General features: G+C 44.0%; 1 protein-coding gene across 3 annotated transcripts; it reads right to left on the bottom strand.

Moving 5' to 3' along the window:
* Nucleotides 1–8,193: 8,193 nt before the first annotated feature.
* Nucleotides 8,194–91,284, bottom strand: Lrrc3b (leucine rich repeat containing 3B). 3 transcript variants are annotated; one of them, XM_075988623.1, is made up of 3 exons: nt 90,381–90,435; nt 89,725–89,907; nt 8,194–9,433 (listed from the first exon to the last, which is right to left on the bottom strand). In XM_075988623.1, exon 3 carries the CDS (start codon nt 9,283–9,285, stop codon nt 8,506–8,508), a length of 780 nt encoding a protein of 259 aa, XP_075844738.1. In that variant the 5' UTR covers nt 9,286–9,433; nt 89,725–89,907; nt 90,381–90,435; the 3' UTR covers nt 8,194–8,505. The 3 variants fall into 3 exon arrangements, with proteins under 3 accessions (XP_075844738.1, XP_075844737.1, XP_075844739.1); XM_075988622.1 differs by lacking the exons at nt 89,725–89,907; nt 90,381–90,435 and adding an exon at nt 90,844–91,284; XM_075988624.1 differs by lacking the exons at nt 89,725–89,907; nt 90,381–90,435 and adding an exon at nt 88,984–89,108.
* Between the last annotated feature and the right edge of the window lie 52,895 nt (nt 91,285–144,179).

A 144,179-nucleotide genomic window follows, 5' to 3' on the forward strand; every position in this document is an offset into this window, starting at 1 on the left:
TGTTGAATAAAGAGAAATCTGTGCTCCCATCAACCCCAAGGCCAGGTTACTGCTCTTCCTTCCTGGAGCCTCTTTAGTCTTCCGCTTGTATGCATGGGGGCACAACTTGTGCATTGGTGTCCGAGAATCTTTCTCCATCCTTCCTGGGGCACTTTGTGCAGCTCTGGATCTCTGGGTCCTACCAAAGTAGACAGAGCAAGAAGCATGCGAGGCAGAGGAGGAAAGGTGCCCAGACGGTTGGGAGATCCGAACTTTCATCTGACCACAAATTCAGATGATTCTTCAGTGGTCTCATGATTGGCTCTCCGTCACATTTGGGCCATGCAAACAAGAAATCAGAACTCACTGGGCCGTGGTGGCACACACCTTTAATCCCAGCACTCTGGAGGCAGAGGCAGGTGGATCTCTATGAGTTTGAGGCCAGCATGGTCTACAGAGCGAGTTCTGGGACAGCCAGGACTATTACACAGAGAAACCCAAACAGCTAATAAGAAATCAGAACTCGTGCAGAGTAAAATGTGAAGGGAGGCCGGGACAGTGCATACCTCTGAGGAAATTTTAAAAGGTGAAGAATAAATATATACTTTCCCTTTTTAAATTATGCAGCAAGTTTGAGGGGTTTTTCTACTTAGATAAGTAATATACACATAGTGGATTAAACAAAACCAGAATGACTGATGACTTGTATATAGTAGGTAATAAGAGGATAGACTGTAGTGTTTGGCTTGGGAGTCACTCTATAGTCACTAGAGTACAGGTTTTTTTTTTCTCCTCTGTTTTTTTCAGCATGTGAGGCAAAGGGATAGCCTCGTTATTATAGATTCACAAGCTACTCCTTGAGAGAACAGAGTCCATGCTTTTATATCAATGAAGTTCTGCCAAGCACAATGTTGCCCAACAAAAACAAAAACAAAACAAAAAAAGCCTACATCACCATGTGCCTGTGGGTCAGCGTTCCTACCCTGACTGATCACAGTCTACCTGCACTGGGCCAGCAGAGGACGAGAAGCTAGCCCAGCCTCTGGAGATAGCATTTCAGAAGATGTGGGTGCAGCGTAGATACCTGGATACTCCCGAAGTAATCTCAGGATAACTGCTTGTCATGTAAGGTTTAAAGCAACGCTGTCTGGTAAGGTGTTCAGACAACATAGTTTGGACTCTTCGAAATAGCTAGACACCCAGTTAAGGATCTGTAAACAGAATTTATCTAGACTTGGAGAAAATATCAAGGAAGGCGTGGGGGAAGGGAGGAAGCAAGGGATTAGAGATGTGTGTGCCTCCCCATGCCACTCCCCATTATGGCTCCCAGAGATCTTTGCTGCCAGGGAAACTGAACTCAGGCTAGAATCTGTGATGCAGAGACTGAGGGAGCTGGTGTAAATACAACAAGTTCTCAGTTATTATCAGCGGAACTATTATTAGAGATGAAGCATACCCTGGCATCCCTAACCAGTTCTGCAAGAGGCACTGTGTGCTGTTATTGCCAGAGAAAACACTCAGGCAACTGCAAGCAGGAGGTGCCACTGGCATTTGCCAACCAAGCTGAAAATGTCCTCAGCTGGGCTTGGCCCGGCTGCTACCAAGCAAAGAATTGAGTCAACCTTTGCTGACATCCTAGGAGCAACCTGAAATTCCAGGTCATCATTTTCTTGGCTGAAACTAAAAATATCTTTTCTTAACTTCCACTATTTTTTTATTATTGACTAAAATGTGAAAATTAGCAAAACTAAAGATGTCCCTAAGTAGGTGACATAATGCTGACAGAGCAAAGCTGCTTGCATACAGCTAGCCAGACTCCAACATTTCAGGCTCCCTGCTGATCTTGGAGGGATGTTTTCTGGATCTTATTTTATGCATCTGTAAAGTGGGCCAAGGAATACTTGCACACTGTGGGAGGCATAGTCATCATTGGGTGGTGCGGGACCATTCTATATTCTGTCAATTACGTTTTAAATAAAGGCTGATTGGTCAGTAGTCAGACAGGACATAGAGGTGGGTCAATGAGAACAGAAGTATTCTGGGAAGATGGAAGCTCTTCCTCCCCAGTCCTGCCCAGACATCGAAGAAGGAAGATGTGACCTACCCTGCTGAAAAAGGTACCGAGCCATGTGGCTAACATATACTAGAATAATGAGCTAATGTAAGTTATAAGAGCTAATAAGAAGCCTGTGCTAATGGGCTAATAGTTTATAACTTATATAGACCTCTGTGTGATTTTCTTTTGGGACATAGCAACTGCGGGGAAACGGGAAGGACAAAAAACCTCAGTCAACACTTGTGCTCACAGAAAAGCACTAGGGAAATCAGGAATGTTAAACAGACTGGGAACAGGGATGGTTGATAGCCTGATGACGTTTGCACTATCTGTATGACCAAGACCAACCACACCAGCTCCTCCCCAAGACCCTTAAAATGTCATATGTAGTCAATCTAGAGAGCCCATTTTAATGGAAGTGGTCACATGTTCTTGACAAAGATTTTCATGTAGTCGTGCCTAAAGCTTATTGTGCACGCAGGGTTGAGTTAATTATCACCAGAAAGCTTTTCACAAATTGTACTGTATTTGAATTTGCCTAAAATAAACTGCCCAGTGTAAGACTACTGAAGTTTGAACCAACATTGGCTATCGAGTTGAGCTGAGCCAGAAGTTCCTTCTTGCCTCACAAGGCTCATTACTCTGCTGGCCTTGATGTTTGCAGAGAACCCTACAATATACTTGGTAGTAAATGCTGCAGGGACTAAAGACAAGAGAATACAAACTTTACTGGGCAAAGTAAAAGTCTTTTAGAGAATCCTCGAATCAGTTGTTTTTATTTATGACTTACCCATAGATTCCTCTGTCCGTATTTGAGCTTGAAGATACTGGTCTTGTCAATGATAAAGTGATGGATATGGCAGTCTGGTTTATCCTCCTGGGACCTTCCTGCAAGCAGCACTCTCTTGAGAGTTCTTTTCTATTTTACATTCTCTCTAGTGGTAGTGGCTGACTTCTCACAGAGTCTGGCAAGGTTGTCTGTAGGATGAAAGGCAATAAGAGATGACCAGCATCTTTCCTATGCTTTCCCGCAGAGAAAATGCAGGTCATCCTAATGAAGCTGTGCAAGTTAACCCATTCAACTCCCACGAGCCACTCTATTTCCAACAATCAATGGCATTAGCTCAATCCACACTTTAGTAATATCTACCTGCAACCAGATTTCAGACTGCCCTCTTATTTTATAAACTCTTCAAGAAAAAGCAAAATAAACACTTATATAAGAAAGCATAAGGTTTTAGTCTGAACCCCAAAATGAGCTGCAGTGTGTTGTTCATGGCAGCTTCTTAGGTAAGATCCAGAGACTGCCTGCCATTCAGCCATCTGCATATGTATAAGAGTAAAACAAGCACACTGACTTTCTTCTTTTAATAGTAAGTTGCAGAACACTTGGCAGGCTTGGAAGGAACATAAGCCACAAAGTTCATTAATTTATTGTTTGCACTAAACTTGGGGACTGCTTTAAAAATACTTTCACAAATCTTCCCAGATATTCAATCTCAAGTAGTCCTTGGCAGAGTTGCTATTAGGTGATTCTCCTCCAGTGTCTCATCAATTCTTTCCCTGGCCTTTGGAACTCAGTTGTACAACTATGAACATAGAAAGGAAGAGATGAAAGGAGGGAGGAAGAGAGGGAAAAAGAGAGAGGAGATAGTTGGATAGATAATTAATAGACAGATAATTAATAGATAGATAGATCAAGAGTTCCACTAATGCATGTCAATGACTTTTTTCTTTATTGTCATCAATCAGGAAACCCTAGAACTCTCTCTTTATGCCGTAGACTCAAAATAATCATTTTCATGAGCTGAAAAGAAAATGTCTTGGGCCCTGGCTGGACCACCGCATGAGTGGGCAAATGTAGAACGCAGAATGCAGGCAGATTTTCCTTCACTGAGTTCTATTTCATAAGATGGATTTCTAGATGTGTGGGAATTGAAGTTGCCGCCTGTCTTAGTTTTCTATTACCCAAACAACATGAGCAGAAGGAATCTGGGGAAGAAAGGGTTTAATGGCTGCTACATCTCAGATTACATTCCATTACCAATGTGTGTCAGGACAGGAATTCAAGCAAGAACCTGGAGGCAGAAACTGAAGAAGATGCCCTGAAGGAGCACCACTTACTATCTTGGTCATCAGAATTCTCATGCAACCTAGGACCACCTGCCCAGGGATGTCACTGCCCACAGCAGTGGGCCTCACTCATTCATCAAGAGATTGCTCCAAAGAATGCCCACAGATCAATCTCATGGAGGCATATTCCCAGTTGAAGTTCCCTCCCCTCAGATGATCGTAGAGTATGTCAAACCCACATAACTAAAAGCAAAACTAATCACATATATCTTGCTTCCATTTTCTGGTCAGAACTAGTCAATTGAATGAACTAGTGACACCCCTTTGGGAAGCCAGGCAGACAAGAGCCCTGAGTAAAGGGCATGGAGGAAGGGCCTTGTCTTGCCAGCTTGGCTGCATGTGATCTCTTGTGGTTTTGCTCAAGGAAATAAATGTGACTCCTTTCTCTTTTTTCTGTGACATTGTCCCAGCATCATTTCCCCCCAGTTGAGAGGTCAGGTCATAAACGCTTTTAAATATGTTATCCCGGAGCTACTTGTACAAGCAAGCAGTTGCTGCCACTTGATCTTGAAGGAGCAACGAAAATTTCAGAATCATGGGTAGCCTCCAAGACATTTGCAAGCATCCAGTGACGTTCCCCTGTGCGTGCTGGTAGGATGTTCACGGTCTGCCTTCGGTGACTGGGATAGAACTCACTGGCAGGGCAGTTAGTGACTTACAGGAAACTTAAAGACAAACGTGGCGTACCTCTAAAGCTCCAAGCATCTCAGTGTTTGTACCTGTGAAGTGTGATTGGGAACCTCCTTCAGCCAAGGGCCTTTGGGAGGCTGGACCAGGTTGGAGCGTGACTTTTGGGTTCCCAAAAGGCCGTGGTCCAGCCCAGCTCTCCCCTCTCTTCTTCCCGTGCTCCACTCCTTGAGGTTGGACCCCATTCCTGTTTTGTGGGTTTTCCCCTTTAATAAAAAAACTCTTTGCCTAGTCAGTTTGGAATTATTTGACTCGCGTTTCTCCCCCTTACGCGTTCAGTTTGAGATTATTTGACTTGCATCCTCCTCCCCCCTTATACGCGGTTAGCTTCAAAAGTGGGTAGATGGGACTAGTCCAAGGACTCTCGATCCCGATGCTGTAGGAGTGCATTGGCCTTCAGGAACTGAGCAGTGATAAGTCAATTTTCCATCCCGTCTCTCTGTCAACAGACTGAGAGAACGAGCTGTGTGGAAGATTCAATAAGAAGTAAGAAAGCCTCACGCATGGCCTAGACTGCCATATGCTTGGTGACATCAGATCAAGGATTACTGAGGAGGATCAGGGACAGACAAGAAAAAGCACAGCGGCACAGCGCTCACACTGCTCTGGGGAGCACAGCGCTCACACTGCTCAGGGGAGCACAGCGCTCACACTGTTCAGGCTACGGCAGTGGCTGCAGTTTGTCCAAGTGTTTGTGGAAGTTCAATCTTCCCTTATGTAAGCTTTTTTTATCACCTTTAAACGTGTTCTAGTTGAGTTGGCTTGTTTTACTCTTTGCTCTGCTTCAGAGATAAGCACATTGTCAAAGATTAGATGAAAATTACCAGGGGCATCTTTTTATTTTTTTTCTTTTTTTAATCCAAAAGGTGGAGGTTGAGAGAAAAAACACAGACTGAGAAAAGGTACTGCCACTTCAAGTATTGAAGTATTGAACTGCGGTGTGCCTAGGACAATAGGAAGGTAGGCAATTTCTAAATTCTTCCTGTGGTTCATCGTGAACAGAAACTCCCACAGAGGGGTGGGAAATGAGGCATCAATCTAGACTGAGACTGTAGGCTCTCGCTTAACAGATTCTTCCACTGAGCGGCTCAGTACATCATTGGCCTCGTGGGTAGATATTCCTACACTCTGGCAATTAGATCATTTCCCTTCTGTTGTGGTCACAAATAGACATGCTAATCCGCTACTTTAATTACTTTTATTTGATTTTTATTATCTAATAAACTTCCATTCAATTCGTGGCAACCTAAATTAATGTTTGCCTTCTTGAATCACCGAAGACCCTGTAACAGGATAATCTACAGACAGAATTAGGGAGGGAGTCCTGGAAACTGTGGCGTGTCTTTCAGCTCCACATGGAGAGTTATAAACCAAGTGTGTGGGTACTTAACAAGGATATGATTATTCTCATCAAATCCTCAGAGACCTTCCATTTTTGAGAACATTCATTGGATTAATGGATTGACCATGAGGAAAATAAGCTGTCATTAGTAAGGACATAAAGATGATTTTGGACGGAGTGACCTGGGATGGATTATCTAATCTATCTGTGGAAGATTTTCCACAATGAATGTGACTCATAATTCAAGTAAACACACTTTAATTGTTAAAGCTAAACTTTAGTCGAAGGGCGTCTTTTTCGCAGGTAGTGTTTGCCGTGTATTACAGAACTATCCTCCAGGGGGCGCTGTACCTTCAGGACGGCTCTGACTCCTCGGACTGGCTCTTCCATCCGGATCCAAGGCAGGTCATCAGACTTCAAACTCCTGGGTGCAGAAGTTCTAGGCCCTAACACAAATTTCACATCGGAGAGTTATTTATTTCGATATTTGGGGGTAGACTAATGCATCTTGGAATGGTTAAAGTGGCTGTGGGCACAAAAGGACCAGTGTGCTTCGAGGGGACTGCTGATTTCTTCAGCGGTCCTTCCAACAGACTATGGTCACAGTCAGACCTTCAGGGCTTTCTGGAGGTAGAACTGTGAGTGTTGACACCCTTCAGACAATCTTGCGTGGGCTGGATAAGGCCACGTGGCTCACAAGAGCACGCTAACCCTCTTTCATACACGGGCCATACACAGAGCAATTCCCATCTGTTTTTAAATGGATTGTCATGTAGGTATCTGTAATCTCATGTGGCAGAGGAGCCAGGGAAGCTGAGTCTATGACAGAATGGCAGACAGGAGTGGTCCGGAGGCTACAGGTGTCCGTGTATGTGTCGTGAGCAGGGGTATACAGTTTCTTACAAGTGCTGGGCTCCTGAATCTGTTGCGTAACTCCAACCCTATCTCACAGGGTCTTGCAAGCATCAGTTAATATTGCTATCTGGTGCAAAGTAAGTGTTCCTCTCATAACTGGTGTGTGATGACAGATGATGGCTAAGTTTAAAGTTACCGAAGGGTCTGGACTTGTGTCTCACTCTCCACAGAGAATCCGTCACTGGGAACAGCTCCTTACCTTCGCTCCTACGTGTCCCTATTTTTGGTCCTTCATGCTTACCTGAACGCATCCACCCTAAAACAAACAAATAAACAAGCCTATCAGTACCCACTCCTGGAGCCAAATGTGCTTCTGGTGTGTCTGCCCACAGCTGGGACATATTATCTCCTCTGTGTGGCAGACTGCATACAATGACATCCGATGACAAAACTCATGCAACTTCCTGTTAGCGTGTTTCTATCACGCCCATTCTGTGTTTGTAACTCAACACAGAAGGACTGTCGATGAGAAGACCTCTGTTCAGAGAAGACCTGGTTCAAACCCAAGCTGCAATGGTCTCTAGCTGGCAGGGGACTGGATCTATGTTTTCTATGCCCAGGCCGATGGTCACTTTCTCTGTTGGTGAGAGATTACAGACATGAGTGGCATTACTGTGCCCACACAGTGGCTCCCACAGAGCTGGTGCGCTCTTCCTCTTCTAACAAAGCTATTTCTGTGCCCACCACACATGCCTACCCACCAGAAGGCAGTATTGACGATAAGATACAGGCCAGTGTTTTTACTTTCTCATGGCGTCCAGCAGAGAGTAGAAGCAAGGATTTGTTTCTTTCTTGCGAAACCTACTCATTTTGAAAATCAGATGCTAGTCAGCAGGCATCCTAACATACCCAGTCTGGGGAAAACACATTTGTATAATCATCTTGGCTAGCTAAAGTCTGGCAGACACTTAACTGGTCAATAATTCAGCTCTGGCGCCCCAGGGTGACGCAGAGCTTGTAAGGATACACCTTTCGCTAGAACAGTCCCTTGGAGTAGCAGGGGCTGGAGAGAAAGGGTTGGCTTTCTCTCGTTAAAGCAAGTGGCCGGACGACATTGTTTCTTAACCAATAGGTCACACTGTTTTCCACGGTTCAAAGTTAAGCTTTTATTCAGTTTTAAATTAAAAAAATAAATTTCATTATTAAATAGTGAGATGGGTCTGACTAACGTTCAGAGAGCTTGTTGCTCAGGACCAGGGGCACAATTGATGAGGGGAAGATCACCTAAACTAAAATTATCGGTGGTGCAGAGTTCGCGAAAAGTTCAACAGTGGCGCGATTCCAAAGAAACTAAAATACAAAGTTTTTTAAATCGTGTACAATGAAGAGAGAAGTGAACCACTTATTCTACTACAACCAGAAGCTACTTTCCCAGTGCCAGTCAGCGTGGCTGTTATACCACAGTGCTAATGTCATCGGGCTCGTCTGCCTTCTTTTGCCTGCTTGGCAGGGATTTCAAGTATTCAAGGTGTCTCCGGGCGTCCTCCTGATTCTGCCTCACGTAATACACCACGTACGAGATCACCATGGTGAACCAGCCAAACATGGTGACGAGCATGGCATAGTCAGTCGTCTTTTTCGGGAGGTTACAAAGGTCAGCGTCGTTGGCAGCGTTGAGGAACGGTCTCCCGGCATGCTCATCCAACACCGAGGTCTTGCAAATTACATTGTGTGCTGTCTCATGATTGGATGCCATGCTCCTCAGAACTTGCTGGAGGGTGCAGTCACAGTGCCAAGGGTTGTTGGCGATTCTGGCCCTAGCCTTCAGATTATTGAAGGCATTTTTGTGCACGCTTTGAATCCTGTTGTCCGAGAGGTCCAGGGTCTGCAAGGTTTCTGCTACTCCCTTGAACGCATGCTCATCGATAAACTCGATGCCGTTTTTGGACAGGTTGAGAACCCTCAGTTGGTGGAGGTCCTTAAAAATCTCATTGGGGATCGATGTGATCTGATTGGAGTCCAGATACAGCAAAACTGTTTCAGGAGGGAGATCTCTGGGTATTTCCTTGAGGTTTGCATTGCTACAGGTGACATTTAAACCACCAGAGGAAGAGCAAAGGCAGCCTTTGGGACACATACTGGCAGAATGAAAGCACAGTATCATCAGAACAAAGCTCTGGAGGAGGAGACACATGGAGAGGGAACGGGATAGCCACAGGTCGACCAGATTCATGCTGGAATCTCAGCATAATCACTAGTCCATTCCTCATTGACTCCACTGGTTGCAACTGTTCTGGCCACACTCCGGATTTCCTTCCTGAGAGGCTCAAAAGTCTGCAGTTAGCGCACAGCCTTCATCATTCCTGCCCTTGCTTGGAAACCTAAAAGAAAGGGAAGCAGATGCAATTAGCTTCTCTGGAAGGAGAGGTGTGTGGCAATTAAAAGGTGCCCTCAGGTGTTTGGCTTTCTATGGAGGCAGGAAGGTGAGTTAGGCAGGTAATTTCCGTCAAAGTCACTGGGGGTTTCCTGTGTAATGGGAATCTCCTGCTGAAATCCCCAGATATTGAAAAAGACTCTGAATAGAGATCAACATTTCCACATCCTATGACCTTGTTTTCAGCCAGGGCAGAATTAGAACAAACTTCTCCCATCTCTTCTTCTCCACTCCCAGACCTTTCTATGGCCATAAAATTTAATCACATCTTTTACTCTTCCTCCAGTAACAGAGGTATTATGCAATTCAGTCCTTTTCTTGGGCAGCAACAAGGACGGATACCTGTATTTGAAGGCTAATGATCATAGACAAAAATGCCTGCCATGGGCTTTGAGAAGATACTCAATTTAGAATATTGTCTCTAAAGAAACATCTGACTTGCGTTAAGAAGTGGATGGATGTCTCTGACCTTCACTGCATGACGTTGGGGGGCAAACCAAGAGCCTCCCCAAGAACTGCTTTCTTTCTGAGCTCCAGAGACTTCACAGTACCTGGGAGGATGCTCACAACTGAATCCCAAAGGGTTCTCTGTCTGTTTCCTAAGCAACATATCCTCTACCCAACTCAAACAAGGCACATTGCTGTAATGCTTTTTTTATAAAAGAGAGAGAGAGAGAGAGATAATTAAGATATACTGACTTCTAGGACATGCCCAATAGGTTACTTGTTCTTTCACTGATGCTTGCCCATAATACACACATACATACACACTATATAAATTATTCATATACACATCATTTATATATACTGTTATATATGTGTATATACTGTGTGTGCATAAACAAATATGTTATTGTTAGAAGCAGCTGTGGAAACTCCCCAATAGATTTTTTTCTCATTCTTGTAAGTAATATATATGTTACATGTACACACACACATACACACAGACCACCTTGTTAGTTTTGGAAAGAAGTGTGGGAATTGCAAAATTGAACATCACTAACAATATTGTAGTGTTTCCTCAACAGCAGAGAGCAGAGGAAAGAATACTTGCCGACATTCAGAACCTACCTCGCAGAAGGAGTGAATGGATCTTAGTGAGATTATGTGTCTTGTCTAAGGTCAAATAGTGTGTAGGTGTAAAGTCAGGAATCCTGCCAAGGATTGCTCTGACTCATCCATCTCCCCCCTCTTCCCACTGCCCCCCACAGCTCCCTCCACTCCCATCTGTCCAGAAGTATAGGCAGGTTCCACAGAGTGCTGCTATTAGAGATGGTCATTACTATTAAATTGTAGCCAAAACCTCTTTGGGTCTTGATCCATGTTGGGAACCTCATGGAGTTCAACTGATGGGCCCTGAATGGTGAAGGAACCACAGCTGACTTCAGAAGCATCCTTTCAGGATGCTGGGAACAATAAGCACCTTCAGTCTCAGCAGTGAGCATCAGACAGTCTTCTGCAAACATCTCTTTTATAGAGATCCCAGATGGATAGATTCCTAGGGAAATGACTCCAAATGTTACCAAACTCACAGAAAAAGATGATTAATGTGAGCTGGAAGCATGACGAACTGAGTTGTTAATCACGGAAGAATTAGATGAACAACAACAGAGTGGCAAGGATGTACTTTTGGAGCGCTGCAGGCCTGGAGTGCCAGAAAGCAAGAAGGAAGGAGCCCAGCACACTGGGCAACCAGGGGGCTCCTGCTTTCCTCCAGCCCATTAGATACCAGGAAGCAGAAAGGAAGGAGCCCCCCCTGTACCAAGCTCTCTGTCAACACCTCATGTCTCCTTCCCTCCCATGGTCTCCACTGAAGCTACACTCTGGCATTTGGTAATCTCTAATAATTGCCTAGGTGGGAGAGAGCCCACAGGAACAAGAAAGGGAAGGGTGCACAGAAAAAAACAGAAAGGGGCAAAAGTATGGACTGAGGATGGCACAGGGAACAAAAGACAAAAGGCTTTGCTGGTGGAAATAGAGGAAGTTCACACCAACCAAGTCATCCATCAACCCGGCGTGGGTATCAGTCACAGATTAACAGAAAGGTAGCAAACTCTTTGTGGCCTTCACACTCCTGAGATGTTTAAGTTGACTGCTTTCTGGATAGACAAGTTCCTTAGTTCAGAGTATGAATTCCTTGAGGTTATATCCTTGTGTCTGTCTCATTTTGAAACAACAGTAAATGGTCCATAAGTGCCATGTGGTCCAACCTGAGTCCTTGTTGAGATTATTCCATCTGTCTAAATAGCATTACTTTGTCTTTGACTCAACATTGCAAAGACACTTAATTATGAAGTTGATCTTAGAACTGTACGAGGCAAGTTATAGACAGTAAGAGCTCAGTACCTATCAAGTACAGCTAGCTACTATCGCCCTTTTGGATGTGTGCCCACCATCTACCTGGTGCCTGACACATTGTAAGATACAGATACTGTTAGTAAATGATGCAATGTGATATTGAAAATCCTGTCTATGCTTTTTAGTACTCACAGTTACAACTGTTACTATTTTTAACTTAATAACCAACTCATTAAATGTCTACTGGTTCCACATGCTAACGTGGTGAACCTTGGGAAAACTGTGAGAACAGGTACCAGAGAAGATGGAAAGACAGATCTTTTTGTTATTAAACTCCTATAGACTTGGTGATGGTTTCTCTAGAATTTTCATTTTTATTAGTGCTATTTTTAAATTGTTTTTATTGAGCTATACATTTTTCCCACTCCCATTTCTTCCTCCCCTCTCCCCTTCTACCCTACCTCTGCCCCGCATGCTACCAATTTACTCAGGAGATCTTGTCTTTTCTCCTTCCTAAGTGGATCAATGTATGCTTCTCCTAGGGTCCTCTTTGTTGTCTAGGATTACCGTTTCAATAGCCAGGGTCACACGAAAGAAATGGGTCTGAATGACACTGAGACCTCAACATAAGAGCGCAGTCCATTTTGAGATGATATCCCTTATTTCCAGTGAGCTATCCATGCCTGGAATGCTTACTAAGAAAACTAATACAGAACACCTCTTTCTTCTAGGCATGTTCGTTCCAAACAAGTGTCGCATTTTCTAACTGTGACATTTGAAAAATGATGAAAAAAAAATAAAGCCTCTCGAGATTAACTAGATGGTTCAGCTACTGTGGCTTGGTTTATACCCCAATCTGGGATATAACGGCAAGATATACAGAATATAGAGAGCTGCTATGGCCTGAATATTTAAGCACTCAGATGACTCATGTGTTGAAATCTAATACCAAGACACGGATAACACAAACATGTCTACGGTAGATCCCTTGTAGGCGGCATTAGTGTCTGTGTAAGCATTTTCAGAGAAATTCTCGTCTCTGTACTATGTGAGGACACACAGAGAGAAACATCTTTGAACTAGGAAATAAGCCTCCACTATCTACAACATCTTTTGAGACCTTGATTGATCTCGGGTACCCTATTTTCCAAAACCGGGAGAAGTGAACCTGTGCTACATCACAGGAGAAAGTAGGTTGACGTAGTGTCCAGGAGAAACACAGCCCAGTCAAAATAGTCAATAAAGTCAGGTCATTTTCACAAGGGAGGACGGGAGGGCTTGTGATGCTGACTCACTAGTTCAAAATGCTTGGCAGCATGGCGTGGTCTGAATTTCTTGCACAATGGACAACAGCTGGCGGGCAGATGAAGTTCTCAGAAAGAGATAACTGTTCTCTCACTGGACATCACCTACAAAGTACGACGCTAACAGAAGCATCGAAACATGAACACCCCAGTTGGTTTGGATTCAACTTTGCGCACAGAGGAAGCAAGCTATGGTGCTGGGAGAAGAGGGTGGCAGATTGCTGTCGAAATGAGAAAGACTGGGGTCATAGAGGGAAGATAGAGACAGCTGTGGCTGTCACTGGATGTCCTGGTAAGAGCGGGACTCCCTAGTCAGTGGCTGTCCTGATACGGAACTGGACTCCCTGGCCACTGGCTGTCATGATACGGAACTGGACTCACTGATTACCAACTGTCTCGCTGATACAGAACTGGTCTCATTGATGGGACAGACCAAGTTCCAAAGCACCTTTCCTAGCTCAGAACTTCTTTGCACGTGCCAATTCACAGGACGCCATTATCTCTATTCATTGATCCTCTTGCCTGTGGCAAGCAGAAAAGCTATATTTCCAAATGTGGTGTCTAGCTGTGACTTGTTCCCATAAGAGGACCTTTTCATCCCAAGACTCATGCCTTGCTCCTATTTTCTAACTACATAAGCTTGTGAGCTACAAAAATAATGCTGGGGTTGGTGACAGCCATCAAACACCCTTTCCAGAATGAAGAAAACTAAGTCTACTTAGCAGACAGAAGATAGTTCACTCAGCAGCTGACTGATTGCCCCTGTCCTGTTTTCTATTTTTTCTTGTGATAAAGGGATAGTCAGGACTATCTGGGTAACAGAGTGTACCATTGCAGAAGAAACAGATGTACTAACTGCATTCTGACCAATGCTGCTTCCAGCCAGGAGGATTTAGTTTAAAGGTAAAAGCCATAAAACAGGAAAACCTCTAAACACACAATCTAGTAGTCAAATAAATGGGGGGAAATATCACATAATTATGTACATTAATAATTTCTCTGTGTCAGAGAGTAAGACCATACACAAGTCAAGAGGAAGATTATAATACAAAGGGCTTATGTTGGTCTGCTTTTAAACTTACAGAAAAGACTTCAAAGGAGTAAGAAAATGATCCAAGAAGAGAATGGACAGAAAAATTATATATGCGTATATTTAGTATACATATAATGTATATTTAGTATACATTATATGTATACTAAATATACATTATATATACACACAAATCACACACAACACACACACACATTACATGCCATATAAACCAAAGTATATCACTACCACTGAAACAAATTTAGTCAAGACATCTATGATCCTTTTCAAAATCAGAAAGAACATCTACTGTCAACAAACATGAAATTAGGAAACAACCTTTCTCAAGACCCAGTAATACCACTTTTGGGTGTATATCCAAAGGATGCTCAATCATGCCACAAGGACATGTGCTCAACTATGTTCATAGCAGCATTGTGTCTCGTAGCCAGAACCTGGAAACAACCTAAATGCTCCTTGACTGAAGAATAGATAAGGAAAATGTGGTACATTTACCCAATGGAGTACTACACAGCAGAAAAAAATGACATCTTGAATTTTGCAGAAAAATGGATGGACCTAGAAAACATTATTTTGAGTGAGGTAACCCAAACACAAAAAGACAATTATCACATGTACTCACTTATAACTGGTTTTAAACATAAAGCAAAGAAAACCAACCCACAAATCACAATCCCAGAGAACCTAGACAATAATGAGGACCCTAAGAGAGACTTACATAGATCTAATCTACATGGGAAGTAGAAAGTAGAAAAAGAAAGGATCTCCTGAGTAAATTGGGAGCATGGGGATCTTGGAGAAGACTTGAAGGGGAGAGGGGAGAGATGGGGAGGGGAACAGAGAAAAATGTAGAGCTCAATAAAAATCTATTTAAAAAAAGACAAAAAAAAGTGAAAGGAAGAAAATGTTCTCTGCCCCTTCAGAGCGCAGAGAGCAGTGAACTCGTTTTTTTTTCACCAGTATTATCATCCTAAATTTAGAGACAAGCTTCGCTGATGTAAGGATAGCAAAGGATGACCCCAAAATAGCTTGGTAAAGGAGGTTCTTAAAGTCAAATCACAAGTATGTATTATGTTTTTAAAAGAGGTAACCATGCAAAGGAATACACACAATTGCGCTGACTCTAAGCAGACAGTGAGACTGAGCCTGCCAGAAGGAAAAAAACAACTGTATCTTACTCACTTCTCTGTGGTTTGGAATTCTTAGGGCATGAAACTATTGCAGACACTGAAACGGTAAGAGTACAAAGGAACCCTGGAGTAGCGAGAAAACTAACCTAATGTGGTTATTTAGCATTGTGCTCTCCCTGCAAGGGCTGCACAGTGGCAGCCCGGGGAACAAAAGCAGATCACATTTCAGGATGAGAAACTGAAAACATCAACGAGTAATCCACAAAAACTGGAAGTGTGAGCCACACCCTGCAGCCACCAGCCTGGAGCCCCTTGATGATGTCAGCTGGGACTGAGCATTCCATGAAGGGCACCAAAGCTCCCAACCTCTGTTTCTGTGGTATCCCAACCAAGGCTCATCATCACTCTCTAGTCTAATAACTACTTACCTAGTACAGTTTCTAGACTACATGACCACAGAGGGTATTCAGTGTCTTACCCATTTTCACGTAAGTCATGTTAGTAAACGCATACTGACATGAATTTGGATCTGTTCTCATTTTATCATAGACAGCTACCATTTGACATTACATGCCGAGCATTTGCTCAGAGATACACCCATCTAACAGAGTAGTAACTGAAATTCTGACCAGAGCCCTGGTAAAATGGATGTAGAGTTCCCAAGTGAGGGGTTAAGCTACCATATGACATTTGCACAGCACATACCATGGTAGTCTAACATCTTCAAACTTACTTGAAGGATGGCAAGGGTCCAAAGGTACCTCTTTCATCATCTTCTCCAAGAGTAGTTTATTACATGACCCTGAGAGTTGGTGGAAGAGGGTGATCTAGAATCAGAGCCAGGTCTTTTGTTTGGAGGTAGTCTTGGTGATATTTGGAGGTTGAGCAGGTCCAATCTTTAATGTATAAATAAAGATGTTAAACTAATTCCTGTGGGTCATATATAGTCACCAAAGACAAAGATGTCCTCCAAACAATCTAATTTCCAGGGTAAAAGTGCCTCAGCAACGAGATAATATGGCATAATCCTGAATCTTAGGTTTAGATATGTGGACATCTGCAATTCATATGGTCTCAGAGTCATGGAATCATAGAGTGGGTCTGTGTCACAGAGAAGTCTCAGGAAAGAATCAAGTCAAGCCACCATGAATCTTGCCATCCATTTGTACTTCCAAGGGCAGCTGCTATCTCACCTGATCTGGGAGTGGAGTGGGTAGAACAGAGAGAAGAAAACAATTCCCTATTCCTCTTTAGTTTGAAACAAAACCGTTTGGTCAAAAGTCACACCCCTATATCCAAAGAGTCTGGAATGTAATATTAAGCTGGGGGTGTCACCCCAACCCTCTAACACCCCATATCTGTTAGGAAATATTTCTAACAAAAAGTCTTGCATGATTGGAAGCTCCTGGCCTAGCAATTGCCCTGACTTGGACTCCAACTCCCAGCCTGCCAACCGCTGACCCCTCTTCAGGGAGGGTCAGGACCACTCCCCCAGGCTATTTAGGCTTGTGCCAAAAAGAACATTTGGCGTTGTGTGGATCTTCCCTCTGTCTCTCTGTCCCTTGCTATGCTCTCCTGGCCACCCGAAAGTGCAACATTTATTAAACATGGGCATTTTAATTGGGTTTATCTGGCCTGATTGGATTTCTTTGTGCTGGCAGAGCAGCTCGTCTTAGGAAATATTCCTAACAGAAAGAATGTGGAAAAAAGTTGAATATAAGATTCAATGTTATGATTAATCTTCTAGAATAAATTTGTACTTTAGTTTAAATTAAGTTTGTTACATAAAATGATGGTAAGGTTATCTACTACCTTACTCTAATCATGAAACTATCAGGTTGAGCAGTGTTTTCATTCAGAGGCTGAGAACAATCAAATGGATGGAGATTAAGGGAATGCTGGAGGAGAAAGTGGAATCACATTTTCCCAGGGATGTACAAAGATCCTGACAACTCTCCAGGAGGAACTGTGGCCCTGACATTACAGCCTGTCTGTGGTGAACCTGCTCGGGATCATACACAGAACCTGAGTCCAGCGTTTCAGCCTTGGTGGAGTCGTATATCATAGCATTCTGTAAAAATGGTCAATCATGTCCCTCTGTTTCCTGTTCCTCTAACTCCATAGAAAGAGGAAACGCCAGCCTAGATGTATTTTGTCTCTATGCAACTGCTATGTGTTGTAAAAATAATGGTGGCAGAAGAGGAGGGAAGAAGACAACTCTCAGAACAGAGAACAGGCTACAGACATGCTACAGGACCGAGCTTGGGTTACAGGTATCTCTCAACACAGGACTCAGATCCCTGATCCACTCAGATCAGAACCTGGATTCCAAAAGTCATGAAGGGAAGAACTAGAAAACTCGATCTCCCCAAGACAGAATCTGGATCTTAGATGTCCCTCAGGACAGCAGATAGACCCTGATGTCCCCCCAGATAAAACCTGGAATTCCAGGTGTTCCCAGATAAGAATTGGGTCTCCACATATTGTCAGGACAGAATGGGGATCTCAGATGTCCCCCAGGACAGAACTCTTACCTCAGAAGTCTTCGGGACAGATGCCCTCCCCCCAGGCTAGTTCCCATCTACTATGCACTTGGTTTGTGTCTCTCCTGTTATTCCCCTTTCCATTACTGAGAGTATGTAAATAAAAGTACTGTTTTAATATCAAAGCAGCTCACTGAATCTCCTGACAAAGTCTGTTAAAGCCGAGACTACATAACCTCACCTTCTCTGGCAAAGCCCTCATAGTCCTCTCTGACATCAGAATGGCATGAGACCCACCTGCTCTTGTCCCAGTTAGGTGTACTACAGCTTTTTTCCTGCCTAAAGCCCACAGCACAGAACTATCTTGTGCTTGATGGAGGAAGGTCATTGGTTAAATAAAAAGAAACTGCTTGGTCCTCATTGGTTAGAAGATAGGTGGGAGGAGTAAACAGAACAGAACGCTGGGAGGAAGAGGAAGTGAGCTCAGACTCGACAGCTCTCCTCTTGGGAGCAGATGCCTCAGAGAGACGCCATGCCCTGCTCCCGGGCAGACACACGCAATGAAGCTCCGACCTAGAATCTTCCTGGTAAGACCGGTGCTCACAGATTATTAGAGATGGGTTGATCAGTATATCAGAATTAGCCAGTAAGGGCTAAAGCTAAAGGGCCAAGCAGTGTTTAAATGAATACAGTTTGTGTGTTGTTATTTCGGGGCAAAAGCTAGCCGAACAGGCAGCTGGGGTGTTGGGGACGCAGCCCCGCCGCCCTTATTACTACATGTGCTGGCTGGTTTTATGTCAACTTGATACAAGCTAGAATTTCCAGAGAGGAAGGAGCCTCCGTTGAGGAAGTGCTTCCATAAGATCTAGCTGTAGGGCATTTTCTTAACTAGAGGTTGATGGAGGAGGGTTGATTGATTGAGGTCCTGGGTTCTATAAAAAAGTAGATTGAGCAAACCAGTAAGCAGCACCCCTCCAAAGCCTCTGCATCAGCTCCACCCCCAGATTCTTGTCCTGTTCGAGTTCCTGTCCTGACTTCCTTCAATGATGGACTCAGATGTGGAAGTGTAGGCAAAATAAACCCTTTCCTCACCTATTGGCTTTGGGTCATGGTTTCATCACAGCAATAGAAATTCTAACTGGCCCACATCTTTAATTGAAACATTGAGAAAGAAGGCAACCATTGGCTCTTCGGAACATTGTACCTCCTCCCTACATGAGCTAAGAGTCACACTGCTCAGAAGGGTTTCAGATCTCTTCTTGTCCATGAATCCACTGGAAAGACTTGGACTCTTTGTTTTTACAGCCAGAAATTTTTCCTGCTGTGGGTTCAGAGCACAGGGCAAAGATATTCCCACGTCTTGACTAATATCCATAATTATTATACAGCATGCTGTAAGTTGATGAGATTAAGAGGAAGCCCATCCACCTTGGCTTCTCTCTGCTTCTCTATTATTACTTCTCAGCATGCTCTTATATAGCTTCAGTAGTGAGAGCTTTGGAAACTTTTAAAATGTAATCTCCAGAAATTAAGCTCTCAATGTCTCATCAGAGTGCAGGTTGCTTGAAGGTCACTTTTACAAAGACCTAACTGACGTTGGATTCAGATGGAGCTCTGTGGTGAAAAGTGACTATTGCCTTTTTCAAACATCTTATCCTTCTTAAGCCTGTCCCCTTTCAACTCTGTATTAAATTGACGATAGTCACTGACTCGAGAGAGAAAGCATGGGATTGAGATCCCAAAATAGGGCCTCCACTTGCTTTCAAATCTCAGCTCCACAAGAAGCAGTGTCCATGCATCTAACAAGTCACACACTCCCATACTGCAGATGCTTTAGTACCGACCCAATACACCAAGGATAAACCAAAAAATCAACAGCGTCCGCTACAGTGCTGCCACAGTTTCCAAGCTACTGGGCAAAGTTCAAGGGCAGGATGTTCCCAGAAGTCCTTAGTCGGTAAAGAAGCCTCTCTGTCTTAGATTTCAGTAGCGGTGACAAAAAAATAACACATAATTTTGTTGGAGAATTTCAGCTCTTATACCTAAAAGAAATGGTTTGTACCTCATTCATGTCAGGACAAACTCACCACCTGGCTCCAGTTGAGATGAAAGAATCACACTAACACAAAACTGGAGGCACTCTCGAGTGAACTGTGAGAGCGGTGAGACAAACACAGAGCGACAGAGGAGGTCACAGCAGCGACAACAGGAAGACAGGACACACAGCTTCCAGAAGGGAGCGCTACTTTGCAAAGACAGTTGGGGGGAGGGAGATAGGACTTGAAGAGCTGGGGAAGCCTGAGCGCGCAGTCTGTGTTTGAGATGCTATTGCAGTAACTTATAATTTCCTGGGCTTCATGATGGTGTGAGTCCACATGCATGCACATGTACACCACACCTGTGTACACATTCAAGCACACATATGTGCGCACGCGCACACACACACACACACACACACACACACACACACACACACACTTGTTCACTATAACTCCTGGGGCATTTTTTTTTGACAAGGAAGTCACTCGGGAGATGATGATTTTATGCAATTTCCATGGATTTTTTTTTTGTATTTTGATTTGAAAAAAGGTTAAAAAAAAACTAGAAACAGGACTGACAAGGTGGCTCAGCTGCCGAAGGTCTAGTCACCAAGTGCAAAGACCTGAGTTCAGTCTCTAGAACCCCAACATTGGGAAAGAGAGAAAGCCAACCTCTGACAGTCTCTCTTTGGCCTCCACATGTTCACCTTGACATGCTCACATACATGCTAAACAACTATAAAACCCTTGAAAACTATAATTCATTTCAATATCCACTATAACAAATTGATTAAATAAATATGGCATATCAAAAAAAAACCCTGAAACAATCTGTATCTTAAAATTTCAGATATCACTGAGGGAAAAGTTTGTATGAATGACCACCTGGGAAAGAAACAGGAAGAAATCACATGCAAACGCACACATGGATATACACACACAACACACATGTCTATACATGAACTCATAGAATGCACTCACGAACTTTCACAAAGCAGTATATATGCACAAATGATCGAATGCACACACATACATATAAACATGTATACAGGCACACTTGTATAACACATACATGCCTAGGCACATATGTATATTAACATGCAGATGCACATGAATGCATGGGCACAAACATACCCATGCACGGACAAATCTGCAGACAGTCAGACAGACAGACAGACAGACAGACAGACAGACAGACACACACACACACACACACACACACACACACTGGAAAGAGCTTTTAAAGGATGATTAAACACTAACAATTGTTAATGCTTACATGTTCAGGAGAAGGCTCTGGTAGCTAACTTAGGTTGCAAACATTTGCTATGAACATGATTAGAATCCAAACAATAAAGAAAAGGATTGGTCTATCAGGCCTGATTGCTAGCCTCATCTCCTTAAGAACCTACAGAGGATAAACATGCCCAGGAGGCATAGTTACCGTTATCAACTAGCCACCCTGGACAGTTTAAACTTTCTGAATCTTAAAAAAGTATATAGGAGATGGTATAGGCCTGAATCTATGCAAATCCAGGTTCCTCTCTCAGTCCCTATTCCAGGTAAGGCCTTAGGACAAGCCAATCTTCTCTCAGATCCTACTCCACAAGGGAATATATTCCCTACTTCATTCTCACAGGCACTGGTGGAGCTGAATGCTACTGGCTGATATATCTGGGTGGAGACCAGACCAACTTTGCGTTTTCAAAGTGTTCCATAGGATCCCAAGTGTCTATGAGTTGTATCAGATGAATATCCTAAAGTCATCCTTTTGGTTTTGAGAATAACGGTGGACACCAGTCCTTTAGAGTTTCTGAGACTCAACATCATATTAACACATAACCCAGATTTACTCAAACACAAGAGTCCCTGCCGCAGAGTGCCCATGCAGCATTGTGTTCACACAGCACTACACTCTGAATTCAAAACGAACAGAATGGCACCAATACTCCCAATGCTACAGCTCCTGCTGGTGACAACCTTACTTCACCAACAAGCTCTTGGGGAGTGTGAAGAGCTTGCATGGGGGAGTCCAGCCACACACTTGGTCAGTACCAATCTGTAGTACTACTGCGAGAAACACCCACCCCACTAAGGCCCACCCAGGCAGAGATGAGAAAGTGACAACCTGTGGCTATAACTCAGGGTTGGTGGTTAACGAAAGCAATGTCCCTTGATTGACACAATCCATGCCTCTAATAATGACAATGAAAGGGCTCTTGCTCTGTGAATTTTATACTTCGCTACCTCCTCATCTTTCATTGAGTATTTCTAATCCTAACACGTAGGCAGGAGAGGAGTTCAAGGTCACCCTTGCCAACATTCTGAGTTTGAAGTCACCTGAGCTACAGAAGACCTTCCCCAAACAAACAAACAAACAAAAATAAAACAACCACAAAGCTTTGTCTGGACCTGATGCACATATGAGTTCAGACCTGTAATCTCAATTACTCAGAGATGCTGAGGACGGAAGATCACAAACGTAAGGTCACCCCAGGCTACAGAATGAGTACAAATCCAGCCAGGCTAACTTAGAGAGACTGTCTCAAATTAAAAAGTGAAAATCGAGCTGTGGCTGTAACTCAGAGTGATGCACTTGGCATCACTCCTTAATCAACCAACTCATCACCGACAAAAATTTCTAAAGTAAAAAGAGCCTTAGATTTAGCCATGTCTTAGTGTCTAACTTTGTTATCCAATTACCGGCTAATTATCGATGAGTTAGAGTACTTTGCTAGTAGTTTTGTGATTTTTAGGATGACATTTCATCTCCACATTTCCATCTGTAAAATGAGTTTAGAAATATGTATTTCTAAAGTGTATCCCTCATTCTATAGTAGCCATGCCCCTTTGCAATGTGCCATTAGGTCTCTTCCTGTCCAGGGAGAGAGTCTTGAATCTACCTGGCTAAAGACTTGCTTTGGCTACATCAGCAAGCAGAACGGACAGAGTTACAGGGATGATTTTGAGTCCCTCTGAAAGACCTTCTGTAGCTTGCTTTGCTCCTGAGGGCCCTGCCAAGACACACATTAACACACTCCATGGAGCCTGCTGGATGATGGAAGGCCATGTGACATGGATGTCAACTGTTCCGCCTGAGGTTTTGAAGTTTGAGTTATTTATGCTTCCTACAGATGAGAAAGAAAGCCTGGGTCATCAGATGCAGCTATTTAATCTTTAGGTGACCTGTCAGGGTGAGTCATAGAGAACCAAGCTACTCACACCTGTGAATGATACGTGCCTTTTAGATATTATATTATGTAGATAATAGATACACATCACCATCTCCCAATTAAAATATATTAATATATTTGCCATCATCACATGCATGACTGGTACTTGTTTACCATCAACAGCTAATAAGTGTACGCTCTTTAACAAAGTGTGACAGAGTCCCCATTCACAAGTGTTGTCATTGCTCAGCGGTGAAGGACACCAGCAATTCCACTGTCATTAGAAAACAAATTACTTAATTCTATTTGCTGACCATCACAGTCAATAATATTCTGGGTTGTTATGGTAACCTCTGAGCAGTCCAGAAAAACCTGACACGTAGATGAAGGATATTCATGCTATCTGAAGGTCAAGCTTGAATAACAAATTGAAATGCTGTTTCCTCGTGCATCCCTGATGTCTAGAACAACGGGTGATGGGGAAACATGCACCTTATTCAGACTCAGGCTAAGAGATTTGGGGTCAGACTGTCCAAACTCCAGTTCTTTCATGGTACTTGCCTTGATCCCCCTGTGTGTGGGCAGAGAGCCATAGAAGCCCTTACTACTTCTGCGTTTTATAAGGATAAAATGAGATTATTGAGATAAGACACCTGAGCAGAACCTGGATCTAGTCTGTGGAAAATAAATCTGACTTCTGTGCCTTTGTTGAGCTGTTTGTATTTCCAATGTGATCTTGGAAACTGAACCTCTATTTCTCTCCAGCTCTCAGGTCATCCCACAGACAATGTCAAAGGAAGCAAAGGTTACAGAAATTCAGTGGGGATTTAAAGTCATGTCTTGGTGGTCCTATGATACACAAGTGCCATAAATAATAACCGTGTATCAATTCAGGACTCATTGTGACCAGGCGTCTGGTCTGAAGTCTCATCTCCCACTAAACAGAGTCCTTTCCTTGCTACCGTGGAAATGCATGGAGTTCTCTCCCATTTGTACCTTGGTCATTTCCTATCCATGAGCTTTATCCAGGGCTGTGAGCTCGTGTGATTCTCTCTAAAGCACCCAAATGAAGCAGAGACCGAAGTCTGTTCCTGACCCCAATCAGGCAGGAGTAGGGAAGTCACATTTCCCAGCTGACCCATCCACCACCTGTTCTTCCCAATCAGGGCAGAGGCAGGGAAGCGAGTGAGGGCCTGGCATGGAGGCGGAGCACATGAATGGCACATAAGAAGGAGCAGAGGAAGAGCCCAGGAGCATCTCATCCTCAAAGCAGCCCTTCTGGTTGGACGGTTGTCCCTTTCCGAACCACCGCTCACCATATTGAACTGAAAGCCTCCAATCTGCCTGCAGAAGCAACTGGCATAAAACCGTCACCGACAGCTACACAACATCCCTGTGATTTCAGATTCACGTTTTCATTTTGCTGAGCACCTGCACGCGTATTTAAAAACCCCACCTTCTCCGTGATTGCCTGGAGAATCATGGGAGGTCAAAGTTGATCTCATAGGTTCCATTTTGTGATGTATTCTTTCAAAGAAGCAGAAGTCCTTAAAGATAATACAGAGTGTAAACTCTAGGATTGATAATGCTGGCCAGGGCATTCACAGTGCTGCCAGCAAGCCTTGGGTGCTGACAGGAGAGTCACAGAAGGCCACTTCTGCTTACTTACAGTTGCAGTGGGCTCACGAAGGAGTCGTTCTTAGGTCAGTGGTATAGCTCCTCTTCAGCCTGTACCTTTATTTTCTCAGGTCAATATAGATGTAATTTTCCAAGCAAAAGCCATTATTCGCTAGAAAGAATTCCCCCAAATCCAAAATCTGAGATTATTATCACCTACGTCCTGTGCACCGCATCAAAGCCGTACTGGGAAGCGCATGGCCCTGAGTTGGCATGAGTCTCCTCTGGGAAGTACCCGGAAAAATTAACAGCCACCCTGGGAGTTGGCTTTGTCAACAACACACCAAATAAAAACTTTCCAAGTCCCAATAATTGTCTTCCTGAAGCAGTGAGAGGTTCCCTGTCTCCTTGCTCAGACGTAATGGAACAATTCTTGCATTTTCCAGGCTCCTCTACTGAAAACCAATCAGCAGGTGGGTGGGGGGGAGCATGAAAAGGTGGCAGAAATCTGTTCAGGGGAAGCTCAGAGACCAGGAGAGGGAGCAAGACATGGCAGTGAATCCCCATCCTGTCTCCTCGGAATGCTTGCGTGAGCTCTAAAAGCAGACCGTCAGTACTAACACCCTGTTCTAAATTTCACTGTGTGTGGTATAGTTGCAGAAAAATGTAGAGGAAGGGAAGGATGGAGAGCTACTAATTGAGAGCCATTCTTCATGCAATTATGTTCAAAATAAAAACAGAGAGCCTAGCCCACCAGGAAACGGAGGCGGCAGGGTCCTCAGGAAGGCTGGTATCTGGCCAGATGGAATTTGCATGTTCTGGAATGGCCATCTTCCTTTTGCTGGCCTCTCCACTTCTCCAGCACAGATCCCTTTGTTTTCCCTCTGCTTTGCCTGCTGGTTGGCTCACAGAAGTAGAGTCTACATAAGGATACAGAGTGCCAAGGCTACCTTACAGAGCCAATCTTTACATGCCGTAAGCTCTCACAGGGGTTTGGCCAGGTGCAGCTGTCTTATTTTTACCCTGAGTCACAGCTTGTGAGGATGAGAAAGATGCATCTGGCATAATCTCCCAGACTCCCCCAGTTACGAGCATCGGGCTGAGGAGCACGGCACACGGAACTCCTCTTTCCCTTTCTTTCCCTGTTTTGAGTTCAACAATTCCTAAAGTCACAGATGGGAAGTTTGGACAGAGCAGAGCAAGACATCCAGGCACGGTGCAGACAACAGAGCATCTGAATATCACAGCTGTGGGCTTCCCCAGGACTACGGGGGGGAGGGGGGGAACGGTGGTGATGGCTTATCACATGCTCAGGACAAGCTGCTCAAAGAAGGACCAAGCAGATGAAAACGGGGCGGCACATCTCCTGACCCTAAGTGCTCATGGGAAGAGATTGTCGTTGGTGCCACCCAGGGCTGACTTTGCCTCCTCTGAGCTGCCTGCCATCCATAGGGAAACGAGCGGGGGAGGGGAGAACAGAACGCCACTTAGAGCTATTCTTCACAAACTTAGCTTCAAAATAGAAACAGAGAACCTAATTCTGCAACCAATCAGGACTGATACTGTTGTCCAATTCTGTGACAGCGGCCTTGCCCACAAATTTCAGAAACACATTCTTTTTTTTTCTTTCAGAAATACATTCTTGAAATGTGAAGGGAAAATGCTCCCAAGGAGTGAGGAGCCAGCAAAGGGAGTTCTTGTAGGGAAAGATGTCATCGTGGCTCCAGGGCCAATGGAGCGACTACATACACAGGATCCCATGCTTGGCTTTTGAACCCCCCCCCACCCAGGGTCAGCATTTCCTTGCAAACAGAAATACCTGGCACTTGTGTGTGACAGGAAAATCAAGACTCTGGTCACACGTGAGCGGACACTTGCCAAATAGAGGACTCCGTTCACAACAGAGTAAGTGGGAGCAGAAGCCACCCTTGCAGCTCAGCTGCCAGAGCCACAGAGGGCCTGGAAAGTGTCCTCCAGGCGGTGGTTATGGGGGCGAGCTAGGGACAGCCATTGCCCTCTGCCGCTGCTGGCAAGTCATTCCTTCCCAGGATGAGTTTTTCCCTGGCACAAAGGAACATCGTCACTCTTTCTGTGTGGTCTTCTATTTAAAATGTGTGCCCGACGCATTCTTCAGGGAAACATTCTTGGCAGGCCCGGAAAGGGTAAATGTTGTGGTAGTTGGAAGAGGTGGGCATATTCTTGAACATTCGTTGTCCTACTTTCGTTCTATTGTGGTGACAGTCACTACGACCGAAACACTTGAGAGGAAGACAGGGCTTACACTGCCAACTCATGATCCTTCTTCACGAAAAGTCAGGGCAGGAACGCGAGGCAGGAATCAGGAAGCAAGAGCCACAGAGGAATGCTGCTTTCTGGCTCACGCTCTGGCTCGCTCTCAAGCACATGCTCAGCTGGCTTCCTTGTATCAGGTCTAGAAACAGCTGCTAGGAATGGCTCTTCCCACGGTGGGCAGGGCCCTCCTTCCTATAGCAACCATCAAGACAAATACTAAAAGCTATGGACAGAAGCCAATCTGAGCTAGGCGACTTGCCACTGCGACTCCCTGAGATGACTCCAGGTGATGCTGAGGATGCAGCTGAAGCTAACTAGAACATTCATCCCCTTACTATCAATTTGCAGTATTTCAAATGCTTCACTGGCACACATTAGTTATGCACAATAGTGAATTTCATGCAAATATACAATATATATTGATCATACTCACACCTGTTACCCTATCTGGTCTCCGAGTCTTAGAAGATTCATGTCATCCTTACAGGGGTGTCAGCAACACCCGAGTCTCTTTTGAGATGGCCCCAGTGGAAGCTTCTAGGAGCTATCTTTACAGAAACAAAGCAAGAAAGAATTTTCAAAGGATCTTCCCAGAGGCTGCAGGAAAGCCGGCCACTTGTGTGGCTATTCTGCTCAGTAACTGGTCTGGAAGAGATAAGGTGGCCTGACGTGATAGAGTGAAGGCCACTTTTTGACTATTTCTACTGTGGATTACCTCACCCTTTCCAATCTGTCACCTTGGTGATCCCTGGCCATTTTGCCACTCATTATCACAAGTACCAGAGGGAAGGCAGAGGAAGCAACGAGTGATGAAATTCAAATGAATCAACCCAGCCACTCGTAAGCTGCTCAGCTCCCAGTCCACGCGGTGAGGAGGCTGCAGGCAGTGCCGCTATGGCTTCACTTCTCTGTGTTATTCCCGTCCGTTCCCTGTGCTGCCAGGCAGTCTTGAGTGGGCTGTATGGAAATGATCTGTGGGATGAAAGAAGACAGGGGGAGTTCTCTCCCTGTGAAGCATCTTCAAAGAGGGAGGAGGGTGTTGGGCTCTGAGCGGCATGTCACAGAAAACAGCCAGACTCTTATTCGCTAAACCCATGTTTGGATGCACATGCTCTCATTAGCACCCGAGGAAACAGAAATGCAGAGATAGCCCTGTTTGTCACGGCTGAAGAAGATGGTGAAGGGTCCCTAATGACTAGAGCAAGGACCACAAAGGCAGAGCAAGCAAGGACATGTTAAATCACTGCAGAGTTGGGAGATGGGAGAAAATGCAGCAAGAGTTTAAACCATTGCATTGTTCTGACATGTGGGGTACTAAGGAGCACGACCTTGAGGAGATCAACTACTTTCTTCTCTAGGCTTGTTGAGTAGAGCAGAGGCAGACTGGCCAGCAATCTCCTACTTTCTCTGTCATGGTGGTCAATGGGGTACCATTCGGGTATGCGGGTACCCCTGTAAGGAGTGCTTGACAACCCTGGAAGGACTGTCCCATTGACTTCTTTGAGGCTTGTCTCTGTGCAGACACCCATAGAGTCCCCAGGTACAGTCATGGCCAGTGAGTGCCAATCAAAAGGAACAGGGCCTGGCCATCTCAGCCCAGCTAGGGTACCCTTGCAGAGGGCCTGGGGTCAGTTCACAGCACCTGTATGGGTGTTAGTCTAAATCTTGACCTGTTGTGAGGTGGGCTGTTTCTGTCATGGGGCTGCATCAAAGCCACTGTTTCCCTTTCTTCAGTCCCATCCACCCCAAGAGTTAATTTTCAAGGTATACCCCAATAAACGTCCTGGGTGGTAAGCCCTGCCCTCAGCCTTTCTAGAATTCAAACAGGCAGCTGCTCATTTGTTTACTATACGACAATGGGTCTGGCTCTCCCCTTCCTTCTTAGTTTAAGATTTACTTTATTATGTTATATAAAATTGGTATTTGCCACAAAAGAGAGACTCTGTTACTCATTAAATAAAAAAAAAAGGACATGCAAGGTATAATGGGAAAGGACTCAGGAGGGAAGGCTGTGATTGATGCAGAAGGGGATCGGATAAGCATTCTGAGCTTCTAATACTAAAAGAAACAAAACTGAAGGTAGCATAAGAAATGAGATCATTAAGAACCAACAGCTACGTCATCCATTTAAAATGGAATTCATACGGGGTCAGAGTTCTGGCGAAAGGAGAAATAAGAGGATGGGTTTGTTGTGAGGAGTCCCCATTCTGTGAAGAAGCTGGCAGCTGCCCATTTTGGCTAAGCCTGAGAACATAATATTTTCTATCCAGGGCAGCTATTTGCAATAACTATTTAGCAAATGCTTGCCAGAGGAAGACTGGAACTGAGAAGCGAAGTGGCCCCTTTGACATGGAGCATTTGAGCATGCTACACCACTGTACCACCGAATGGCATCAGGTTCAGACCCCAGATCTGAAAGGCATAAAGATTTGTAAACACAACACCTCTCTGATTTCCTTTATAGAAAATTTCCATTAACTGTTGTGCCAAAGTGGAGTAAAGGAATGGATGCAAAATAGTATTGACAGCGCAAGTTGCTTTTAGATACATCGAACATGGGTATTTTTGATGCTAGGTACCCTGTTTTTGTTCCAGCTCTTAAAAAGAAGGATCCTGACCCCATCTTCCATGTGGATGGTGCCCCAGCATCACTACACTCCTTTAAGAAGGTCAAAGTGCCATCCTAGGGCATTGGAGAATCACCCTTCTCTGCTCTTCCTGGTATGGTCACGGAAACATAGCCCTTGGGCTAATGAACATAACTTGTGTGAGCTATTGCCCTCCCTCACATTAACATATGTGCAGGTCTCCAGACTGCGCAATTATATGAATGAGAAAGAAACTCCCTCCTTTTGAGGAACTGTGATTTGGAGCACATTATTGACACTGTACTGTGAAGTCTACTTTCTGCAAATCAAAAGGTGGAAGACCCCCAGCCATATCACCTTTGTCCCTGCTGCAGGCCAGTGAGATGCCCAGCACTTTGGAAAGCAATGTGGGTGGAGCAATCACTGCAGGAAACAGGACCCTCAAGTCCAAGAAAGGTGAGTTTGAATTCTTAAAGCATCCCTGCATGCATGAGGACAGAGTAACACACAGCCACTGCCAGGGGATCTCAGGTCTAGAACGCAGCGTGAGAAAGGAGCTCACTCTGGCATGAGCGTTTGTCATCTGGAAGTTCATCTAATTTATCATTAGAGCCCAGTTGTCACTGTAGCAGCATGAAGATTAGGGACCTTTGAGAAAAGAAGTTGCATGCCATTGTAAGGGGGAAAGTGAGGCCCCTTCTGCTCTTAGTCCTGTTTCTTGTCAGCTAATGCTGCAGCAAGAAAGGCCCACCATGGACACTAGGCTCTTGGACTTCTCAGCCTTCAGGAGTTTGAGCAGGAAGTTTCTGTTCACAATAAGCCATTTGGGTATTCTGTACATTAACATAAAACAGACTGCCAAGGAAGGGGCTTTCCATTATGCCTGCCAGAGACGAAAGCAGTAGAGTAGATACTGCCAACAAGAGACAGAAGAGAGATGGTGACACCCATCACACAAACAGTCAAGGCCACGATACTGTCCACCAGCCTGCCAGATTCCCATTGCTGCCTGGTCCTTTGAGGCCACATAGATTGAAATTGGACTTCATTTCACGAGAACCCTCTGGGCTCAGCCACTCAGTATAATTTGCTTGGCCACCCTTAGTAACGAAAAAGTCTTTGCAGACAGACCTGAAATGTTCTCAGCTTTGTTTTCAAGACAGGGGATGCTTCCAAGAAATTGTTCAGCCAGCCATGGTCCTGAGTGAATAACTTGAGCAAATCATCTGAGCTGGCTGATTCACCAACAGCAATGGGATGGAGCTGTGGCAGTGCCAGCCGGCTGGCAGGAGCCAAGAAAATGCTGACAGGAACGATCCATGGAATAAGGGTCAGACTCTGCTTCAGACCAACTTTCCCCAGACAGAAGGCGCTGACATGGGAACAGAGGTTTATCCCTGAGAGAGTCTGCCGCTGTGCCGGAGTTTAACTCTGCCTGGGCAGGCAAGAGAGCAGCAGAGAGTGTCTGATTAGATTGTAACATGGGTCCTGATCAAACAGATGATCAGTGGGCTGGACAGGGTGGTGGGTGGCCTGGTTTTTACTAGGAAGGATTTTAAGCTTGTAGTCCTAAATTAGCTTCACTTTTTGGTAGGGATGTAGCCTGTAAGTACTGTAGCTTTACTCATCCATGATCCTTATACCCTATCTTGGATTAGAGAGCCAAAACTCCCCTTATATTTATTCAAGACTCTTGGTGACACTCTATTATGAGTCTGGCAGGTGCATTTCCTAAGACCATAAAAGGACTCAGGTCTGACTGATGGGTCTGTAATCACCATAGTGCAGTTTCAGGACACAGGCTTTATCAGCAGGTGGAGAGCCACCACTACACTGTGCTCGAGACCAGAAGCGGCGCTGTTGAGACACCATCTTGAAGTAAGCTGGTGTACCAAGAGCTCCCTTTCTTGCAGTTGACTGTTGAAGTTAGGTGCAGACTACTCCCTAAAGAGAGACAGGTAGCTCAAAACAAAGACAAAGGAGACCCCATATAGTTTCCTAGCTTCACCTTTCTGTTATGACCTCTTCTGGCTTCCTTTCCAAAATTCTCCCCTGAAAGTCCTAACATGTCCTATGAATGACTAGAAAACCAAAGTTCTCAAAGTCTGGCTAAGCGGTACCATCAGATTCATGAGTTGTGGGATAATCTGAGCTACATAATGAGACCCTGCCTGGAAAAAAAAAAGAAGAAAAAATAGAAAAGAAAACAGAAATCTTCAAATTTATGCTGGCAGAACTAAAGATCTAAATAAACAAACTTGGAATTGTGTGGACATTTAAATGGTAACGGCCCCCATAGACTCATGTGTTTGAATGCTGGGCCCATAGGTAATGGCACTATTAGGAGGTGTGGCCTAGTTGGAGGAAGAGTGTCATTGTGGAGGTGGGCCTTGAGGTCTTATATGCTCAAGCTATGTTCAGTATGGCACATAGTCTCTTTCTGCTAACCAAGATGCAGCACTCTCCATGTCTGCCTACATAAAACTGTAAGCCTGACCCAATTAAATGTTTTATATATATCAGTTGCTATGGTCTTTGTGTATCTTCACAGCAACAGAAACCCCAATAAGACATATTGCTTCTGCCTGCCAGTCTCATATGCCATAGGTGCTTGTACAGAGAGACCTGAGCACCAATCAGGACATCTCAGTTCCTGCACTGTCTTCAGTAAGCATACTTGAATAGTTAAACAAAAAACACAAAGCTAACCAAGGTGAAAAGAGGCCAGTGAATATGATACCACAGTGCTGCAGCTTATGAGGTTCAATGGCAAGAAAGGGGACTATCCTCTATACTACTCACCCACAAGTGAGGCTGTGAGGAGGACATTTAGTGCTGTGTCATGGTGAAGGACAATCATGTTCAAATATTTGCTCTTCTTTGTCCAGGCAGGGGACTGTCTTTCCAACAACACTTGGCCTGCCCCACCCCATAACAGGACTTCTTGGAGGGGAATAAATAGCTCTTCCCACCAAGAACAAAGCAAAGGGAAATGTGGTTTCTCAAGTAACTAGGAGACTTGATGGGAAGAGCTGGAGACCTTTTCACAGTGGACACTGTGGTGTGCATGGGGTGGGACAGAGAGGAAGCCAGGCAGGACTTGGGTGAGCTTGAGTGTTGGGAGAAAATGTTAGCTTATTTTTGGCTCCCCAGACCATGAAATAATCACTCAGAAATTATATTATTTGCATCATGGTTTGGCCAATAGCTTAAGTGTATTTCTAGCTAGCTCTTATATCCTAAAGTAACCCATCTCCATTAATCTGTGCATCACTACAAGGTTGTGGCCTGCCGGCAAAATTTCAGTGGGCTCCAGCAGTCTGTCTCTAGTGGTGGCTACATGGCTTCTCACTGACTCCACCTACCCTCTCCTCCTCTATGGGCTTGGAACTCCCACCTTGTCCTATTCTACTAAGTCACTGGCCTAAACAGCTTTATTTATTAACCAATACAAGCAAAGCATAGATAGAAGGACTTCACACACCACTTGAGCATTCTCTAGGACAGTATAATGGTAATGAGGTGCAGGCTAGATGCAGAAGGGCTTGTATTCTAGGCTAGGAGTCAGAAAAGAAAAGGAACATGAAATAAACAATATGGTCATGACAAAGGGCTGGCAGAAAGCCCTTGCCTGAGTCTGCATGATTTTACTCGGCTACAGTATAGAACAGATCTAGTTAACCACTAAATGTGACAAACACATCGTACATACTGATTTATTAAATGAATGACTTTGCTTAAACATTCAAGAACCTTCATTCATTTCAGAAACACTTTTATTTATTCCAAGTTCATCAACCATCCAGTGGCTCTAAAGCTAACACAGCATAGTAAGAATAACTATTGTAACTGTTGTGGCTGATGTTGATGGGATCTCATTCAGGGCTTTGTGCTCTGTGCTGACACATCCACCTGCTATGCCCTCAGAGCCACCCTAGAAAGTCCAAACTATCAGCTTTTCTCCTTTCCACAGCTGAGGAAATCAAGGCTCAGAGAAGCCTGCCGACATTGGTTGCAAAGCCTGGTCTTGATCTTCCAACTCATGGGCTTGGATTCCTACACATTATGCATGGTTGCCTCTTGCCAAGGAGGGCAATAGGTTCATGTCTTTTGGTCCCAGGAGGCTGGAAGGAAGAGTGCTATTGCCATGATGCCTTTAAAAGACATGTAATTTAGCCAGGCCGTGGCGGCGCACACCTTTCCAGCACTCTGTGAGTTTGAGGCCAAAATGGTCTACAAATTGAGTTCCAGGAAAGCCAGGGCTGTTTCACAGAGAAACCATGTCTCAAAAACAAACAAACAAACAAAAAGGTTAAAAAAAAGACAGGTAATTTAGTTTTAGCTTTCAAATCAATTGTCCTGTTACAACTACATAGTCAATACAACATTTTCCTCACAAAATCTATAGCTATGTTTGTTTGTTAATGGAATTCAGTGTGTTCACACAGAAGTGGCATCACGATAAACTGAAAAACTTTCATAACACAAAGATTAATACAAAGATTCAAGCACACATTAGTGGGAAAAGAATGGGCTTGCTTTCCTCCTTGCTCTCTTTTCTTTCTCTCCCCCAGGGACACAGCCATTGAACCCTTGCTCTGGTCAGGGTTTCTCTTGCTGTGATGAAACATCATGACCAAAGCAAATGTGGAAGAAAAGGTTTATTTGGCTGACACTTCCACATCTTAGTCCATCATTGAAGCAAGTCAGAACTGGAGCTCAAGGAGGGAAGGAACCTGAAGGCAGGAGCTGATGCAGAGACCATGTGGAGGGGGTGCTCCTTACTGGCTTGCTTGCCATGACTTGCTCAGCCTGCTTTCTTATAGAACCCAAGATCACCAGCCCAGGGATGGCACCACCCACAATGAACTGAGTCCTCCTCTATCAAGCACTAATGAAGAAAATGCTCTACAGCCTGATCTTATAGAGACATTTTCTCAATTGAGGTTGCCTCCTTTCAGATGACCTCGAGTGTGTTAGTTTCACATAAAACTACCCAGAACAATGTCATTCTTAGCATATAAATGGCAAATAAATATTTGAGAAAACAGAAGATTATGTTTCTTCCTCTCTGCCCAACAACATCCCCTTTAGTCTTTAGTTTCATAAACAAACAGTGTCTAACAACAAAACAGGAAAGCAAGTCACACCTAGGTAAAGATTTTTTTTTTAAATACAAGGGAATCTGTGTGTGAGGACATGTCAAACAGATTCCCCACTTTGTTGTAGACCATGCCATGCTTTAATCTTGATTTAAAAAGTTGACGATCCAGAGGAAAGAGCCATGTAGTTTTTCCTATGAATGCAACAAGCCAACTGGTTTTCCCACATTACACATGGCTTCAGCATTGCGTGGGAAGGTGCAGAGGCCATCTGTGCACTGTTTGCAGGGCAAACCACATGCCTGGCATGCACGACAGAGAGGCTTACTGCATTACTGAGGAATCTTCCATGTAGCTTTTTGTGGTGAGCAAATGGATGAGCTGCAAAGTCACATTTCCAGTGTCCATAGAGGATTTCCCAATTTTTGACATGGCACAGAGTGCGTGCAAGAGAATCCCCCAGAAGAATTCTAGTTCCCTGGACATGAAAAGCTAAGGTACAGGCTTCTAGATAGACAGAGGCATGTAGCTCAAAAGTGTAACTTAGTAGGACTCCCAAGCACTCAGAGCAACTTGAATTATGTATTTAATATTTTCTTTCTTAATGAACAGTTTTAGTGGAGAAATAAATATCAAGGGCTTTGAAGAAATAAGCAAAAGGTATTAATATCTTTGGGTTCATAAAAATAGTAAAATGTTGGCTGTGGCAAGAACCAGGAGATTCACATCCCTGTGAAATTTTCTGAGCACTAATTTCAGTTAATAGTAAAGGCTTGTGCTACTCTGCTTCATTTTAAAAAAGACCAATAAAACAGGTTTAATTATCAATCATATTTGACATTTCTTCTATAAAGACAAAATTGACCTTGTGGGACTGCATTCACTGGTTAGCACCTGTGTAATTTCCAGCAAGTCATTTGGCTCTGTTGCTAAGCCTGTTCACCTGTAAGATGGAGGCAATAGCTGTCCCTTCTTTGAGGGTCACAAAAACAGGGGATCCAAGTCTGCTGGTGGACCAGAAAAGAGCCCCACTGTTCCCTGGAAATTCTGATATTCTTGTAAAGGATGCCATTCCTCTCAGACGACAGAAAACAGCCAAAATCCATGGATCCTCAAGGCAGCTCTCCTTTCCTCAAGACTGCCAGACACAATGACATGAAGCTCCCCATTGTAAGTTATCACTATGGCAGAGGGGAGAAGATAAGTACTGTCTTGCATGCTGAGCTGCAGCAGGAGGATGCTAACCTGCTCTCTGGATTCTGAATCCTAAGACCACTGGGCTGGGTCTTGCTTCTCTTTCAAGTGCCTGGCAGAGGAGATATACTGGTAGACAGTCCATGATTTTTTGTTTGTTTGGTTTTTTCTTTTAAATAAGGGTTTTTAGATGATGACCCTAAGGATGACGCTGTCCATTTGAGTAGGGTGTGGGGTAGAGACAAGAACATATTAGAGGACACCTAGAAAACAGGAAGATATAAATGACTAAGGTAAGACTGAGACCTGATACAGTGGCAAGGTACAGCACTGTGACTCAGCCATACATTGCTGCAGTGGAGAGAAACTCACTATGACTGATGGGGGATTTCCCTCTGTATTCTGTGATTACCGCTTTGGACCTATAGACGAGCTATAGGGGAACAGAGCTAGGCAGGGAAAACTAAACTAAATGCTGCAAAAAAGAAGGGTGGTATCAGAGAAAAGCCATTTAGCTCTGCCAGGGATTGATGCCAAAACTTTAGCTGGTAAGCCACAGCCATGTGGCAATACACAGATGAATAGAGATGGGTTAGTTTAGGATATGAGTTAGCCAGAAATATGCTTAAGCTATTGGCCAAACCATATTACAAATAATATAGTTTCTATGTGATTATTTTGGGGCTGAGCAGTAGGAATACAAACAAGTGGCCTTATTGCAACAAACTGACACCCAGCATGGGGCTAAATCCATATAAAACCTGAGAGGGCTTGAAAAGGAATTCTAGACACTAAAAAACAAACAAAGGTTAGCCACATTAATTTTCCCAAATGGGCTTTGCTTGCTGGTAGCACACTGCAACTTCTTTAAGAGAGGTTTTCCTGACTTAGTAGTAGCAGAAAAAAAAAAGCCACAGTTTTGAAATGCCAGCTTTCTAGGCCATGCTGCTGGTGCAAACTCTGACTCTTTTTGGAGGTGCGGGTATGGAGCACTTGAATGGGGTTTGTAGGCCTGGGTGCTTGTATGCCCACTTGGGAAAGTAGCTGAGATCATGCTCACAGCTCAGTCCCCCGCAACCTGGGCAGATGGTGAGATCAGGACTGCTAGGCGTGCACAGGCAGGAGAGCATAGTGGATTTCTCCTGCTATACACAGAGATATTTCCAGGCTGCACGTGTTCTGAATGGCAGATTTAGCTATTACTTAGATAAAAAAGGGTTTATGTGCTCCATGCTCATTCTCAGAGCTAAAGTGCTCAGCATGGCTCCTACCTGGTGGTCCCAGAGTTGGCAGTAATGGTACCTCCACCATTCTGAAAGTGGACAGAGGCAGAGCCAGTATCTACAGCCACTGCAACCAAGCTGATCACTATTTTAAAAGCTCTCCAAGACAGAAAAAAATTTCAGATACACAATAGAACAGATTCAGACATAAAAAAAAAAACCCTCTAAATAAGGCAGTGTTAGATAAATGTACATAGGCTTGGGAGAGAGAGAAAATACACAGTTATAAAAAGAAGTCAATGAATTTTTAAAAATAAAGGTAAAGTCTTTAAAGACACAGAGTACAGACAGTGATAGATTAAAATAAGTAAACAAAGAATAAGCCACGTAAAGATGGAAAATTCACAGAGTCTGGATTATGTATATTGTTGTGTTTTCTTTGAGTTTTTTTGACTACAAAGGAGTTAAGTACAGAGAGACATTTCATGTTATGGGCTGCTAAGCTAAAGCAGCATGTATATTACAAAGATATCTTGATTCCAAAATTTGGGCCTAAGGATATGTTACTTTGGAAAGAGGTTCTTCTTTTGTTTCCACAGAGAATGAGAACCTGTGGATTGCTTCTAGACTAATATGGTTTGTTGCACCAAGATGCCTTAAAAAGTCGCTATGAATACACTCCCAAAAATACCTTGCCCAATAAACAGCAAGAAAAAGTTTGGAGGAGAACTACACCCATATTCCCAAATACTGTCTACAAATGTTTGTTTACATTTAAAAAGGGATATGCTATAGGGATTTGCATTGGTATGGATCTTGGTATATTGATACAAATTTAAGGTCAATTTTGTTATACTGTGAATATGTATTTCTGATCTTGATTAACGTTATATGTTTGTGCAGCTCATTTAAAATGTAATATATAATTTAAAATATAGGTTAATCTATAATAGTCAAGCTTGTAGTCATGTTAGTTAGATTTTCTAGATGTACAGAGATATATTTCAGGTGGATAGGTACCTTAAAACGTTTAAAAGACTACACAATATGGCATTTAAAATGTTTGGGAACTTAGGACTTTTCATGACAATGAGACATATCTGCTCCTGGCAGCACCAAGCTACTTCAAGAGGAAAATGGGCACTGAAGAGGCTCCTCATGGAATCTGTTAGTCACTTGGGCAAGAAACTGCTCTTGCCTAGACTGCTTCATGAACTAGACGTGCAGGACCCACAGAGAAATGACTACTGAACTTGCCTAAAGGCGAGATGGTCCTTCAGAGTTCCTGCTTCATGAAAGAGTCGGCTAAACATTCTGCAGGATACAGGAACAAGTGACTGACAAACTGTCAATATAGGTGAAACTGTCTTTAAAATTTCCTGCTTCATGGAAAAGTAGGCCAAATACTATGGGTTTGTAGGCTAAAGATGGATGCCCCAATGGCACAAAAGAATTTTGGGTGACTACCCAGGCATGGGATCTCTCTGTCAATTCTAGAGTTTTGGAAGTAGCTTACAATGCACTTCCTATTTACTTAGGTAATATTATATCTTTCTGGAGTCTTTGATGAAGTTAAAGAATGTAGAGTTTTCCTTAGTTATGATAACAGATAAAGTAGATATAACTATTGTAACTGTAATTCTTGCTTGATATATGTTTTGTCATACGTAATTTTACTATATTAAAGTTAAAACCTTCCTTTTTATTTAAACAGAAAAGGGGAAGTGATGTGGACTTCCCTCTGTATGCTGTGATTACCATTGGTTAATAAAGAAACTGCTTTGGGCCTATAGCAGAGCTATAGGAAAACAGAGTTAGGCAGGAAAATCTAAACTAAATTCTTCAAAAAAGAAAGGTGGAGTAAAAAAAAAGTCATGTAGCCCCAACCAGAAATGGACACCAAAACTTTAGCTGGTAAGCCACAACCACGTGGCTATACACAGATTAATAAAAATGGGTTAGTTTAGGATATGAGTTATTCAGAAATACACTTAGGCTATTGGCCAAAAAATATCACAAATAATATGGTTTTTATGTGATTATTTAGGGGTTGAGTAGTGGCTTTATTGTCTCTGACAGCAGCTGGCTAGAGCCACTGGAGACCCGAATTCCACCTTCTGAACACCAACTGTGGAAGTTAGCTCAATTTGGAAAATAACCAGGCTAGCTAAAAAATAAAACAATTATATTTTTATTTATTATAAGGGGAAAACTCATGAAACAGGAACGAGAAGGCCAGCTGTGCCGTGAGGGAAACACACACAGAGAGCGCACCTGGGTCCCAGAAAACCACCTCTTGGTCCCATCTCTTAAAGATAATTAGTTAACAAGACTTCCCCATCACATGACAGTAGCTTCATTCATTCAACCCTCTATTTGGAGCTAACTGTATGCCAGATTCTAAGAAGCAATGGGTACAGAATAAACACAACAGAGAATCCAATCTTCATAACAATGACTTGACACTATACAAGGGAGCCATTGCCTATCATTTGACAGCTCCCTTATCTAACTACAGGAGACAGCAAGGGGTCACAGGGAGCAAGAGGGAGCCCCAAGCTCACTGCTTCACAGTCTTGGCCCAGTGCTGTGGTTCTAATAATACGTGCGTTTTCTATAAAATGAAAGCAAGCCTACATGGTCTTTCATGTCTTCTTTAGTCTGCTGCTATTTATAAATGAAATTCAGAAGAGACACCTTCTTGTTCTGACAAAGACATTGGTGAGGGTTATAGAACCACTTACTGCTGCCGAACACAGGAGTGACCATTTCCCTGGAGCTTTGAAACTTTGAAGAACTTCCCTGGTCATGTGAACTAACAAGATGCCGATTCTCAAACAGATCATCAGAGAAGCTGGCCGTCTTCACTGAGAAGAAAAGTTCATAAGTGCCTCTTTGTGGGTTGATATTAACCTTCATTAGGAAGTTATATGAATAAAAGCCCTCATGTTCCTTTGGCTATTTAAGTTTTTTTTTTTTTTTTTTTTGCTATTAACTTTGTGTGTGTGTGTGTGTGTGTGTGTGTGTGTGTGTGTGTGTGTGTGTGTGTAAATATGGGTGTGCACACTTGTGGAGATCAGAGCATAATGTTTGAGAGCTGTTTTCTTTCCTTTATGTGGGTCCCTAAGATCAGACTCAAGCCATTAAGCTTATATACAAGCACCTGTAGCCACTGACTTACCCCACCAGCCAATTCTTTTTTTTTTTTTCTTTCTCTTTTTGGCAGTGTGGTTAAAGACAGCCACATGGAAGCTGTAATGGGATGGCTAAATGAGGGAAGAGAGAGTCTAGGACGTTCCTTTTTCCTCTTTAAAGTGTAAAACAAAGCCTGGGACAAGATTTAGCTTTTAAAACAAGTTTAGTCAAAATCTGCAAATCCCAGATTTCCTGGCTACCTGAGATACTTTACAGTTTCCTTTAACAACCTCCTTTCAAATTAAGTTTAGCACCGAATGAGAAGCATTCCAGGGTGAGTTTGCCCCAGGGTAGGTTGACTCATCCTCCAGCTAATCAGACACTTTCCTTATTGTCCTTTCACTGATGAGGCCCCAGGATGTGGGAAACAGCTAGGGGGAGGAGAGCCAGAGGCTGGGACTTATTCCTCCTGGCAGGGATGACTTCCCTCCTCCCTAGCCCACTGCTCAGCAGCACAGGCACCTGGCTCCTCAGAGGATCTTAGAAGTGCAGACTCCCAGGCTCCTGGAGTCCTGCACCTTAGGCCTCTGCAGGTAGCAGAGAGGGGAAAGGGAACAGGTGAGCCACACTGCTGCAGTGCTGGAGAAAAATGAGGCTTGGAGAGTCCAGCTCATTCCTTGCATCCTCCCCCCTCATTCACACACTTGTTCCTTCATTCAGTATTTTCTTATGATGTCTTCATGTGCCAGGCACTGTTCCCAATAGAGCTGGTAGTCTGGCAGACCATGTATCTGCCCTCAGGAAGCAAGGCACACACATTCCTTGATGTGCGAGAGTAACTAACACATGGTGGAGTGGTGGCCCCCTACAGATAGGAGCTTTTAACTGCAGTAGTCTGGGGTCTTAGAACAGGTGCAGAATTGGGTGATGTGACAGTCTCTGAAGGATGGAGGAACCAAAGCTCTGGGCAAAAGCACAGAGGGCAGTAACGCTCAGTCACCTCTGCTTCTTGGAGGAGAGAATGAGAAGGCTGTGGTCAGGCATGGTGCAAGGGTCAGCAGGGGAAGCATCCACCTTAAAGGCCCCGCCAGAGCTGTGCTTTGTGATTAGATGTGCTATCTTTGTTCTTTACCAGAGCGGGAAGCAGCTCACTTTCTTTATCTCACAGAGGAGGCGGTTCTGGGGCTCAGGCAGCAGCATTGGTCCCCATCACGATCTTCCCTGCAGAGACACAGTGGCTTGGACAGGGTCTGCAGCCCGGAGGACTCTACTCCACTCTGCTCCGCCGTCTGGAAGACTGAGTAACCAAGAGAGATGCAGCAGTCTTGACTACAGCTACCCAAGACAAACAGCCTTTGCTGTGGGTGATGAGCCATCTATCTCATCACCAATGTGCTTGAGCTTGGTGAAGGATAGCGGCCTTGGTATGCAGGGTCCACTCAAATATTTCTAATCTGACCTTAAGGATACCAATTTTCACATTTCCCCCTAACGTTTCATTTTTCTCCAGGGAAGAATCCCTCACTCTTCCTTCCACAAAGCCTTCATTTCCTCTTTGATCTCACAGGCTTTGGTTCCGACCTTCAACAGAATATAAATTGGGAACTGCACAACCTTCAAAGGCTATTTGATGTCTGGATCTTCTGCAACTATGATTTCATGGCTCATGGTGGTGAGCTCCAACGCTTCTCCGGAAGTGGCTGCTCCCGCAGCTCTGGGCAGACCCTGCTTTCCAGTATAAATCGTGAACAGAGATGCGCCCCAGGAAACAGATTCTGATTACTCCGGCACAAGTAAAGACCAAACAAAAATGCCCTCTATGCCAGATGTTTGTAAATTTTACCTGGAAGGAGATTTGGGCTTTCCTATAAATCTACGATGACTTGCTTGGCAACTGATTCTATCAGCAGTTCAGTTTCTGCAATGGAGTTTGGGCATTATCTCTCACCTCATTGCTGTAGCACTGGAATGGAGGTACCCCTTGGCATCCCCCAATAACCCCTTGTGACTCTTCTAGCTGTTCTCACAGTCACCCTCCAGGCTGGGTGAGGACAGAGGTGGAAGAGCTTGTTCCCTGACAACCATACCTCTTCCATGAGAGGCAAAGGCTTGCCCAGAACCACGGCCACTGGCTGGGATTCCCTCGAGGTCAGTAGTGCTGCCTGGGTAACTCACAGTCCTAGGGGCTAGATATTTTCTACATCACCTGTTTCCCATGCCCCAGAGGCAAGTATGACCTCCATATGCTCTTGTGTATTGTTGTCTAGTAGTGCACTTTTCATGTATTTGATACACATTATTTTTCCTGATAGTTCAGCATTCCCATAAGGAAAACAGTGTGGTTTTTATCTCCACGTGACACTGAAGGGCACTGATGACTCATCTCGGTGACTCTCCCGAAGGAACTAGCTTGCTCTCTGACCCTGGGGCGAATGTATGATCCTTGCTCTAGTACCATTCCCCCTCAGCATCCCTCTCCATTATAGTGTGGCTCTGAAGCCCAACCACTTCTGCGGTCCACTACCATTCAGGGAGTACTTGCAGCAAACCTTGGACTCTCACCTTCCAAAGCATGCTGTTAGACTCTTTTCCCAGACACAAAACATTTAAAACAAAATAAACCAAGAACAGAGGGCCAGCCACATTATATATTGTGAAAGGTCGTTGTTATTTCATTGAAATCAGGGACACATTTCACCCAACAGAATATGAAGGAAGTCACTTAGAATAACAGCTAGTTTCCCACAAAGAGCAAGCACCGAAAAGCATGTTCTACCATCTTACTTTCGAAAAGCAAAAAGCTAAAGCAATATTCTGTTATTATGATTCTGTAGGCAATTACTTAATTTATAAAACCCTAACATCCAAGTATGCATATATATATTCAATTGTATGTGTGCTCAACAATGTTAAAAAAAAGCAGTTATTCCAGTTAATCTTTTTTTATCAATACCATTGTCAAATCTCCAGTTTCACACCACTTGGCAAAAATGGAAATAACATTTGCTAGGGCTTCTTCGCACAGCTTGGAATATTCTGGGCAAACTGAAGAACTGGAGAATTAATTGTTTCCATGCCACCAGCGGATTTCCCACCCTCTCTCTGGAGCTCCAGGGAGACCGTGGGTAGCTGGCAGACTGTGTGTCTAGCTGAAGAGAGCAGGGGCTCTAGGCAGTTTAATGTGGCACTGGAAGTCACTGCCGGGATCAGGGCTGCTGTCACAGGCCTGGCTCACCCCACTGGTTGGAGGTATCGAATAAAGGCATTCCAGACGTGGACATGTAGGCACTAGCTAGGGGTTGGTTCAGGGTAGAACACTTGCCTAAGGATACACAAGAGCCACATTTAATCCCCAGTATGTGTGTGTGTATGTATATATGTATTTATAAAATTATTCAGTGGATAAGAATGCTTGTAGCCTGAGCCTGACAAGCACAGTTTGAACCCTAGAACTCATCGAAAGGTAGAAAGAGAGAAGCAACCCTGGCTTGTTATCCTCTGATCTCTACATTTTGGCTGTAGCACATGCATACACACACTCACACACACAAACACAAATGCAATTTTAAAAATTCTTATACATTATGAACCACAGACTATGTGCATGCCGTCTCTTATTGTCTCTCAATGTTTTGATCTTATGGCTTTAGGAGAAAGACTGACAATCCCCAGCTCTGAATTATCAGTACAGACATCTAATCTTATGCCATACAAATCAGGCGAGAATGACCAAGTGGGAAAACTCTGCTACGGTGCACAGATACAGGTCCAAAGCTAGTCAACATCCGGAGAGTCACGGTCCTTTCTGGCTATGTTGCCTTTGATGGTTCAGTCACAGGACCCGACATAGGAAGAGCACAGTGAAAAACATCTTGCAAATTTTCATCATATTTAAGCCCCTTCCACTCGAAGAACATGCAAGAAGAAGGAACTATGGCAGGATGGTGTCAGGGAGGCTGCTGACCGAGAAGGGAGACCCTGGAGGAGTAGTTTATGAGTTGGGGACAAGAAAAGACCCATCCTTGAGAAAGATTCTTGAGAAACTCCAGGAGGACTGAGGAACTTGTGGGAAATTTTAAGCTATGATGCCTTGTAGGTGTTTCTAAAGCCACACAAATCATCTGCTTTGTCACTGACATTTGCTGTGCTAGGTGAGACTAGTAACGAAGAACGTGGGCCCTGCTTCCATGGAGAATTCGTATTTTAATAGTAACGGAGCCTGTGACAACTGATATAATGCTGTTATTCGTTCAGAAAAACTGTCCTGAAATAAGGAATGCAGAAACTTTAAAGAGCATTCTTTATTCGTTTTTATGAGACAGAGGAGCAGAGCCAGCATCCAGCCATTTGCTTCGCGTTCATAGTTTGCTTTATTTAGGTGGAGTTACTTCTTTCAAAACCTTATTTTTACTTCAGTGCATTCAATTTCATTTTCATATTCATAAGTAAATGTTTTGCTTTTGTCCCCTGTCAATAAGACAAAAACATTTATCAAATCCCATAATTCATCTGTTAGATTGGAGATGCTGTGGTCAGTCCTCTCACAGACTGCAGGGGGATGTTCTCTACTGATTAACTCTAGGTGCCAAGGAAGTCATTTCTGAGGGTGGTATCTCTAGGCCCCTGACTAACCTGCATGCCTCTCCTGGAAAGCAGAGAATGGCTGTGGCTCAGCTCGCATCTTCCATCATTATCATACTTCCTGCTTATTAATGTGTCCTTTACTGTTTATCATTCCATTACTTGTAATTTACACTAGGATTTTATAGGCAGCCTGCCTATATTCCCAACATGGTCCACAACGTAGGGTTCAATTTCATGACCAAGAAACTCAGAAAAGTGAAGTAGGGAAGATATGTGTTACTTTTCAGGTCCAGCGATTGCACCTTGATACTTCTCAGAAAGCTGCTGATCTGCTCAGACGTTGGCAGAGCCCGGGGTGCCTCTCTTCCCTGGCTGCCATGCCAGTGGGGTTTGCCAGAAAAGTGACAGACCTTACTCATTTGGTGACAAGGTAGGAAGAACAGTCAGGGAGACCTAACCCAGAAGCAAAATCAAGGTGAATGGTGCCTCTCCAATAGGCCCTTCGGGTCAAGCTACTAGTACTGTGAGACAATGGTCTTCTATCCTGTAAAGATTTGTTGCGAGCATTGCTTTAATAAAATGCTGATTGGCCAGTAGCCAGGCAGGAAGTATAGGTGGGGCAATGAAAACTGGAGAATTCTGGGAAGCGGAAAGGTTGAGTCTGCAGTCATCATCCAGACAGCAAGATAAGACTTTGTCACTGATAAAAGGTACCAAGCCATGTGGTTAGCACAGACAAGAATTATGAGCTAATGTAAGTTATAAGAGCTAATAAGAAGTCTGAGCTATTAGGCCAACCAGTTTATAATTAATGTGGACCTCTATGGGTTTCTTTGGGACTGAATGGCTGTGGGACTGGGCGGGACAGAAACCTCTAGTCAACACACTATTCAACTGTGCTTTACAGGTGGGAAGGGCCTGGGGCAGGGAATCTCACTACTAGGTGCTATGTCTACACCACCTTACTGGGCTGCCTCAGATTCTAGCATTGCTCTCCAAATCTTCCCCAAAGCAGAGATAAACCTAACAACAGACTATTTGCCTTGTTCTGTGGCTTAGTCCTGAGCTAGCAATTCTTTATGTCTGTGGATCTCTGGGACCTGTCTTCTTCAGTGTCAATGGCTTTACATCAGACACACACAGCACCGCTGAGGACATGGTCATCCATCAGTGCAGCTGGATGTGAAAACTGTAGGACAAGAAAAAGAAAAATTCTTAAGCTCAGTTTTAGTTGTTCTATAAAGAATATGATTTATACTTTCCTATTCCAATGAGGAAAAGAAAGAGGAGGTAGGGGAAGTAATGTCCTAGATCAAACTAGGAGCCATTTGAGGGTGTGGTATGGGGTACCTAACACAGTAGCAACTTCGTAATATAGCTCATATGGGGAAGTAATCTAAATTGGAATCACCACATATCAGGAGAGACAAAGCCCTAACTAGACAAAACTCTTCGCCAAATGAAACCTTCAGTGCCAATGCTGTACATATAATTGAGTTGCTGGCCAAAGGGGCTCCTTGACAACCCAGGCTATAGCCTAGGATATTGGTAGGTCTGTACAAACTGATGGTAAGATTCCATTGCTAAAGACAATACGTACATGACTCACTGAACAAGGAGATGATGATGAGTCAGAATCATGGCTCTGGAATCACGGTACTGGAAGGCTCTCTGTACACTACCAGAAGAGAGAGGTAAACACCAGCCCAGCTACAAAACCTCTAATCTGCCATGATGACCTGCCTGCGAGGCATGCTATGCTGGTGTAATATTGGCACAAAAGTTGTAGGAGTAACCAACTACTATTTGCTGGGAAGTAAGGACTAGTCTATAAGATGGAAAACATGCCTGACACTGCCCAGGTGACCAAGAGCCTGAGACCAGATAAGTGGGTGACCTATGGGGAAAACAAAATATTATTGTTCTGCTAAAGAAGCATAGCAATAAAGTGACTCCTAATGACCCTCTGCTAGACAATGTGCAAAGAGTGAAAGATGTTTATTGAAACACCCAGTCCTAAAGAGAATGTCTCCATCAAATCCCTCCCTTCAAGGCTCAGAGAATTCTGCAAAAAAGGGGGAAGAAAGAGTATAAGGCCCAGTGGGGATGGGAGACACCAAGTAAACAGTGTCTTACAGACACAAAAGGGCTGACGCCCTTATGAACTCACAGAGACTGTGGCCCTGCACAAATCTCAGCCAGATGGGGTCCCAGTGCTTGGAGGGGAAGTAGACATGAGGCCCCATCTTTGACCTCCTCCAATGGATAACTGCCTGCAAGGAAAAAATAAAATTTCCAATCTAGTTTCTCTGGGAATACAGGCAACATCTAAAGGCCAGTAGTAGATGGCCAAAAATTGAATTTTTGGAGTTTTTCTTTGTCTCACAATGCTTTGTCTGAGCATTTCATTTTCCTCGCAGATCTTTTGGTTATATATTATGGTTTCTGATTTTGTTTTCATGGATTTTCTGTGTGGGAATGTGTGTGTCCGGTGCCTGTTTGTATTTCTTTTGTCTTTTCTTTGACTCTTCTTATCCTATTTATTTTGTCCTATTTGAGTTTGCTTTTATTACTATTATTATTATTAATTATTAATGCCCACTTGTATCCCAATGAAAGAGAAAAAGAAAGAGTGTCGGGGGTTTGGGTGACTGGGGAAGTAGGAAAGATCTGGGAGGAATTTGGGAAGGAGCAACCATAATCAGAATTTATTATAAGAGAAACAGTTTATCTTCAATTAAGAAAGAGAATACAATGTAAGAGGCAACTGAACACTGAATATTTTTTATTTGACATTTGTGCAAAGCTTGATCACGTGCCTCCATAGCAGAGCTCTCTTTGAGAGAGTAATTTGGTGAGAGTAATCCCTGAGAGTCTCCTCGCTGAGCACAGCTGGCATTGCCAAGGCTGAGCTGCAGATGCTGAGAGCATGGTCTGACAGGAGATGAGGGAAACTCTCTAGTAGTGAGTAAGCCTAACTCGCTGCCTGGCATGCCCAGCCCATCATGTATGGCTGCTCTATTGCACCCCAAAAGTGTTTCCTCTGCCCCAAAGGGCATGTTACAGAGTTGTGTCTGAATTAGGTACATTCTATTAGAAAGTCTTTCAAGGACAGGGGAAACAAACAAATATATTAAATCCCCAAATCTTAAGCAGTTACTGAAACAGTTACTCTGATTTTAGCAATAGTTTTGGAGACATGATTACAATTGTTGATAAAAATTTGATATTTTAGTGTTTCATAACAAAATTGCTACCACCACTGGAGGCAGGCAGGGAACAGGGTGTGAACACAATCTGCCAGGAGTCGCTGATAGAGAAATACTCTCTTCAGATCTCGTTGTTCATACAGTGCTGTTGCCCACCAGTGGGATATGCTTTTGATCACTTACAATTAATCATCTCGAAATTACTAGAAGAAATGCTCACCCCTCAGCTTCACAATAAACTCATTTCAAACGGTCACAAATTGCTGCAACCACTGAGATGAAGTTAAGTAGAATTTCGGCTGCTCAATTGGTCACAAACTGTGTGTCACCCCCACACCAGGAGATCCTGCCTGTGGTTTCTAGGGAGCTACATCTTGATTCCCTCCGCTCCCTGTTCCGCTTTGACAAATCATGCTTTATGTCTTGAAAGCAGTTCTTGATGTCGGAAGATCACACAGTGGGCCAAGCAACTTGTGTGGAAATATGAGGGATCTGAGCTCAGGTGCCCAGTATCCATGTAAAAAGAGGTGGTTGTGGAGACCTGTGTGTGCCTCGGCAGTGGATAGCCAGCCACCTTAACTGAATGGTAGGTTCCAGGTTCTTTCTAAAGCTCTGAGGTGGAGAATATTTGAGGAGAACATCGATGCCAACCTTTGGCATCCACAGGCAAATAGCGCACATGCCATACAAACCAATGTTCTCTTCCGAATGGTTTTGGCTGCCAAAAATGTACTCAATTTTAGTTTCAATAAAAAACAATTCTTTGATTGTTTATTTTGACACTGGGTAGACTAGCTTGACCCTCTAGGCTCAGCAAAGACTCCAGGTGTTTCCCACCACCCCTGGCTTCCAATGTTAATCTTAAAGGACTGCATTAAAGACTCCAGGTGTTTCCCGCCGTCCCTGGCTACCAATGTTAATCTTAAAGAACTGCATTTTAAGAGATTAACATTGCCTTGGGATATATGTGCAAATGTCCATCTATATGTGTAAATAAATACACAATTATTATTTAATCACAGCATAATATGTAAGTTATGCCCATATTTATTTACATATATGTACATTTGATATTTATAGATTGTTTTTCCTGTGAGTTTAAACCCAGATAAACAATGACGGACTTGCTTCACAAGATCAAACAGGCCTTTGGTTAGATCAATAGTGGACAACAGTGTATTTCATCAAGTTCCAGCTAGAATCTGGAGGGCAATAGGATGCACACAGATCACTGTTTATGAAGGTATTTAAAATGCATTTCAATGTTAACCTCCCTGGGTTTTTAATTTCAACAGACTAAATAGATCTTACGGTTAAAAGAGGCAGCATTTTTATTCTCCGCCTGTCTACCAGTTTGCTGCTGAGGAAGGAGGTCAATGTCGAGTTTCGGAGGTCCAAGATGGACTTCAGTGCTGGTCTGAAAATACCAAGTGAGGTTCTGTCTAAGATCACCCACCGCACACTCTGAGTAGGCTTCCCCTGTGAACTTCAACATCCCAATCTGTGAAATGAGTCTAGACTTGCCCACTCCTTCTATAAAAAATTAATTTGTACAACATATAAGGTGAGCTATATTCAACTCTCCTAGTGCTAAGCCCTGCATTACACAAGCAGCAAATACTGGGTGTTTCAAATACCTGGGTGCTACGATGCTCATTGGATGGCCTTTGCATGTGACAATAAAAACCATGGCTAGTTCCTGATCTCTCACTGTGTGCCTGTCACACAGAACTCGACATGGATATTCCATTCTCCCAGCCTACAGATGCAGCGCTAAGATGACCTCTATACCCTGTTGGGAGAGAGACACAAGAGGCCATGCAACAAAACCTAGATGCATCTCTGACTTCCCGCCTCTCTAAGCAGTAAGGGAACAAATGGCTTTGACCTTTAGATGGTCAGTTAAACCCTTAATGAGGTGATGACTCTTGACGTTTCACCGACTTTGCTGCAGGTGTTTACCAAACAACCCAGGGGTATCATCTGCTCCCTTCGAATAAAACCCCAAACACAGGGGCAAAAGTATTTTCCTAAGGATATAAGCATCAGGAAGAAAAGGCATTGAAGACACTGGAGCCACAACACTCTGTATTTTCTTCTGCAAGGCCCATCCTCCTTGCACCCGGTGGGTACACTTCAGCCACAGGCATGAAAGGCCGAGGGTACTGTTAGGGCCCTGCTGCCTGTTCCTGGTGCTTGAAAGGCAAAGGGATTGAAGTGTTTTTCTTTTTGATCTAGACACCCACTGGGAAATGTACACCTCTTCCTAAGTCATCCTAGCGTCTTCTGTGATAAAAGCCCAAGTTCATTAGCAGAGCACACAGGATAAAATAAATGGCTGGGAGGACAGAAATGACAAGTGTGGAACACTAAACTCAGTCTCATCCAGCAAACACAAGGGAAAATAATCCAAGGAGAAGTAGGCATGCTTTCAGAGGACCTAAGTGGACCCCTTGGTTTCCCAGCTCTCTGCAATTCCCCCTGCAGAGGATTTGATGGTCTCTTCTGATTTCTGCTCACTGCATGCACACGTACACAGGCAAGACATCCGAATGCACAGCATGCAAATAAAGCTTAAAAATTCATAAAGCAGGACAGGGAGGGGAAGAATATTGTATCAAGCCCATGGAAAGGTGAGCAACGTGATGTCTAAGGACAGTTCTATCCCATGGATTAAAATTGGACTTAACTTGGCTAAACTAGATCAATTCAAAATAACCCCAAATTCTCAGTGTGCCACAGCCTTCCGTCTTTACACACCCGATTATGGGAAACCCAAGGAGTCATCTTTTACTGTACAGCCATAGAACAAGATTCGACTCTGGGGAAGACGGAAGTGTGAAATAGTTCTATCTTTAGTGGCGAATAGGAAACTCTTATTTTCCAAGCTGCTGGTTGTTCTCTTAACACAACAGATTTTTCACCAAGAGAGTAAATCCCAAAGAACAAGAATACAGCAATTAGTGAGCACTGGGATTTAGCTACATGGTTCTCAGTGCCATTCTGGACTGTAAAAGGAATACTCGTTGCCTTATCTCAAAAGTGTTCGTGCATTTGGGGAATCCTTTCATTTCCTAAAGTTGTGATGCTAGTTCCGGTTTGTTAACCCAACCCTGGAAGAAGACCACTCCACCATATGAGCAATTACCCCCATTTTACAGAGGAGAATGAAGCCTAAGGACACCAGGTCTTCTGCAAGGAGCTGGCATATATCAAATGGGGCTTGGGGTGGTGGTTTAAATCAGCATGGCTCCCATAGGCTCATACGTTTAAATGTTTGATCCTCACTCTTTGGGAAAGAGTAGGAGGTGTGGCCTTGTTGGAGGTGATGCATTATTAGGGGCAGACTTTAAGGTTTCAAAAGCCCAAGCAAGGCCCAGTTTCGTTTTTTTTTCCCCCTGTCTTCTGCCTGTGGATCAGTATGTAAGTTCTCAGCTATTACCCCAGCACCATGACCACATATCTGCTGCCCTGCTTTCCACCATGATGGGCAAGGACTCATGCTCTAAACTTTAAGTAACTCCCAATTAAATGCTTTCTTGTATAAGCTGCTTTAGTCATGATGTCTCTTCACAGCCACAGAACAGTAATAAGGACACATGGAAATAGCAAATACTCCACCAGCTACTCATTCTCCTGTCACATTTTGGTTTTCATCTTTACCAACAAAAAGGAATCTTTGGTACCTCAGTGGATCGTCATGTCTGCAACAGCATAAATGATCTGAACTCATTTAATGTTCATTGATTGATAAAAACACCATTGGTTCAAGTCACACTACATTCAGAAGGGCTTTTTTGTTTTAAAGAATTTATGTCTACTAATTATCAATGAAAGTACAAAAGTATGTGTACCTAATGGTTGAGTATTTGTGGGATACACTGGTACAATAAAATCCATCATGTATGTAGATTTGGGGACCTCTGTTGTGATAGATAATATTTTAGGATAATTGTGCTCCTGGAAAGAAACCATCCAACCCTTTCTCTCCTAGTAGACTGCCTGCTACCAACTAGCATTTGAGAAGGAACTTCAGTATATCATTCTACAAATGTTTGCCGTCCTTATGTGTTGGAAGAGAGTAAAAGAACCACACATGAAGACAGTAACTGTTTGCCACTGGCTGGAACATTTTAGGGTGCTATATTTGCTTTCTGTGTGGCCCAAATTCTCTACGATAACAATTCACCCATTTTAAAAGAAAAACAAATCACGAAAGACTCAACAGATAGTCCCAACACGCCTGGATCAGGAGATCTTAGTTTTTGGAAAACCTAACATTGTAAGTCCTTGTCAAGCGTCCCCAGCTGCTATTTCCACTTTTCCTGGAGACCTGCTCCTAAAGAATGGCAGTGGGGCAATGGAGGCCGACATGTGCACTCATATATATAACACCACGTGGAAGATAAGCTTTTGATGTTGATACAGAACACAGATCTCACTCCAGGAGAGTAAGAGATATTTTATTCAAGAGCTAAATATAAGTGAGCAGCTCTTGGGAAATTAGATTTAAGTTAGCCCAAACCCCATGTTCCAATATGGTAACTACTCAATTGAAGTTTTCACAGTAAAACACACACACACACACACACACACACACACACACTCACACACACACACAAAGTCATAAATTAAAACATTTTTCAAATACGAGGGTGAAAACATCACGTATGTAGGTTAGAGCAAAGCAGGGAAATCTTTGTTAGAGGCCTCAGGTGCTTTCTAATTATATTCTTAGATGTCGGTTAGTTGGAAGCTAGGTCAGACATGGAGGTGAACAAGAAAATTTTAGTGGGCTAAACATGCGACAATTCAAGATGAGTTGTCATCAGGCTCCAGACCTGCAACATTTCAAATCACTGAAGTTTTGGTCAGCCTTGAAGAAGGCCCAATGAGAGATGCTGCTTCTTTCCAGAAACGTTCCTTCACACCGACCAGGACAACGGTATTTCCAGAGAAATTCCTGACATCCCGATGACTTTCCTGACTAGGACAGTGGTATTTCCAATGCAGAAGTCCCTAACATGTCCCCTGATAGCTTCCCTGACAAAGACAGTCACATTTCCAAGGAAGAAGACCCTGATTCATCCTCTGATGCCTTCTCTGCCTCTTCTGTTGAGCCACCTGTTGACTTCATGACCTCAGAGATTTCTACTCCTGTCCACCAACCTCTCTGATATTTTGATGGCATCCACTCCTTTAGTAACTAGCTCTGCTGGGGCCTTTATAGCCACTGTGACCTCTTGGATCCTGTGTAGAAAAGGCTCTCTAGTTCTCCTCATAGAATTCATTTATTTCAAGAAGAAAAAACAACCTAAAACTATATGCACTCCTAACATAGCTTATACAGGGGGGCAGAATTATTATTTACAATATTTAATTGTATTGTAGACATGCTCTTATTGCTACTTTTTTTTCTCGAGACAGGGTTTCTCTGTAGCTTTGGAGCCTAACCTGGAACTAGTTTTTGTAGACCAGGCTGGCCTTGAACTCACAGAGATACGTTTGCCTCTGCTTCCTGGGGTTAAAGGTGTGTGCCACCACTACCCAGTCTTTTTATTACTATTTATAGAACATAGCTTACACGAAAATCAAGGAGAGTTCCCAACCAGAAAAAAAAATTAAAATGGATGAGATCCTGAAATGTTCCTATAATCCAGTTATCTCTGTGTATTTATGAGTTGTTGGTCAACATGGCCAACAGTGGCAGCGACCACTCTTTGTCCTGCAGTGTCCACCTTCTCTATCTGTCTCCTAAGAGGATCCACTGCTGCCAGCAACCTCACCATCAACAGGACCCACATGTTCCTCAGCTCCCTGTGATTTTAGACATGCCCTACAGCTGAGAAAATGTTAGGCATTACATGTAGAAATTTTCTTCAGAAAGAAAAAGACGTATTCTTCTCTTGCTTCATCTGCTTCATGGAATGCAGATACAATGGATGGAGCTTCAGCAGCTTTTCTAGGTCCTAAGGGTGGTGAGGGTCATATTTTAGGCATGGTAGAAGAGTGAGGTGGACGAGCCCCAGGTCTGTCAATCATTTCTATAGCTCTCAAGCTCACTCTGTGAAGTCTCAATACTTCCTTCCATATCTGCATATACAGATATATAGGCAAAATTTTTTTTACAACTTTTTACTTGCAGCCAAAGAATCTTAAGAAATTTGTAGAAATTTGAAAATTGCCAGTTATTTTAGCATGATACTTCATCAAACCCTTAATTAACCCCACATATTAGTCTAGAACATGCCTACCAAATAATAGTAATCCGTAGGAATCTACTTAGAAGGATCCACCTGCATCAGATCTTCCAAGGGTTGAAATACCATAGGCTTGGGTAGACCATCTAAGCAGGGGAGTGATTTTATCAGCAGTGAACCTTTATTTAAGTGAGAGACAATGAGACAGTTTTCCCAAAATTCAGAGAGACCAGGCTTTGCTGCATAGCAATGAATTCTTATATTTAATTTGTTAGCAGAATGGCTAATATATAATATCTATCTTTTCAACCCCAACTCTGATCTTTGAGGAAAATGCTATAGTTGGTATATTACTTCTAAAGCAGCAATTTCTATTCTATTGCATACCTGACCAGTATTGCTAAAACAAACAAACAAACAAACAAAAAACTGTCAACATCATGGTAGCAACGTAAAAAAATGAAAGTTTGAAAAACTGTCACAGACCGGAAGATACAGAGACAAAACTGGGGAAGGGTAGGCACTAAATGTGTGACATAATCCTGGAGAAGAAAACAACATGGAGGGGGGCATGGCCCAGATGAAGAGTGTTTGGAGTTTGGATGCTGGTAATCTGCTGGCACTGAAGTCTGAACTGTGACAAGCTACCAGGCTATAGCATGTGATGAGCCATGGGGGCTGGAGAGGGAGACAAAGGAGCTCTAGGCTCCATCTTCCCAATGTCACTGCACAACTACAAGAACTGTAAATAAAAGAGACGGGCATACTCTCTCCTGCCAGGCCATTGGGAGGATTGTCAGACCTTAACTACAGAGAAAGCTCTGGTCTGATATTGGGAATCATGTAAATGTAAACATTCTTCTTTCAAACTGAATTCCCCACATCCCACCAACTTTTTAAAAATCCTATTAAAGGAGTCCCTTTCCATATGGGTACTATGCATCAGCAAGGAGGAATCCATTCTTCTATAAAAATGTTCATAAACTGGAATTACTATTCCTATTCCCCCCCTTTCCCTCCACAATCAGCTATCTCTTTGCTAAAGTTCAGTTATTCTTCACTTGATCTGCTTTCTTTCTAGAAGTAGTTTAACTGTTTATTCCTAAATTTTACAATGCCAGACCCAATGGTGCTTCTGTGTCCCCAGAAACAGGTATGGCTAAGGACAGAGGCCATGGTTTCTCCATGGTTCTCCTTCCTAGGCTCAACATGGAGTCACTTCTCAGGGGGCCTTCTGTGTATTGATTTGGAATTAAGAAACAAGGATCAAAGCACTAAGTCACACAGATTTTCTAGGACATAAGGTGCTTTGGTGACCACTGGCTGCCCCTTGGGGCCCCATGGCCACTTTCATACAACCAGCAGCATAGGAAGAAACTCCTTTAGAAAAACAAAAGCGTGCGTCAGGACTGGTTATGTCTCCATGACCGTGAAGGGGCTTCTCCTTTCTTTGCAAAGAATGCTTTGTAAAATTAACAAACTAATTTTTAATTTCAGATCCTTTTCCGTTCATTTTAGTGTCTGGTTGTTTGCTTTTCACTGTATATTTTTATGCTTCAACCCTTCTCTCTGTACTTGTCAATACCAAATCCAACTCCTTCTGAGATAATAACATTTTGAAGTTTGTTTTAGTAGATGACAACAAGAAAACACAGGAGGTGTCAGCTGGGTAAGAAAAACATACCCACAAGACAAAGCAACAGAGCCACCAGGAAGTATTTTTAGCAGAACTGAATGAGGAAGGTTGGAAAAGAACAAGAATGATAAGAAGAAATGCTAAGAACGATAAGAAGAATGATGCGTGATTTCAATCTCAACAAACTGACATTTGATTTAGAAGTTGTATCTGGAGATAAGCTCATCCTTCAAACTGAGATCTAGCCCTGTCATAGAAAACAGAACTGATATATACTGCTATATTCTCTCACTACCTTGATTATATGTAAATGTGGGGAAATCTGGTGTAATTTCACTCCCAGCTCCCCATGCCCATGTGCTTATCAGAGTGGCCTTCGGTAGCTATGGCTTTTCTTTTTAAAGTAGAGCTTCAAAGGGAATAAGACACAGCAAGATTAACATTACTAATGTAAACACGCAGACTCTATTCTGGATCTTGCGGAATCTGGGGAAGGGGACTGTCTTAGTTAGTTTTAACTGTCATCTGGACATAACCTAGCGCTATCTGAGAAAGAAATCTCAACTGAAAGATAGTCCAGATTAGAATAGCCTGGGATCATGTCTATATGGGTTTTCCCTGATTGCTATTTGAGGTAAGAGGGCCCACCCCACTGAGTGGGACACCATTCTTCTAGTAGGTGGTTCTGGGCTGCAGAAGAAAGATAGCTAGCTATACATGAGCCTACCAGAAAGCCAACAAGGAGTGTTCCACCATGGTCTATGCATTCTTGTCTGTATTCCCATCAGAGATGGACTTGCAGCTTCTAAACAAAAATAAATGCATTCTTCTCCAAAGTTCCTTTTCATCATGGTGCTTGTCACAGAATGAAACTAGAAGAGTGACCAATAATCTGATGTTGTTTATGTCACTCTAACACATGCTGGACTTTGAGACCCTCAGACCGCACCCATGACAGCCAAGTTCTTGGTTGTGTACATTGTGAGGTGAGGCAGCCTCCAGCCAGTGCTGATGGAGCCGAGGATATAAACACCGCAGCTGCCTTCCAAGGCAGGCAGCCAAAGGTGGCCTCTCCAGTATTTCCCAAATTCTCTGAAGAGATGAGCCAAAATGATCTGCCGTGAGGCGCTCTAAGCGGCACTCCAGTTCGGGGCTTCCTCCCCTTTGCCTCACTCCTCCACACCCATCCTAGCTCACAAGACCATTTCTCAGTAGAAGACTATGCCAAAAAATACCTCCTTTGGTGGAAACTTGCTGGTGAGCTGTTACTGTGTTAGCCATGGCTGCTAGAGTTAATCATTTCAGGAGAAGCTGGCGACGAGAGGCTCCCCTCTGCCCTCAGAGAAAGCATAGCCGGTAACAGTCACAGGGATGTAAAACTATGTGAACGGGTTTGGATTTCTCGGCAGTGGTAAGAAAGCGTTTGACCCAGTTTCTCCGAAGAGACAGGTAAAGCTAAGTGACACATATGGATGGAGGTTAGTCGGCGTATGAAAAGCAAACAAAATATGCCAGCCAAAACCATGAACTAAATAAAATATGGTAACAAGAAGTAGGGGAAACCCAGGAGGAAGGTGATGTCAACACAAGGTAGTATTTAGGCGTTGTCAGCTTGACACAAATCTAGACACAAACCTAGATTTCCAAGAACAGGAGATCACAGCTGAGGAGTTGCTCCCATCAGACTGGCCCGTGGGCATGTCTGTGGAGCATTTTCTTGAGAACTAGTTGATATAGGAGGGCCAAGCCCACTGTGGGTATTGCCACCAAATGGGCCTGGGGCTGTGTAGGAAAACAAGCTGAGTCAGCCAGGGGGAAGCATCTGGTAAGTGTTACTCCTACATGGTCTCTGCTTCCCGGCTTCCTTCCTTGGGTTTCCTTCCTTGAGTTCCTGCATTGGTTTCCTTTGATGATGATTTCTGACCTCCTGCCACATAAACTAATTTCCTTACCCAAATTGCGTTTGGGACATTGTTTGATCATAGCAACAGGAATTCAGACTAGAATATATGGTTTGCCAATATATGGGAGTAAGGAGCAGGGGAGATTCAGGATAGGGTTGTTTTTCATATGGTATTAGGTTCTGGTGGAAGAAGGCAGGTGAAGAAACTGAAAAAGTGAGGATGTTCCAAAGTTTATGAAGAGGTCTGTACTTGTAGCAATGGTCCAAAGTTTATGAAGAGGTCTCCCTTGGGCAGTGGGCATGCGCTGACAAGTTTTAAACTTACGGATCTTATCTGGATGTGCTCTTAGGAAAATCTCTGTGCTGGATGTGATAGTGCATACTTCTAATCTTTGCACCTGAGACATGATATAGGCAGAAGGGTCCAGGGGTTGAGGCCAGCCTGAATTGCAGAGACAGATCCGGTCTTCAAACTAAACCAAACAATGCACGTGCTAGGGATCCGGCTGAGTGGGTAGGCACTGATGTGTGAAGACCCCAGTTCATCCTGACACCACACAGAGAGGGGAAGAGTGAGAAGAAGAGAAAGAAGGAAGTAGGCCTCTTAGTTTAAATAAAAGACAGAGGGGAGGCAAGCTTATCAGCAGAGAGATCAGGCAGAGGGTATGGCAAGGGCTCAGACAAGAGTGCACAGTATTCATCTGGGAGGAGCAGGAAGCCCGGGAAATAGTGACGTTGGTGAAAATCAAGAGAATCTTCAGCACAAGTATCCATTTTCCTCCCAAGGAACTTAACTATTCACTTAAATCATAGACTAAAGAAGGCAAGCGCGGTGTTAAGATGTTGGCTAAACATTGTGTTGAATGACAGGGAAGAATGGGACAATGATGAATCTGGCTGTAGACAGAACAATGTAATTAGCTCAGAGTTTCCATTTTGCCATTTTAGGGCAAGGACTAAAACAGTCGTATTGAGAGGCGCTGGCCCACCTTGGAAAGCTAGATATTGCTATGCTAAATTTCAGAAGTCCGTGGGAAACTTTGTCCCTGTAGCAACTGCTAGGCGCACACAGCTCCAATTACCACAAATGTAGTTTGTCCCATCAACAAAACTGCCTGGCACAATTAATACTCAAATCCTCTCAGTTAATCACAATTTATGTGTGATTATTTTAACTGAAACATTTATGAGTTTGTTCAGTACTGTTTAAGCAATTAATAAAATTCCACGTTTTCAGAGGGCTAGATCTAGAGACGTGCAAATGCTTCCTAGAGGAGCAAACACTAAAATTGAGCTGTGTTTTTGTTGTGGTGAGGTGGCGAAAGCATAACCGGCCAGGAAAACTGGAGGATCACACTGTACAGTCACCGCAAACACGATACTAAGTCCAGCTCAGAAATGCTACTCTGATGTGTGCGTATCAATCAAAGCCAAAGCTGGGGACATGAGCCCAAGGGAATAGCTTGCAGAAGGTTTATGTGCCCCCGTTGTTCACAGGATGGCTGAAAGCACAAACCCCTAAACTCTTTCTGAACTGGATACCTTGGGAGAGGTGGAAGCAAGGTCCAATCGGGGCAGGCACCCAGCAGCCCATCTGCCAAGTACTCAGCCGCTAAAGCCCAGAAGTGACCCCGCAGAAGAGATGTACACCCTCCAGGGCTATCTTCCTCCGGCTCCGTTTAACTTTGCAGTTTGGGAACCTGAGATGAGAGATGTGAAGGGACTAGGCAGGAAGCGCTAGGCTTTCATAAAAGTAATGGAGGTGAAGACTGGACTTCCCTTTTCCTCATCACCCTGAGACTCCTGGATCAGTGAGAAAAAGAAACTGTGACTGGAATCAAGAGACTCCCAGGACCAAAATATCCACTTACCTCCTAGGAAAATTGGCTCTTAGCTCAAATAGTAGGAAAAAAAAGAGGCACATAGAGGGATACAAACATACTTAACATGTCCTCAGTCTGTCTATCATGGATCTCTATCTTTTAGTTATATTTACCTAGTACCTACCTGTTATCTTTCATCTATCTATTCATCCTTCTATTTGATCTATCTATCTATCTATCTATCATCTATATACATACATAAATCATCGATCTACTATATATCCATCTAGCATCTCTTATCTGTCTATCATCATTATCAGCCACAAAGCAGCATGGACAAATTGTGTGAAGTGGGCAGGGTTAAGATCCGACTGGAAGAAATTTCAGAGGATGGCCTGGAAACTTTCCATTCTATCAGGAATGAGAAGCAGTTAATGACGAGTGGGGCTACACTAATTAGACAAAGCAGTAGGAACCACGCGTCACTATTAATCCTGACAACTGTTTATTTCCATGCATAATGGACCAAAGCGAGGTTAGCAAACAAGCATGTTACTTTGTACTAAAGTATTCAAATTTCTGAATTTGGAGCACAGTGGGGCATGGCCAAGTCTAAGGACAGCAAATGAGTGTAATTGTCTATAATGGTCTAGAGGAAAAAAAATGACAGAGCAGGCTAACATTAATAGCTAGAAAAAAAATGACCTAATTATGTAACTCGAGAGAAGGGTGAAGACAACATTCACTAAAAGGCCTAAAATTCATATTTCTTTAATGTTGAGGTTAATAGGACTGAATTTGGGAACAGATAAGTGAATGCTAAGGACTTATGCTAAGGACAACTGCATTCTTGGAGAAAATTTAGGATCCCCTATGCTCAGGATTACTAGAAGTTTCTAAGGGATTCTGAGAATACGGCCATCTCTCAGGTTTTCTGAGTAACTGCTGTCCATTTGAGTCATTATGGATTTCCTGAAATTCCAGACTTTAAAAGCCTGAAAGAGAAACCATCTTGGCCATTGAACTTGAGCTGAAACAATCGAACGAGATGGAGAAAGATGCATCATAAATCAAGGTCAGCTGCAACAAGGCCCTGCAGCTCAAGTTACCTTAAAGATTTGCCATGTCGGGCTGTGGTGGCGCACGCCTCTAATCCCAGCACTCGGGAGGCAGAGACAGGCGGATCTCTGTGAGTTCGAGGCCAGCCTGGTCTTCAAGAGCTAGTTCCAGGACAGGAACCAAAAAGCTATGGAGAAACCCTGTCTCAAAAAATCCAAAAAAAAAAAACAAAAAAACAAAAAAACAAAAAATTTGCCGTGTCTCCTGGTAAGTGCGCCCATCTCCACCAGGGCCTGAGAAGGTGTGCACGAAGACATTCATGGCTACATCACTCACGATAATGAACACCTGGGAGATGCCTAGCAGGCAGGCGGGTTAGACTGTCCGCCATGATCCACTGGATCTGGGCTCGTGTGGCTATTACAAGGATGTGTCAAAGGGGAAGGGGAAGACACTAAATTACCTTTGCATGGTGATCAAGAAGGATGACGGAAGAACCAAAGGCATAAAATTCACAGGTGTGAAGAATGAGAGGTTGGCATGGTACGCTTGCAGCCTACTTATTAGCATTTTTCCAATTTACTATAAATAAGCATGTTGTAGCCATGGGATGGAGCTAAAAACGGCAGTAAGTTTGGGGGAAAGCATGGGTACTGATGCTACCTGCAGATTTCCATAGATAATAAAATAGTACTATTTATTTATTATTTTGAGACAGAATCTCATTACAGAGCCCAGGCCCCTCCTTCAGTCTCCTGAGTGTTATGATTACAGGGATGAGGTACCAAGCTTGCTGTAAACAAGGTCTTAAGAGAGAAACCACTTGGGTCCACGGTGAGAGATACATTTCCTGTGCACAGGGCCTTTGGGGGTGTGTATATAATGTGCACACTGAGGAGACTTTTGTCAATGGCACACACCTCTTGGGTCATTTCTATTCACTGGTTTGAAAGGCACTATTAATCTATTTGGAATAAATTGTTTGATTTTTTCTAAAGAAAATTACTGGAGTGCTTACAATGGCATGCAGATTAATAATAGATCAAAGATTTTTTTTTCTGAAAGTTAATTCTTGCATTGACAATTTTTATTGTTGCAAAGGATATTTTCTGTGTGTTACTCTATGATTGTCATCTCTACCAAAGGCTCCCGGAATAGGTACTGTGTGTATCTATATTGTAAAGACAAACGATAGAGGACTGGGAAAGAAAGGGGGCCGCCCATTTCCTCACGGCTGAGCTCAGGCACAGGCAGCTTTGACCAGGGCACTCTTCCCTTAGGGCCCACACCTCTGATTGCTGTCCACAGGTTCTCACAAAAGCATCTAATGACCCACACCTCACAGAGCACTCTACGTTATTTGAATCTTCTTTATAAGAATTCAGAGAAAAAGCACAGCGCTTTGGAAGACATGACGTACACTTTCACAGCTGCAGTAGAAGCCAAGGAAAGGAAATGGTGGCGCTATCGACTGGCTCTCTCCTCTCACCGAATCATTTGTAAAATGTTACCAAGTCACATACACAAAACTCATTCCGTCCTTGTTCTGTTTTGAATTTGATAATTTACTTAAGAGATATCATCACGTCTTACAGCAACGTTTCCTTAAGAGTGATGATAGCCTCTGGTCCTAAGGAAACAAACTGTGATCTACTTACATGAAAGAAAACAGAATGAAGGCCTAGTTTAAAAGTCTCTTGCTTATCTCTGGTCAGGATACTTGACCACCTCAAGGAGCATCACATCCCTTCTCATACTGATTCCACACACTCAGATTCCCCAGTTCTTTGGCTTAGTTGGTATTTTTACTATATTATGTCTCCCTTTATTCTTGAGACCTTCCTACAGGCATAAGTAAAGCAATGATATTATCCTCTTTTCCCCACTCCACTCCAATCAACTTCCTCACAATACCTCCCCTCCCAACTTCATGACATTATTTGTTTATTTTTATAACTCAGGCCCGGATAGAAATGCCCATCTGTATATGGTGTGGGGCCATCCACTGGAGCATGAAGACTCTACCCGCATAGACAGAGGAGGCATTCCTAGGTCCTATCTCATCCCTTACTGAAGAATCTTGGTGGCTGACAGCTGCTGGGAGACAGGGAATCTTGGTGCGTTTAGGGATTGAGGTGTGTGTGTGTGTGTGTGTGTGTGTGTGTGTGTGTGTGTGTGTGTGTTGGGGTAAAACAGTGCCCTGTGTAGCTCAAACTCACTTGAAATTCTCAAACTCGTTATTTAGCCGAGGATGACCTTGAATCTTCCATTGTTCCTACCTTCCCAGTGCTGGGATCACAGGGGTGAGCCACCCCCCTCCCCAGGTACAGGTCCCTCAATTCTTTCATGAACAGTGGTAAGGGGGTCTGTATCTCAGCTCCTGCTAAATTTCAGAGAGATTGGATGGAGTGTGAGAAGCCAGGAGCCTGACACTCTTCCAAATGCGAGAGCTTTTGCAGAATGAATACGTGTGCGGATGAGGTAAACAGCGAGAATCGCGGTCTAAATCTGAGTGTGAAAATGCTGGGAAGGAATCGCTTTCATCACGAGACAGCTAAGATCTAAATACAGGCGGTGTGGAGAATCATTTCAACCCAGATGAGATGCCGCTTCCCAGAACAAACTATAGCAGCTACTCCTTCACAATACATGAATGAATAAAACCAGTGGATGGATCTCTTCAGGCCTAAACAAAGCGAATTCAGACAGGTTTTGTTTGGTTTGGCTTTCATTTAAGAGTCCAGGCTGAATTAATTCTTCCTGAAGAACTCACAAAAGTGTGGAAATAGAGACTAATACAGTAAACACGAGATATTTAGAAACTGCTATTCAAATGATCTTAATACAAATCAAGTATTCTATCCATGGACTTCTCTCTGGGTCCTGGATTTTCCCCGCACTTCTGCCTGCTCTTTATAGAATTCCTCTTGGATTATTTTATTTCCATTTCCCAGCTATCCTAAGAGGTTTTCAGAGCACTGTAAAGCCAGTTTCTCAGGAAGTAGATGAAGACCAAAGGATCTGTTAAAAGGCCAAAGCTAGTGGAAGGATGCTGTTAAGACATAGGCAGGAGAGTAGGAGCGTTCCCTATGGCACCCAGGGAAACTTACAGTGTCACAGAAGGAGCCAGCCTGCTCTAACTTGATCTCTGAGCTCGGTTGATCTGGGGAGCCTACTTAGCCTTTGCGTAACTCTGTGTTTCACCTGCAGGAGACCACAGTCGTATCTGTTTTATAAGACTGCTGTGAGCATTTGAAGGAATTAACACCGGCATAAAGCTTGGCAGCCAGCAAACACAGCCCATGTACTATTAGCAGCAGGGTTGGTCCAGGGTGCCCGAGGCCTGTAATCCCAACTGCCTGAGAAGCTAGAACAGGGAGACTAGAGGTTTAAAATCCGCCCGGGCTACAGCGTGAGTTCACGGACAGATTGAGCTACTTTTGGAGACTGTGCCTCAAAGTAAATATAATCAATAAATAAGGCACCAGGGATGTAGCATTGTGGGCATGCACCTAGCACTAGAGGGCCCTAGGTTTGCTTCCTAACACTGCAAAAGAAAAAAGAGAGAAAGGAAGAAAGAAACAAAGAAAGAGAAAAAGAAAACAAAGACGTCTATTTGAAATTATGGTCCTAATATTTCTATCAAATACCACAAAATTCTGCCCCTGCACCTGCCCCTGGCTCTGATCGCCAGTCGTCTGTGGATTCCTATGGACACTCACCCTCACAGGGGACCATCAAGCCCCCATCACCACCAGTACCATGTGAGAGGGAAATCTTGTGGTCCTTTCCTCCTCCTGGTCAGGGCAGATGCAGTTTTGGATGTGGGAGAACTTAAATGATGCATATTCAGAACGACGCAGAGGAAGCCCTTTGTGGAAACGCTGTAGATTGGAAAACAAAAGGCCTGCTCTCCTCGGATTGCAATTTCTCCTTCTTATTGCAAGCACAGCCCTGTTATTTCTCACAGACATATAGCATCTGAAAGTGTTTTGCATAGAGATGAAGGACTGGTAAGATTGGGACCTGCCTCACCAGCTCCCTTAAACCCTGGGTATAGGGTGTGAGCTACCAGCAGCCCCAGTAACCTGGGTGGAGACACCCAGTCCCTGCATTTTAAGATTTCAGTTGAGCCCTGTGCACATGAAAGCCACACAACTACCTCTATGCAGGTACTGTGGTTGTGCGTTGTCTTTTGTTGAGTTGGTCTTGCAAAGGTTGGTATTCTGTTAGGTGACTGATGGGGTGGTAGTCACGATGATCTTGATTTGACAGGGTGCAGGCACAGCATAGATTTTTATAATCAAAGTAGCAAGTCTCCTCCTCTTTCTCTCCCCTCTCTTATTATTTACTTATTACAGCTTAACAAGGCAGATGCAGCCTTACCTGCACCAGCCAGGATGTGAGTGATTCATCCCACTCCACCATTAGAACAGGCTATGCCTGTCAATTCATGCTGTACCCGCTCAGAACGTACAGAAGCAAGGCTGGGCTATCATCCTCTGTCAAGCAGCTCGTGAAGCAACTTCAGAGGCAATGTGTACCCTGGCCAGACTTGAGACACTCCAAATGACTCCAGCAAGGGGGAAAAAGCGAACGAAAAGGAAACAGTATAATGAATCTCTCTAATTCTGGAGCTCCTCAAGGCGTGAAGCAGGAGCAAGTCAGTTTCAGTGACGAATGCCACCAACACTGAGGGGTGACTTAGCAAATACCGAGGTACAATGGGACAGCTGAGGATAAACCGTACCTGAAGGAGAGACACACAGGAGGGGCCAGAGATGGCACTCCACACCAGGGAGGGAGTCCTTACCAATATACAGCCACCAGATGCTGCCACTAACCATAGAGCAGGTTTGGAAGATGAACTTAATAGAGCGAGATGGAGCATGGACTTTGATCCCCGTTTGACATCTCCTGGTTTGCGCACATCTTCTCGCGGGCCTCTGTTTCTATACATCGAGAAGGCACAAGCAGAACGCTTGTTCCTAAATTAAAAACTGTTCAGCTCACAGGGCTTGGATGAGTGAGCTGGTTTACACAGCTGCATAATTCCAGAAGGACAAACGTAAGCCTAGTTTCTCTAAGCCGGTCTGGGACTGTGTCTTGAACACTAAGCCCTCGGTGATTTTACTAAACACTGAACATCTCACGTCCATTTTGATCTTATGCTACTCTGTGGTGTAGAAAGCAACAGGACCACTTGATTGTGACTTCAGATGGACAAACTTGCCAAGTGGCTCTCCCAACTGGAATCCTTCCTTCCATCTTCAGATTTCTATACATGGTACACTTCTTTTGCTTCTCTGGTAGGAACTGCCTTCTAAAATCCATTTTTCTTTCTCTTGGTTTCTTTTCTCTGCTTTTATCAGGCTGCCCTACAAATACTTGTAGTCTGTGACTGAATTCTGGCCAATGAAATAAGAGTTCAAGGAGCAGATGCCTCTTCTGAGACTTGGTCCCTGAGAGTCCTTATCAGTGAATGGCTAGGATGAGGGCAATAGCAATCTGAGAGGCTGTGTACTGATGGTCGCTATCCAGAGTCAGCTGAGCTTCTGAAAGATGGCGTGATGGGTAATTCTTATTGTTACTTTGAGGGGAATTTGAATTAATAGAGAAATAAGCCTATGGGCATGCCTAAGAAGGCCTATCTAGATTAGGCTGAGTATGGCTGCATTATTCCACATCTGGGGGCCCGACTGGATAAAAAGAGGGAATTAAACTTAGCAAAGATATTCATTCAATCTGTTTCTTGACTGTGGAAGCAGCGTGATCACCTCCTGTTCCTACCTCGTCCCTTCCCTGCCATGACCATATCTCCTAGAACAGCAAGCCAACAAGCCAAACCAATCCTTCATTCCTGAGCAAAGTCATCACCAACCCCCACACCATCACCAGCCACAAACATCCTCAGATAATTATGTCCCCAAGACTTACATTGTGTTGAGTCATTCTGTGTTTGAACTAATTTGTCTTTCAACTCTTAACTACAATGTGTGCCCAGCCCTCCTCCAGCCCTGCATGCCAGCTCTTTGGGACAGCAGCAGCAACAGCATGCTTCTTCCTCTGCTTTACAAAGACTACCAATTCCATCCCTGCAGTAAATCACTGAGCCAAAATCATCTGGGGAAAACGAACAGCCAGGCACAGTCCTGGGGAGGCAGGCACAGCCGTGGGGGAGGTCAGGCTTTGCAGTCACACAGAGCTCAATGGAAGATTCAGCTTTATTGTGAATGAGCTATGCAAACCTTTGCTCGCCCCGCCCCACCCAGCCTCTTTAAGTCATGGTCTCATCACCTGGTGCACCCTTAGGTTCCTTTACACTCAGAGCAAATGCATCGTTGCAGGAACAATCAAGCCAACAGGGACTGCCCTTTTCCATAGGCAGAATAAGAAGAGACAACTCGATGGGAAAGCACTTTGGAGATGGGCTGTTGTGATTTTTGTCAGGTGCTTCAGCCACACCTCCAGCATTTATGTTAGCATTCCAGTTAACAGGAGGCCAACTCTGTTCACATTCTCAGGGCAACTTCAACAAAATGCCTTTCACCCTTGTGCAGGAATCTGACAGGTCCCAGGCCCAGTCTGTCTATGAGTTGTCATTGCTAATCCCCTATTCTTCACCCTCAGTGCCTACCCTGATTGGTGCTGTTTTGTTTCAACACCATTTCCTGACTTCCTCTTTCCATACAAGGACAACACCTCAGACACAGAATGAGTAACAAGTATCTAGGGAATCATCTGGATTTATTTTTGTATTGGTTTCAAAACTTGAGCTTCTACTTATGAAACAGGTTATAGCTTTCCACCTAGGGAGATGCTGAGTGGATAGAGAGTTGGACATACAGACAGATAGCTTTTACAGATACGGTTAAGCAAAAATTGGCAAGTCCATTTAAAGAAATATACCAGGAAACACTATTCAACCCTCTGGAGATGGCAATGGAATGGCTCAAGTTAGGAAATGCTCATTTAAAGAAGCATAGCTGCCAATGCTACACAAACCTCTGGAGATGCCAATGGAATTCACTGGTTAGGAAATGCCATCCTAAAGCCTCGCCAGCCTCCTCAGGTGGCACAGCGTATGCTTTCTACCTTCTTCCTGGCATTGTTTACTATGAACATCAAGCAAACAATTGCTCCTTCCTTGCGCAGATTCTCTATGAAAATGTCGTGACAGTTGAGTGTGTGCGTACACCAGGACCCTTAGGAAGCTTCCAGCTGCTCTCACTCAGCCCTCTCTCCCTTCATACCTCCGGACCAGTTAGATGGGAGTATGACCCTCTCCTCTCCTCGTTTCTCTCATCTCTTTGCATCTACCATTTTCCCTGCCTTTACAGTCTGCTTGTCTTTGCTGTTCTGCTCTCAATGAACTCTCTCTGTGATGTATTAATATTTCTCAGCAGGGTTTGCTACACCACACCTTAGTTAGAGCCAAGCATCTGAACCACCTGGGAAAATTTAAGTTGCCAATCCCTCAGTCCCAGCTTGGAAATTCTGACTTAACGTGTACGGATTGGAGCCTGGCACTTAGGTGTTAAATCTTTCAAGAAGAGTCTATGGGTAGAGAGAAGGGCGAGTGCCATTGCTATACACAGTCGCTCTTCCTAAATCCTTGCTCTTGCAGCTGGCTTCTGTGTGCTCAACTTGCTATAGACGACATGGCCGCAGGGAAATACATGAGGATCCACTTCAGGATTTTTATAAATCCATCCCGGCCTTGTTCAAGGACACCCGATCTTTGAGTGATTTTAAATCAAGATTCCATTCCATTATTGAAGGTTATTAGAAACAGACTGGGCACGGGAGAATATCACAGCCATTCTGCCAGGCTCTGGACCGCTCCCCCATCTAGGAAATGCATCATGCAGGCTATTTTAGGTTGTTGATTAGTCATGGAAAAAGGAGAGCCATCTGCTGCCACCAGGTATGGACACTATAGGCATTCTCTCTGCTACCCATACAGCACAACTCATTGCTTTAGAGAACAAATGTGGAATCTCTATGTAGCTTCACTCGGGTCAGCACACAATGGGCACAGTCAGGCCTTAGCAATAGACAGCTCTCAGAGGGTAGAAGAACCTAGAACCTGGCTTTGAGCTGGTGTCGGCAAAATCACATCAGACCCTGAAACATACATCACAGCCAAGGGTTCACAGGACCTCAGGTCATCTTACTGCAGTGTTGAGGATTGTGTTGGCTTTCTCTCCTGTGCGTTCTTCCTTTGGCTGTGTGTGTGTGTGTGTGTGTGTGTGTGTGTGTGTGTGTGTGTGTTCTAGTCCTCTAGCTGCCTCCTCAAGACTCAGGTCAGTGAGAATTGACATGTCAGCTGCTTCTAAACCATTATTAATGACAGGCCAATTTCTGTTCATTCTGAATGCACGTGTGTATATCCAGTTTTCCTTTGCTTTCACACGTCAACCTGGGGAAACACAAGAACTCTAGATGGTGGGAACATCTACTCAGAGTGTGGCCCCGGCAACCACAGACAGCTAGGGTAATGCACAGGGAGAGAGGCAAGCCAGGTCTTTGCAGTAATTATTACTCTTACCTTTCCCTTTTCCCATTTTCCTGGATCCACAGCTTTGCCTACTTGGTGTTTAGGCATTGTTATCCTTGCACTCCGAGCATCTTCCTGGCTGATCATTCATTTTCTTTTCATTCCACCCACTCCATTGGGTTTTGGGGCCACCTCTCCCAACGTGCAGGTTTCACAGGTAGGCTGTCATCCCTACCCCTCATCCTTGTCCCCAGGTAGTGCTGTGTACTGGCAGATTTTCTCCAGAGTGCACAGCACACCAGAGCCCTGGGCTTCTGCCCTGGTAAAAAAAATGGGCATGAATGCAGTCAACGACAGCACAGAGAAGAGTCCCAAAGACAAAAAGTGAGCACGTTTTTAGCAGGGTGATACTCAGGGAGACACGTGGCTTATTCTGCTTCATAGTGTCATGATTTTGTTAGTAGAACTTTAAATTAAATCATGTGCATTTAAAAAAATAGATTTTATCCCCAAAATGCCTGTGTTTCTGTTTGTTTGTTTTTAAAGCTAAAGTAGCTTTCAGGGGTGTGTGTGTGATTCTAACACTGGGCACGTTTGCCAGGGCTGACTTACACCGGCACATAGAAGGATGGCCACTTGTCCTCTAGAGCTGGCTGTGTGAACTGAGGGGTTCCAGGGTGGTCTTGCCACAAGGACAACCTCCCAGACACTCCTGAAGCTGTTGCCCTCTCCCCTCTCTTCAGCCTGCTTTCTCTCTCAGCTCCAGGGAGCCACTCCTTGGCTTCTGTCTTCCACCGACTTCACAGCTATGAGGTGACAGCTAACGTCCCCCGGCAGCATATGCTGCCAGGAACAGGTGCCAAAGCAGAGACTTGGAGAGAAGAGGATCCCACCGAGGCGAGGGCAGGGTTTTGCTGCCAGTCAGCCTCTGGGCAGAGTCTCAGCTGGTCATACTGCTAAAGTTCTACAGGGACACGCAGCCTTCTCTGAACTTGGCAGAAACCAAAGCCCCTCGGCTGGCTGCTTTCTTTTCACAGTTCAAGAGGTGCTGTGGGGTCACATACTGTCCCAGAAGCCCTGGCTCCCACTACCCATGACAGCACGGCAGGAGGCCAGACACTAAAAGCCCGTGACAGCGAAAGTGGGCCCTGCAGCCAACCCCGGGTTCAAGCCCAGCCTCTCGTACTTGTGGGTAATAGAACCTGAGTACCTTCTAGTGTGGTCACTTGGCAGGAATATAATACAAATCAAACGTTGAAGCTCTAGCTAGTTCTTCGTGCTGTTTACAGGCTTAGCTGGCAAGCAGAGAAATAGAAGCAATTCTCAAACTACTTCAAGGGGACCCCACCTTTTAGAAATCCCTTTCAGTTAGAATACAAACGAAGGTCTCATCAAGGAATGCATTCATGTTCGTCTTCCCTCTCCCACTGCCTTCCTGCTTCCTTGCAGCTCCTTTCTGGCTGGACCCCTCTCTCTCCAGAAGGTACCCCTTTTCCGTTCTCGGTTCCCACATGCTCCGTTAGCCATGATTCCTCCTCCACATAGCTAAGGCTTTCGCATCCCCTCTTAAGAGGCCTAAAGTTATGGTGAGTTTTTGTCAACCTGTCACAAAGTGGAGTTGCTGGAGAAGAGAAAACCTTCATTAAGGACTGGCCTCCATCAGACTGGCCTGGCGACAAGCGTGTTGGGTCATTTTCTTGATTAATGATTGTGGTGGGAGGGAGGATTAAGCCTACTGTGGGTTGTGCCTCTCCTGGCACACACAGACAGAGAGAGAGAGAGAGACAGAGAGAGAGAGAGAGAGACAGAGAGAGAGAGAGAGAGAGAGAGAGAGAGAGAGAGAGAGAGAGAGACAGAGAGAGAGAGAGAGAGAGAGAGAGAGAGAGAGAAGGCTGGAGAAGCCAATGAATGTTAGCCAGCAAGCAGTTTTCCTTTACAGCTTCTGCTTCAGTTCCTACTTCCAGGTCCCCGCTGTGGACGTCTTTCTGGCTTCCCTTTGATGTTGGGCTGCAACCTGGAAACTAAAACAAACTCCCTCCTCCTCCAGTTGCTTTCAGTCACAGTTTTATTCCAGTAGCGAAATCCTAACTAAGACAGTCCCCTTTCTGTGTTCATGGGCCTTCATACACACAGCACACATGGATGCATTCCCTACGTGAGAGAATATATGGTATTCGTCTCACTATGGCCTACTTTACTTAACATAATGATCACAGTTTCAATCTTCTTTGTAGTTGAATAAAATTTCTGATCTATCAACAGACAAATGGATACCATTCTTTCGGAACAAGGTCATCCTGTGGCCCACGCGAAGCTCATTTCACGCTTGCTACTTCAGGCTAACCACCCAAGATAAGAATCCAAACATAGGTCTCTTCAAGACCTTGTGGCCCTTCTCTCAATCCTCAGCTGCTTCAACTCATGTCGTACCTACGAAGCACTGACTTCGTGCCAGGCCCTTTTATGGATGCTGACGAGGAGTACGGACATAGCACATCACATGACCCCACAGAGCTCGGAGTTCAGTGATCATCCTGATGACGAGGGAGATAAATGGAGCGTGGGGCATCATCTTAGATCGACGGTTATTTTTAAATCAAGGTTGAAATGTAAAACACAAATATATGGCCTACTTAACGAGGCAGAAAATATAGATGAAGTAAATGTAAAAGGTTTAGCTTATTAAACACGGGTTACTATCCCCAACTTCTGTTCTAGTTTCTGTCCTGGGTCTCAAGGATAGAATGGTATTGGATACCCAAGGACAAGGAAGAGAATGTTCCAAGTGGAGGCCACACCGGAGGTGGTGGCAAGCAGGAGGAATGTTTCGAGAGGTCAAGCAACAATCTCGTTGATGTTCATCACGAACACAGAAGTACACGGTGGCCTTGTGCGAAGGTTCAGGCTTGTGACATCAGAGATAGCTGAGTTACCAGACGATTTAAGCCAGAAGGTAATCGATTAAAGAGGCATCTTTAGAAAATGGATCTGGTGGTAATGGGTAGGGTGAGGCAAGAGGAAGGGTGAAGAAGGAGCAATTTTGAACCCTGCTATGAATGATGAAACCTAACTGAGGAACCTCGTTCCCCCACGTGATGGAGAAGTGTCTACCAAGAGGTGCGCTGTCATGAAACTGAAACCCGGAGCATGTGTCTATTTTTATTTTGAGGAATATAACGAAAAGGGTCTGGTAAAAATAGACACGCACTTGGCATCTAGGAATGTGCTCTTCAGTTCATTCCTGTAGCTTTGCTCGTTAAGGATTCTGAGTAAAAAACCTCTCCAGGAAACAGCAGAGAAGAACCGAGACGGGGCAAGGCACTCCGGTACGCATCAGAACACAAGTGTCTGTTTCTCCGTGAGAGCAACAGCTTCCCAAAGGCACACACAAGGGAAAGAACGGATGGCTCGCGCGGTTATTAGCAGATGCGGTGACAGGAGTCTTCTCAGACTGCCCAGCTTTGAGTTGGGTAGTTCAAAGTGAAAGAGCAGCCTATGACAACTGGAACCCCAGCCTCCGCTTCTAATTGGTTTTCTTGGTTATATAAGTGCTCTCCATTGTAAATACTTCTCAAAACTGGGTGTGAGCCCTGCCTCTGGGAGAAGGCCATTTTCTAGCTGTATTCTATCTGTGACTCCAATATTGCTCCTCCCAAGAAACCTGCTGCGCCCCCCACAAAGCATACCCGTTATTATTCATAAGATGCTCTAAGGGAGCCATGTGTGCTCTTGGAATCCGAGACAGCCAGGTTGTTGACTATCTCAGTCCTGAGGTTTCTCTATCCAAAGGCATAGTTCCCAGGGTTTATTTGGTGCTTGCAATGGCTGTTTATTGAAGACAGGCAAATTAAAGGTGAGCCATGTGCCAGTGAGAACTTTCTGATGAAGAGTGTCTGTGTTATGCACATGTTTACAGAGGATGAGTGCACTCCAGGAGGGCTCCTCTCTCGGGAGAATAACAAAGAGACCCTTCATCCTAGGCCATGTGGGCAAGATGCTGATTCTCTCCTAAGCAAGATAGACGCGGTCTTTGAGCTTCAGGAAATGGAGAGAAAACAGGTTCAGAGCTCAAGGTAAAGTAATTTCCCCAGATTCAAGACTTGGTTTCATTTTCTTACACTGGGCATGTTCATTTCCTCTGAAATGAAAGAACCATTTTCAGTTCTTATAAAAATGAGGGCAGAGGGGGTGGGGCAGGGTAGCGACACCAGCCCCTTATCTACAGTATCTACAGAGTGCCAGGGAGCGAAGGAAGGAGGGCGTCCTACCATTTGACACCAGCGCTCTGGCCTAATTCAGTTCCCACCAGGGTAGTTTCCATGTGTCTAAAAATCCCACGTCTTTCTAAACATCATGAATAATGGATTGAGCTTTCTGAAACCCCCTTCCTCTTCCTCCACAATTTAAATCAAGCCTCTTTCAGAGCCAACACACTCCACATGCTGATTGAAGTCGGAAAAGGTTAGAGATAGCAAAGGTTGAAATCTTTCCACAAAGGTAAGCAGATGAAAATCGCAGTGCCGTCCACAGGCAGGGTGTGTTCACCGTCAAGTGCGTTCATTATGGCACTATTGTCTTGCAGTGGGTACAATAAGCCAAAGCCGCCAAGATGCCACTGTGCTGGTCTCTGGGCTCCACCCTCTGCTCAATTCTGGGACATGATGTCATTTTCTGAACATGGCTGAAATTGAACCAAGTCACTACATGGCAATGGACACTGTTTAAAGGTCATGTACTCTGTGGGACCGACCAGAGAGAGCCATCGTCTGTGAGCTATTGGCTGCGTAGCAAGTTTTAAGATTCTCCTGTTTCAAAGTTCCCTCCCAAATTTCTACTGATGAACTGCATCGGGACTGTCAGAAATATCCCCTCTCTGCAGTGATGCACACTATAAGAATATATACGGGAGACTTGAGTGGAGGAAGGAGGTTCTTCACCAGCAATGTGGCAGAGGTTATAATAAAGTCCAGTTTGCATGGTGTTTATAATTTACAAAGTTGTCCCAGCGACCCTGTGCTGGATAAGGATGTGCATGTGGGGTTGTTCTATTTCTTACAGAGTCCTAGTAAATTCTCTCTAACAAATATTTAAGGAGTGTTTGGTGCATGCAGGTTCTGATATACTGGGGTTGTGGATGGCACAGGGCCTTTGCTCTCATCAAACTTGGGGCTGAGGAGAAATGGACAATAAACACAAATCATGGAGGTGGCAAGAGGAGCTAAGAAGAAAACCCGTCAAGGTAAAGTGCTAAAGAATAAAGAACTGTGGGGCGGCACTGTTCTTGTAGTGACTTTTGAGCCAAAACTCCAGAAAATGGAACAGCAAGGGTTGGGTGATTCTTCAGAGACAAGGGGCAAGCCTAGCGGTAGTAAGCAGGAATGTAGGGGCTCTCTAGCAGAAATGTAGTGGGGCTCCCTGCACCCAGCCTGCTGAAGTGGGAAGGTACCACCATTAAGGACAAGGAAGCATGATGAAGCAGGAGGGATGTCAACTCATGTGTTGACAAGGGCCTAGAGCTGGGTTCATGACCTCATGACCAAGTCCTCCTCAGGTTATGGTACCTCATGCTGCTTCTCCCAAGCCCCGCCATCTGGACTCAGCATGGTCTACTCTGCAAATCCTGTCTCCTCAAATTCCACACAAGAGGCAAGCTTTCTTTGCCTGGGTTTCAAATCTGGAATTCCCCTGAACACAGAGAGCTAGCGCTTTTGTTCTTTGTCCTTGGTGGCCTCCTGGCTGAAGTCCGATCACAGGCTCCACACTCTGGGGGAAACTCGAGCACGGCAGAGAGAATATAATTACCGGTGCAAACAGGAAAGGTGACTGAAGAAAAGATAAAACATATTTAATGCCTCCAGGAAATGAGTCCAAATGGATTTGATGAGCATCACACGGCGAATGGAGTGTCTGTTCTCCCCCACCCTGCTTGGACACAAGCTGAAATTGCTTTGGAAACCTGTCACATCGAATTAGCAAAAGCAGACAGTAATTCAGAGGCCTGCCATGGTGACAGTGCTGAGGATGCTGTGGGGAGGATTCCTGGAGCATCTTCCAGGGGCTCTCTTTCTTCTCCCTTTCAGTATGAGCAGGGATGGGACTTCCGGTGGATTGAGGATCAGCATCTTTGGAGACAGGCAGGTCTAGACTGTGGTGCTGAGGAGCGAGGACTACAAGTGCATCTATCAGAGGGAGAGGAGAACAAGCATGCCATCTTCAGCTGGTCTCAATCTATGGCCACGTGACAAGGTCTCAAACACAGACAGATGTTGATCCGGAAGAACAAGGAACTACAGAGAGGACTCTTGACTTTTGATGTTAGGGTGAACTCAGTCATGAAAAAGGTGTGGAAACCAGAGCCAGGAGTTCTTCCCTTGACCGTGGTGGCTGGTGGTCTTCGCAGAGGACAGCTTGCCCTAATCCTTACTCGTCAGTGCTTCGGTAGCAGTGTTAGAGGTCTCTCAACTACTTACTTTCTCTCCCTCAAACTCCAAAATGCAAGTGGAATATGAGCTGCCTTATCCCCAGCTTCAGAACAAGACCTGTACACAGTGGCCATGCTAAATACTGACTGAAGGAACAGTAACTTCACAAAACCCTTCAGATGGCAGCAGAGTCTGAGCTGTGGCTGTTGGCATCCTTCAATTCATGATAATAAGAACTGCCTGAACCCATTGGAACACAGGCAATCAAAACTGTCCTCAGCCGCAGGGACAAGAGCTTATTTTGGGGCCTGATCTCTCCGTTGTAGTGAGATCTGGTCTGTGGGGGAATTAGCTCAAAAGTCGTAGCTAGTCTCTGAAGGGGAGAGACATGTTCCTCTGGTGGCTCAAGGAACATTTTATGCAATTCTTCAACACCCTGGTCTACGTAATAGCGTTTTTAGATTTTTGGATCTACATCTACAACAGTCCAAACTCAAAATGGTCTAATAGTTTTTACTTCCTTTTGAAATGCCTTAAGTCTAAGTCTGCAGAAAGATTGCAATAATGGAAAAATAACATTTAGGATGAACTATTCATATTCTATCATATTTGCTCTGTCTTTTAAGTGTATAATTATGGATGTATTGCCTGGATGGATATGCACTTAAAATATGCATGTTTGTGTATACATTTTTGCATGGATCTATATGTGCACATATGGTAGGTATCATGTGTATGTATATATGTCTATGACTATATCTATGCTTACATACACATGTGCCTGTGGATCTACATTTGTATATATGTACATTCATATGCACATGTGTGCATTATTTACACCTGTACCTACACACAAATACCTGCACATGAGAGCAATCTGTGTGAGAATTAGTATGGGTATATATGCTTTGACTGAGCCGTTGGGCTATCTTTTGTGGACATGGATTAACTCCATAGTCAGTGCTTCAGGATGAAGTTCTAGGCTGAGAATATGATTTATAGTTATATTATCACATTAAGAAAGACGAACATTTATAACTATCCGGTTCTCTTGGAAGCCATTCGTCTCCTATACCGCCTTAAGAGTTCCACAATGGGCACATAGCCCTTTGTTTTAGTCTGGGTCCCATGAAGCATCACACGCTGACTCAGTGTCTTTAATTTGAATGCTTCCAGCCTGCCCAGTATTTCTGTGTATTTCATGACACTGACATTTGTGTAGAAACTAGGGCCAGTTGTTTTACGTAGTTTATTTTCCTTTTAAATTGCCTGTTTGTTTCTGCTAATTATATCCAGGTTAAAGTGTAACATTTTTAAGTACCCGAAGCAATCAATCGGAAGTAAACGTGAAATAGCTCGGGTTCTCCATAGGACATTTTAGAAAGAAGTTATCAAACCAACGAAGATCGTGTGCACTCCTGACAGGTGCCGGGTGTCACCTGGTCACCTGCTAAAGTGGTCTCTTTGGAATGCCTGAGAACAAAAGCCTCATCCACATGATTAAGTTAGCGCTTCCCACATGTCAGCTACTCAATACAAGCACAGGGTCTTTATGGCATGACATTCCATTTGTCCTACTGCCAACGAACTCTCTTTCTCAAGCTCCATCTTCTTAAATGACTCACAAACAATAAGATTGATATAAACGATTTTGCAAGGCTTGCTATATTTTTCTAGTGACTACAGAAGTACTTATAGATATGCACAGAAAGCATACCCATCTGAAATCCCTTCAAATGGCATGGTGCCACGTGAGGGGACACTGAGGAGATGACAACCATCTCAGGCATTGGGTGTGAACAGGTGTGAAGCTACATCTGTGCATTCTTAGCTGGCCAAAATGTTGTTCATGAAGTATGGATACTGGAGCCAGTGAGCTGACTCAGTGAGTGAAAGACTCCTACTATCAGGTCCAACAATTCGAGTTCATCCCCAAACCCCACGTGGTGGAAAGAGAGACCTGGTTCTCACGGGTTTCTCTCTGTCCCCACATGCTGCCGTGCCCCATATGCCCCCCTCACCCCGCTTCTAAAATAAGTTTAAAACACTAAAATAGGAAGCGTGCACAAAAGAAGGCGCCAGGTTTGAGGCCCAAAGGGGCTGCCTCTCAACAAGCAAGACCACAACTTAGGCACGCAACTGCTGCTGACATTCTTTTGAATGGGGTTCCAGGTAAGATGAGTCTGCCTGAGACTTGAAAGTGTCGCACTGGGAATGCACTCTTTATGGGGCACACATTGAAACTGCTTCATACATAGCTCATCTGTCCAGAGAGCACAGAGGTGGTCCTCCAGCTCACTTGGCTCCTCCTGGGTGTGAGGTTTAGGGTCTGCGTCAGGATGTGCAAGCTCCAAGACCAAGAATTCTGGTTTCTTCTTGCCACCTGGGCCTCTAAAACACAGGGCCTAGTTCTCATGCTCAGGTTCCAGGGAGCCATGGCTTCTCCTGCTGTGACCTCTCTGCTCACTTATGCTCTGTATTGCTCTCTGAGCCCAACTGGTCTAGAATAACCTTAGACCCCTCACCTATCATAAGGTTTGTTGTCCACGGGCCTCTTGCTGTTCTGCCATGGTCCCTAATCAGTGACTTGCCCTCGGTCCCCGAAGCAAGCCTTTGTACTCTTTATCTCTCCCACAGTTGGGAAGCACCTGACTCAGCAATTAATACGTTATCTGTATCATTCACAAGCTGTGCTCCCTGCTCAGACCTTAATTTATCTTCAGTCTCCAGTGTTCTTTCTGGGATCCATGTTTGGCAGAAAACCAAATGCATCTTTTCTGAACCAACACAGAACTCTTCCAGTCATTTGTACCTTTCCCCCCAGTTTCCAAGCTAAGTGCATATATCTCATCTTCATACCTCCATGGCACACAACATGCCCTCCAGTTATAATGATCTTATAGATTTAGTTTTCCATGGGCTTCTATGCCTTCTGAGCCTGAAAACATCTCACAAGCCATAAGCTGGTACCCCAGTATCATCATCTTAGATGACCCAAACATTACAGCAAACACCATGCTATGGACCATTCAGGAGGACTTACATTCCAGCCATGGAGAAAGAAGGTGAAAATGAAATCAGGGCTGATGAATCCAGGCCAGATACGGTGGAACTCACATGTAATCTCAGATCTTTCAGCTCTCTGGAAGCTGAGGCAGGAGGATTTTTGACTGGAGTCTAGACTGTGAGAAATGATGGACCTTCCTCAGCACAACAATGTCAACCCAGCAAAACCCAGATTGCTAAGCTGAGTATCTATTGATTTTGAGGTTGTTAGGTATAAGAATTACAAAGAGAGTTTGCTCAGAATAAGGCACTTTAATATTCTGCCCTAGTTGGTTTGGGGCAGGGCAGAGAACTCCTGTTGGACAAACAGGACAAACAGGCTGTCCTCATGAACAAGGTCTTCAGAACACATCTTGAGAGCCACTGCCAAAAGATCTGCAAGGAGGGCTGCTTAAGGGCAGAATTCTAAAATGAGGATCCTTTAGATAACTTAATGGAGAGTTTGGGGGATGGATGGAGGACATAAAAACTTGGGTTCCTAGCTAGCATCTTCAGAATCAAAGACATCTATATGAACCTTCTGAGCCACAGAAGGGAAACTATTCCTTTCTTTATAACAGGAGCAGAAGCATCCATTCCTGTTCATAATTTCTCTACCCAACCGTGAACTTACTGTTCATGCAGCAGAGACTACTGGATACCCAGGATATGAACAGTGATATTCATGAGGAAAGGCCCTCTAGGTGAGTTTCTTGAGCATTTTTCTTGACAAATGATTGGTGTAGGAAGGTCCAGCACATTGTGGGTCGTGCCAACTCTGGGCAGGTTGTGCCGAGTTATATAAGAGCAGTTGGAGCAAGCTAGTAGTCATAGCATTCCTCCATGACCCTTGCTTCAGGTTCTGCATCCAGGCTTTTGCCTTGAGCTCCTCCTGTGTGTCAAGGTTATGGAAGTAAAATAAATCCTTCCTTCTCTAAGTGGCTTTTGATTCTAGTATTTATCAGAGCAATAGAAACCCTAACTAAGAAAAAATTTAATTATCTAAATGGCTAGTGACAATGAATTTCTGTTGAACAATACAACACTAGCCAAGATCAAATGAAATGCAAAGACCGGAGGCTGGGCATGACTGCATATTTGTAAACCTACACGTAGGAGACTGAGATCAGATGGTCATGAGTTCAAGGCAAGCTTGGGATGCACAGAGAGACCATGTCTCTTAAAAATAAAAATAAAAATATATAACCTTATGATTATTGAATGTTGTTACCAAGCATTTCAAAAATCTAGTAGAACACCATGCTGGAGGGCAATGAGCATTCGTATCGAAAGTAGCCACTCCAAGGATATTATCTATCAGCTGACTCCAAGGATACCATCTTCTGGAAATGAAATCATAGCTGAGCCTTATCCAGTTGGTCCTGTCTATGCTAGAGAAGCTGGAACAGAGTACGTACCCTGGTCCCTCCTATAGTCAATATCCTTATTCTAGATAATGTTGTATATTGCAAACACTATGCTCACTCCTAAGAAGCTAAAGAGTAAACATTGGTGGCTGGGTGCTTTTGAGCTCAGTAATGTCCTGGCATGAACAAAGCCATAAACTCCAGGCTCCAATAACAGATAAGAAGGAGCAGAAAACAGTGATGAGGTTACTTAAAACATTTCTCCATTGACGTTAAAGATAACCCAACATTGTTCTGAATAAATGAAAAAGTATTTTTCCCCTACAGGACCGACTATGAACTTACCACATTTTTAGGTTGAACTGTGGTATGTATATTTCTAAAACTTAACAAGCAAAGACACTACTTTAGGATCTGTGTGTAGGTTTCACCTATAAAGAGACAATGCCAGTTCACAATTGTCTGAAATGTTTTCTGAATTCTTTTTCATTGACTAGAATTGGATGTTCTCTTCCATGCTAGAGGCATGCCACAGATGACATCACTATCACCACTATTGGGTCCCTTGAAGTCATCAGTAAAAGTCATAGTTTCCTCGGACATAGGGCAATATAGCTCCTGGAATCGTAAAACAGAAATTTAAAAGCATGTGGTTGATTCCTCCTGATTTCAAAACTCACAATATCCTAGAGGGGTTAAAGGGAAGCCATCTAGACACAGGGGTGCTCTGTGATGCTGAGACTCTTTCCTGTGCACGCTTGATCTTTATTTGTAGACCAGAGAGATGGGGTCATTCAAACAAAATTAGAAAGCTCAAATCAGAATTTTTAATTCTCAATTAATGTCTTTTGAAATATGATATCATGTGGGCAATTGGTCAAGCCCAGACAAGTCAAGCACATCTATCCACTGCCTAAGAGAACATACTGGGATATTTAACTAAAAAGTTATTTTCATTATTGATAACACAATAGGCAATAACATGGTCTCGTATAAAGCTCCAGGTGCTTTGTGTTGGTCGTCTTGGCACTTGGGAGCCTGAGGCGAGAGAACTAAGAGTTAGAGGCCAGTCTGGGTTACATGGGCTCTCTGTCTGTCTGTCTCTCCATATACATGTGAAGAAGTTATACACAGTCTGCCAAAGGGGTCTCCAGCAAGAACAATGGCTTAGATCCCTGCTCTAGACAACCCATGACCTGATATCTGTACCCTCCACTCCTCCACCAGGCCCCGGTCATAGCCATGCTTTTGTTTTCAACACTGCTCAAACGGATGAGAAGTTCATCATTACTATCTGCTCAGAGGGAAGAGAAGGGAGGAACGGGACTTGTGAAAGAAAGGCTCACAGGAGGAAGACTGAGGTGGTCTGAGAGGTTCAGAGTGTAGGGAGCTAACGGTGGTCTCCTAGTCGCTCAATAAATCAGCAGTTTTCCCAGTGAGCAGGTGACTCTTCCACCTTCAGTAAGGAAAGTGGATTCATCTTCTGTGTTATGAGTAAACATAACTTCCCTCAGCTACTCCACATAGCATGGCCGTGCCCTCCAGATGGACTGCAGTGCCAGGCTTGCACAGGACACAGCTTCAAGAGAAAGAAGCTCATGTTGGAGGCCTGCACAGCATGACTATTGCCCAATAGACAGAAAGAGCCCTGGCCTGAAACCAGCTCTGTTGATCGTAGAATTATTATTTTTTCTGTCTTAGGACTGAGAGAGTCAGGCACTACTTAATAATGTCAATATGTTTTCTCCATTATACAACCAGAATGCTGTTACCTAAGCACGTCAGACTCTTCAAACCCCACACCCACACGTTCTGAACTCAGCTGCACCTGATGTGGTAATGAAGGAGAGTGCCTTGAGGAAACCAGGTCTCTGCCGACAAGAAGCGAGTCCCATGGAGTGAATTCCATCCAGTGTCTGACTCACTTCTTCTCGCAAGGAAGAATTTTACAGCCACTTGCTGTGGTGGCCAGCCCACTGCATCTAGACAGGCCCCGTCAGTACCAGGCTTCTAAGACTGGGAAAGGAAGGTTTTCTTCCTTTAAGCTCCAGGAGACCAGGATTTGGCAAGTCAGCATCCAAAGTTGAAAGCTCTCTCTTGAGAAGAGTTAGTTCTAGGAGACCTTGATGAAATCGCTAACGCTTAGACACAGTTACTCGCTGCATGCTGGGTAAATAGGAAAGCATGCTGACTGCATTTATTTTGCTATCATTATGTCTCCGTGGGGTGAGCCAATAAGAAAAGCTGAGCTCATTAACATTGGGGTGTGGTATGTGAGTGTGTCTGTGTGTATGTGTACGTCACTAAGATAACCTAATTTATCTTTATTTCAAGTTAGCATTGTAGGAATTCTTTAACTTTGAATGAACAGTTGCCAAACTTTCCAGGTGGGATATATATTATTCTCTTGACTAGAGTTCACACTTTTAATCAGTCCATGGTGATTGAGAGTCTGTTGTAGATCAGACTATAGCTTACCCCAGATTAGGAAACAGGTACCTTCTTACGTATCAAGAGGCAGATGAGTACCCAAGTTAGCCTACAGTCGTTTCCTTTCAGGGCGATATTAGGCAGGGCGGCTTCAGCAACAGGCATTTTTCTCTTGCCTTCCTGGATCAGGTGCAGCAGAGCCGAGGCTGGCATGGGCTTTGCTTGGCTGGCAGCGAAGGCCTTCTCACTGTGCTCTGCATGGCTGTCCTTGCGTGTGAAAGAGGAAGAAAGGTGTGGCGTGTCTTCTTATGGGGACACAATAACATTTCCTTCATGACCTCCTCTGAGCCTACCCATGTTTCAAAGGCTCCAATTCAACATATCACACCAGCAGCTTAAATTATGATGCATACTTATTACAAAATTTGCTATCCTCATCTCTATGCCCAACACATTCAATATTGCAGTATCTAGCAGGTTATGTGTTACATGTGACATGTATCTACCCAGAAGAGGGATGCTTGGGGACAAGCGCAGTGGCAAGAAAGGATTGCAAGGGCAAAAGATACTTCAGTCCTTGGGACCAAGATGGCTTAGGCTTTGAGTGTCTAGGGGTGAGTAGAACTCCAGAGTTCAGGGGAGCTTCTGAAGCAATGGAGTCAAAAGTTCAACAACGGAGCTTCTGTGAGTCAGGTATCTCCCCATCTCAAGGTTTGCCTATGACCAAGTTGAGCTGGGCAACACAAAACCAAATAAGGAAAATTCAGATTAGACAACAGCAAGGTTGATGACATAGCGAACAATAATTTTTCACAATGCCACAAGCTTAATCCAGTGATGAGACGTGGGTCAAATGACATGTGTGGTTTGTGTACCTGTCTCCTGACCATATCAAAGCCAGTATCCACTAAGCTCAGTCCCTCAACCAGAAATAGATTCTTGCAGGGTTTGATCATCTCCTTCAAATCATGCATGGGAAAGGATCAAGAGGGAGGCACGGCAAAGCCAAGTTCAGGATGAGATCTCCCTGACTGACACTTGGCTATAGGTGAGTCCTGAACAGAAGGCCCCCTTGTCTCCTGGAAGGAGTAGTTGCTTACACACAGAAGAGCTTAGTGCCGCCCACAGCCTTGCATCCGGCTGCACCGGGACTCCTGGCTGGATCTCGGACACAAGGTCTTCCAACATGTGAAGTCAGATTCTGCAGAGTGCCGTGCCCAGAAGGAAGCAGGAAACACACCTAAGGATCTCTCCCCCATCTGCTGCTGGAACTTAGGAGGCATGTGTGGGCATCTGGGAAACCTGGAATGACTGTGCTATTTTGGGTCTGCTCGGGGTGTGCGGCTGTCGCAGCACACAAGGACCTGTGGATCACGCCGACACTTGTCTGATTGGCACAGGCTCAGTTTCCATCTTCCAGAGACTTCCCACAGCAAGGTACAGAGGACAAGAAATGCAGTAAGCATTTGGCAGAAGAGTGATGGCGAGAGCTTATGGGGCTCGCTTGTGTTCATGCAGACTGGCAGGCAGAATCACATTTAAAATGAGGAATTTCAGGTGCACGTCTTAGCAACTTTCAGCCGGCTTGGGAACATAGGCTCCTTTATTTTCAGTGGGAGCCTGAACACGGCCTGCATGTGTCTCTTCTCTTGCTTTCTTACTGTTTGCATCAAGAAAAGGCTTCACTACTAAAGGGGATATTTCTGGAAGCAAAACACAGCCACAGCTCATCTCCCCACTACCACGGTGCTCCTGGGACGACTACCCCAGACACTCTTTCCCCTGCCATCCATGCAGCCTCCCATAGCCCGGCAGGGGACCTGATATGGGATATTCTTTCGGCCTACAGCTGTCTCCATTTTCCAACATCTTTGATGCCCACAAATAAGGAAGAAAAAGATATTCCTTGGTGCAGAGAAGTTCAAATTGCTCTAAGAAGAAAGTTAAAGCAGCCACAAAGACCTCTGTATTACAGCCCATCAAAATCCACCTCAACTTACAGCCAGTAGCTTGAAGAAACAGCCACAGACCTTCGCATTTTCCAAAGACGCTCGGCAAACTCAGTGGTCACCCTGGCCCAGTGTTCTTATGGGGTCATAGACTTGCAAGACATCCACCAACAGAACCCAAGTGACCATGAACTTGAATGAACAGACTTCACAGCTTTTGTTCATTGACCTTCCATCACGACGTAGGGCTGCATTAGAATGCCAACGCAGGCCCCATGGGAACTAGCAGAGCTAGGGTTCTGTCGCTGAAGCAGAGGAGGCACGACCAGCCATAGGGCAGCAATCTCAGCGTGGCACATGTACTCACTGAGACTTTGAAGCGGCAGCACCTATTCCAACCACAGAGGTTATATTAACGCATGCATTCCATAGGAATCATAGACGGCAGCAACAAGGGCTGAAAGTGAATCTTACGTGTGATCTTACATATATGCAGTGCATTTAAACATCTATCCCGGGGCCCCATGGCCTCATCAGGTCTGACAAGTGCACTGTGCTACAAATGGCTATAAGCGGCCAGGGCTGGGGATGGGGAGGCACAACAATGCGTTGTTACGGCATGTGAAAAAGAAATGTGACCCTCCGAGCAGATTCAGACAATTAGAAACTTCTTAGCTCACTTTTCTCTCACATCCATCACCACATCAGGTGACACACCTCACACTGTCTTTGTCTCCCTCTTGTTTTGTTTTGTTTTATTCCGTGTCCTTCGGTTGGGAGGTGACATAGGTGCCACTCTCCTGTGCTAAGACCCCCTTGCTTGGCCTGTTTCAGTTCCCCGGGGTCTCTCTCTCGACTTCTCTTGGACTTGCCTTCTTCTCTGCTGCTCTTGCCTGTCACCTGGCCCGCCTGCACCTGCTGGCCACTTGCCATCTCCTTAGGCTCTGCAGCAGAAGTGTTGGTCACAGATAGACTCCATCATACCATCCAGGAATAAGCTACATTTTCCTGGCGGGAGGTATTTCTGAGACACAGTTGGAAGAAGAGACTGTGCATCCCAATAAGTGCCTGTACACTACTCCTAAGGAGAAGATGAAAGCGTAACTTGTGAGGTGGGTGGAAAGCATCCTGCCGGGGAACTCCAATAGCCCCGCTGTTGGGAACCCCAGAGGCCAGACCAAGACTTTTCTCCTGCCCAAGTTTCCAGCCAAGCACATTGCTTAGTCACTGCAAGCAGAGAGCCCTTAGGGCAGGCCTGTTTCCCTAAACCTGAAGTGAAGCTAGAAGACGGGGAGAACTAAAAAGAAGCCTCACAATTTGCACTTTTAGATAAACACACCATGCAGGGTTTCTGCAGCCCTGCCCTCATCTAGAGATATGGCCTGTGAAAGTTTCTGCCAGAAATGGTAACGGAGAGAATGGCGACCTTATCAATAACCCAGGAAGAAAGGTAGGGCAGGAAAGAGAGAGGGAAGATGGGAGGAAGGGGGAAGGAAAGAAACCAGGAAGCTAACCTACACTTGAAAACACAGTACACTCTTAAGTTTGTTCCATGATATTGAAAATAGTTTGAGATATATTTTTTCCCTAATAAAAGGTGCTAGAACTCTTTTAAAACACTGCCTAAGAGTGTAGTGATATTTCACTAGGCAAGTACTAACATAAAATGTACTTAGGAGCTCAGCACAGAATGAAACAATAAACATCGTAACCTTCCCTAATCTGTTCAATTTATCCTTCGAAGACAAAAACCCATTCTTATGGGACTAGTTCTCACTCCAAGACTCAATCATTCATGTATGAAGAATTGTATGGGCCTTATATTAATTTACTCCTTCTGGGAAAGACCACTAGCTCTAGAGAAGACTCCAGACTTCACTTTCACCGGAAATGGCCATGTCACATGCTGAGCTGAGACGCATCAATCTTCTAACATTTTGTACACAACACACAAAAGTCGATCTAAAAGCCAGGTCTGCCCTGCATTCTTAAAAAACTGTTCAGAGTCACAATCTATAGAGACAATGAGCACAATGAGTCACAAAGAGAACTCAGAAGTGGCCATGGTTTAAGATCTATACAATGGCTTAGACAGAGTGCATGAGGGTAAAACCTCTCTGGTTCTATTTTGTTCTTCTCATTTTATTTTGTTTGCTTTATTTATGGAATTGTCTTCAAACCCTTTTATTAGAATCTACTTTGGCTTCTCTTGCTATTAAAAATCCAAGTTGGGTACACTGGGTCTTGATTATTTATTTTAAAAAATCAACAGAAAATGGAAGTTTTCGCACCATTTAGAACATGAGCCTATACCGCCAATGTTTTCTAAAAGAAGACTTCATTTTTCCTGTGATTACTCTCATGGCTGTTTAGTTTTTTTCTTGTCCACAAACTCACATGTATAGGATTCAGAATGAGGATTGGAGAATTGCAATGACATCCTGGGAGCCACTTGATGGGATACCACAAAGGCTCCCATAGAGTAAGAAGAGAGGGCATGGGTCACAGGAGTCTGAGACAGCAGCTAACACCCACCTCCTCTGAGAAGCCTGAAATGGCCGACCAGGGAATCCACCCAGCTTCTCCAGAGTCTCCTCTCTGTGGCGGAGAACAGAGAGCATTTCTTGGCATGTTGTCATTATGGATTTCAAGGATACAACTTATTCTTTAACTGCCTTAACCCAACTAGAGTCCTAACCTTGAGACAGTTACATTTTGGGGACAAACTGATCGTTCAAAGTCCTCCTGGAAGAGTGTGGCAGGTGGATAAAATTTCCTACTCAAATTAAGTCATGACTCATTTTCTAATGAACTCTTCAGAAATTGAATGCAGCCACCGAAGATGCTGAGACCCTGGGATTTGCCAGACAGACATAGACAGTAGGTAGGCAGATGGATGGAAAAGATGACCACGAATGGTCTCTGTGACATATCCCTTGCTTCGGGAGTTCCTGTCATCCAGTTTCTCCAGCAGGCCTCACCTTCTCCTCCTCCACCAGCCACTGCCCAGATTCTCTGTGCCAGCATGTCACTAAATTGGGAGTGACATAAGAGCCACCAGGTGTCCATGTTCACTTTTAACTCCTGCCGTCCTCGTGGAGCTGAGAACTGGGTTCTTCTTACTCTCTAGCTGGAGTTTGCTTAGTTTGTCTTCAAAGGGAGGTCATCCTGCAACTATGACCTGGAGAAAATACATGACCTCTCCCCAGTAGCCAGAATCCTACTCTACAAGACTTCTAGAGGTGGACAGAACGCCTGCGTGGCTGGGAAGTGCTGGCTGTGGAGTGTCCCAGTCGGTGAGGAGTACGGGAGTTTAAAGTACAAGGCGACACTTAGAATTATGTCAGTCAGGAAGCCGAATGCAGTTGGAAGCTACAGGGGAGAAATTCACCAATGCATCTGGTTGCTTCAAAAAGAGACTTCCCTTCAAGTCTTAACAGTTCCTCACCTCACGTAAATGACTGTGAGGAGGGTAGAACAAAACCCACCTAAACTTGATAAGACCTTTCAAAAATGGCTGCGAAGTCATTTAATCTTATTTAGAACCATTAAAGTTTCACATGGTTAGTTAATTTTTGTTAATTGGAAGGATTATAAAGAGTCTACTGCAAGCCCTTCCCCTCCCCAAAGAGCTGGGTTCCTGCAGCTTTTTTTGTTTAAAATAAGGAAGTCTTTTCCCCCAAGTATCTTAAAGATGCTGAGGAAAAAATCAGAAATAAACATCTATCTGTGCATAAGCAAAGTTCACTGGACGCAGGGATGGGAAGGTAATGGCTCTCACTCACACTACTTATGCTGCAGGCTCACTGACGGGTGGTACCCAACACCAGCTGGCCTCCTGCAAGGCAGGAAAAACCATGGCCTCTGAGCTCGCAGTCAGCGTTTGTGTTCTCATCCAATTCCCAGACAGACATTCTCCCGTGGAATACCCTTGCTACCCTGACTTTGTAGCACAAAGCAGACCACACATAGGTATCCAGTTCTGAATTTAAAAGAGAAACATCTGCTATCTGCTAACAGGTTGAAAAGAGAAGCTCAACAACAAGAAGGGGCTCCTCAGACTGGCTCCCGGTGCACCCCAGGAGACTCTAGGCATAGAGTGTCAGTAGTCTATGCTAGCTTTCAGAGAGGCTAGCATGCTGGCTACTAAGAGGCACCATTATCACGCTATTCTCCCCTACACAGTTCAAACACTGACCCAAGCCACCGCAGTGAGGTTTTAAAGTCGTCTCCCAAGTTCCCAAGACATAAGACACCCTCCCTATTTCTGTGTTCTGTGAAAAGGGGGAACACTGACATAGCTGAGAAACATCTAGAAATCTGTCAGAGTGGTTGAGGTCTAGGGTCCTACCTCAGATATCCAGGTAATTCAGAAGAGGCTGCTTGCTGTCACCAGTCAGGGCTGGTGAGGGTGTGGCCTTTGTGCCCCAGAAATGCACCAGAAGCTTGTGTGGAGGGAACCCCCATTCTCCCTTCTCTGGCTCTAGAGCTGTCTGTTTGGAAGTAGGAATGAGCAGCTCCAGGTAGGCCTCGGGACAGGAGTGTCTACCATAAAATTCCTACTAGAGCCCTGACGGATAGTCCACCTCTCCTCTGGAAAGCTCTCTCCAAAAAGGTAACAACAGTGACTCCAATCCTGCTTTCTCCTAGCTAGTGCAGGATAAGAGAAGCAGTCGCAGGGCAACCTAGGGAAGGTTGTTCTCCTAGAAGCCAGAATATGAGAAGTTCAGGCAGGGAGTACCTGGAAGCTGTCCACAGCCCACATCAGCACGACCTCCAAATGCTTCCCCACCAGGCTCGCAAGGATCTGAAGAGAGGCAGGACTCTCAACCAAAAGTGTCCCAGGAGATGGGGTGAGGAGGGCTATGCACCTCCTCTACCAGACCTGGTGACATGTTCCCCACCCAGAAAGAGAGGAGTTTGGGGACAGAGAGGGGACTTCCTTTCTTTGCAGGGGGCACACTAGGCCCCTTCCTACAAGTGGTCTTGAAGGCCAGAAGGCTGGGGTGGGAAGTATTTCTGCATCCACCAAGCCACCAGAAAAAAACGGGGCGATTTATCTGGGGGTTGCAAAGTGGGTAGACCCACCTCTGATCCCCGACACCAGGTTGAGAAGCTGGGTCTCCCTTCACAGGAGAAGCTGAGCACACCCCTTCCGCTGAGACTCTGCACACACCCTCCGGTGCTAAGCTGAGGATCTTTCCCAGACCCGCTCTGGGCTCCCCCACTCCCTTCTTTGCTCCGCCCAGGTGCAAACCTTGAAGCAGCTCGGAGAAGGTGGCTGCAAGTGCAGCCTCCGCCCGGCACTCTCCTCTGGAGGGTTGGGACCCCAGGCTATCTGCTGAGCGTTGGGGACTCCCCTTTGCTTTCCACACGTATACCCCTAGGGATCAGGCCAGGAGTCCCCTTCCCCTTCTGGGACGTGTGGAGACATCCTTGACACCCTAGTGCTGTCAGAGACAGTGGGCGTAGATCTACCGACCCGATTGCGAAGATGAAGGGGTGTAGAAGCGAGCGGGTGCAAGAGAGGAAAGGGGCTGTGGTCCTCTTGGAGCCAGGAACAGCGTCCTCGGTCCATGATCTGAACATTCAGTCACCGCCCAAGATGCCAACGCATTCAGAATGTAGCCGAGAGGTTTGTTTGTTCCTGGGGAGGGAGCTCTTTCTACCCTAGGCAGAAGCAGCCAGCCTTCCTAAATACCCGGGGCAGGAATTCCAGGAGCTGCTCCCCACCTCGGGACCTCCCAGGTACCTAGCCCCTCCCCCTGGATTTACACATCCAGGCTGGCGGCCCCCCTCCCGCCCCCACCGGACTTCAGTCTCTTTTCCAAATCCTCTTCGGTGACCACACTGGGCTGCCCCTTCGCCCATGTTAACCTAGCCTTCCGTCCCCTCACCCTTAGGCAGATCTTACTCTAGGGCTGCCGCCTACATCCTCAAAAGAGACCCTTTCCTCCCAATACCACTTACTTCACCCACCCAGAACCTCACTTGCATTCCCCAAGGCACCAAACCGTAACCGAAAGCCACTCCGGGGATTTTATTATCGAGTTGGGGGTGGCGTGCTTGAGTTGTCTGACCCCCACCGCTCTGGATGGAGACCCCCGGGGTGGCAGAAACCTTCCCTTAAAGTCCCACCTCTCCTGGTTTTCCTTCTCTGCTCCTACCCAGCTGCGACAAGCAGGAGAAGCACTACTAGATCCCAAACCCTCGCCTCTGGAACCGGAGCTGCAGGGAGTGAAAAGTCGAACTGCAAGAACACAGTGAGAGAAATGGGCAAATGCGTTAAGGAAAGGGGAGCTGGGGGAAGGGCGCACGAGAGAAATGAACTAGCACCGCACCAGGTGAGAATCATACAGGGAGGGTCACAAAAGTTTGCAGACTACTGCATGGCACCTGGTTGCACAAGAGCGAAAAGGGTCGACTCCTCGTATTCCAGGCAGAGTCTCTCCAAAGATCTGTATCATAGGGACCCGGGATTTGGACTGACAGGACTCAAAACTGCGGTCACCGTTCTCTGCTTCCCAGAGAGATGGCCTAGGCAACCTGACTGGGAGCTGATCCCGCGCTCTGCGTAAAGCAACAGGCGGCTGCACCTTACCTTGCGCCAGTCCTGGGTTGGGATGGCTGCTCCATCCTCGTGGCGCAGGGAGGAGGCGTTTGGTGCGTATGCCTAGGGGTGTGCGGGCTGCCAGGGCTGCAGCGGCCGCCACCTCCAGCAGGCTGCAAACTGGGCTGCCCACCCCGACCCGGCCCGCCGGCCGGGCTCCGCTCCGGAGCGACCGCCGCGGCGGCGTGGATGCGCTGTGGCCGGGGCGCAGGACGCAGGCTGTGCGTGGCGCGGCTGGCGTCTTTGCGCGCCGCCACCGAGCGAGCGAGGGTGCGGCCCCGGGCTGCCTTGTGGGGCACGACTTGGCTTTTCGCTGCGGCGGCGGCCACTGCAGACCCTGTGCGGGGAGCAGGAGACTCGCTGGAGGAGGAGACAAAGATATGAGGGAGGCAGAAAGCCACTCGCCAACATGCAGGCGGCTCAGTCACTAGAGGGGACTCGCCTCCAAACCTGGGCTGGGGATGGAGGAGGAGGGGCGAGGCTTCTGGGGACTAGAAGAGCTAGAAGGAGTGAACGTGACAGCAGAGCTGGCTATCACCTCACTGACACAGTTTTCTGCCTTCTAGTTGGAGGGTCCTGAATGGGGAGAGGAGGGGCTTCAGTTTTGGCTGAAGAAGCCAGAGCTTAGGTAGGAGCCTTAGCTTCCTCCTCTGCTCTTGCATCCCCTTGCACAGTTCCAGGAAAGGTTGCTATGGGCCCTTTTTTCCCCCTTCTGTTTTCTGATTACTAAACAGGGCAACTGTTTAGCCAAGGCTCATTGCTGTCAATAGGGAAAAAGGAAATATTTAAAATTAACTCTACAAATGACTTTTTATTGGGTACCAAATATTGTGCTAGGCGATTGTGCAGGAGAATGAGTGAGAAAGGAGACAGTACTGCATACCCAGGGTTGTTCCATTCTCTGATTTCCAGACGAGCGTACCCTGAATTCCCGGTGCCCAACATTTAGGCAATCAATAGTAGTCCCTAATTCTTGGCAGCCAGTCTCTCCTGCTCCCCCAGGATTCCCCGTCCCTCTCAGAAATAGCTTACATTGCGCAACAGAAATAGTCCCTTAAGACAGACTGTGTGGTGTGTCTGTGTGTTCAAGAGAGACAGAGACCAAGACAGAGACAGAAGGAGAAGAGACAAGACAGAGAAAGAATTACTAGTTTCCGTAATATTCTTATTTCATGACTTCATATGATCAGCACAAGAAACCAGTTTTAGATCGAACAACTTGCTTTTCTAGCTTCAATAAACAGCAGGGTTTTTCTAAGTCTCCTTCCTCCTAACCTCCACCCCTGGCCAAATCAATCTAAATTCTCTTCTCTCTGCTGTCACAGGCTTTCATCTCCCATCAACTGTAGGGCTGACACGGTGATGATTTTTATCATTTCACTCACCTGTGAGACCCCTTCCAGGTGCAACATTCAACACTGCTGGCATCTGGAGACAAGGGATGCTTATCTGGTCAAAGATCACCTCCTTCACGAGCAGTAAATGCCAATGTCCCTGGAATAAAGGACTATTGAGATACAACCTCTAGGAGTTTCTGGAGGAGCAAGACCCACGCATGGCGATTTTCACAGGCCCCTTTGCCGACAGCACACAGCCATTTCCTCCGTCTTTGTTCCTGGTTCCTCTGCCCCCAGTGACCACCTCACTTCTCTGCTGAATCCCCACAGGCGGGAAAGCCATGCTGTTGAGCTCACACACAGGGCAAGAGTCAGGCTTACTGCAGCTGGCACCCAGATCAAATCCATGCCTGACGGGGATCCACCAGAAACGTCTTTAATATTTGGTGGCCTGTATCAAGCTTGTTGGAAGCCTGCTGACATTCCCCATGTTTGCAATGATGCTTCTTCATTGCAGATACATTCAGAAGATTCTGAGCAGGGTTTCACTGCTGGACTGTGAAGAGGTATGCTACATCTAGACACATTGCAAAAATGTAAACCGTTGACACCCCAGAGCAGGCATGCCCTTATGCTATATACTATATATCCTTATATAGTATATATAGTGGCTCGCATTTCTAATATTTTGCAATGTGATTTGATTAGTCTGGATTTGAATTATCATATTTTTAACAGTTTTAAACTAAGACTTTAAGGTCCTAGAAATATATATGTATGGACAGTAGGCATGTAAATTGGTGTATTTATTTAGAGGGAAACATGTTATTCTTATTGAACGTATACAATTTGTTTGAGGTACCGTGCCAACGATTCTACTCCTCTCAACTCAGGAGTTAACTGAGAACATATAACTAAACCCATCTGTAGTGATGCTTGCTAGACTGCTGTCCAAAGCCGTGGACGGCTGGGAGAGAATGAGAGACAAATAGTGAAATATTTCATAAGAATATGTGATAAAATGCTACACTTTGAATCGTTATAGATGAGTATTGTCGTGGATGTCGGGTGTAGGTTTAGTTGAAGGGTTCCAAGATGACACAGGACACAATGGGGTTCAGAACCTGGATCCCGCAGATCTGGCTTAGAGCCAGACCTTCCGTATTGTTGACCAATCATGTCTGAAGCTTTATTTTCTCTGCTGTGTGGTTATCTTGATGCTGTGTTTGAAATGAAATGGTGTGTGTGTGTGAAGCATTCATCACTTACTAATGTCCCTAATACATTCATTGAGGTAAACTTAAAAAGAAAGAAAAAATCCTGACTGTGGCTCAGATAATCTTTAGGTGGCTTTCTGGTTTGGTTGGCTCACCAAGTTGTCAACATGACCTGTTGACTGTTGGTGTCACCTATGCTATAAAAAGGAAAAATGACAAGGCGTGGAGTTTGTCACCTCTGATATAAACTTAGATTTGTTTTGTAGCAACCGGGAATCAAGTCTAGCTCAGCAAAATATGGGATTTAATATGAGACTCTGATTGGTTGTTTCCTCTGCTTGTGCAATTTAAAAACGAAACAGGAGAAAGGAAGCTTCTTGGAAGCTCTACCTATAACTTAATTAGTGCACCAGAGAAGGAACTTAGCATGAAAGGGTCATGAGGCTCTCTGACCTTCAAATTCACCTTCAAGGCCTTCTGCTTCAGAGCTGGGCCTTTTGTAAAAGTTGTCTGCACACACCAGAAATGTTCCAAAGATACCCGGGAAAATGGGACGTGCTGCTGCTTTCTGTCTGACTTCCTTTGGAAATGGAGTGCTCTGTTTTGGTCAGTGTGTTCCAGGAACCTTTGCATGTAGAAGAAATCCCTCCAATTCTATACCGCATTCCCAACTGAAATGTTTCTAAAAAAGTACAAAGGCCTATTTCTCAAGGGAGGGGGCTGCTGAGTTTCTCAAATTCAAACGGTTAGGGTGCCTGAAGCCCTGTTGCTTATGAAATGGAAAAAAAAAATTAAGGCGTGAAGATGATGCTCCCACAAAACCTTTGAGAGGTATTTCAAGTGATAGGAAGCCATTGCAAAGCAGCTTAATGCTGGAATTTGGGCAAGGAGGCCCCTCAAGAGCATGCTTGCTGCTGAGCTCAACCTCAAGAAGCAAAGGAAGGCTGTGCTGTGTTTAGCCTTGTACTCCATGGCAGCTGGGGGCCTGGTGGTGACCTCATCTCCATACACACTGCTCTCCAGGAGCTCTAGGTCTTTCTCATAGCTGGTGGCTTGGTTTACATGGAGAGGGAGGCCCCAGTATAATCAGACCTTCCCTTAATAATGAACACCCAATGATTCATGAACGCAGAGATATAGGCTCATTCAGTCTTGACACAATTGCACAAATTTCAATCCAGAAAGTATCAGCACATGAACTAAAGAACCACCCAATCATCTGAATAATTTTCCAAGTGAATCAACTCTTTTCCAAGAATAGGGGCTAATTTTATAAAGAATAGTAGAACTAGTTGGTTAATTGCGTTAGCAATATTGTGTATTCTTTGATTTTAATAATGATTCCATATCGTAAAGACTAAATTTCTTACCCTGGTCTTTAGGGTCTCTATAATTTAACTCTCTCCCTGTGGCCCCATCAGCCAGCTCCTGTCCCCATGACTTGCAGGCCAGATCCATGCGCAGAGCACACGCTTGCTGCAAACCCATTGAGAAGTTGAATAACTGTGGAACCCCTTACCTTTCCCATCTCCAAAACAGCAATGTCACTTCTGAGCTACTCCACAGGGAAGCTAATTAATTCTCTGACACTGGAAAATATTTTGAAGTTCTACCGTACTTTAAAAGCCCTCAAGAACACTAATATGGGCAATAAAAACCATTATTACTTTCCTGACATAGAAATGGTGAATAATTCCCTTTTAATGTGTTTGTTTTGAATATACTCAGAACATTTGAGGAAGTAATGTATTGTTGGCTCATTTCTCTTAGGGACGCCTTGTGTGGTCTACTGTTTGCTCACTTTTTAGTGTTGACAACTTCTGTTTACACTTAACATTGGTTACCAGGAAGGTGACAAGACTCCAGCCTTCTGCAGTTCTGTCTTAGTAGACAGTATGGGTACCTATGGGTGACTTCTCTGGCCATATTCTGTCATCTTGCTACCAACCCACACAGTCTAATAGAGTTCTTTGTCTACTTGAATTTTCCGGAAATTTCCTCAGAGTTACCTGTGAGAATTGGGTTACTGCATAACAGCCGAATCTACCATATGTGAACACTACAAGGAATATGCATGTTGGACATCACCTGCAGAATGAATCTTAAGCTGTCACACTGGGCTAATGTAAGAGACAGTGGCTCCCTAGGTGGCCTTCAACCCTGGCTGCCACCATTGGTGCCATTTTCTGCATTTCCCTTGGCTTCTTATTCGTCTCGATGTTTAAATAAATTAATCTTCCTGCTTAAAGTCGTTCAAATTGGTTTTTGTCAGCCAGGACCAAAAGAATCCCCTCTAATACAGCATTGAAGAAGGATTTGAGAATAGCCCCCCAGAGAAAGTCAGACTAAAGGTTAGAGACAGCATCTGCACATACACTTCCACAGGAGGCTTTCCTCTCCTGAAGTCAAAAGCTCGGCAAACAATAGAAGGCCCTTGACTACATGAAGGTTTCCCGAGGGCAGAGAACTGAGTTGTCTGCCCCTATACCCTTACAACTGGAAAATTCTGCACGTTTAATGCATTTCTGTTTAGTGAGTTAATGTGTTTGTGTCTCCTTACTCGCATTAGAAATAATGAAAAATTATGTTTTGCTAACTCATTCTGTAGACCAGTCACTGTACTGAAGCTTCCTCCGAACTTCACTCAGCTTCTTACAGCCCAGAGGGTGTGGGCTGTGGCAGCTATGGATCAAGAGAACTTGTTCTCATAGATTAGTTTGCTGAGAGAACCCATGCTCTTTTTCCTGTGATCATGATTTAAACCTAAATGTCTCCAGAATGTTTTCTCTATTGTACCACAATCTCCTTAATGCATCTCACCAAAGGGCAGAAATCTGTGCCCCCATCATCCGCAAAACTAACTAGCTTTTCTTCTTTCCATTCTGCCCCTCTCGGAAACATACCAAACTGCCTCCCTCTGGCCTACTTATTCTTGATCACTAAAGGAGGAGGTCAGATTGCTGTGTGCTTTTAGTGAATGAGATTCCCCCTTTTTGCAAATAGCTAGTATACAGGGCATAACACACGGAGTGCCCTCCGTGACATTCTGGACCTCCCTCCTGGGATTGTTTTAGTGACTGAATAGACAAGACAGCTTGCCTTAGAGATCCAGATCGTATTTTTGAATAAGGATCAAAAGCACCAGGATAGATATTTTTATCTTTATCAAAAATAGTTTTATATGCCTTGTAGTGGTAAAAAGGTAGAAACCAACCAAATATTGACCAGCTGCGAGTAAGTATATGCAGAACGGAAGATTATTTGGTTATACAGTATACTGAAGAGTTAATTTACTATTTCAGATTGTCTGGTTGAAAGGACTTTTGAAGTAAGTGGTGCTATTTTATTCATTATAAAATGCATTCCCTTGGCATTTAATTAGAGTCTGATCGTTCAGTGGCCTTTCCATTTTGACTTGTAAGTCTCCGGGTGATCTAGGCTCTTTTGTTTTCCCAGCATCCTCTGCCACCATTATCTCATCTTTTCTCTTATTTAAAGCCTTTTTTCCCCCTGGTTCTAAACCTTTGACTCTTCCTCTTCTGTTCCTGGCTTTTTTATGATTGGGACTTTTAAAATTTATTTTACTTATTTTAATTAATCTACTATCTGACAATCTCATGCATGTATAAGTGTGATACATTCTGGAACACTCCCTCACACACACTCCACCATTCTCCTCTCATATCTATCGACTCCTCCCCAAAAAGTCTCTATCTACTCTATATCTTTTGGGGTTTTTTTTGCTTTTGCTTTTTGACCCACTGGATTTTACCAAGGATACTTGCATGGGCATGGGTGTGAGTCTACCTGCTGTAGTGTAAGTAGATCACCAGTGGCTACAGATGGCTTCCTATACACTCCTAACAATCCTTGACCGCCATTAGCCATCCTGAGTGAGGCGAGGCCTGACGAGTCCCTCCCACCAATGACGAAATGTTCACACAGCCATCATGAGTTTATACGCATCATGTCACTCCCTGAGACAGTGTTTCACCATCCTCATCTCTATTACCCGTGTATTACAGTCTTCCTATCCACTCTGTTGTGATGTCCTGTGAACTTTCAACACCTGATAGGGGCATTCTATTTAAGTCTGAGCACTCTCTAGTCACTTGTACCAGGCACCTTGACTAGCCACAAGTCTCCACAGTAAATAACTGTATTCACTACAAAGATAAGCTATTTAGACTAGGGGTGAGGATAAGAATAAACTATGGTTATAAACATAGATAGCTAAAAGGCAGTTTGATAACATTCATTCAGAAATACAAGTATATCTTTAATCCCAGCACTCGGGAGGCAGAGGCAGGCGGATCTCTGTGAGTTCAAGACCAGCCTGGTCTACAGAGCTAGTTCCAGGACAGGCTCCAAAGCCACAGAGAAACCCTGTCTCGAAAAACCAAAAAAAGAAAAAAAAAGTAGTAAGAAATACAAGTATAGTAGGGTTACCCCTAGTGCTTTCAATCTCTCCAGTCATGGGCTTTTGACCAGATGATATCTGGTATGAACTTCTTGCCATAGAGCTAGACTCAGATCCAATCAGAAATCAGTTAATTGGCCCCACCCATAACCAACTGCAACTCTTAGGAGAGTGGGACCCACACCTTGCCAGGGCAACACACTAAAGCGAGCCCTGGGGCTGTGGGTGCAGGCAGGTGGATAATTCGGCACAGGGGGCATGAGCCAAGAATGGGGGAACTGGGCCTGCCCTTCACCTCAACAGAGCTGGAGAGCTGGCCCTAGTGGTGCAGGCAGATGACAGCAGGCAGGCTGACCAACTCCCCTATAATCCAGGCCCACCCCAACATTTTCCCCATCTAAGAACTGCTAGAGCCTGTGAAGGCACTACAGAACCAAAGCTGGAGGAGCTCCATGACACAGGGCAACAACAGGCTATTTGAGAGGAGTCCCTGTGTAGCTCCAGTATTGACAGTGTGGCGGAAGGCAGGGGCCTTGAACTAGACCAACAACTCACGTCTTGCAATGAACATTTATAAGCAAAATTGTTTGAGTAAAGGGTAGAATCCACTGCAAGATTGCTTTTGATGTTGTTGGCTTATTTTTGCTTGTTCTCTTTAATTCATATTTTTATTTTTTGTTTTCTTTTGGGGAGAGGTTGTAAGGGCAGATGAGGAGGGGTCGAGAGATGAAGGAGATTGTGGTCCATGATATGAAATTCACAAAGAATCAATGGGAAAGAAAAGAAATCAGTTGATGACCATAGAACAGCTTTTCCACTGTAGCATCAGGAGGCTCGTCTTGCCTTGCAAGTTACTATCATAGCTTGCAGAGTTTAAAGTCGGGAAAGATCGTCACTGAACGTTGCTTTCCCCACTGTCTACATAACACCTCTGGAGAATACACTCAGCTCAGTTCCAGCATGGTTTGTTTACACTCTGCAACTAAGCTGTGTGGAGTTTTCAGCAATAGGATCTTACCATTCTGGGGCCAGGCAAGAGCAGTGGTCATGTTTCCAACGCCAAGAAATGTCACATGACTAAGGTGAGAGGTGTGCTGGTTACCCCGATTGCATCATTCCATAAAGTGTAAAGGTGTTGGACTATTACACTGTACCCCCCAATAATATGGTAACAAATGTCTATCAAAAATAGAAACACGTTTATAAAAAATGAGACCCTTGAATAAACCTTAAAGGCATTACTGCCTACCAAAGAAACTATTTCACAAAGACGACATACTGTATGGCTTCATTGTATGAAACAACTCTAACAGGGGGATCTACAAAGTGACAAGCAGATTTTAGTTGCATGGGGCTGGGCTTGGAGGTGAGGCTCCTTTTTAACTATGGCTGTGATTTAATCACACAGTGCAGCAGCCCTACTGATCTGTGCACATGCTAAAAGCCGTAGAAAGGTATGCATGTGAGTTCCAGCTGAGAAAAGCTACATACATGTTGCATACATGTGATAACAGCTAAGATTAGGATACATGACTCTCCTATCTTCTTTTTTTCCCTCTGCCTGTCTTTTCTGTCTCCACCTAGATGGCAGCCTAGGAATATAGGCTTCTGCACCTCAATGTCCTGACCTTAGGACCTCTTCCTTAGGTCTCCTTTCTCTACCATGTCTCCTTGTGCATTATTCTTCATATGGAGATTTGGACCTGCAAGGTTTATTTTTACCATCTAGTAGAATTAACCAACTCAGTTCACATCTCAGAGGCTTTAAAGGAAAGGAGCAAAGAAAGCTGAGGGACCTTAATAAAAGATGCTGAAGAGGTCCTTATCAGTAGCTGCTCACTCTAGCTACTTTTGCATCCCGTCAAAGACATTTGCATCTCCAGCAGAGCCTTGCAGGCTTGCCACTGCTGCTCTGTGTAAGCCCTGGCTGGCTGAGGCTCGCCTTCCTCCCTCTGTCGTGTTTAGGGAAGCCAGCACAATATTCATGCTGGCTGGTCTGCAGTCAGTTCAGTATTTAATTATGGGGTTGGTTTCCTTCTTTTGTACTAGGGTTTTCTCCGCCCACCGGGGGTGTTTGAAGGCTCTGACAAGGAAGCTTTCTGGCCGTCCATGTTTCATTGTAAGAAGCCAAGGGCATGAGAGAACAGCCCTCCCTCCATTAGAGGCTGGGGTTTCCGTCTTTCTTCTTAAACTTAAGGTACACTAGGGAAGCCATGGGACTTCTCAGACACTGGTTTACTCTGATAGAAAGGGAGTGGATTAGTCCATTGTCTCTAAAAGCTCCTTTTAGAGTGGGTATTCCCCAAACAGGGCCCAAGATCTCCAGGCACAAGCGTCTCTACAGGTTTGCAAACAAGAAACTGACAAACACAACGGAGTGCAGATGTATTTGTTCGCTAATGATGTAGCAGCAGGCTGCTTGTTCGTCCCGGCTGCCCAGAACAGAAAATATCACACAGAAACTGTATTATTTAAATCACTGCTTGGCCCATTAGCTCTAGCTTCTTATTGGCTAACTCTTACACATTAGTTTAATCCAATTTCTTTAATCTGTGCATCACCACAAGGTCATGGCCTACCAGCAAAGTTTCAGCACATCTGTCTCGGGTGGTGGCTCCATGGCTTCTCTCTGACTCCGCCTCTTTTTTCCCAGCATTCAGTTAGGTTTCCATGTCTACCTCTATTCCCTGCACAGGCCCAAGACAGTTCCTTTATTAACCAATGGTATTCACAGCATACAGAGGGGGAATCCTACATCATAATAAGCCTCATTTGCATAGCTTTTTGCTGGGACATCAGTGCCCAAAGTAGATCTGTGTTCCAAGGTCAGCTCCTTCCAAGAGTATTAGCAAGCATGCATACAGTGGGTTACAGGAGGGATCCCCAAAACATGAATCCGAGTTGGTATGCTATCAGAATGCCTGCATGGATTCACCTCCTCCAGCTCTGCCTGGGAGATACATACTACCATCTTATGCCTACACAGACATTCACTCTAGTGTGAGCCATATCGTGTGTATTCTGTCAGAATATTCACACCTAGAACCACTCCACCACGGACCTGGGCTGTGTGCCGTGTCTGGGTCTTCCCACACAAATGCTTTCCCCAGTGTGGGCCTACGTAGTGTGCTCTGTGAGGATTCCCACACAAATACCACCTTCAGCTCTGTCTGAGTGGTATGTTCTGTCAGGAAACACCTTCTCCACACACATTCCCTCTCAGCATGGGTTTGGGTGGTGAATTCTGTCAGGATATCCACACAGACACCCAATTTAGTGTGGGCCTGGTGGTATGCTTGGTCAGAAGACACCTACACAGACAACCTCTCCAGCATGGGCCTGGATGGTGGGATGGGTCACGATAATCACACAGACACCCTCTCCAGCAAGGTGTGCCCACACTGTGTGATGCTCACACAGCTATGGAGAGACCTCTAGTACATGGACCATGTGGCATGCTGGATTAGGATGTTCACATGGGTACCTCTCCAGTGTGGGCCTGGTGGTATACTGTGTCAGAAGACCCCAACAGACATCCCTTCCAGTGTTGGCATGTGTGTTGTGCTGTGTCAGGAGACTCCCACACAGACACCTTCTCCAGAAAGGTGTGCCCACACCATGTGATAGCCACACAGCTATGAAGAGACCTCTCCAAGACTGTCCAAGTACCTGGAGGGTGACCATTACATAAGTGCCATTGTACTCTCTGCCTTCATCTTTCCTGAGGTAATTGCCTTCATTCTATTTCCAGTGCTTTGCTAGCAATGTCACATGGCCTACTGACAGTTGTTCGATGAAATCCGAGATCATATTCCAAGAGGAAAAAGTACAGAATCACGCGTGGGCCAACATGCTGCTTCTATGAGCCACAGGCCTTGCTTTTAAACAGGTTACATGTAGGAAGCACGTGGCTCACTTGGTAAAGAGATGGAGTTCTGGGAAGCAGGCTCTTAAGTGAATCTGACCCACACTCTCCATACAAGGGGCCAAGGAAACACTATAGCACACAAGGACCTTCTCGAGACAAGGGCACTGAAGAGTCTGCTTCCTTTCTATGCATTCACCTTTCGCTTTCATCCACAGCCACAAGGACTTCTTTGACCATATCACACCATTCTCCTCCCTCTCTCACATTGCTAGGCTGATTGAGAATCTTATCATTCCCCACTTGAGCATTGTTTTGTTTCCCCAAGAGGTCTACCTACCCCATTCTGCCTCTTCTCTTGCCTGCCACATCCTCGTTCTGCCTGCAGCAGCTTCAAGCCTGCAAAGCAACTGCGACATGCCTTGCTCAGAATTATTCAGTGGCTCACGCTAAAATTTTAACTTCATTGAACAAGTTGAACTATGACTGTGCCTACCTGCTCCCTTCGCTGCGTTCCCTGCTATTCTCCCTTCTCCTGTGGTCCAGCCAAATTCAGATGTTCACAGTTGTGTTCTCTCCCATGAAATGCTTTTTATTTGAGCTCTGCATTCAGGTGCCTCCTCCTTACTCTTCAAGCATCTCTTACCAACGCTCTCTTGAGTTAATTTCCTGACCTTGCCTAGAGTCAGTTTTCAAATCTCCAAAGAGGGCATTGTCTGTATAACCAATGCTCCGTCTATATACTTACCACACAGCAATCATGTTTTCCTGATGACCTTGAACATAATAATGAGTTTTCAGGATGACCTTGAACATAATTACCTGAAACTATAGCCATGTGTTGGATTTCCCAAGAACCAAGCTAGGTAATGGGTGTTCAAAAAAATACCTAAAGAAGAGAATGAAAAGGGCATTTATGTAGCACTTTTGGTACATTGGTCTCTGCACTTGTAATTTTCACCAAAGCTTTCATATTAGGATTGAGAGGACAAGAAAGTAAATAGCCTACTAGATAGACCAGCCAGAATAATAAAAGTATGTTATACTTACATGTAAAAAATAGATATGTTAATAACAAAAATTACACACATTGAGAGGACAATAAGCCGGGAAGTACTCTCCTCTGTGTAGAAATGAATTTGAAGATGATATTGGTGAGGCATCTCTCAGGTGAGCCGGACAGGAAGTGTAAATGGTACACATGAGTCAGGGAAATCCTGGAATCATGAGCTGGGGAGACACTGAGAGGAATTCTCGGATATGCAAATCATATCCACCGATTGTAGAAAAAGCATGTACCAGTTCTCTTAAGTATTGAAGAATGCAACTGCCACTTTCAAACGGGAGGGAAAGAAAGTAAGATTGGGTAAGCCACACAGAGGAATTTGTAAGGAGTCTAGGAGAGGACAGTAGAGGTAAGATCTCACCAGGGAGACTGTGGAAGAATTTTGAACAAGGCGCATCTCCTTCGTGTTTGCAGGCTAGACATTTATGGCTGTGAACTTGGGATAGATGGAAAATGTCTATGAAGGGATAGAGATGGTGAGGCTCTTGAGAACTCACCTGCAATGGGAAATATTTTTAAGAAATTTAATGTTATTAGTGTGTGGGCACTTGTGTGTGCCACAGCTCATGTATCAGGATCAGAGGACAGCCTTGTGGAGTCGGTTCTTTTCTTCTATTTGCACACGGGTTCCAGGAGTCAAACTAGGTCTTGTGTGTCAAGTGGCTTTATCCAGAGCTGTCTAGTCAATCTCACGTGGTCAATCTTGACTGTCAACCTGATAGGATCTAGAATCTCCTAGATTTCCAACGTAGGGTAAATGGGAAATCTAAATGTGGATAGTACCCTAAATGTGAATAGCACCCTAAATGTTGATGGCACCATCTCATGGACTGGGGTCCTGGACTGAATAAAAGAGAAGTGAGTTTAACACAAGCATTTATCTCTCTCTCCCTCCTGAATGTAAACACAAGGTGATGAGCTACCTCTAGCTCTTATCTCTATACTCTTTCCCATGAAGGTAAACTGTAATACAGCACACACCATTCCTTCTCCAAGGTCTCTTTCTCGGGTATTTTATCAAGACCAAAGAGCCCCAAGAAAAGCGGCTAAAACACTCCCAGAGTATTCAAGGTGAGAAGTCGGTGATCCAACAGTTCTAACTGGGGCTTGGTGAGGCACGAAAAGATGCAGGGAGATAGTTTTGAGATAAGGAAAGGAGTCTGACCTTAGCCACATGGGTATGCATTAAGTTAGTCATCCTCACTGTTCAAGATTTCCGTGTCAGCATAGTTCCAATGTAGCTGACACAGCTTGTTGCAGATCCAAAAACCATTATCTAACCCAACATTCTTTCCAAATAGCCTGTATCTCCTGTATGCTGAAAGTCTACTCTCTTCCTTGACTTGCCATGGAAGAACATGCTTCAGATAGCCTTACACTCAGTGTGCACCCAGGCGTGGACAAGGATGTTTCTAGTCAAAGCTTTCTTCCTGTAAAAGAATGCTAGGGGAGCAACATACCTTCTGGTCACGGTCTTGCCATGGGTATTTCTTACAGCTAGTATCAGTGTAACTATCTGAAGATCAGGAGGTGAAATCCAGAAGACAAAATTCAGTAGATCAAGGACAGACAGACGACTGAAAGGAAAGAAATGGCCCAGATCCTTTGGGTCGTTGCTTGAGCTATCCCAGCTATGTGGTAATGACCCACAGCTGGGCTTTGGCTGAGTAAAATAGTACAGAGACTTATTTGAAAGGTTTTGCTACTCCGAATGTTGTCCGTGGATCAACTGTGTCAATGTCGACAACTCCTTGAAGCGGCACAATCTTGAGTGTCACCCCACAGCACTGTATGGGATGTGCATTCTAACTAGATCTCAAGCTCGAGCTGAAGGCACTTAGAACGGGGAGTCCTGGTTTTAGCACCGCTGGAAGCATGCTCAGATTTCAATGTACTGCTCTGTCTGTCAGTAGAATACATGTTCTTTATTTCATTATTCCACAGTACCTGACCACTCTCTCTAAAGCAAAAGACACTTGATGTTGTCACTTATGGTACAGCATACATATCCTACTGTGGGAACTAGTCACGGCAGGTAGCCCTCCCGGCACAGCATACATATCCTACTGTGGGAACTAGTCACGGCAGGTAGCCCTCCCGGCACAGCATACATATCCTACTGTGGGAACTAGTCACGGCAGGTAGCCCTCCCTGCAGCAGGGATGTCTGAAGGGTGGACACCATCACCTGTCAATCTCTGCGTTTCTTTTTACACCTGTCATCAAGCTTCACAAAACTGTAAACAATTTCAATGTCTGTTGACTAAAATCGCAAATGGAAAATTTTTTTGCCTTTACTTTGACCAATGAAGGACTTAGAGCTTCTAGGAACTCGACACAATGGATGCTAAAGTCTGCTGTGGTTTACCTGCTTTAGGCTACAGATGTATTCTATTTGCTTGTGAAGTCACCTTAACAGGGAGGGCTTTTCCTGGCCAAATAAGCTCGATGAAGTTTGGGTCTCTGTTATCTTCCTAAGGCTCCATTGCTTATTGGACACTGGAGTAATGAAGGTCATTTCAAGGTTGCTTCTCTCAAAGGCTCCAGAGCCAGGCCTCTAGGGACTGTTCTGTATATATAAGTGCTTAATTGAAAGCAATCAATGTCGCAGATCAATTCAGGATTTAGCATCAAATACTGTTTGCTGAATAAGACCAAGAAGGAAATCCCTGGCTTCATAGAACTCAGGAAAGCCCCAGAGTGGAAGGCCCATTCTAGCAGATTCTCCCTTCCATAAAAGGTTCTGGCAGAAGCTAGAATGCAAGAATAAATATAGAAAATTGATTTAGCTTTTTCATTTAATAAAAAACATCTAGAGATTTAATAAAGTAGAGACTGTATTTAATATAGGTCATTGAAATAGAATGTGCACACATACACACACTCATGTGTGTGTACACACACAGAGGGAGGAAGATATAGAGAAATGGAGGGAGGGATGATGGGAGAGGGAGGGAGAGAGGGGAGACAGAGAAAGGGAGAGAGAAAGAGAAATTTGTCATCTTATAACCTGTACACCAAAACACGGAACTTCCATTGGCTTGCTATTTTTTCATGATTTTCTAAATACATCATAATAATCTGCTTGTAACTGTGTTTTGGCCTACATCATCTGTGTCTGATGGTAAAGCTCAACTTGAGAGAAGAGCATGAGGCTTCAGTCCAGCCTCCATTCTGCTTGGAGGTGGGAAGGGGCACTCTGTCAGCCTCAGAGCACGCGACTGTGATGAAGAGCCTCAACCTCACCTTAGCGATGGGGAAGAAGACCATGCAAGGATCTAGAGGAAATGGCTTCAAAGACTGCTTGGAAATAATGTGAGCTCGTGTAGAGAAGCTGGCTCGCAGACCCGCCTACTGTGATGACACTGTGACCGTGGGATCTGCATGTGTGGATGGTGCTAGTTGTGGGAAGGAACTGATGTGGTGCAGCCACGCAATTCCTAGAAGTGACAGCTTCATGCTGACGGCTGAAAGCCTAACTCCACGGAACCAAATTGCCCAATAAAAACATGGCCCTCAGAGGACCACGCAGGACAGCAGGAGCTGTGCATCTTCTACCTTCAGAAAGAAGAAAAGCTCAAACGCTCATCTGGAGCCTCAGAGAACCTGGTAGCACACTGCACTTATTCAAATTCTTGTCAAAGATTGGGAAAAATCGGTCCTATAGCTTTAGGGTTATCATGTTTCGTTCCCAGAAGAGAAACTAACTTTATGTTAATATTCATAGTGTGCTTTTTGTTTGTTTTTATTGTTTAAGCATGACCAGTTGAAATTCAGTAGTAGTAATTATTCATGAAGACAGTCTTTGATAATTGATTTATCATTTCCACTTTAGGCTAACAGAAGCTTCCATTCATGACCAGCACTCACGAAGCCATGGAGTCCTAAGAGGTTTGAAAGTTTGCCCAAGCACCACAGCCACTGTTTAGTTAGACTTCTCTTTTGCTGTGAGAAAGCACCATGGACTAAAACAATTTGGGGAGAAAAGGGTGTAATTTTTTTCTTACAACCCACAAGTAACTAGCCAACGCTGAGTGAAATCAGGAATTCAAGGCAGGAACCTGGGAGCAGGAGCTGAAGCGGAAGTCATGGAGGAATGCCGCTTCCTGGCTTGCTCTGCATGGCTTGCCTAACCTTTCTTTTATCACCCAGGACCATTTGTCTAGGGGTGGCACTGTCTGCAGTGAGCTGTGCCCTCCCACATCCATCATTAATCAAGAAAATGCACTACAGGCTTACCTACAGGCCAACCTGATGGAGGCACTGTCTACATTGATGTTCTTCTTCCCAGATGACTCTACATTATGCGAAGCCAACATAATATTAGCCAACACAGCCACTGTGACAACTTTAATTCGGAGTAATGGTTTCCAACTGGTAGCAATCTCACCTCCCCAGGGAACCCTGGATAATAACTAGAGGCTATCTTTGATGTTATAGCAGGGAAGAATGGGCCCTGTTTGTACCTCTCAGGTTGAGACTATTGTGATACAAAATTCTGCCATATACAAAATAACACCCAGTTTGGCAGTGCCACTTTTAAGTGTCAAAGCTTACCCAGATGAACACACATTCTCCCTCCCACATGCTCTCTCTCAAGGCACACAAGAAAAGGACACAATAACTCTTACATTAGTGTAACATGTTCTTATGAACAAAACCAACAGTCATAACCGTAGACCTCAAAGTTTTCTGTGACCTTTTCGTTTCATTCCCACTCCCAACAATTCATGTCCAGGGTCAGCACACACTAACAGCTCCACTTTCAAACTGTGCCACCACGCCAGCTGTCTCCCATCTCACGGAGCTCCTACCATCCCACCCTTTCTGAGCTTGAAGGGTCACATTGATATTTCTGCTTTGCATCCCCTCTCTCAGGATCGTTTGTATTTTAGGCTTGTTCAAGACTCCCTCTCCAGCAAAGGATGACCCAGGGCTTCTGATCCTCCTGCTTCTGAGCCTGAGCTTTGGGACTGTGTATCTTGTGCTACCATCTCTAGTGTGAGGGATGCTTGTGATCAAACTCAGGGCTTTATGCACAGCAGGAGGACACACCACCAACTAAGCTACGTTCTTGGCTTCTCTATTTCATCTCACAGACCTATCCTGTCTCCTTTCTACTCAGCAGCTATGATTGCTGTACTTCCTTTCTTAGTTATCCAGTGGAACCATCATCATCTCCCAATGCACAAAGATCAAGTGTGGGGCGGATTTGGAGTGGGATGCTGCAGGCACTGGATATCTGCAGATAAAGGAAACTTTTCCCTATGCTGAGAAGTTGTCAAGGTGATTAGCCTAAGACATTCCTGAACCCCCGATTGCTCTCTGTGTTCCATTGACTGACCAGAGTGTCCAAGACCTGCCAATCAATCCTGTTTCAAACTCTACGACACAGAACTAGTCGATTCCAACTTGAAAGCTCTTTTGTACACTTGAGTCTTGCACCTTTATTCATTTCAGTCTCACAGCATCCAAGAAACATCATCAGCTCACTATCTTAACTAAACTGTGTCCTCCTCTTTGATGGGGAGGAATATTCCAATTCTCGACTCCTCTCATGTATGAATACTTGCTGTCAGTATATAAGCCTAATATATTCATTGGAAAGGAAGTGTTGAAGGGACAGGGACTTTGGTTGCTCCTTTATGTTTAGTTCTAAGAAGAACTCCCAGGATGGAGACGAGATGGTCTATCTTCACTTTCAAAGCAATTATGTCTACAATGTGTAAGTCTGGAATGTGTTCAGGGCCCAGAGAAAACCCAAATAACCATTGAACTACTTGAAGACTATGCACTTAAAAATCCTAGTCTTCCAAAACCATGCTAAATTCACTAAAGACTACAAGATGATGCTTAAAAGGGACTCATATCTATCTTTGTGGATCGAGCATGTGGATTTCTCAGGTACTTGATGAGTCATGGACACAATGAGGCATCTCCAACTATTTTTATTCATGTAAGATACAATAGATGGTCTTTTAATAATGCAAACTTTTAGTAAGATAAAATTAATAAGACAAAATTCACCGACTATTTTGTACTGGTAATATTAAATGTGTAAACTAAGCGGGAAAGGTGAAGTAGGGAAAATTCCTTCGCATTAACTTTAATACAAGCTTGGAGTCTGACAGCAGTGTACTTGCCCGGAGCTCTGGCTTCAGGCCAATGAGACAAATTTCACTTTCCTGGGAAAAGTCTGTGCAGACCAGGGTTCATCACACTCCGTTGGCTCATCAAGAACATGATGTCACTTTTTTCTGCAGTTCCGTGAGCTCCAATTGTTCCTGTTCCTCCTCTTGCTCACTGGATCTACCATAGAGATAAAGTTGAGATACAAGGACCTTTGTATGGGCACACAAGTATATGTGTAGCCACGGTATCTGGACTCTGGGCATCTCTGAGTCAGTTTCCATAGACTCAGAGTCCACAGCGGAAACCCTGGGAGTAGGTGGTTAGGGGTTGCTCTCAGAAAGGAAACCCTGGAAGCAGAATCAGGAAAAGGAAGGAATCTAAGTAGAGATGCAATCTTAAGTGGTGCCCTCCATCCCGGAATATTAGGTGTGGCACAGAATTGGTTCATACCAAGGGAAAGTAGGCAGCCTTGGCCTTTGCCTGCTCCATAGAGTAAGACGTGCGTACATCATGATTGCACTGGTGAGTAGCTCTTACCCCATACACTGTTCTCCACCAACCAGAGACTGCAGTAATCATGTTCACAAGAAGAGGAGTGAGGATGTGCTCTCGCCCTGTGAGGGGACTTGGGGTCACGTCAAGGGTCTTTTCTCATGTTTACCAATCTCAAAGACTCATGGGTCAACATTATAGCCATTTTTAATCTTCCAAGCACTCTCTCAAAGTACTGCTACTTGGCCTAGGGTTATTCATGGTGGCCTTGAACATCATATGGCAGGCGTGCTGGAATTGTTCTGAGGAAATTCGTCTAATGCAAGACAACACGTATACAGCATTTGTAATCCCAATTAGCACCTTCCCCTTGAAATGCTCCAAAACCCTTGCAAAGAGCCATTTTAACAAGTCTCAGGGAACTGTGGAGGGGCTCGAGCAAGATGATAAAACACCTGATCTAAAGATGAGAAGAATTTGTTTTATTACAAACTTGGGGTAATAATTAAATGAAGCCATTCTAGCAGGTCCCTCAGAAATCCTATTTGCATTTCCATATTTTTCATTTATTTTTTTTTATTTATGTCTCTGAAGAAACTCGATCTTACACAGAGCTTCTCAAACTCAGAATATCTGCCGTTGAGGTCAAAATTTTTTAGCAGTGCTCTGCCTTGTAGCGTATTTAACAGGATCCCCCGCCTCTACCTAGTGGATGTCAGTGGTCTGTCCCCGCCCCTACTCTGTTCTTACCTTGTCAACTATCTACTGGAAGTTAAGTTGACCTTGATATTGAAGCTAAAGAAAGCAAAGACAGTCTCTTAGTGATGCTAGAGGCCTTCACTAGTTATACCTTGACTAAGTAAGTCTGGTTATTCTAAGCCTCGATCTTGGGGTTCTGTAGAATGTCAAGACACTTGAACACAGTTGCACTAATACTTTGAGCCATGGCCTCAAAGCAGTTCTTTATTCATTAACCAATAAAAGCAACACGTAGACAGAAGGACCTCCCACCCCAAGATGATGCTGGCACTACCCAGGACTGGACAGTGGTTATTTTACTTCTTGTCTTTGTTGCTGTTCATTAGAAAGGACATTTTGGGTATATAAGACAATGTTGTACAGCCTAACCTCAAGTTCCTGCTATTGAAAGAGAGAGAATCCCAATTCATGCTAAGTGGAAAACACGCCACTCCTGGTTTCCTGCCTCGGCTTAGGTTCTGAGGGGACTGCAGAGGTCAGCTAGGACTCCCAGAATGCTTAAATATATGTCACTGTTCTAAGACCACCCTATGAATTCCCAACTGGACAGATGCCATTGTGTCCAACTTACAGTTGAGAAGCCCTGTTGAGACAGTGGGTTTGAAATCCACACCAAAAATGGCATCAAGGAAACAAGAATGGGTTTGTGAGGCGTGACATAGACAATTCTAGCTCGGAAAGAGAAAGAGAAGCAGAGAAGCATCACAGGCACAGGCCGCGCCATTAGCTCCTGGCTGCTGTCTACCGTCCACTTCTGCACTCATTCTTCCTACACTGACCTGGGACCTCAGAGACCCCTGCTCACCGAGGGGAAGAAGTTGCCTCTGTCTTCCCACACATACCATGTACAGTTCAAATGAAGACATCAAAATCATGGGGTAAATTTACAAAACCACAGGAAAGTTCAGTATTTATTAATATCTTGAAGGTTTTTCTGAAATAGCAAATACCATATTTGTTCAAAAATAACTCTCCTACTGTCTCTTGTATATGGGTGCTGGCCACTCTGGATTCTCTTGTCTTCCTGAAAGTTTCTGAATAAGTGATTGACCTTGAATCTAAAATGAGGATCTCATGACCAGGAGTGGTAAACATGTCCTCTCTTGGGACCTGTGTAGGCATCTTTACAGCCATCTTCTGCATTCTCTTTTTTCTAGAAGAGGCATTGGAAGACCATTTCTCTACAGGCCCATACAGATGAGAAGTATATTAAGAATTGTGCACAGTGGGGTCTCTGTCACAAATATACCATTATATTTCAAGAGTCACCATAGACACTGACAAGGCTATATTACAATAACAGTTCATTCATAAAACCAGGCAAGGGTCAAGATTAGGTTTTCGGTCAATAGTTTATAAACAATAAGATTTAGGGTCTTATTTTCTGTGTCTACCTACATTACTAACAGTTCTGTTCGCTTTTAACCCAGTGCTTTGCCAGAAATTAGATATTATTGCCAAGTAGGTGAAGTTTTATTTTGGCACTGTGATCCAAATTGCTTGGCTTACACAGAAATGGGTATCCCGCTAAGTATGCCAAGTAATCCCTTGTAAAAATGGCAAAGCAATAAATTCTCTGGCGGATGAAGAAATTACACAGTTGAAAGATTATATACAATCTATATAACAGATGTGCTATATAACATACATACTGTTTTAGAGATCAGTATCTAGACTTGTTTAAGATCATAAAACGTCTTACTGTGGAAATTGAGAGTGGCAACTTCGTGGTCCCAATACAATGGAGTTCTCTCCTATCACCTTCCCTCCAATTACAATTTTCCTGGGGTTTAAATAAAATTCTTTCATAGTTCTGTATCACTGAATTTAGCATGAGATGGCACTGATATTCGCTTTTTAGGCTATTTAAAGGGTCTTCTCACCTGGTTGTACGTTCAACAGAAAGAGCAATCATCAAATAATAGACTCTCATGCCTATTTCTTAACGTCATTCTTTTTGACCAACAGATTACATATAACCTGTTGAGGAGAAATTTGTTTACACGGTAAAGATATGACTCTGCTTAAGACATGTTCTGATTGCTTTAATAAAGAGCTAATTGTCTAATAGCTAGGCAGGAGAGAATAGGTGAGATTTCCGGGGAGAGAGAGAGAGAACGATAGAGAGAGAGAAACTGGGAAAAGCAATCTTGACTTGCAATTTTACCAGCAGACTCGGAGAAAGTCAGATATACCATACTAAGAAGAAGTAACCAAGCCAGGTGGCAGAATATGAATTATTAGAAGCAGTTTAATTTGAATTATGAGCTAGTTGGGGGGAAAAGCCTAAATTAACGTGGTAATAGGGGTGGTGGGGCTGTGTCCCCAGCACCCCGGCTGCCTGGCTAGTTTATACCCCGAAATAATTACATGGACACTGTATTCTTTTAAACACTGTTTGGCCCATTTCTATCTAGCCTCTTCTAGGCTAATTCTCACATATTAATTTAGCCCATTTCTAATCATCTGTGTAGCACCGCTAGTTGTGCTTACCGGGAAGATTCTAGCCTACTACCATCCTGGGTCGCGTCCACCCGGGCGAGGGGAGCATGGTGTCTCTCCGAGCTCACTTCCTCTTCCTCCCAGCATTCTGTTCTGTTTACTCCTCCCACCTATGTTTAAACCTATGAGGGCCAAGCAGTTTCTTTATTGCTTAACCAATGAAATCAACAGATTGATATATGACACTCCCACATCAAATTAAGGCCAAACTTCCATAATGAATAAGTCTTTGTTTCATTATTTGTGGGCTGTTGCGTCTAAGAAAGCCCAACTAGAAAGATCGCCACACTGATCTTTACAATTTATAACCACACTTCCTTTCTAGAAATGTCCTTCCTCTATGGTTTCCAAATTCTTCCTGTTACTTGACTCTCTGGCTCATCTCTGTGGCTCTTTATCTATGCAGGCGCTGTGTGTCAGGCCCTGCCCTCAGTGTTCTCCTTTCTGCACAAGTTCATTCTAACAACTCTCAACTATTTTCATGACCTTGATACCACCAACTTGCTCATCATTCAAAAGTCTATGACCCACACTCCCCAATCAACCAATAAACCACTGTAAATTCTGCTATAAAAAGACAGAGGCGGTCTGACAGTGTGAAAAAAGTCACAAAAGAGAAGTCAATCCCCAGCTCCATCAATAGCTGCGATCAACTGAATTTGCCTGCTCCATGTACACGACCTGAAACCTAACCGCTGAGGTGGAGGCTCTGGGAGGAGAGGGCATCAGGAGGAAACTAGATCATAAGGGTAGGACATGGTGAGGTCGCAAGGAGATTGTGGCTGTTTATGAGGAAGGAGATCCTCCCTGCAGGTGGCTTGGTATTATAGAAGTATGATAAATTATTCTTTATAAATTACCATGTCTTTTTACTATAGTTCTTTCTCTCTCTCTCTCTCTCTCTCTCTCTCTCTCTCTCTCTCTCTCTCTCTCTCTCATCTGCCACCAAGATCCCAAATAAATACACGGAGATGTTTTCATACATATGAATGCCTGACCTTAGGTTGGCTTCTTTCTAGTCAGACTTCCTAACATAAATTATCCTCATTCTCTTTAACTACATTCTCTTTCTGGGTTTTTTACCTTTCTTTACTGTATATATCTTTTGCTCCTTCTTACTTCATGGCTAGCTGTGTGGCTGGGTGGCTAGCTCCTGGCATCCTCCTCTTTCCCTTTTCTCGCTCTTTACCCTTCTTCTTTCCAGCCTAATTTCTCTTATTTATTCTCTCTGCCAGCAAGCCCCACCTATCCTTTCTCTTGCTTTGCTATTGGCCATTCAGCTCTTTATTAGACCAATCAGGTGTTATAGACAGGCAAAGTAACACAGAGTTAAACAAATGCAACATAAAAGAACAATACAACTTGGCATCATTAAACAAATACTCCACATCATAAACAAATATAACACATCTTAAACTAATATTCCACAACACCAAACAGAAAAGGGAGAAACTGAATAAAGAAGTACCATAATTGTAGAGATGTTGAATGGCCAAGAAACTAACAGAGGTCTACAATAAGGGACTCTGTCTTGTAGGAATCATGGTTGCTTGTAGCCATGTGCCTTGGAGCGGCTGTGCTCTGAGTTACTGTGATGTCAGTCAGAAAACTGCACCATCAGCGGTGGGTGGGTGTGGCTCCCATCAAAGTAGTCTTACAGTTCTTTGAATATGCATATATGTGAGATCTTTTATTTTCCTGTGTCCCAGTGCAGGTAGGACTGCCTCCTGCATGCTAGTATTTCCTACCATGCGGATGCAATCTTATTCCTGGGTTCAAATGATTCCTTAATGGGTTGACATCATAGGGACAGAGTCGGGGTTCTATAGATTATGGGCCTCTCAGACTCTTGGTGTCAATGTATCAAACTATATTATCTACAGATCTTTTCCTCTGCAAGTTTCACTTCCTCCATGAAGTCGATCGAAGGAATCAACATCTACTCACCTGACTTCAACAACTCACTGCACCTAGTTTGTCACCAGTTATTGCAGTTGGTGCCTGATAATCATGTTTCAGATCCAGCCCCTCCCCTCTACTGTGTGAGCCACAGATTTTTGCTTACCAGTCAATGAGTTCTCACCGAGTGTCCTACTCAGTTTTCTAATGTCTCCTTATTCCTGATCTTACACATAAGAGAAAAGATGCCCTTGCCATTGGAGCAATCTTTCCAAGAGTACAGGCTAGCACTTAAGTTCCTCTTAAGTGTAGCCACCCTCTGGAGGACCCTAAGCTCGTAAGCCGTGTAGTGTACTTCAAGCTTTCATGGTTTCCAGCTTCTAAATGTCAGCAAATAATCATTAAATGAGAAAGACAGCAAGTTTGCTGCCTAACTGTACTGTGTGGCTAGACTTTATAAGGTGCCCAGAAAGCACCCAATCTACGTGTATAGTAAGTGGAAGCTTGGATCAATATCGCTGTGGTCATCAGAGCTAGGAGAGCTTCTCCAAGCTCAACGGCTGGAATACTCTACTCTTTATCTCAGTTACTTTAATTCAGGGGAAGTGACTCTTACTCAGTGACTTCTGCATCTAAAATAATAGCAAAAGACACTCAGCTGCATCCAGCTCCAGTCAGAGAGACAGTGTGATTTAATAACTCCACTTTAATGCCGATTGCCACAATGGCTTGAAGTGTAGTACAGAGAGGAATGGGAGGAACTGGGGGAAATTTGTATGGATGTTGTGGAAGGCCTTTGGGGACTCTAGATCTGATGAGTCCCCAGGAACAGAGAGGTAAAGCATGTATTATCAGTGGTCTAGGTTGGGGTGAGGATGTCTTGTTCATTATCCCATTGACACTAATAAGACATGACCCAGGCCTGTCCACTGCTGGATGCAAGGGCTTCCCAGAGATCCTCTTTGCTGCCACTTTTGCTTCTACTCCCAGTTCAAAGATTTTTGAAGCATCGGCTGAAATAAAGGTCAAGTTGTGGTATGAGCTTCAAGGTCTTTCCTTAACTCCCACCTTGGCATGTTGGGTGTGGTGCCATCTTGGATTCCTTAGGATGCAATCACTGCTCTTTTCCCCTCAGCCACAGTGGTTGACTTGCTTCCTCAGTAAGGGCAACATTCACCCTTGCTTATTGTCTCCCAGGGTTCTCCCCTTCCCTGGGATGAAAGCCTTCTCATCACCAATTCAGAACACAAAGTTTCCTCAGAGAAAACCCAGAAGTCCCTTCTCCACAGTGGGTCGCCCTAGTTACTCTTTGCACCTTCATGTCTATTGTTTGGTCATTCCATTGCCAGCTGCCTATGTCATGGAGGAACAGACTCTTTGAGTTGGATCTCTGCTGCGTCTAATACATACATACATATACACACGCACATACACACACACACACACGTACATGATGAAGCCTAGGAGGTCCTTCTTTCTATGTGTTGGTTGTAATGGTTAATGAATAAAGAAACTGCCTTGGTTTGATAGGACAGAACTTAGGTAGAAGGGGAAGACGGAACTGAATTCTGGGAGGAAGAAAGCAGAGTGAGAGAGATACCATGGATCTGCCGCCAGGGTAAGACATGCTGCCGAAACTTAGCCGGTAAGTCACTGCCATGTGGCAATACACAGATTAATAGAAATGGGTTAAATTAAGATGTAAAAATTAGCGAATAAGAAACTAGAGTTAATGGGCCAAGCAGTGATTTAGTTAATACAGTTTCTGTGTGGTTATTTCAGGGCTAAGCTAGCCAGGTGGCCAGAATGAACAAGTAGGCCCCTCTTGCAACACTCGTGATAGAAACCACCAGAATGCTGAGAACCAGGGATGTTCTCTTGGGAGGTGACCCAATTATTTACCAATACCTATTCTCACTTGGAAAGGAAAGACCCTAAACAAGAGAATGAATTCAGGCTTTGGCCCATGATGACCAATCTTTTAGAAGCTGATGTGTTTTCCTTTGTAGGGTTTGTCTTGGTTAGAGTTACTGCTGCTGTGATGAAACACCATGACCAAAGCAACTTGGAGAGAGAAGGGTTTATTTGGTGTACATCCTGAGTCACAGTCCACTGCGAGAAGTCAAAACAGGAGCTCTAACTGGGTGGGAACCTGGTGGCAGGAGATTGTGCAGAGGCCATGGAGGAGTGCTGCCTACTGGCTTGTTCCTCATGGCTTGCTCAACCTGCTTTCTTATGGCAGTTTTAATACTTCTAGAAAAATAAAAATAGACCTACCATGTAATCCAACTAGTGAACATACACCCAGAGGAAAGGAAACATCAGTATGTCTAGAAGACACCTGCCCTGCTATGTTCATTGTAGAACATCCAAACAAGGAAATGGCCTACATGTCTATTGACACATGCACATACATGTACACGAGCACATGGGTATACCACACATGCATAAAATAAACACATACATGTAATGAACTATTCAACCCTGTTCAGATGGGCTAGTTTTACATTCATAGCATGGATGAGCCTAGAGGAAACTATGCTCAAGAAAACAGGTCAGGAATAGAAAAACAAAAACTGCAAATTCTTCTCACCATGACTCTACAGAGGTTGAACCGTAAAAAAAGAGAGAACGGAGCAGTGGCTGCAAGGAACTGATGGGCTGGGAAGCAGGCAGCTGAGTGCTAATGGCACATACCTTTAGCTATGAGGGAACTAACTTCTTGAGATCTGTGGCTCAACACAATGTTAATGAGAATGAACGCTCTGTTTTACATGGATCCAGTGAGTAGGCCCTAAGTGTTCTCACCCTGAAAGTGAATGACAGGAACTGATGGGGCAGAGCAGTTGGCTAAACTGGGGAAATCATTTCACAAGGGAATCATGCATCTGAACATTATGATAAATATTTGCAACGCTTGTCAAAAATTCCTCCATAGAGCTGAGAAGAAAAATATACGAAGAGACAAAAGAGAAAATCATGAAAGGAAACGGCAATGTGCAGAACCCACTGTGGGGACCACCTCTCTGGGGTCTAGTGAAACTTTGGGAGCCTCCGTAGATTGAGAACCAAGACCTTTTGGAACAACCAGCATGCCCCTCAGCCCAGGTGCAGATTGGTGCTGGCCCAGTTCCATGAGAACTGCAAGAAACCACCAGGAGTTTAGCAAATCCCCATCCAGAGTCCCAGTGCGAGAGGGAGTATAGCCCAAAATGTTGCACGGTACTGGCAACTTGAGAGAATTGGTCTCTAAAGTCAGCAACCATCTTGGGTTGATCATTTAGGAAACCTTCATATCCGAGACCAACATGGAGGTGGTACAGCTGCCATTGCTCTGTGCAGGGAATCCGAGCCCTTCAGCAACTTCCTACCTCTTGAAACCTCCATTTGCTCTCAATGGTGGTGAAATCAAAAGGACAAGATTATATCCCTCTGCATAATTAAACAGCGTGCGTGCGTGTGTGTGTGTGTGTGTGTGTGTGTGTGTGTGTAAGTGTGTGAGCATGGATGAGGCTGTGAGGCTGGGGATGGGTTTTATCAGTCAGTTGATGGAAACTTCAGTTGTTTCCTTTCTTGGCTTTTGTGAATGGTACGTCAATGAAGACTGAGGTGCAGAAATCTCAGCATGTTGATATCATCTTGTGCAAATGCCCAATCATGGGGTTTCTTGCACTTTTGGGAATTCTACTTTTAATTTCTGTAATATTTTTTTTTCAATTTTGAGGACTGTTCAGATTGTTTTCCATAATGTCTCTGTTATGTTCATTGGATTCCTAATTGGAACTATCTGTACACTAGATGTAGATACAAGCCTGTTGGTTAATGTTTCGATTAATCTTGGGTACTCTGTAGATTACTTTTGAATGAATGAGCATAGACACATGAAAGGGCCAAGTCTGTTTGAAGGCATCTCTCCCGGTTTAATCATCTCTCGCTGTGATGGGTATTAGGAGATAAAATTTGCATTTTTGGAGGAACTGAAGGCTCAGAGAGGTAGGGCGTGTGGCCAGAATGCTGAGGCTGTAGCTGTAAAATGACTATCTCTCTGATTAGTTTGCTTCTGCCTTGCACTAAGCACCAAGCAGTGGTAGTTGACCACTGTTACATAACAGGTTGCCCTAACTCTTTTCAGATTAAAATGGCATGCCCATGACCTCTCCCAGACACCCCAAGGCTCAAGAATCCTTCAGAATGGTTCTGATGGACGGTCTTAACAGAGGGTCTCTTGAAGGTGTGCAAACATGTGGCCAGGATTTGGAGACATGAAGGAGTTTCACTGGAGATCAGTGCCCATCCAGGAGCTTCACTGGAGATCAGTGCCCACTCATAGAAGCTCAGGGACCTTCATCTCTCACCAACTACACCTGTTCACCCTAAGAACAGAGAGAATAAGGAGAGCGAGAGGGGAAAGGAGAGAGAAAACTACGGATAGGAAAGTGGGCAGGGAAAGAGACAGACAGACAGAGAGGCAGAGAGCAAAATAGAGCTACAGACTTTTGTCCAAAGTTACAGGTTTAAAGGCATCTGATAGCTGCTGGGGTTGAGGCCTCCCTGCTATGACATACCTGCATACAGAATGTAGAGAACAGGGCTTTTCCTCATCCTTTTCATAAGGAGAGAGAGAGAGAGAGAGAGAGAGAGAGAGAGAGAGAGAGAGAGAGAGAGAGAGAGAGCTTGCCACACTCCTTAGGCACACACCTGTCTACAGCTTAAGTGCTATTTTCTTCTGATCATGGCAGGACATTATCTAGCTTGGGAGAAGGAAACCCAATGAGGAGAGAAAGGGGAGAAGTGAACCATAAATGCTGGAATCATTTCACAGCACAACAAACAATAAAGTCCCGCTGTTGCTCACAAAGATCCGTACCCACAATTGCACTTGACCCTTTTAAAAATAACAGCGGGAGACTAGACTGTTTCTAAGGCAGGGTGTCATCTTCATTTTTAAACACGAGTAAGCTACCCAGAGGAAGCCCGTGGGGGCTGGAGCACCAGACATGGAGACGCGGAGCAGGGAAAGGGCAGGGGCTTTTGTCTGGCGTTCCAGAAGAGAGTTATTTATTCATTCATTGTTCCAAGTAGCACACACAGAACCTTTATTATTAGCATGCTGGAGGAACTATAAAAGCTCAGAGCGCGGGCCTTGCTCTGCAGAAATGCGATGGTGAATATGTCGCCTCCCACAGATTTAGTAGACCATCATGGTCTCCAGGTTTATTCATTCATGTGCCAAGCACTGTGGAAGATGCTGCTGTGGTAACTGCTAGTAGAAGCAGTGTCTGTCTGTCTGTCTTCCGGGGCCAACAGTCTGCGAGCATCAGGTCGGAAGTGGATGCAGATAAATATGAGGAGAAAGAAACAGGGGTGGGAATGACAAGGAGAAGCCTCGCTGGCTTCTATCTTTACACTTTTCTCCCTCTTCACATTCTCCAGTCACTCCCTTTGGGAGGTCCAAAGTCAGAACCAGGAGAGAAACTGAGCCTAAATATGGTAAATACATGGCAGGTACCCAGGGGACTGCTTCTTGAAGTTCACAGGGGTAAATCCTATTTGTGGCAAACCGTGCAGAAGAAACTGTGTCTGTTTTGGCACCGTGTAGAGTGTACATCCCTGTTAACGGCACTCAGATCCCCCTTCAGCATAGATGCTAAACATCCCTGTTAACGGCACTCAGATCCCCCTTCAGCATAGATGCTAAACATCCCTGTTAACGGCACTCAGATCCCCCTTCAGCATAGATGCTACATCCCTGTTAACGGCACTCAGATCCCCCTTCAGCATAGATGCTACATCCCTGTTAACGGCACTCAGATCCCCCTTCAGCATAGATGCTACATCCCTGTTAACGGCACTCAGATCCCCCTTCAGCATAGATGCTACATCATCCCTGTTAACGGCACTCAGATCCCCCTTCAGCATAGATGCTACATCCCTGTTAACGGCACTCAGATCCCCCTTCAGCATAGATGCTACATCCCTGTTAACGGCACTCAGATCCCCCTTCAGCATAGATGCTAAACATCCCTGTTAACGGCACTCAGATCCCCCTTCAGCATAGATGCTAAACATCCCTGTTAACGGCACTCAGATCCCCCTTCAGCATAGATGCTACATCCCTGTTAACGGCACTCAGATCCCCCTTCAGCATAGATGCTACATCATCCCTGTTAACGGCACTCAGATCCCCCTTCAGCATAGATGCTACATCCCTGTTAATGGCACTCAGATCCCCCTTCAGCATAGATGCTACATCATCCCTGTTAACGGCACTCAGATCCCCCTTCAGCATAGATGCTACATCCCTGTTAACGGCACTCAGATCCCCCTTCAGCATAGATGCTACATCCCTGTTAACGGCACTCAGATCCCCCTTCAGCATAGATGCTACATCATCCCTGTTAACGGCACTCAGATCCCCCTTCAGCATAGATGCTACATCCCTGTTAACGGCACTCAGATCCCCCTTCAGCATAGATGCTACATCATCCCTGTTCCATGTCACTCAGATCCCCCTTCAGCATAGATGCTACATCCCTGTTAACGGCACTCAGATCCCCCTTCAGCATAGATGCTACATCCCTGTTAACGGCACTCAGATCCCCCTTCAGCATAGATGCTACATCCCTGTTAACGGCACTCAGATCCCCCTTCAGCATAGATGCTAAACATCCCTGTTAACGGCACTCAGATCCCCCTTCAGCATAGATGCTAAACATCCCTGTTAACGGCACTCAGATCCCCCTTCAGCATAGATGCTAAACATCCCTGTTAACGGCACTCAGGTCCCCCTTCAGCATAGATGCTACATCCCTGTTAACGGCACTCAGATCCCCCTTCAGCATAGATGCTACATCATCCCTGTTAACGGCACTCAGATCCCCCTTCAGCATAGATGCTACATCATCCCTGTTAACGGCACTCAGATCCCCCTTCAGCATAGATGCTACATCCCTGTTAACGATACTCAGATCCCCGCTCAGCAGAGACGCTCCGAGCAATGAAAACCTCTTCAGGATATCCTCAAAACTGGAGGAGTAGGAGTTTGAAGTTGGACCGGCTGACTCTAAGGCACGTGCTCTGGTTCTCAGTCTGGTGTTTCTGCCCTGGGAGCTGTGGTACTGAGGGGATAGAGAGCCCTCGAGAGCAGCAAGAGAGATGGAGGTTAAGTATAGAATGAGATTTTAGGCTAATGGTAAGTGGGACACTGGGGACCAGGACATTTCAGCAGCACTGAGGGAAGCATACAGATGTCAAAAGTGAGAGAGAAATTCAAGGACATGCAAGGAAGCCCACCTGCACCCTCTAAAGCTAGAAATGTAAGTGTATTTGGGAGAGTGGAGTTAAGTCCCACAGTGCACCACAGGAAGAGAGACTTGTGTCCTGACCATGCTGTGTCTTTGGCAGACAGTTTTACATCCATGTCTAAAGACAACAACACAAGCCAAGCTTCTGGGACACTGGGGATTGCTGGCACCCAACTCCTTGGACTAGATCTACCAAGGAGAAACAAGAAACAAGGAGATGCCAGGTAGGGCCCGATCTGAGCCACCTGCCTGATGGGTCACCAACCACAAGGAGCATCTGGTGAGGGGAAAGAAATTAGTTATGGCTTCTGTAGCAACCCTGAAGATTTCTCCCTACAAGATGGTGCAAACATGACCTTCCAGGAGACCAGAGTGTGGCTGCATGGTGATTCACAAAGAAGCCCCAATTGAGGATTTGTTGTGAGTGATCTTAACAATTTCCTGTGCCTCCCTAAGCTGGTATCATTTTCATAGGTAGTATGGACCACAAATGACTAACACTGATGTTTCCTCATGGAGACCGCTGTATACCAAGCAATGCTAAAGGTCTACAGCCTTCTGGAAACAAACATTGGCTCCAGAGTCCAAGTGTTCACATTCAAGTCCCCACTCCAAGCAGGAGGCAGCCGTGGAACATTGGACATTCTGAGTGCTGGTTTTCCCAATTATAAAATAGAGCTATGAAAACATACCTTACTTTATAAGGAGAGGTCAGCCATCCCGGGGTGGATATATGCAGAAATGAGATAATGGAATGAAATGCAATGCTATTCCATTGCTGCGAATTGCATTTGGGCTGCAGAAGAGATAATGAAAGTCATTTTCTAGTACGAGGGGAATGCAATTTGCTTCTACCAGAAGGCTGCCTAGGGCAACCAACACAGCGCTGCCAGGCACTAGTCCATGCCCTAAGCAGTAAAGTCCTCAACAGGGCAACAGTGGCCTCAACGGACAGGAAATCCTAGCAACCAGAGAGTCCAACATGGCAGCCATAGCCTTGCAATGGAAATGATAACCCTTGAGTGCTGGTGGGTCCCGCTTCATGGAAGGTCTCTGGCCACCGCTCTAGCTCTCAGCGTGCTGTTAAATATTCAAGATGGTGACATCAGATGCCTTTCTATTTAAGTGTGCCTTGTACTAATACACAGCAAAATAGACACGTAGTATACTTTGCTGCCCCTGGCATGGTGGTTACTGTACCTTATTGCAATCATTTCCTTATATGGGGTTCAATTCCACTAGACTGTATGGTCTACAGAGAGGGCAGGAGACGACCTAAATGTGGGTTCACCTCTATGTGACTAGAACTGCCTTGAATCATAATCACCAGGATTGCCCCAAAGTAACTCCTGCCAGTTTTACCATGTAGTTTCCCAGCAAACTATAAATAGACAAAAGTCAGTACAGTGGCAGCTTCTGGGACACATCTGACAATGATATCAGCTTAAGATGAGCTAGGTACATTCCAGGCAGGATGACTTCACTTTTCTTCTAACCCATAAGCATGCACCTTTTTCAGACCTAGAAAGTGCCCCCCCTTTCCCCAGTCCCACGGCCTTTCTTTTATCTCTGTGAAATTCCAGATCTATCTGCTCCTCTTTCTTCAGTCTCTCGGTTCTCTGGGGTTAGCTGTCATGCATTAAAATTGTGCTTTTATAGGATATCTGTAACTGTAGCAAATTAAGGATAATAAATCCAAAGAACCCATCCACTGGCCTCAACAAATTGATGTAAGGAGCAGGTAGACCAGGAGAACTTTCTGGAGGAAGAAAATTGAACTGAAATATAAAGAATTCCAAATCAGTTGCCCAACAAAGAGGACCGGGGACATGCACATCTGCAAAGAGACAGTCTACAGAGATCAAAGTATTTATCTTTGATGTTCCCAGTGGCAAGGGTACCACCATTTGGGAGACATGTGGGAAGGTACCTCTCTCTGGGCCACTTGCCATGTATTAAATCGCTTTTAAAAAACCATGCAATGTTAATGGCGAGGTTCTCCAAGAACTATCGCGAACATTCCTTTGACCATAAATAAGTAAAGGCATTGGGAGATAGGGCAATTGGACTATTGAACTCTATCTTACTTTTCTAGGTGGCTGCAGTGAGCAAAATGACTGCCAGACAACCAGAGAACACCCTTGCATCAGCAACAGCCACCATGAACATGGGTCTTGAGACAACGGCAGAAGACTGCAGGACATCCAGCTCCTGAAAGGGCAGCTCAGTCAGGAGTAGCTCATTTGTCCTGGTCACTTTGCTCTCATAAGTCTTCGTGAAATAGGTGACCCAGCAATCAGTTCCATCTGGGGCAAGAGAGGAGCATTGCCTAGTGGTTTAGCATAGAGCTTGCTGTGAAGAGTACTAAAAAGTTAAGGCTATAGATGACGGTAAACATGAACCTTTACTCATGAGAAGGTCAAACGCTCCTTTGTCTGGCTGTATAAGTCAGCTAATTGGTAAATGGGCTGGCAGACATTCTTTTGTGCTGCCTCCCTGGGTATCATAACATTAGGGCCAGTAAAGGTCTATGGGAGACTATTTTCAGTAGTGTGGTCTAAATTGGTAACGCAAAGAAAGTATCCCAGAAAAGCAGTGCACAAGGATGGGAGTGGAGCATCGGTGGTGGCTATACAGCTGAGCAGTCAAAAGGCCACATTGAAAGCAGCGTGGCCACTGGCTGCTTAACGGTTGGAAAAGAAAAAGCAGTCAAGGAATTCCCAGGTCGCAATGCAGGAAGAAGGACAGCAGATTAGAGGAATAAGAAGAGAGGGTGGAAGAGGAGGCTGAAGGGCAGTAGTGAACCAGAGGAAAGAAAATGCAGGACCCAGTGGCCAGAAAGCTCCAAAGAACTACCAAACCTGAAGAACGAAGGGTCTCAGAACCCAGGACAAGAGTTGTGACTCTGGATGCTGGTAAGGGATGGGGACTGTCTATTCATAGACCTACATACGAGTTAGAAGAACCAAGAGTTGTAGAACTCAGCATGCCAATACCTGTGGTCTTCACAAGGATCACAGTACCAGCAGTGGTCACCTGCAGCTGCTGGCAAACATGAAAGCATGCAGAAGCTGTTGAGGTGCTTGAAGAGCTTCTCCTTGCGTACCCGTGGCTTCCGTCTGGGTGGACAAAGGAACCCTGTCAGCTGATTGGCACTAGGATGAAGGGAAATCTCTGAAGGGCTTTCGGGAAGATTATACCTTCAGAGCTTCTTTCTGCCTGTTTTGTGGAGGAGAATTTGTGAAAGCAGACTGGGTTTCTAGGTATCAGAGGAAAGGAAATGGTTGTAGTTCATGTGACAAGGATGGAGGTCAGACTGAAGTGCTCAGTATGGGGAGGACAGAAGTCACCAGTGGCCTCCTCAGAAAATGTGGCTTGTGCTTGATAATTCAATGAGCAAAGATTCTGAGATGGTGGTAGCACAGTCTAGAAGGAATCTCACAGAGGAATGCCTGCCTTATCATCTCTGGATTTGGCTGGTCACATTTTCCCAAGTGGACAGACTCCTTCTGCTGCTTCCAGATGGTTCAGTCCACCAGGGCATACAGGTCAGACCTGGGGAAGAGTTGGCATTTTGAACCCTTTGTTCTCTGCACAGCCAAGAAGTCTTTAAAGGAAACTCAAGTGCAAGGAAAATAACACTTTCGGACCCAGGAAGAGGTTTGAGGTCCAGAAACTCTCAGATATTCTTGCTCTCAGTTAGTATTTAAGTGAGGTAAGACAGTTATGGGTTAAGCAAATGTCTGAGTCTTAGATCATTTCTCAGTGCTTCTAGAAACACAATTTGCTTGGCCTTAGGTGGCTTAATACAAGGAATGAAAATGCTTCTTTTAAGCTGTTGGCTAAAGTTACCCAAGAGATTCCCTACAAATTGCTGGCTATTATTATTGCCCTTGGTTGGCCCACAGAGTTAAGTCCCTATTGCCAAAGACACCAAGCATTTCAGAAGCACAGCCTCAACTGACCCCAATGCTTCCTCCCTGAGAACTAGCTTTCATAATACTAGAGGAAACCATGGAAGCCTCCAAAAGAGGGACTTAGCCAACAGTCCTACCTATCTATGATGTCTATTAGCCACATCAATGACCAGTATGGCATTATAACTAAGAATACAAGAGTAACGCATATACGTCGGTGGTCACCAATAGGTCTCTAATCAGATCTAAGACCTCTCCAACAAGAGGGAAACATATCTGTTACTAGAAACCTATCCAACCACCCAGGACCAATTAAGTCGTGGATGTTGGAGGGGAGCCTATAGTTAGCCATAACTTAACTAAACCAGCATAATCCCTGACTATATTCCTGGTACTTGTATTCACAGATAAATGAGGTCCTTATTTCTCAACAAGGAAGCTTCTCTTTGCAACTGATGGAGACCAGTAAAAAAAAAAAAAAGGAACCCTACAAACAATCATACTTCAGCTTTGTGGAGCCCAGTCCCAGCGGATATATCTAGAAAACACTCTCAAACCTTAGGGGATGTTGTAGAAGAGGGAGTGGAAGGATGATAGGAACCAGGGAATTGGGTATTTTGTTCTGAGAGTATGTCTCCTAGTAATCTCAGAAGCTAAACCCATGAAGTATCACCAGCATGACTGCCTGAACGTGAGTTGGACAAGAACAACAAGGACAAGAACAATAGAATGCTAAACTGAAAAAGAGATAGACCATCAGATGTCAGCCCTATGCAAAGAACTGCTGGTACCTAAGGGATGCTGACAGTAGGAGGAGGAGCTTCCCCCAAGGAGAGCATACAAATTGGCTATCCAGTATCAAATGGTCAACTCTGAAAATACAGATACGAGGAACATTATACAGACTGAACAGGTTATATTTAGGAATATATATATATATATATATATATGCATGTAATAACAATTGATAAAATATAAATTTAAAAGAGGACGAGGTGCTACATGGGAGGGTTGGGGGAGAGGAATAGGAAGAAAGGAAATGATATAATTTTATCATAACCTCAAAAATGAAAGAAACAGTTATTTTATTTTGTTCTTAGATTTATTTATTATGTATACAGCGCTCTGCTTGTATGTATCCTTGCAGGTCAGAAGAGGGTACCAGATCTCATTACAGATGGTTGTGAACCACCATGTGGTTGCTGGGAATTGAACTTGGCACCTCTGAAAGAACAGTCAGTGCTCTTAACCGCTAAGTCATCTCTCCAGCCTCAAGAAATGATAAATTTAAATAATGAAAAAAGAAAAAGAACATACCCAGGTGACACTGGCAGAATGTGTTAATGTTTAGCTCTGGAACCAGGGAAGGCCTGACGCCAGGACTTTCACCTATTTCTAGTAATGATGGTGTGTGTTCATTCTATAATACCTTATACTGAACATACAATAAGGGGATGGAAGAACACATGGAGTTCTTCAAAGGTGACCATGAGCCTTTTTTTTTGTCGAACAGCCTAGTCACACATCCTGACAGCTCCCATCACAGCTTCTTTGGTCAGAGGTGGAGGTCACACACAGGAAAGGGACTGTCCTTTCAGAAATCAGAGGGGAATTAAGAGGTTCCTCCCCTCCAAACTATTGTGAAAAAGTAGGTGTGTCTCTTTTCTTCATTCACAGTGTTTTGATTTCTTCTAAGGGGCTATGCCTTGAGTTTGCTCAAGTCGAAACTTCCTTAGTGTTGGACTTTATCCACTTGAAAAGATTGACAAGATTTTTTTAAAATTAGACTTAAAATACTTTTTAGGTGTGAGATGAGAGGTCATTGGATATCCCAAATCTCGACCACTCAGAATCCTTAGAATCAGTGGAAACCAATAAGGCTTTAAAGAAGAGTAACATAAATAAACAATTGACCTTCACTCTTGTATGTAGAAGACTCGAGATCAACCATAAGGGATATAGAACATAATCTTCACCCAATCTACGAATAGTCTGGAAACACCTTCTTTGACATAAAACTTGGTGTCCTTATTCAAATCACACTTCTACCATGTGAGAAGGAGCTGGACTTTCATCCCCCACATACCTCTAGGCCAAAAGATTACATTTCAAACAATGCTGATAGCACAAGGACTCATTACAATTCCCTGAACTCTTGAAAAGGTTGTGCCAGATTTCTCCCTCTGCAACCAGAGTGCTCATACCAGTGCTTTCATCAGATGGACAACAGGAGGCAGTGTTTTTAAATACCACCCTTCCACCTGTGCAACCCCAGTGATCAGCCTGCCTTACGAGATCCCTGTTGGGATATCCAACTCCCTCTACTATCACAACCTTGTGTTCAAGTCAGATCTTAGCAACATTTAAGCTTAATATGAAAACAAACTTCAATGCAGTGTTTCATTTTTCTTTTTGCAGTACTGAAGCAAGTGCTTCATTTCTTTTCCAGCTGGAGCAGATTTTAATTGAGCAAATATGAGATGCCCCCTTAAATGGGTTGAGCTGGTAAGGATGATGGTCTTTTTAAAACTACAGCAAAATTTCCTCCACACTGATGAGGGATTCCTCTCTGTATGCTGTGATTGCCATTAATGAATAAAGAAACTGCTTAGGACCTGTAGCAAGGCAGAACTTATGTGGGGGAAACTAAGCTGAATGCTGGGAGAAAAGAGGGCTGAGTCAAGGAGAAGCCATGTAGCAGTTGCTAGAGACAGACGCTGGGAACTTTACCTGGTAAACCATAGCCACGTGGTGATACACAGATTAGTGGAGATGAGTTAAATTAAGATGTAAGAGTTAGCCAATAAGAAGCTAGAGCTAATGGGCCAAGCAGTGATTTTTAAATAATATAGTTTCTGTGTGATTATTTCGGTTCTGGGTAGCTGGGATGAACAAGTGGAGAGCAGCTGGGAACCAACAAGTATCCTCCTACACACATCAGAGTAAACACACAACTGCCAATGAGAGCTGAACTCTGTGCCTTTGGGTTACACTGTTGGTTTGGGCAGCCATGTGCTTCTGCCTGAGGAGGGGTCCACAGAGCTGCCTCCAAGACTGATGCCACAGCTTCAGTAGGTTGCTGGTACTGTAGAATGCTCCCTTCACTAGCCATTGGTTATGTTAATGAGTAACTAGAGAGCAAGCTAAAGAGGGTTTAGGGTAAGAGAAGAGGCAAGAAGAGCTAGGATGCTAGCATGGACTTGAACTGTGTAACAAGTACTCGTGATACCGAAGGAGCCTGGCCACACAGGTAATCGTATTTCTCTTCTGCCAGAGGTAGGGGAGATTATTCTTGGTAGAGGATACCCTGTTTCACACATTCCTGAGACATGCTGGTTTTTATCTAACGGCCAGAAATCCCCCTGTAGTCCAGATTGAGCTCAGTGGACTGCCTTTTGGAGTCTGGGAACTGGAGTTTCCATCTGATCTAACCCTCTGAAGGCTCTCAACAATCCAACCCTTGCTTCAGGGACTCACTGGGTTGTGTTGCAGGGGAACGATTAAGGTTACACGAAGCAGCAATAAACTAGGGGGTTGGATGGGACAGAGTGGACAGAGCAGCTGGAGGCCGGAAGCAGGAGGCTGCAATTATGTTCCTGGTGTTATGGCAGTGAGAAGCTACTCTGACTAAGAAAGGTGATGTAAAAAAGCCTTTGGGAATGAAGAACAAGGAAGGAGTCAAATAGGTAAAGGATGTATAGAGATATGGACTGCTTTTGGCCAAGCACCCAAGAGCTTGCCTTAAGATGCAATGAGTTTGAAGCTGTGCTGGGACACCTAGGTACCAATCCCCAGCTGGCAGTTGAAGATAAGGGGCTGGAGTCTGAAGAAAGGAATCAACCTTGAGTTTTCGAACAGGAAAAATGCAACCAGGGCCATGATGAGAAGTGAGGGGGAATACTGAATTCTCTGTTCTTCTCAGGAGGCAATGGAATAAGAAAAGAGTTAGGAGAGCCTGGGGACTGGCCGTTGCTTCTGTGTGGCAGTATTATCCTCCTGCAGGAGCATGGATGTGATTATAAGGGACTTAAGTGCAACCACATCCCAGCTCCTGCCTTCCTTGAGCTACCATGCTATCTGAATAGAGTCATTTCCACTCTGTGATGACATTCCAGTGAGGAGCCCCTCTTCCCCTTGGCTAACAGTTTCAGTTTCCCGAAGTCAATACCATTAAATGCATGACTGCGTGTTCTGCTTTAGCCGTGAACACCCCTTTGAACACCCTCTCTCCCAGTTCTGATAAAATCCTAGTCTGTAAGAGTTCACCCTCTCTGATGAGAACTCGTCTGAAGCATATGTACCAATAAACCTGCCCCGCTACTCCCCACTGTCTTTGAGTGGCCTCCTTGCTTCTCTTCTCTTAACAGTGGGTGTGTAAATAGCTCACGCTTGGTTTTAATGAGATTGATATCTCAGCCTTCTGCCCATCTTCCACCTCCAAGGAAGTTTTTTTTTGTGCACAGGCCCTGCATTGTCCAATTAGCTCAAGTGAGAAATTCTGCCAGGGGGACACTACACAGAAAAGGGAGATACATTTACTCTTTAAAACAGTGACCTTTTATTTTCATATTTTATTCATCCTTTCTCAGTAGATAAGCTTAAACTCTTTGCTATTTAAACTGTATTACTGATTTATTGAAGTCACTATAAAAACAGTAAAACTCATTCAGCACTATAAGCACTATAACCATCATATTTGTTTTTGTTTAATAAATTATAATTTATTTCCCCAATTACTAAGCAGTTCTACCTGCTTATTACTCCAGGGTAGGAAAGACAGAGCAATTTAGGGCCAATGAGCAGAGAATCTGTACTTCAGCTAACCGTAACAGGAAATTCCAGAACACAGGCATTAACTGCTTAGGACCTAGAGTAATGGGTTAGGTTTATATCATCGACAACATGACTTTAATTAGAATCAGCCTTCTCATTTGATAGGTTGTTTAGAAGGATGGGAACTAGTGGCTGGAATAGCACAAGAACAAGCTTCCTGGGCCACCAGCCCATAGTATAGTGCCCCTGGTAGGATACGACGGTCACCACAGACCCATTCCTCTCCTCGTTTGAGGGTCAGGGTGACTGCAGCTTCATGAATGCTGCGTAGAAATGTGCTTGGGTTGTTTTAGTCTGGAGATCTGAAAGGAGGCCCTATAGGTAAGGGTTTTGCTTGCATAGTTCATTGGGGATGCTCTACGAATCACGGGAAAGGGAGATGTGGGGAGGCAGCAGGTACACAAGTAAGCACTCTCAGCAGCAAGGGCCAAGCTGCTGGGGGTCCCTGCAGGACTGCCCACTGTGGTCAGGACCCCCACACCAACCCCTCTCCTGCCATAGAACGCTACCCCTGAAGCCCGGGCATTATCTGCCTCTTTACCATAAGATATACCGACAGTATATTATTGGCCTCTTTGAACTTTTAGCTTCCCCAACTGTAAATTGGGGACGATTGTTACTTATAATATTTTTTTTTTCTGGAGACAGGTTTGGCTGTCCTTGAACTCACTCTGTAAGTCAGGCTGGCCTTGAATTCACAGAGATCCGCCTGCTTCTACCTCCAGTGCTGGGATTAGAGGCATGTTGTGTGTCACCACTGCCCAGCTATTTAAAATAACTTTTGATATCATCATATGCATCCTCTAAGAAGCATATACGATAGCTAGGTTATTAAAATACAAGCTCAATGTCCTGGAAAAAGGCTCCTGATGTAAAGCTCAGCCCTTAAAAGGATCATATTTGTTTGCAATGTACACAAGGCTGTGAAGTACATGCAGAGTTGTATAATTAGAACAAAACATACTTAATATTTTTTAAGAGTCACTAAGTCTAGTTGGTAAGACAATAGATGACTTTTATTTTTATGCCTACTTTCTTCTTATGTCCCAAATTTGCTACAAAGTATATGTATTACTCTATAATCAAGAAGAGACAAAATTTTTTATATTCAGTTTTTTTCAGGGCATTTGTGAGGATAACAGATAATTATGTAAAGTAACTTATGATAGTACACAGCACAGAATATTTGCTTTGGGCATTAATATCGGAAAAAGAATGCCTTGCTAATAAAAACAATTAAATGGATGTCTCCTGGTAAAGACATTTGACCTTTATGTTCTCTCAATTCTCATATCAGTCTTACCTGGTAGATATTGGCCTTGACACAACTGTAGACATTTAAAAAACTGAGATTTATTAGGAAAGTGGAGGCTCATTAAAGAAAAATCCCAGAATAACTTTGGTTCCTCTTAATGAATCATTCAGAACTGCAACCTCTTAGAAAAGGAGAGAGAGAGAGATTGGATGTCTCCAGAACTGTGACTTCTATGGAGCAGTGGTTACAATGAGCTGTGTAAAGGTCACTGGTCCTATCATGGTGGACATCACATGGACCTTGGGCCTTTTAAGTGAAGGTTGCAAGAACAATTTCTCTGCCTCTCTGAAATGCTGTTATCTTTTGGAACAATAAAGGAAGGCCGGAGGCAGGCATTTTATCCTGCAAAGACTTCATAGCCAGAAGAGGAGAATGAAGGACAGCTGATTCTCAGACACTCTTGTCACACAGGCCATGCACAACAAAGAACAGGAGGCTTGCCCATTACAGCAGGCACAGCGCAAGGCAAGGAATACACAAAGCCCTGCTGTGGACAGAAGTGTCATCTCGGCTTATTTTGCTGTCAGTAAAGCAAAGGCCCTTCTGTTGTGCGTTAGTGCTGTTGGATTGCCAATTTCTCTGAGAGCAGTGGAACTTAATTAAGCAGCTTTTACAGCTATAGTGTGTCAGCTTTACACTCTCTCTCTGGAAAAAAAAACCTCCTCTGGTCTCCTTTTAGTGAATTTCATTATTAAAAAAAAATCAAAGAGTAAAGCTCTAAGATAGTCACCATGAAAATCAGAGAGGGAGGGGAGGGGATGGAGGGTACCTGTGTTTCAGCTTAATTGTTTTCGAATGACAAAGGGTTTCAGCAGCTATTTGTTAAAGGTGGAGGCTTTGGAGATAATAAATCTATTTTAACAGTGCCTCTCTGATTCTGTTTCTGGTAGGCAGGAGGGAGGCTCAGCAGGGAAACAAACCTTCCATTGTGGCTGTTTTCTTCTGTGATGTCAAGGAGTCTGCGGTCCTTCTGTACACACTGCCTCCAACTTAAAGGCATGGCCGTGTCGCTGAACAAAGGACCTTGTGTCCCAGTTAGAAAACCAATCCCAGAATCTGGTGCTGTTAACTGCTGGTCTCCCACTACTGGCCTTATTTTTGTAGATGTCACCCTTTGCAGTAGAAAGAAAACTCTGAGTTAGCAAGGCACACAATATGGCTTTAGAACCAGAGCTCTGATTTGTGACACTTTCTTTGATGTGACCTGTACATTCAGCCTTGAACAAAATAGCAGACTTGCTCAGGTCACAGAACCAAAAAAAATGGCTTAGGTGGAGTTCCTGATTCAGGTCACAGAGAGGTCTACCTGAGCTGTTTTCTTTGGTTCTGTGTTGAGGTCTGCCTGTCTCCTGGGCTTAGGGATGGGTACCAGAAACAGGAAGATAAAGCACAGAGGACCGTGTCACCATGAGACTGCTCTTCTGGAACTTCTGATGTGCCATCAGCCATCAGCCTGGTTAGAAGCTTTACTAAGAAAACACTGATGTGTTCTTAGTAACTTGAACAAGTCTGTTATTTTGTTCAAGGCTGAATGTATGGGTTCACCCAGGAAACTGCCACACCTGTGGCCTCCCCTTAGGTCCAGTGCCTGAGAACACCGAGCTGAACTTACAACATGAATGGTGTTTACCTAGCATCCGGCTATTTTAAAGTGAACCCCTAGAGATCCCAATGGAGAAGATTCTGGCATGAACAAAGAGGCTGGGTCCTCGTAGGAGACTCTAAGGGATGTTTTGAATTGCTAGAGGCAATGTGCCAAATGGGGCAAATCCCATCTCTTCCCAGAATACACAATTCTGGATAGAAGGCTTCAGCCAAAGCTTATGAGTGCTCATAGAGGAAGTCCTCAGTGCCCATGGGCACAGGGAGGGCAGATGAACTCTGAAGGCTATGGTTGGTGATCCACTGTCCAACAACAACAGTGATACAGGAGGCTTCATTCCACATCCCTGGATTGCTCACCTCAACGGTCCACTACATGTTTCTGAATTATGTAGCAAACTTCATGAGAATACACAACCTGCAGTGAGGACTCAGATATTGGTGGTGGTTATGATGATGGTCGTGGTAATTATGGCTATCGTATTGGTTATGATAATGGTGGTATTTATATTGATGTTGGTGATTATGATGATGGTGGTGGTGATTATGGCTATGGTGTTGGTTATGATGATGGTGTTATTTATATTGATGTTGGCGTTGGTTATGATAATGGTGTTGGTTATGATGATGATGGTAGTGGTGATGTTGGTTATCATATTGGTTTGGATGGTGGTGATTAAGTTAATGGTGGTTGTGCTAGTTCATTCATAAAAATATTGAAACTTTGATCATAAGAAATAAATTTTTCAACCCCTTTTCCCAATTTGGAAAGAACTGTTTTACATATTAATGTATATTTAATTATTTGGGGGAAGATAAGTGACTTGAGCCCAGGGCTTTGATGATGAAACCACCACTCTAGATGAAGGCTGAGGATAGAATCATGGCCCAGTTGTCTCCCAGAGTCCATAACAAGATTATATTTCTCGGTAGAACCATCTTCTTGAAAAATCATTTTTTCAACAGCTTTGTAGCCCTAGACAGGCCTGATATCAACAGCTGGCTGAGCCTAGAGTTGTTAGATGGAGACATGTGCCCATTTGACCTGATGACTGACCACTGAAGCTGTGACAATCAGGACTTCCCTCTGAGAAATTTCAATTTTGAAATGAAGAAAACACAGCAGGAATGATGGATTTGTGCAACTTTAAGGTTGCAGAACTTTGAAGAAAGTCCAAGAGTCTTGCTGGGAGTAAGGCTTTGAGTTCTTCTTTGGATGTCTAAAATAAGATCATTAATGCTTGCCAAGACTGCAAGGCAGAACAAGGATGATTGTTGCTGGTTAACATCTGTCCACCAAGTTCTGACAGTCAGGCTCAGTCCTGGGCAAAAAGCACCCCATCCTCAGGCAGAAACACCTGTGAGATCAGCCCAGTCAACTCACCACATTTTCCTGTGGTTCAGGTAATTCAGATCAAGCCATTATCTTGGCATCAGAGACTGGTTTAATGTCAGGCAAATGACTTAACTCAGGCTCAGATGACATACGTTTTTGGTTTTATTATTGTTGGTTTTGTATAAGTGTTTGTTTTAGAGAAATTTGATGGAGTTCTTTATTATTTCTGTAAAGAAATTATTGGTGGTATGTTCTTTTAGCCACATTGTTTATAGAGGGTTAGATCAGCTGCCGAGTTTCTTCACTGTGAAACAGGAGGCCTGAGGTTGAAACATAAAGAAAAATGTTTCGTTTGCTTTCCTTGTAACTATATAAATCTAGTTTGCCTTTGATCAGATTTCCCTGAATCAAACACGGAGACAGAGTTCATGTGTAATTGATTCCACAGTAGGGATCACAGAAGAAACTACTAAGCAGGTCTATGAAGAGGAATAGGCTGTACACCGCTGTGGCGTAGGGCAGGTGTGGGAAGAGGAAGAGGCCACACAGCACACAGAGGTGGGGTGTCGTGTAGAATCAGCCTGATCCTGAAAGGGGGTTACAGGTATTTTTCTTTAACTTGAAACCAACCGAATAGGAATTACATGGCCCCATATCAGTCACTGTCTAAAACTGCTTCAAAGGGACCTGAAATTCTAGACACAGCCTTCTGTGCATGAAGGCCATTCCTTCAAAGGGTTTCAGATGTGCTGTCAAACCCAAGTCATCAGAGGCCAGGAAAGAAGGGTACAGTTTTGATGTGAAGGATGTCGGTCAGAGAGGATCTGAGTGGAGTGCTAACAGTTTCCATTGCCATTCAGATAAAACCATCTTAGTTCCTTTCATTGCTTCATTTTTTTAATTTTTAAATTTTTTATTGATTTTTATTGAGCTCTACATTTTTCTCTGTTCTACTCCCTGCCTCTCCCCTCCCCGCTCCAGCCCTCCCCCAAGGTCCCATGCTCCCAATTTTCTCAGGAGATCTTCATTCTTAAAAGAATCTTCAGCTAATTTAAACAGGTGAACTCAGGGGAAAAATCATGGGGATGGGTTGGTGTTTGGAAATGCTCAATGAGTACATATATATTGCAACAGCTGGTTAATGCTTCCAACAACCTCAAGCATGGTATCCTAGACAGACCCCAGGATGGGTCTCATGACTTCGCCCTCTGCTGCAAAGCTTTGTCTGGCCCTTTAAGACACGGAACAGGGCTGGTCTGAGTATCAGCTAAGCAGGTACAGAAATGATGGAATTTCACTTACAAGGGTTAGCCACAAATATTTCCATAGCTCTACTTTCTTTTCTGGGACCACTGACTTTTGACAAAGTCAGATGTCATAAGATGCTTGCAGCTACCCACAGAGGTCCATGTGGAGAGGAACTAAGGCCTCCTACCAATACCCATAATCACTCACATCCATGAGGGCGTGTTATTTTGGTATTGGTCCTCCAGGCCCACGAAGCTTTCACATGCTACCAGCTGACATCATGACCGTAACATCTAGCGAGAAAAACCTGGCAGGACAACTTGGCTATGTACTTTCACATTCCTTACCTGCAGAAGCTGTGAGGGAACATAAATGTCTGTTGTTTTAAGTTGCTCAGTTTGTGGTGATTTTTAATGTGGCAGTAGAGGAAACTGTGACAAAGGTCCACATGTTCCAGCCATGTCAATTTCTATATCTATGCCAATGTCCACCTCATTGCTATATTACCTGTATTGATATCTGCATCTACATGCTGCATACTTTTCCATACACTAAATGCACTTCCTTATTTCATTCATTTGTTCATCAATGGAGCATCCAGTATATGCTAGGAACCATGATGTGTTCCTTGAGACACAGTGAGCATCCTATAGGTGCCTCAGTAAGACGATTTCACAGAAAATTAAGAAACACCCTACCTCAAGATCCAGCAATACCGCTGTTGGGTATATATTCAAAGGATGCTCAATCATACCAGAAGGACATGTGCTCAACTATGTTCATAGCAGCATTATTTATAATAGCCAGAACCTGGAAACAACCTAACTACCCCTCAACTGAAGAATGGATAAAGAAAACGTGGTACATTTATACAATGGAGTACTACACAGAGGAAAAAATAATGGTATCTTGAAATTATCAAGTAAATGGATGGATCTAGAAAACATCATATGGAGTGAGGTAACCCAGACCCAGAAAGTCAAATATAATATGTACTCACTCATAAGGGAACTTTATTTTAATGTCTAGTTCTGAGAAGTATTTATACAATCTGTTGTAAGTTCCTTTCAAAGATACCTGGTTCTTTAAAGTAGGGATGGAAATAATTAAGGTCCTGAAGGGTGTGGTGAGAAGGTGAGCTTAGAGAATGACATAATCACTTCATTCTGAAATTCACACAGCTGTGGTAACCTGTGAAACATTTGCACAAGAGTTGACCCATCAGTGCATTGGCATGGAAGGGGCTTAGACTCACTGGTCCCCACCAACCCCTGAGGAATTTCATAAGGTTAATGATTACAAGGGGATGAGACATATTACTCAGTGGTATAGCTGCTAATTGAGGGGTTCATACTTTTGGAAACAACTCCTTATTCATGCTTCTATCAACAGCCCTGTTGTAATTCAGTGGGTCAAAACACACACACACACACACACACACACACACACACACACACACACACACACCATGCACCAATTGTATACCCTAAAACGATGTATTCCACTTTACTTTTATTTTTGAGTCGTTTTAGCCACTGTAGGTATTGCATTTCCAAGTAAATATTGAGATCAATATGTCAGCTCCTGTAAAACCCACTTTATATCTGTCTTCATATCACATCATGTCTTTAGATCAATTTGAGAGTTGTCAATATATACATCTTCTGCCTAGGAACATTTTATAACATACAGTTTATTTATGTCTTGCTTATTATTCTTCAGAGATAGCCTATTGTTTTCTGGGTATGGATGATTTATATAATTTATCAAACTTATCATTAAGTATTTTACAGCTTGATGCTGTTCAAAATGCATTTTATATTTCAACTTATTATTACTGGTTTAGAAAAAAATTGTATATTGATTTTTGATCTTGATTCTGACACTTAAGTTACATACTTATTTTGTTTTAACATTTTGAGGAATTTTATAGACCTTCTTTACAATCTATCCTGTCAGACTCTTAATAATGATGACTTTCAATGTTCATTCCAATCTGATACTCAGAAAAATCCCTTTCTTATTATGAAATAATTTTAGATTTGAATAAGAGTTGTAAAGATTATATTTACTATTTCTCCTTTCATCCTTCACCATTTTTGCTTAACAATAACTTTAATTTTTAAGTGTTTGGATGAAATAGCACCTCCCTATATATACAGGCTAGGCTCAAGTGCTAGGATTATGAGTGTATGACATCATACTGGCTGAATGAGACGCCATTACAACCATGATGTACTTTTCAAGAGTAAGGGAAGAATGGTAATATAACACTATTAGATTAACTAGAGGCTTGCTTATGATTCATGCAATTTGGGGATTTTATACAATTAACGTTTTATCTTTTTCATGATACCCTTTCTTCTCATGGCATGTGCCCAAGGATTCCTTATTGATGGTGCATGACCTCAGTTGGCTTCTATTTCTTTGGATATGACCACTCAGTCCTCTTGTCTTCATGACCGCACTCAGGAGTGTACCAGTAGAGCATTCTGTATGCTTCATGTATATTTACTATTTTGGTCATGAATATAATCATAATTATTTGAAAGAGCTATTTTCTTTTATATCTTGCATTTATAATTAATAAGTGCTAAAATTTTAATTATTTCATGGGTTTGTTGTGTAACAGCATAACACTCACTTTCCTTCTTAATCTAATAAGCTGCATAGTTTAAATATAAACAAGTCTTTCCTTTTTGGTTGCTCATGTCTTTTGTATTCATCTTTTTCTGCATTCAATACTATTTTGGTGAATCTTTCCTGCCTGTGTCTTCAGAAGGCATTGATCTAAAATTGAATTATAGTCATATTGCCTTTCAAGTTTTAGCTCCACATAGTGACTTTGGACATATCATTTTGAACATTTTGTGATAGGTTTCTATTACCTCTTCTTTAAATACTTGGCAAAATTTACCAGTGATGCCATTTGGTCTTGGAATTCACCCTGTGGAAATAATTCAACAATAAGATCAATTAACTTAATAGATTCAGGGCCATTTACATATTTTCTTTCTCACATTATTTTCAATACCTCTTCAGTTTTGAAAAAGTTTTCCACTTTAACTAAGTTATCTTCTTGTTGTGAATACCCTTCATTAAAAACAGTGTCCCTGTATACAACTTAAATGAATAGGACCACTTTTCACTTATAAGACATATATTTTTATAAAGTAAGTCTGCCCTAGGGTCAGCAAGCTAACTCAGAGGTGAAGTGCTTGTCATTAAGCTTGATGACATAAATTTGATCCCTGGGACTCACAGAGAGAAAAAGAAAACTGACTCCCGGAAGCTGTCTCCTGACCTCCTCATGGGCACCATATCAATACAGAAATATGGGGATGTCTTGAAAGAAACAGTCTTTCTTGTTTGTCTTGGCTTAGGGAACTAGGCCCTCAGACAATCTGGTCATCAAAGTCATCCAGAGCCTATCAGTTTGGAAAAGTGAAATTCACTGACTACAGAAGATGAATGTTAAAGAGAAGTTATTATAGAATCATAAGTGGTAGCTTAAGATAGAAGGAGGGAGGGAGGGAGAAAGAGAGAGAAAAGGAGAGGGACAGAGAGACAGAGAGACAAAGAGAGACAGAGGAAGAGACAGATGCAGGCATAGGAGCACAGAGCTCCTTTAGAGCAGGAGTTGAGTATGCTACTCTAGGGTTGTTAAGATTTATGGAAGAAACTGGTTTTAGGTATGGGAAGAGTGAGCAGGTCAATCCCTCTGGACATACTATGAGGTGTCCAGGAGCAAGCTCTTAGTTTCATAAAGGTCCTCGTGTATACTCTCCTTGCACAGACACCCTCTTAGCAGAAGAGAAGAAACCAGGAGCCAGAGGTCTCCATAGCACTCCTGCCTCCTGATAGGGCATCACTGGAGCTGTTGCTTTGGGGCCTGTATCCCATTTGAGCAGTTGCTGTCTCCTGTTTGCACCAGGGACATGCCTTTCCCAACAAACAAATGCATGTAAAATATTAAAAAGAAGACTAGACAATCTGTCCCTGGAATACCGTGCCTTCTGTCAACATTGTTAGGAAGCAGCTCCAGTTTTCAGTGCATCATGTTGTGTCCATTTTCTCTCCTGTCCCTTCCCCTTTTACCTTTGTTAGTAACACTCTTCCACTCTTTGTTTTGCCTGCTCCTCAATCCACTTCTTGAGATGTACAGAAGACTGGTATACACTGTCTTCTCTGTGAGGATCATGGTGTGTGGTCCCTGTGAGGCCACCAATGCCTTAAGTAGACGTGGTGCTATAAATACTATAGCCTTCACTCCAGATTCACAGTAACATTTAACTTGTATGTATTCAGGGATTCCCCAAATATCAATTTTCCTTGTTTTCTAATCATTTATTGAATTCACAAATTGACTTAACCTATAATTGACTTATTGTTATCAAACCCATGTGTAACTGTTTGAGACTTGTTTTACAGGCCACATATAATCTATGGTAAGTGTTTCACACATGGTTGTAGAAATAATATTTTCTGGCATTTGAGGGTAAAGTGTTTTACAATATCAAGTGTGTATACTTGCCTGCTTAGTGTTCTTCAGATGTCTAGAATCTTACTAATTGATTGAAGTTTCTTTTATAAGACTGACTCTGATTTTAAATATGATTCTACATTCACATTGCTCGAGTGATGTTTAAAAATTTATCGCTGAAATGTTAAAATTATGTTCACCGTGTCACAGAGAAGTCAAAGAAAAATTACTGAAGGTTCTTCTAGGCCTCAGAATACTGAAAGTCTATCCCACACCATACCATGACTGTCTGTCCAGTTCTTCTAGACTAATATTCAATGTGTTTATTATTTGAAAGAGTAGATTCCAAGGTGGCAACAGAGAAACCAAGTTTGAATCAAAGACTCAGTGCCAGTTTGTAATAATTCTGCCATCCCCTAAATCATGACATAGAGACTTAATATTAGTTATTGATGTACGATTTCCCTCTCTATGCTGTGAATATGTTTTATCACCATTGGTCAATAAAGAAGCTGCTTCCCTGGAGATGGGGTGGTGAGCATGACTTGTAGAGGTGATGAATATGCCTCCACCATATTGGACTGGGTGGAGCAAGCAGGCAGGGCCACAGAGTCGGTCCTAGTCATGCCCACTTAGCATTAAGAAAAAAAAAGGTGTTCCCTATTACAGATATGCAATAAAGGCAGAGTCAGATGAAAAAGATCTCTGAATGGGTCACAGTGTTGGATAAATGTACATAGGCTTGGGAGAGAGAAGAAAAAGAATATGGACAGTTATAAAAAGAAGTAAATGGTTTTAAAAAATTAAACCAAGTCTTCAAAGAGAGAGTAAAGTCTTTAAAGATATAAGGCCTAGTTAGCAAACTCTGTGGAACCATGGAACCAGGCCTGAGCCAGCAACCTCTTCTGGAGCAGGCCCACATCAGCAACTTCCACAGGAGCAAGTATAAGGGAGCTACTGCTGAGGGAACAGGCATGAGCCAGAGACCTCTGTGAGACCAGGCCTGTTTCAGATCTCTGCAGGACCAGACCCAAACCAGGGACTTCTATGAGAGCAGGTCCAAGCCAGGGACATTTGTGGGAACAGGCCTGAGCCAGGGACAGTCATGGGAAGAGGACTGAGCCAGCAGTGACCTCTGTCAGAGCAGGCCCGAACCAGTGACTTCCATGGGAGCAGGTTCGAGCTAGTTGTCTCCATGGGACGAGGTCCTAGCCAGCAACCTCAGAAGGAGAAGGCGCAAGCAAGCGACTTCTGTGGGAGCAGGCCCAAATGACCACCAGGATTGCGGAATGACCACTAGGAGGGCTGAGTGACCCTCGGGAGCACCAAGTTACCTCTGGGAATGTTGAGTGATCTCTGATGTGTCTGGAAATATGGCCTTGACTGCACCACAAAGAGCAACCGCTTGACCCTTGGATCCACTGGCATGTAGGAGATTGATCAACAGAGACACAGCTCCATCTACACCAATCAGAGGAAAATCTGGGTAGACAAAGTAAGAATACACTCAACACCACAAAGATCAATATGACACCAACAAAACTAGTGACCCTACAACAGCAAAACTTGAACACCCAAATATAGATGAAGCAGAAGAAAATGACTTTAGGAAAGTGTTTGAGGCCTTGCAAAAGGAAATGAAATATTCTCTCAAAGAATCGAGAAAACGACAAAGAAAAAATTGGAAGAAATCAGTAAATCCTTTAAAGAAAACCAAGAAAAAGCAATCAAACAGATGGAAGAAATGATTGAATACTTGAAAACTGAAATAGAGACAATAAGGAAAACATAAAACAAGGGAATTCTGGAAGCAGAAAATATGGGAAAATGATCAGGAATCACAAATGCAAGCAAAAACAGCAGAATACAAGAGATGGAAGAGAGAATTTCAAGTGTTGAAGATACAATAGAGGAAATAGACTCACTGGTCAAAGAAAACTTTAAATCTAACAAAAGCTTAACACAAAATATCCAGAAAATATGGGACACCATGAAAAGATCAAACCTAATAATTAGAGGGATAGAAGAAGTAAAAGTCCAACTCAAAAGCATGGAAAATATATTCAAAAAATCATAGAAGAAAACTTTCCCAACCTAAAGAAAGTTTTGAAGATACAAGAAGCTTACAGAACATCAAATAGACTGGACCAAAAAAATTGTTTCCTTGACAAATAATAATCAAAATACTAAACACACAGAGCAAAAAAAAAAAAAAGAATATTAAAAGCCGCAAAGGAAAAAAGGCAGACTTATTAGAATTTCACCTGACTTCTCAATGGAAACAATGAAAGTGAGAAGATCTGGTCAGGCATTATGCAGACATTAAGAGACCACAGATGCCAGCCCAGACTACTATACCCAGCACAACTTTCAACCACCATAGATGGAAAAAATAAAATGTTCCATGATAGAACCAATTTAGCCAATGCCTAGTCACAAACCCAGCCCTACACAAAATACTAGAAGGAAAACTCCAACCCAAGGAAGTTAGCTACATTCACAAAATCACAGACAGTATTTGATCTCACATCAGCAAATCCCAAAGAAGGGGAAAACACAGTAACATCATCAATACCAAAAACTAAAATGACAGGAACTAGCAACCACTGGGCATTAATATCCCTTAGTATAAACGGATGTAACTCACCTATAAAAAGACTGGCTAACAGATCGGATACAAAAATAGAATCCATCCTTCTGCTGCATATAAGAAACACACCTCAATCACAAAGACAGACATCGCCTCAGAATAAAGAATTTGGAAAATTTTTCCAATCAAATCGAACTAAGAAACAAGCTGGTGTAGCTATCCTAATATCTAACAAAATAGATTTCAAACTAAAATCAATCAAAAAAGACAAAGAAGGACATTTCATATTAGTCACAGGACAAATCCATTATGAAGAAATTTCAGTACTGAATGTCTATGTCTCAAATACAAGAGCACCTTCATATGTAAAAGAAATACTACTAAAGCTTAAATCACACATTAAACCCCAAACACTAATAATAGGAGACTTTACCCCAGTGTCACCACTGCACAAGTCTGCCAGACAGAAAGTTATCAGAGAAATAAGGAAACTAACAGATATTATGACTCAAATTATCTTAACCAATATCTACAGAACATTCCATCCAAATATAAAAGAATATACCTTCTTCTCAGAACCCCATGGAACCCTCTAAAAAAAAACTGGCCACATACTAGGTAACAAGGCAAATCTCAACAACACAAAAATTTGGAATACCTTTATGTATATCTTATCAGATCGCCATGGCTTAAAATTAGAATTCAAAAGCAACACTAATTTCAGAAAGCTCACACACACATGGAAAATAAACAATGATCACCTGAATCACCAATGAGTCAAGGAAGAAATAAAGGAAGAGATTAAAGACTTCCTAAAACTCAATGAAAATGACCACACAACATAACCAAATTTATGAGACACAATGAAAGCAGTGTTAAGAGGAAAGTTTATAGCACTAAATGCTTACATAAGGAAGCCGGAAAAATCCCACAGCAGTGAGTTAACAGAACACCTGAAAACTCTAGAACAAAAAGATGCAAACTCACCCAGGAGGACTAGACAGCAGCAAA

The sequence above is a fragment of the Microtus pennsylvanicus genome, chromosome 10 (genome assembly GCF_037038515.1).
Source record: "Microtus pennsylvanicus isolate mMicPen1 chromosome 10, mMicPen1.hap1, whole genome shotgun sequence".
Classification (NCBI taxonomy): Eukaryota; Metazoa; Chordata; class Mammalia; order Rodentia; family Cricetidae; genus Microtus; species Microtus pennsylvanicus.

Bases quoted from the DNA above. Each gene is read 5' to 3' on its own strand.
- Lrrc3b (XM_075988622.1), bottom strand. From the start codon at position 9,285: ATGAATCTGGTCGACCTGTGGCTATCCCGTTCCCTCTCCATGTGTCTC.